Source organism: Triturus cristatus, chromosome 4_2 (genome assembly GCF_964204655.1).
Source record: "Triturus cristatus chromosome 4_2, aTriCri1.1, whole genome shotgun sequence".
Taxonomy (NCBI): Eukaryota; Metazoa; Chordata; class Amphibia; order Caudata; family Salamandridae; genus Triturus; species Triturus cristatus.
In genome coordinates, this window is record NC_140586.1 from 948,003,425 (window position 1) to 948,147,603 (window position 144,179).

General features: G+C 44.0%; 1 protein-coding gene and 1 long non-coding RNA gene across 2 annotated transcripts; both read left to right on the top strand.

Annotated features, from left to right (window-relative positions):
• The first annotated feature begins 12,095 nt into the window (after nt 1-12,095).
• Nucleotides 12,096-105,646, top strand: LOC146839055 (uncharacterized). Its single transcript, XR_014960444.1, has 5 exons — nt 12,096-12,315; nt 24,083-24,133; nt 25,972-26,090; nt 48,168-48,324; nt 104,919-105,646. It is a non-coding gene; the product is annotated as an uncharacterized LOC146839055 (long non-coding RNA).
• On the top strand, nt 49,519-51,420 carry LOC146839056 (uncharacterized). The gene is made up of 2 exons (XM_085600223.1): nt 49,519-50,153; nt 50,244-51,420. Exons 1-2 carry the CDS (start codon nt 49,519-49,521, stop codon nt 51,418-51,420), a joined length of 1,812 nt encoding a protein of 603 aa, XP_085456349.1.
• Nucleotides 105,647-144,179: the final 38,533 nt, after the last annotated feature.

Below are 144,179 nucleotides of genomic sequence, written 5' to 3' on the forward strand. Positions count from 1 at the left end.
AAAGACTCACAAGCAATTGATGTGGTTAAGTTACGGGTAGAATTAGAAGAGCTTGTTACAGGAACAGTTCCAACAGAAATTCTGAAGAGTCATCATGATGGTGAGCTAATGTTTATGTGTAAGAACATTACCTGGAGAGCAAGGAATACACATGACAGGCTAAGAGCAATAGCGAAGGAGCAGGGAGTTGACATTGATAAAGTGAAAGTTTTACAAAGAACTTACAGGATGGATTTTACAGAGAAGGATATTGAAAATTTGAATGCTACTGGTAGAACAGGACAGATTAAGGAAATGGTAGCATTATTGCGAAAATGGGGTGATGTAGAAAAGTGGAAGGATAGGTGGTATAAGAAAAGAGAGGAATCTGAAGATAGAACAACTTATTCAGCATTTCCAGTGAGAGAAAAAGAGAAACCAGTGGATAATTATCCTATGAGAGAAATACCTGGAGGAGGATATGTACATGTTCCATGGACCAGACAGGATATTTTATCATTCACGAATGATTTCCCTCGATTGAGAGAAAAGCCCGTCGAGTGGTATAGGCAGGTAGATAGGTTTGTGAAATTGTCAAAAGTGCTGTGGGTTGACCTGAATAGTCTGTTTGATATAATTGTTCCAGCAGACTTGTGGACTGAGTGTAAAATAGTTGTGAGTTGGCCTACTGAGGAATATCCAAGAGATCCAAGAACAGGGGCACCAGATCCAGAGGTAATGAGAAAATATGATCAGGTGATGGTATACCTGAAGAGTAAAGTACCTGCAAAAGAGACAGACTGGGTTAAAATAGATCGAACACAACAGGAAGCGAAAGAATCAGTTCATGCTTTTTACGAGAGGCTGATACTGGCATTTAAACAATTCAGTGGAGATGAACACCTGGGTGACAAAGATTTGAGTCATTTTGTATACAGATTTGTATATGGCCTTAGACCTGAAATTGGTGAGAGAATTCGTGAACATACCGTGGATTGGCAGAGTAAGAAAGTAGACGAGATTCTGAGACATGCAAAATACTTCAGTGATGAAATTGAAGCAAAACAAAGAAAGCTGAAAGAGAAAGCAATGTGGGCACAAGTGAAAGTTGCGGAAAGACAGGAAGCACAGTTAGTGGAACAAGCGAATAATCCAGGAAATAATGCAGGGAATAGACCTAGATATGCAGCGAAAGGAAAAGGAAGTCTTGAGGAAGCGAAGAAAAAGTTTCCTTGTCACAACTGTGGCCAATTGGGGCATTGGAGATCGGAGTGTCCTAATCCACCATTAGTGAGTAATGAAAATAAATCCTTAAATCAACAGGTGCAGAATGAAGGAAATAATCAACAGCAGTAACAACAGAAAGTTGTGAGACAGCAGAGTCAAGAGCCAAAACCGCCCTTGCCGCAGAATAGAGGGTTACAAAAGTATAATCAGGATTCAGGATTCTACAATGATGAACAGGTAAACAAACCGAGACGTTCAAACAAGGTACAACAGTACTTGTTAAAGAGTGAAGGGAGTGAATCTGAGGGTGATTATTGACGGTGCCGAGGAGAGGAAGAAGAGTGCATACTTGGTGCAACTCTAGAAATAGACCAGGCAGGACCATTTGTTGATGGGAAAATAAATGAGGAGAGTGTTACTTTTTTGGTAGACACAGGTGCGACAAGATCAACTGTCAGGTCAACAGATGTTAGAAATCTTCCTCTCTCGGATGAAGCAATCCAAGTAGTTTGTGTAGCCAATACACAAATTAGAACACGTCTTACTGAACCAGTGAGAGTACAGATAGGGAAATTTTCAGATATGCATAGATTTATCGTCTGTGACACGAGTCCAGTGAACTTGTTAGGTAGGGACTTGTTATGCAAAATGAACTGTACAATTTTTTGTACACCGGATGGAATAGCTTTTGAGACACCAGATGAGGATGTTTTGTACCGAGTGACTCTAGAGAATAGAGAAAGTGAGTTAATTGGTGCATTTGCTGTGTTTGATCCGGAGGATTTGCCTCGAGAACTAAGAGACACAGTGAAAAGGACAGTTTGGGATTTTACTGGAGAGGATGTGGGATTGATGAATAATGTAGATCCAGTGAAAATTGCAGTGAAAGAGGGAATCACATATCCTAACATTCCTCAGTACAAAATGACACCAGAAATAATTGAAGGAATAACTCCTATAATTGAGAAAATGTTTCAGCAAGGAGTCCTGAGAGAACTACTGAGTAGTCCGTGTAATTCACCGATAATGGGACTGAAAAAGCCTAATGGGAAATTTAGGATCGTACAGGATTTGAGAAAAGTTAATCAAATTGTGGTGGCATGTTGTCCTATTGTGCCAAATCCATCAGTGATCCTGTATCAAATTCCACATGATGCCGAGTGGTATACAGTAATTGATTTGTGTCATGCGTTCTTTTCAATTCCATTGCATCATGATAGCCAGCCGATTTTTGCATTTAGGTTTGGCCAGCGTATTTTAGCATGGTGTCGTATCCCACAGGGGTATACGGAAAGTCCTTCGATATTCAATCAGTTATTGAAGAAATCGTTGGAGAGTTTGATCATGCCTGAGAGCTCAGTACTAGTGCAGTACATTGATGACCTACTGGTGGCATCAAAGACACGTGAAGCTTGTGAAGTAGATACCATAGCTTTACTGAATCATCTGGCAGATGGAGGGTTAAAGGTATCTCCAGCCAAATTGCAATTTTGCAGGAAAGAGGTGCATTATCTTGGACACAATATTGAAAAGAGTCTGAGAAAAGTGACTGATGACAGGATCAGAATAATTAGAGAAATGAAAGCTCCAAAAACCCAGAGAGAAGTGAGAATGTTCCTGGGTATGGTAGGTTATTGTCGTCAGTGGATAGTTAATTTTTCGCTGATAGCAAAGCCATTGATTAAACTGACAAAAAGTGAGATGACAGATCCATTGAATCTAGATGCAGAACAAATGGCAGCATTTGAAGAGCTCAAAAATAGAATGTGTGAGGATCCAGCTTTGGGTATGCCTGACTATGAGAAAGAATTTGAGTTGTACTGCAGTGAGAGGAATGGATGTGCACTTTCAGTGTTAATTCAGAAGCATGGATTACTGAGAAGGCCTATTGCGTACTTCTCATCGACACTTGACCCTGTAGCTGTGGGTTTACCAGGTTGTCTGAAATCTGTGGCAGCAACATGCAGAAGCCTGGAACAGAGTGAGGGAATCATAATGGGATATCCTGTAAGGGTATTCGTACCTCACAATGTGGCAATTCTTTTGACAAGAAGCAGAACTCAGTACATGTCACATAGTCGGTTGACTAAATATGAAAAAGTGATTCTGGGAGCATCAAATGTGACTCTTGAGAGATGTGTGAATGTGAATCCAGCGACACTCTTGCCAGATATTGAAAACGTGGGTGTGAAAATGGAAGATGATCATGATTGTTTGGATGTACTTGAGTACTGTACAAAACCGAGACCAGACATAAGGGATCTTCCCTTACATGAGAGTGATCATGTGTTGTTTGTGGATGGTTCATGCCTGAGAAATGATGATGGTGTGTTATGTGCAGCATATGCGGTATGCAAAGTTTCAGAGGTCATGGAAGCATCACCATTGAAAGGAGTGAAATCTGCGCAAGTTGCTGAATTGATAGCATTGACAAAAGCTTGCGAAATTGGAAAAGATTTGAGGACGACTGTGTTGACTGATAGTCAGTATGGATTTGGAGTCGTGCATGACTTTGGCCAGCTTTGGCTACAAAGAGGTTTCTTGACATCGAGTGGAACTCCAATAAAGAATGCTGAAATGATTGGTAAATTGCTTGAGGCGATACAGCTGCCTAAAGAGTTAGCAGTTGTAAAATGTGCTGCCCATGGACCAGGAGAGGATTTTATCACGGTTGGAAACCGTTATGCCAACGATGTTGCGCAATACTGTGCCAAGACAAATCAGTCCATAAATCGGGACCGAGAGGTGGAAATGTCTTTTCTCTCTGTGATGTTTACTAATGTCTTAGAAACCTGGGATGAAGTGAAACAGTTGCAAGATGAGGCAGGAGAGGAAGAGAAAAAAGATTGGATTAAAGCAGGATGTGCTCCAAGAGAAACAGACCATGTTTGGGTCTACAGAGATGGCAGACCAGTAATGCCCAACTCTATCTTGTCGTCAATGGCAAGGATGTATCATGGCCAGGGACATTTGGGGAGGGATGCGATGGTTAGGTCGTTCAAGCAGACCTGGTACAATGCAAAGTTCAGGACAATTGCAGAAAGCATCTGTCAACGGTGTTTAGTTTGTCAGCAATTTAACACTGGAAAAAAGACAGTGGTGAGTCTGGGAACAATAGGCAGAGAAGGAGGTCCTTTTACAAGAATGCAGATTGATTTCATTGAAATGCCCCAAGTAAACAGACTGAGGTATGTTCTAGTGGTAGTCTGTTTGTTTTCAAGGTGGGTGGAAGCTTACCCAACTAGAAGAAATGATGGATTAACAGTGGCAAAGTTACTGTTAAGGGAGTTGATTCCTAGGTACGGGTTTCCAGTAACAGTTGAGTCTGATAGAGGTGGACACTTTCAAAATGAACTTATGGGTTTAATTTGTGAAGCATTGAAAATACAGCAGAAGCTACATTGTGCATACCGACCAGAGGCTTCTGGTGTGGTTGAGCAGATTAATGGCACAATAAAGAACAGGATTGGAAAAATGTGCTTAGCCACTGGCATGAAATGGCCAGATGTTTTACCTTTAGTGCTGATGACTATTAGATCTACTCCAGATAGAACTACTGGTTTGAGTCCGCACGAGATAATCATGGGACGTGCAATGCGCCATGCATTCGTGCCTGTCAATAAATTGGTGACAATAACTGATGACATGATTTTGGATTACTGTAAAGGCCTGGCTGACGCAGTTCATTCTGTGTTTCACCAGGTTGGAGAAGAAGCTACCACACTTGAAAAGAAGCAAGCCCATGATCTGAGTCCAGGAGACTGGGTGAGAATAAAAGTTCACAGAAGAAGAAATTGCTTGGTTCCAAGGTGGGGAAGGCCAAGACAAGTTATTCTGACTACGACGACTGCAGTAAAGTGTGCTGGAGTGAGACACTGGGTACATGCAAGTCATACTTTGAGAGTTCCAAACCCAAAAGAAGGGACTGGTAAAGAGTATTTTGAAGAGTCAGATTCCAGTGATGATGAAGATACAGAATCAGTGGGGAAAGAAGTAGGAAAAGCTTCGAATGAACCACTGCGAGTATCAGAGAAGAGATCAGATTCTGTAAGAGAGCCGGAAGTTTCAAAAAGCAGTGAAGGAAAAAGAAAAGAAAAGAGAAATTTCACAGAGACTACTCCTGAATCAGAAGAAGAGGAGATCGAAGAACCACTTGAGATTATACTTGAAGAAGTAGGGTCAGAAGAAGATAGAGAGGGAAAGTTTGCGGAAGAACCCCGAGGAGGTGTAGGGAACATTCTTGATGAGCTAGGTGAAGGGACAAGTAGACAGCAAGAAGATTGCGTGTCGGAGACTCGAGGAGGGACAAAAGTAGGGAGATCTCAAACAGTGGTGAAAAAATCTGTGGAAAAGAAGAAAGCTGCTGGAAAACGGAAACAAGAGGCACTTGAAACAGATGATGAGAATGAACAAACCGAAGGTCGAGTTCTGAGAAAGAGAACTTGGATTGGAGAAAGAAGTAATAAAGAAATAAAGCCGAAAAAGGTGTTAAGAGGAGATCGTTGGCCTAACAACAGAGTTAAGAGGCTGAGATACAAAATAATAAGAGCAAGTACATCGAAAGCTGAACAAGTGAATGAAATTTCGAGTCAAAGTTCAAAAGCTGAAGGAGAAGAATCAAAGGAGTCAAAAGAACCAGTGGAAATAAAAAGAGTGAGAAGACCCAACCAAAAGTACAGATCACCGGAATGGTCTTATGTGGCACTGTCTAAAGAAGGAAAAGAAGAAACAGTGACTCGAGATAATCCGGAAGAGATCTTGAGAGAAGTGGTTGAGGAAGATACTGGTGAAATTCTGAAAGTACTCTTGACTGACATTGGAGAAGAGTCGAGTACTGAGGATTTTGATGTCGAAGATCTAATACAATTTGATGTTGAAGAAATTGAAGTGAAGAATGACAAGTATCCAAACTGAATAAAAGAGGATTCACTTGGATTAAGTGAACGAAAAGATCATTTGGAAAAAACTGAAAGCTGAAGAATTGCTGAAGAATTGAAGAGTTCCAACAGTAGTGGAGTAGTAGAGGCTAAACTAAAGTAGTAGAATGGCTAACATAGAGGATAATAGAAATAGATGTGCCTTCTTAAAAAGGTGGTGTAGAATGTGCTGCTGCTGTACTGGATTATTAATGCTTCTATGGGGTGTTTTAGTTTTATTAGTTACTTTTAAAGTAGAGTTTGAGATGCATACAGAGAATGTGACAAATGTAGAGAAGAATTCGGAAAAAATAATTTCAATTAGAATTAGTAATACTTACATACACAAAGATAGGTCAATTAATAATTTTTCTAGTAATGTTTTTTCAAAATTGTTATACGAATATGTGAAAACAATGGAAGTGAGGGATTGCTACGTTTGTATGCAATTACCTGCATCCGTTTCAGAGGGTGTTACTTATCATCATTTACCAGCTACATATGGTATTTCCTGTAGTATTTTAAGTAGTGTATTTTATTTGTTAGGGAAAGTAGATTACAAGATGTCTAACAAAGATAGTATTTTTGGGCATTTGCCAATGAACAAAGAGCTGAATCCAGCTAAAGAAGCTAACACTTTTGGTGAAATTTTTATTGAAGAAAAAGGACTAACATTAGATTACATTTTTAAGAATAATTTAACTTGCAGTCTGAAAGGAGAAGAGAAAGCTTTCCTGGATATGGTAGAGGAAAGGAGATTGAACATGCAGGAAAAAGCGGGAAAATATAAAGTGAGTGAGACAATTTGGGACATTGAGATGGAAAAAGAGTTGAAAAATGGGGCTAGTCCAACTTTAGCTCTAGATGCACCACAGAAGGGTAAACTTTGCATTACAAGAAGGAAATCCCAATATGATACATATTTTGTTGGGACTAGTGAGTGCCATGATACATACTTCATTGCGACAGGTTGGGGTTTCAGAGGTGGAGAAGATACAATTTTTCCAGGAGTGTACTATGTTTGTGGGAACAAGGCTTATTACAAGTTGCCTGACCATTGGTATGGCACGTGTTATGTGGGCCTGGTTTTTCCAAAGATTTTTCATATAGATAAAATAACAGATGTAGAACATATTAATTTACTAATGCGTTTTAAGAGAGAAACTTGGTCTGAAATAGTGGGTGACATTTTTGGGGTTTTGATTCCGGCAGTGGGAATTTCTTTGAATGCTTATGGAATTCGGAAACTGTCCACAGTGGTTGATCGTTTGTCGACAAATACCGCTGGAGGGTTTCTTTTGGTGAATACGGAATTAAGTGCCGTACGTGCCATGTCTATGCAAAATCGACTTGCCCTTGATATTCTATTGGCCAAGGAGGGTGGAGTCTGTGGAATGCTGAAAGTTCAACATTGTTGCACTTATATTCCAGACGAAAGCAAAGACCTGAAGGTCTATATCAAAAATATTACTGATTTGCATGAAGAATTAGTACCACTTGAAGCTGAGAATTTATGGACTAAAATAGCTAATAAAATGATAGCTGTTAAGGATTTTATTGCAAAAATAGGTAGTACTATTATAGGTAGAATATTGGTTCCTTTAACTTGTATAATTGTTGCTTTATTGATAATAAGATTGGTGTGTGTGTGTTGTAAAAACAGGGGAGGGAGGAAGAAATTGAATAAAGAAAAGAAAAACAAGAGGTTGAAAAGAGAACCTCAAGAAATTGAATTAGAAGAATTGAGGGAGAGTGTTTACTTGGAGACGAAAAGGGATGATGAAAGAGTGACTGGTGTGTAAAGTTGTGTAAGGGGAAAAAAGACATTTCCGATTTCTCCTAAAATGGGACTAAATTTTCACTAATTTTTGAAAAGGGATGATGAAAGAGTGACTGGTGTGTAATGTTGTGTAAGGGGAAAAAAGACATTTCCGATTTCTCCTAAAATGGGACTAAATTTTCACTAATTTTTTTTTTTTTTTTTTGGGTTTATTTGGTGATAAAATCACCAAAGGGGGGATTGCTGGAGCAGAGTTTTCTGTTTGAAAATTCGCTGGGTTTTGAAGCTCTGGCATGTCTGTTTGTCATATTAATTTTATTAATTACTAGCAATTAATTATTTGTCTTGAGCAAGTGCGTTCATATTAATCAATCCGTTTGTCCTAACAAGAGAGAGTTACACGTGGGTGCGCATAAATGTGCTGTTTAAAAATGACGTGCGTGTTTTCATGTTTAAACGTTGCTATGTGCTGTTTATTTTTGAGCACAAAACGCTTTCCGAATTAATGCTTTTCTATGTTGCAAAAGCTAGATAAATACATACACATAAGGGTATTAGTGGGGGATAACACTGTTTAATCACTATGCTGTAGTAATGATTGTTTTTGTCTCTTTAATTAAGATGGTCTATTGAGGCCTATGGTGGCCTAGAAAGATGGCCGATTTGTAAGCCTGGCTGTGATTTATAATATGGAAACTGTGACGAGGGAGACCCCTGCTGGAAATGGTCCTGAAGCTAACTGACCATGGTCCTTGCTTGCTTGTTTGAAAACTTTCCATGAGGACAGCAGCAGTTTTGGGAGATCTCCAAGTGAAATGAAAATGTCCTTGGCAGCCTTGGGAAACAAAGGAGCATTAGAGAAAGACTGTGAACTGTGGCTCGATTGCCGAGGAGAAGTAGAACTAACCAGATACATTTTATTTCTTGGTTCCTGTTCCGTAGTCTTTATTTTGTGAACTTTTCCTGAGCGGAGATTTTCAAATGTAGCGATGTTACATCCTTTCCTTCTCGCTCTGCTCAGCAGGTCCGGCGGACATTACAACTTTTTCTATGTTTCCAATGTATCTTTCCATTGTTTTAGACACTATAAGAAATGTTAGCCTAGAGAGGATTTTTTGCCACTTGCCATTTGCCTTTGCCGCGTACCGAATTTGCGTTGCTGAGGATCGATGCTGAAGGGACTTCGTCTTGAGAGACATTTACCGAGAGACTTGTCCTGACCCGTTCTGACATTTAGCTAGAATAGGTAACTATGAGAAAAATGATTTATGCTGCTTGATTTCCATTTGACTAATTAGATAAAGCAATATAATTTGAACATGGTGTTGGATATCATTTCTTGTCAATTATTGTGTATTATATTTTGATTATTCATATAGGTTGTATAGATTAAGTTTATGGACAGTCTCAATAATCAGATCTTATCGACCTGATATAGATGCAGGGTGATTAGGAGTTTTCCTTCCACAGGTTTTATTGCTGCTGGTAGAGTATTTGAGCGTATGTTAGTGAAATGGGCCCTAGCGAATAATGAATGTATGTGCGTGTAACTGTGAGACTACTCTATCTGTGGTAGTGGGAATATTATACACACCCTGATCTCTATCACAGCTTACTGTGTGCTGGGGCTTATTTACGATAGCAGCATAAACGACCGTGATTAGCACAGAGACAAATGCCATATGTTCTGTACGCATTAGGAAAATATGGTGCAAAGAAGAGGCAGTGATGGAGAAGAGTGCAATGAAGCTAGTGGAATGTGTTTACTTGAGTAAAAGGAAAAGAAACAGTCATCTTGCCAGATCTTTACAAAAACAGAATTATTCTCTTCCAAGAGCCTGGTGTTCTCCCTAAAGATCTATTTAATATTTTAAAAGGAAAAAGGTGCACACAGGCCAGTCCAAGCCCAGCGTTTCTTACTGCCGCCGCCAGCTGGTCATTCCGGTCATTCTCCGAAGGGGAAGTTTTCCTTCAGGCCCCATGTGGTGCGCGCTCCGTCAGAGATGGTGCTTGGTGCTAGCGGAGGCAAATGTTGCATGCCGAGGACTCCAGAGTACCTTTCACTATCACTTATACTATGTGCACGAGGGGGCCGTGCAGGACCCGCGCTTCACAGAACAATGCCATGAGTGCAGGGATAGTCATTCACGCTGCAATGATGAGCATTTTCATGCCACCGTGGCCACCACAGGAACGTGCATCCCACAAAGAGCAGCGTTACACTCTGGAACAAGCTCCGCACAGGCACAGCCCACTCCACCCCCCCTGTCAATCACACTCTTAACTCCCAGGTCCCGTGACTCCTCAGCGAGGAGCTGGCACGGAGTTGTTGTGATTATGTTGTGGGGACAGGGAGGGATGTATGTGTCTCAGTTTTGTCAAAGGACCTAACAAAGTATTTATTTAGGATTTTACTTGCAGGGGCGGATCTTATGACTACTTTTCTTGGTTTTGAATGAACCAGGAGTGTAGTTTCCACTGCTGCAGCAGGTGCAGTGGCACCGAGGCTCATTCAGTTGGACTACTGCTATTGTTTACCATCCAAACGCAGCTAGGAGTGGGGTGTGGGTGGGGCATTTCCTGCTTTGCACTAGGGCCCATGACACACAGGCTACGCTATTGGAACAAAATGTTCTAAAATCAAATCTTGGCTTCCCATTCTAAAAAGATCTTACCCTGATCCAGCCACTCAACCTCAGTGTCCAGCTTCTGCTTGCCATGGTCAGGATTCATACACTTTGCTCTCCTGCCGTGCCCATTTTGCACCGACATTTGTGCAGCACATGCAAAAACAGCTAATTACTGAAAGACATGTGAAAATTGAACAGCGTACATTCTGATTTTAGCGCTATATAAACAACGTTCTTTTACAAAACAAGCAAGAACAGAAGAATGACCAATCATGGCAAGAGAAAGAAAGTTAAACTCACAGACGTTGATTATTTTGAAACCTTACCAGCTGTGTTCCTGTAAAAAATACACATTGCATTGGCAAAAGAAAGTGGAAAGGACAGAGTACAGTTTGCACATATTAGGCAAAAACTAAGTTGACATTCAAGCCACGTCAATAAATAAACACTCAGGCGTGACTTCACACCGGGCTTGACACACAAAATCATAATCACAAGCTTTTTGTAATCACTCAGACTGCAACTCAGCACTTTAAACAATATATTTTTAAAAAATGAACATAGAAGTTAATATTTCATCAATGAAAGCGTTGTCGCCATATTTTGGCGTTAATATTTGCTAAGGGTTAGAGTGTTCCAAGAAAGATACACACCAGGTTTTGTGTTTACATCCTGGCAGCCACGCCAGCCTACATCACCGCTGAAGACTCCTCGGCGGTAGGTCGGTGGTCACTTATCCATCAAGCAATCTACCCACACAACTCGACCTTCGATTATACAGAGCACCAGGCGCACCGGAGCCTCGTTCCCATATATAATATTATGTTATATTGATTTGTATAGTGCACTAATCACTGAAGAGGGTATTGAGGCGCTTGGACAGGTGTGTAGGTGTGAGGCCCCTAAGTGCTTATTTGAAGAGCCAGGGCTTCAGCTTCTTGCCGAACTCAAGAAGTGAAGAAGCGGCTCTGATGTGTTGAGGCTTATGGGTGTGGATGGAGCTAATAAATGAAGTGGGTGGAGCCACTGGAGGAAGTGGGCGGAGCTGGGGGAAGTGGGTGTGGCCTCCTAAAAAAATGAGAGCACCTGCACTTAATATTTTACAAATTAAGCACTGAATAAGAGTAGTAGTACTAGACTGCAATAAAGGTTTTGTTTTTATATATGAGCTGAGCACTTATTGTTGAGTGTAAGGAGGCAGAACACTGATTGCTGTTGCGTAGCTGTGGCGCGAGGAGTCTCTGTCTCATGCTGCGCTGGGGAAGGCAGTGTCTGTGCTGAACGCATGCGCAGTTGCTGCGGCAGGCAGTGTCTGTCCTCAACGCATGCGTATTTGTTAATCCAAGGCCCTTCTTAACTCGCGCGCCGCTGCTGGAGGCAGTGTCTGTCCCCGGCGCATGTACATTTGTTAATCAACAATCCCTCTTTAACCCGCGCTCGTAGTTCAGTCCTGGGGCTTTCTTGTGTCTGATGGAAGACAGTGTTGACGGTCCTGGCTGTGTCCTCTCTCGGTTAGACTCTGTACAGGCAGTGCTCTCCCTGCGAGGCTGCTCAATACTCAGTGACACAATCTTACAGTTTCCTGTGTTTTGCTACGCGTACTTGTGACAAACCGCGTGTCCTGCGCATGCGCAGCTGTAGATCACCAAGGTGGCTCTTGTCCCGCGCGCAGTTTGTTCTCCCGGCGGCGCCTTCAGAGCCGGAGTCCCTCGGTGTGTCCCCTCAGGGCCAGGCCGCTCCTCCCTCGCCGCCTCTCACAGTGCGAACGCACAAGAGAGGTAAGGTAAGAAATAGCCTCGAGGCAGCGGTCTAAGTGCATTAAACAAAGTATGGGAACTGCAGTGGGGGCGGGGCCTGTGAATAGGAGGGGCGGAGTCTAGGTCAGTGGGGGCGGAGTCTAGGTTAGTGGGGGCGGGGTCTGTGAATGGGAGGGGGCATTGAATGTGGGGGTGGGGTCAGTGGGTGTGAGGGCGGGGTCAGTGGGTGGGGGGGATCGGTCAGTGTGGGCGTGGTCTGTGAATAGGAGGGGCGGAGTCTAGGTCAGTGGGGGCGGGGTCTGTGAATGGGAGGGGGACATTGAATGTTGGGGTGGGGTCAGTGGGTGGGGCCCGGGGGTCGGTCAGTGGGTTGGGGTGGGGTCTGTGAATGGGAGGGGGGCATTGAATGTGGGTCCGGCCAGGCTGGGCCCAGCTGCGCTTTTGCTGGCGGCAGCACCACAGCGGCATTCTTACCACCCAAGACTGGTTAGGTTGTGAGCGGGCGGCCGTATGGTTCTCATGCACGCCGCCAGTGCGACCAGAATTTGGAACTCGCTTCCTCCATACCTTCGCACTGCCACCTCTTTCCACATCTTCCAAAAGGACCTTAAAACTCTTCTCTTTCAAAGACACTGCTACCAATAATTCCCTGGCTCTGACTGTTTCATGTTCCTCACTGGAGAACTAGTTTGTTCTTACGCTTCAACTGTGGAATGTGTTTTTTTGGAACCATAATCGCTCCAACTTTAGTTTGCATTGTGTAATTTTTAGCGGATTTATTCTCTGTAAATATTTTGCCATAATATCTAATCCTATATACTTCGCTCTATTGTAAAGCGCTCTGACACCTCTGGGTAAAGTATGTGCTATTAAAAAATTGTCTAAATAAATCCAGTGCCCTGCGACCAGGCTGTTGGAGACTCGTCGTGGCCTTGGGGCTCCCAGTCACACGTCCTTAGGTCTGTAGACTAAAGACTGTTGCAGCTTGCACCTAAGAACTGTTCAATTCCTCAGGTTCCGGTGGGCTGCTTTTGGAGGCTTCAGGCATGATTCTGAATGCCGCCGTAGTCGGCGAATCTCAAGTTGCATATTCTTACCTTTCTCCTGGGCCACTGCAACCACAGACTTTTACCAATTTGCTGACCGCATCTATAAATGATGTTTGATACAAGTGTATCCACATGAGCATCTTTTAATTTGGCTGATCTGGGTTGTGACCTGGGGCTTGCTGCAAATATTTTTAAGTCTAGCCTACTCAGCACTCAAGCGCTGCATAGGAGGGACCTCTTGGAATCGCTCAGGACTTTTGTTTAAACTCGTGCATGTTTTGCACTGTTCTCTATTGACACTCGTGCACGTTTGGCGATTCCCTTGCGGGATCGAGCAGCGGCGCCATCTGTTTTCAATTATCTTGCTTGCTCCTTCGAAACAGATGGCGCCGCTGCTCGCTCCCGCAAGGCAAACACTGTGCGGGTCTGGTCCCTGTTTGAAACCTTATTTTTGTGCTTTTTCCCACATGGTGGCCCTATTTATCTCTTTTGCCTTTGGTTTTAGTTGTGCATGTCCTTAATTGTTAACCGCAGTACATTTTGTTGCTGGCAGTTCGCTTGGCAGGATGGTAAAATCTGCTTGTCTTGCCTCGTTGCTTGAATGGTTTGCGTGTGGTTGGGTTGTTTTTACATGTTCATGTGCTTTAGCTAAACTATGTTACTGCTGATCAAAAAAACAAAAAAAAAACTTTTCTTCCGGGTGGCGGTAACTCGTGTTCGTATTCTGGAGAGGGTCTAGATCTTTGCGATATCAAGACATCACCACAGCCTGATATTCCTGGTAAATTATTTGATCTCCTATCTAGGTTCCATTCCACTCTTCCATCTCCGGCTTGATGTGGTTCCTGTGCCTCTAGTCCCCTCCCCCCTTTCTTGTTTCCCAGTTATAGCCTTCAAAGAAAGAGAACCCGTTTGAAAAAAGAGCACCTCTTTCCCCTAGAAAAACAAATAACCTCAAATTTATGGCCAGTCGACGTTAATCTGATTGTAAGCCTGGCATGCGTTCAGATTGTTACACCACTAATCGCTGTCGTTTGAGTTATGTGCTAACAACCTGGCATGAGATGTTTTCATGTACTTGATCTTTAAAGTATGTTTTCAAAGTGCCTATATGCTTCAAAAAGAGCCAAAGTTGGGGTATTTTCGGCTTTGAAAATGATCAGGTTATAAGTCTGCCCTGCTCTATCTTCTTTGCCATAATGGGGTGCGGTCTTTCAACTGACTGGAGAGTATGTTTCGATTTAGAGGACTACGTCATAGGAACAAGGTGACTGTGCCTCTGTCTTGTCCTGTTTTATTTATGCGCAAGGCGTGTGGTCTCAGTCTATACTGCCATTAATTAGTTTCTTTAACTGATGTATAAGAGAGAGATCTTGGCAGTCGTGTTTTTTGTGTGCGTATTATTCATTTTTCAAATACTTCCCTGACCTGTCCCTCACTTACCAGTGAAGGTTATCAACGCTTCCTTTACCCTCCACACTAATAGGTTTGCTGCCTTTAGTTTCTCTGCTTGTGGTGTTCCCCTTTTTTTGTATCCTCCCTGGTGTTCACTGCTTTGAACCTTTACTTGTTCCACATTCCTATGTCTGTGGCCTTATCCTCCCACCTTGTTTGTGCATTTTGCCTATCTTCTGCTTGACCTTGGAGCTTTAGTGACCATGGGGCTTTCTGTTCTCAGACATTGAACACGGCACACGGTTCCTTCTAGGCAAGATGTCCCTGCCTCTAGGAATGCAGCACCGGGCATTCAGTTACGATGATGCCCTGGATGACACTGCTCCGATGACCCCTCCTCCTTCAGACGCGCGCTAATAACATCTGGAGGCAGCCTGTTATTCCGGAGCACAAGTACAAGATGCTCTCTAAGGTATGCACTTCAGCCTTTTGGAGAGGGGCCCGTATCATTCTGACGGCCAGACTTTCCAAAAACTCCACATAATCACCTGCTAATAAGTTAAGATTTTACGATCATTGACTATCTTGTGTGCAAGACCTTTTGTGGAATACAGGAAGCTAAGTGGGTTTGGGGAGTTGCTAACAAGTATTTTGTTTTCTCTTAACCTTTTCCACCAACGTCACAGTGGGCGTGTGCGGAGGACGGCCGGCCAAACTGCGCACGCGTCATTTCTTTCCGCCCTGCGGCGGAATGTCCACCGCAGCGAAGCGGTTAAGCATCCGCGGACACCCACCAGGATAATTACACAGCTGTTATCGTTTTCCTAGGAGATGTGATGACCCGGATTTTATCGTAACCTGTGTTTCTGGGGCATACAGTTATGCCCGATGTGTCATTGCTCCTCGTGGAGTTTTGAATATATTATCACTGTATTTAGTTGTTGACTTGAAAACCTGTCTTAAGTCTTTATCTCGTGCTCTAGCATCCAGTCTATTTTTTATTTTTGATGCATGCAGAAGAGGCTAATTCATTTGCTTCAGTCGTCGTTTATTTTTTTCGCCCTTTGCTGCCCCCCACCCGACTGATTTGCCAATATAGACTACCTATTAGCTCCCAAATTTCTTCATTCTGTTCGCACTGAGGATGTAATAGCAATCATGAATCTCCAAAGCTTCCTTTTTAGGGCTAGAGCGGTTGACCTCGAAGCTGGGGGACCAGGTTCGAGTCTCAGCAACTACGCTCAACCGCCTGTGATTCTGGGCAAATCACTTAAGCTCCCCGTGCCTAACAAAAATGAATGTGTCCTCATGTAACGAAACTGGTGTTCATGTAAAGCACTCTGATACCCGATGTCTCGGGTCTAGTGTGCGCTATATAAACAAGCATTGGCATAGCCAATAGGTCTCGCCTTGGGGACCTTATAATTTTTTAGCCAGGCAGCACAGTATATATTACATTAGTCATTTAATATATTAAAGTTTGGGGTAAATCAATGGCGGGAGACAATTCATATGCTGTAAAAAAAACATCTAATAAATGAATATGCAAGCATATTAGTAATAATGATTGTTTTGTCAGAAATGTATTGATACCATGATTAACTGCTAGAAGGCATCGGACCAGATGTTTGCTATGTGCAGATTCGCTTCTGTGTTCGGTCAACCCCACACTGCATGGAAGGCACAGACGTACCCAGTTGGAGCAATAAGCTTTTGCTTGATTTTGCCAGGACTTGGAGCTCCTTGGGGGCTGGTCCTCAAACACACACAAAGCTTTTCTTGCAGTTTTATATAGCGCAGACTCGACCTGAAGTGGTCTTGGAGCGCTTTTTTTAGGCACTGGCAGGAGAGCCAGGGGTTAAACTGAAAAAAACAATGCATGGGTGGACAGGCTTGGGGTCTCATGCTATTAAAGCCTTCCCTTGCATCACTATGCTGCAAGCACAAGCTTAATAGGGCCAAGGAATGTGCCTTTATTTTGTGGGTTTAGGCTTTGTCTGATGAGTCTGGAGGTGGATAATACACTAGTATACATAATTTCTCATTTAGTACCCATATGTTGCCTGGCTGATTTCTGCTAGATTGCTAGTACTCCAGTAGCCACTTAGTTGCATATTTGGTTGGGCGGTGATGAGATCTGCAGAAAATCCAGTGACATGACCACTGTAACTTCACATGATGCAACTCAAAATAACAAATCATAACATAAAAGCAACATACCTAAAAACAGGACTGCAGTGAGCACCGCAGTGGCACACACAAAGGCCACAAGGGCAATCCATGTCGCTTTTTCTGCCTCCCACTGCTAGTGGCACCCTAGTTGGCATCTGAACTGAAATGCAACGTGCCCTTTGCCTAAGTTTCATAGTAAGCGCTAAGCGCTATATGAATGTAAATACAAATATGCACAGGTGGGAGCACTGTCAGGGAATAGGTAGGGCTCTGACGCAACAGAAATGCAAAACTAGAAAGTACTGTAGTCTAGACAAAAGAAACTAATTTCCCATCACTCACCAAAGGTGGCTTGCTTCATCATCTGGGAACAATGGGAGCTATCATTACATCACTCACCTATAGAGAAATGAAGGTGGTGGTTATACAGTTGTCCCAGAAGTGAGTACCAGTATACTTCTTATCTCATAAAAAGCATGGTGACTATTTAAAGGGTGATGTTTGCAGTGCTGGTGATAGTGAGTGAAAAAAGTGCTACTAAAAATGACTACCAAGACACAAACATATTTATTCGAGCGCTGTCTTGGTGTCTCTCTAAAAACAGTGCATATACAGCTTTAACAAATAACTGTTAGATGTCCAGGTCTACATGTTTCAGCTAATGGATGTTGGAATCCAAGCTTTCGTCAGGACCTTAAATTATTGCTACTGCAAAAACAACAAGTGCTAATGTGTAAAAACATTAAACAACATCAAGGTTGGTAACGATACAACCTGGATAGTCTTGTAAATCCAAAGAGGACAGCTACAGACAATGGTATTTGAAAGATACCCAGCTTTCTGCGGGTGCGTACCTCGCCTCACCTGGCATCCGCTCAGGACTTGAGACACCGCTCTACAAAATGGAAATGTACAATAAATTGTTTTTACACCCGAAACTAGGAAAATATTACATCTGATTAAGGTGATGTAACATTCCATTAACTCTGAATAATACAGTATAAGAACATGGCAGATCAGGTATTTAAAATCACTTGTTAAAGCAGTTAGCCATGGAAGTTTGTCATGAGCCTTAGTTTGGAACAGACTCTATAACAAAACTCTATATATTGGCCTTCTTTACTTTCTAAACGATATTGAAATGAAGTCATTGAGTAGACACAAGATGCTATGCAAGCATATATATTTTTATGCGTTTTCTCAGAGTGTAATCCATCTCCAAACGGGAGAGAAAATCTATTGTTTTAGGTGAAGGCGCTTATTGTATCAACCTATACTTAATTAATATGCACGCAAACGAAGGCATCAATCAGTAAATCGTACCTAGGTAAATCCTGGCCGATGAAGGCTATAGTCGGCCCAAACATGCAAAAGATTAGGACAGGGGTGTGGCGGCCTGGCTTACCTGTCCGTCGGAACCCCTCTCTGGAACTGAGCTGGAAGGGGAGGTAACCGGCGGGGAGGTAGTCTGCTAATAAATAGGCCCCATAGTGTTCGCCACTTGTCGAGCGTAACATCCATGATTGTGTGTAAAAAAACGGAGGCGCACGACTGTGACGTAGTCACGTCTTACGTGTGAGACTTCTGGGAGTTGTAGTGTATATTTGATTCAAGCGTGAAACAAACCTCAAACACAATAATTTCCATCAGCATATCAAATATGAACATTGTGTGCGTGTTCTGGAAACACTCTTAAAACATTTAATTTAAAAAGGAACAGATGAGAGACTCCAGCCTACCCTAGCATTAAGCAAGTTCTATGGGGCGACAGGCTCTCTGCAGGTTGAGGAGGAGGGTAGTTTTAGACCGGTCAAGCAGGGAAGCAAGGTATGGGGGTGCAAGTTAGAGGGATAGAAACCCATCAAGTGGGTGTGATTGTTACAGTAGTTAATATTTTTATGCTCTGAGCGAAGAAAAACAGTAATACAGGAGGGCACATCGATGAGAGCTGTCAGACACATGAAACGATTCCATGGAGGTGGACACAGGGCGCTGAGGTGATGCACTTAATCAGCTGGGGGCGCGAGGGGTTGAGAGTTCTCACCCACCATAACATGATCAACTCTCCATGATGGCACTTACAATTTTGACGTGGAATGTCAATGGTTTGGGTAGTAAGGTGAAGCGAACGCTGGTGCACCACTACCTTCATAGGCATGGCCCAGGCATGGTGCTGCTCCAGGAGACCCACCTAAGAGGCAATCACTGAAAAGCAATAGATAGATATGGGTACAAGTTGCACATGCACGCAGGGTATACCTCAGGCTCAAGGGGAGCTGTGATTCTAATTAATGCATCTCTCTCATTGATAGTGAATAGGTGTTGGCTCGACAAGCTAGGACAGTATGCAGCAATCACAGGCACTTGGGAAGGGAAAACTCTGAACCTTTGCTCGGTATATATTCCTCCGAGGCTGCATAGTGATACCCTTACACTGCTGGGAAACACCATACTTGAGTTGCCCATAGGCACGCCCATTCTTGGGGGTGATATGAATGCAGTCATGGACCTGCAGTTAGATAGACTGACAGAGGCAATGGGGACACTCTGAAGTGAACCACTACAGGGATTTATAGCAGCGATGGCATGATTGACCAGTGGTGGGCTCATAATCCATCGAGTCGGCAGTACACACATACCGCCGCGGCACATAAAAGCCACTCCAGACTAGACTACATCTTCACATTCACATTCACATCACAGGTGGGACAGTTTTGGGAGACCACACACAAAGCACGTGCTATATCCGACCACTCCCCAGTCACAGTGCAGTTAAAGGGACCAACGAGAAACACTACACTGCTACCGAGAATAAACCCATGGCACTTCAGAAAGAAGCAGTTCGTGCAAAAGGTACAGATACGTAATACACAATACTTTCAAGACAATGAGGGCTCGCTGAAATCGGCCTCCACTTTGTGGGAGGCTTACAAGACCGTGATCAGAGGATACGCCCAGGCACAAATAGGGAGTCATAGAAAAGAACAAAATAGAGAAGCTGAAAAACTTGAGAACTGTACAAGAGTGTAGCAAGTAAAGTTGCTCCCCATCTTTTAAATATGTACCTTGAGTCAAGGGAAAAAGGGGAACTCCCCCGGGACCAACGCACAGCCACGATAGTGGTGATCCCCAAAAAAGGTAAATCGCCGGTCGAGTGTGGTCGTATAGGCCGATATCCTTGCTAAACACAGAGGCAAAGGTGCTGGTGAAGATACTAGCAACCAGACTACGGGCATTCAATTCCACAGTGGTCCATCCGGATCAGTCAGGGTTTATACCTCATCGGGGCACACGGCTCAATAGTATTGAATGGCAATTCATATTTGCCACCCTGGAAAGGCTAGGCTTTGGACCCAACTGTGAAACTCCTTTAAAAAGACCCCCCGGCAAGGGTGAGAGTTAACGGAGAGGTGTCTTGCTTCTTCCCACTAGTAAGGGTACATGTCAGGGATTTCTGCTCTCGTTGATGATCTTTGCCCTGACATTGGAGCCCTTAGCCACATGGGTCCGTAACGTCCCAGTAATACAAGGAGTTCCAGGAGGGGGAGAGTGGGAGGACAGAATATCCTTATACGCTGATGACATACTCCTCTACATGGTCCACCCATATAGGTCAGTGCATAGGGTGCTCCATATATTCCAATTATTCAGTAGTTATTCGAGATACACAATAAATTGGACTAAGTGCCTCATCTTCAAATTGGCAGGTACGGTCCTTCGGTGATTGGTAGATACCACCCCACTAATAGTTAAAACAAGGTTCACATACTTGGGTATTCAGATATCCACAGAGGAAGATTTCCTATCAGACAATTTAGATCCCCAAATAACAGCTGCTGGGCAACGACATGGAACACTGGAAGAAACTACCGGTGTCCGATGGGTAGGGCGGTCATTTTCAAAATGATGTCACTGACCAGGTTACTATATGTTTTACACAATACCCCATACAAGATACCCAAGAATTGTTGCAAGATATAGTGAGCTGCAAAAAATCCTCTGGGATGGAGGCAGTTCTGGAATAGCTCTCTGTAAGCTCCAAAGGAGAGTTTATGAAGGAGTGCAAATACTACTGGGCCTCACAGTTGACAGTGGTGACTGACTGGGCATTTACTGATCGTGGAGACCCGGCCTTCAGGGCAGACCACTGGGCTGTGGGGGAAAGGGGATATTTAGCACCGCGATACTGCAGAAGTAGGGAAAAACGGCTTCCCCCACATACAGAGACGGTGGTTCGAGTTTGGAGGGAAGCGTCAAAACACACTGGTTGGGACAGGAAGATCTCCACCTTGGGATAGCGATCAGTTGGTAGAGGTGAGGGCCCTGAGAGGGACCTTTAAAAAATGGGAATTACTGGGAATCGAAAGGTTGGAAGACCTATGGAGAGGACAGAAACCGCTCACTTTCGAAGAGCTAAAAAGTGAATATGAAATGGTTGACACTAAAGGATATAAACATATGCAACTAAGTCACGCCCTACACCAATATCTTAGAGAGGGGGAGACCCTACCTGATTACAGATAGACTATTGATGAACCCAATGGTGGTAAAGACCACCTCATTGACATACAAGGAAATAATGTGCATCTCTTCTAACCCGGTAGACCCCTTGAGGGTGGCCTGGATAGGAGAAGTGGGCCTGTTAGAGATAACGACTGGGAAGAGGCAGCACAGAGCCCACGGGAGGTAGCCATAAGGGCCAGATTCCGTTTGATTCAACTACGTATACTCCACAGGTCATATGCCTCTATAACACTACTGCATCGACTGGGGCAGGGTATGTCTAAATATTGTGCTAGGGAATGTGGTGAAATTGGCTCCTTCTTTCATATCATTTGGGAATGTAAATACATCAGTGACTTTTGGAAGGCGGTGACGAGAGTTATGTCTGAGGTCCGCCCCCTCCTCCTCTCCAGCGACCATGCGACAAGTTTATATCTCCGATCCCGCTTATTGGGTTTTGTCATTTTAGTGTCATTTTGTTCATTACATTTTACTTTATTTTTCTATTTCGGTTTAGGTTTATTATTGTTTTGCATTTTTACTTTTACTGTTTTGGTTTCTGCATACATATTTTACATATTACCCTAAGTTAAGCCTACCTGTTCCGTGCCTTAGGTACCAGGGGGTTGACTCCAGGTTACTTTTAATGGTGTTGAAAATTCACTCTGACAGGGGTTGTGATTTTTCCTCTTTCACCACAAATAATAATTCAATTTCTTGCAAATAGGCAGTTGATAACCTACCGGGGTTCAGGCACCCTGTAGACAAAGTGGAATATGGGACGTGTATCGTGCGGCAACAGAGCCTCTAAAAAAATTCAGTTTGGAGATGACCCAAGCATCACGCTTGAATGTCACAACTTTTTAAAACAAGGTAGTCAGGAAAGTGTGGCGGAATATATTGCAGCTCTGCATTTTGACAACCCCAAGCAAATTTGAGAACAGAGTTGATGTATATAGCAGAGACGAGCCTGTGTTTAACTTTTTCTCTAAGAAGTTGCAGGAGAGATTACTGAGCTGCAGGAACCCAACTCTCCCCGAGTGGTGAATATTCCTAGAAGCATAGAGCGCTTCACGCTTTCATCTAAGGCACTGACCTCTGAGGAGGGCACATCACCAGTGAGTCGCATTCTTGGGACTGCTCTGGGTTGTTCTGTGAACGCCAGAGACAGAACAAATGGGAATTGGGCTCAGAAAGCTCATCATGGCTGTTGCTACAGTTGTGGGTTTAAGGCACACTTGAGAAGTAATGGGAAATGCACGGACCAAGGAAATGTTGCAGTGTTGGGGCATTTTCAAGCAGCGTGAGTGTATGCACTACTGTAAAAGTTGGCACAATTTATGTTCATGAGGAAGAATGTCCCCAGAGGGAATAACTTGATTCCATAGTTCGTTCCACCTTCATGCGACTGGTAAAGTGTCCCTTGTGTATGGTTCATGCTGGTATGGGGTTGTTAAATGGAATGGCGTATTCAGGACTACCCATCAAGATTTGGTGTGATGTAGCCTTTGAGAAAAGGAGAGATGTGAGAAACAGCTGACCAGCTCCAATATAGATCCCAAAGCAGTGAGCAGGATATCGATATAGACTGGATTACTTTGTTAGTCTGCTGGAATCCTTTGGTAAAATGATTCCCTCAAAAATGTATGTAACTATCAATGGAAGGGATGGGATGGGGGTGCAGAATCCGACTAAGTTGGGCTTTGCTATGAGGCCTGGTCCTGATAATCCAGCGGTGTTGAGTGACATGCCTGTATCTAATGTAGATTTTGATGCCAATGACATTAAGAAAACTTTACTATATTCTCCTGATGTTTACCGAGTGGGAGCAGTGAATGGTTTGAGCATTGTATCAAACTTAAAGCTCAGGCAATACCTCTCATTCATAGAGTTCGCTCTGTTTTTCTGAGGGTACGGAGTGAGCTTACTGCCCTCTTACATGATTTATGATGTCACCAATTCCTCTGAATGGTTTCACCAGTTTTTATTGTCCAGAAGAGGTCTGGGGGCATGCATCTTGTGAAGTTCACAGACCACAGCCCTTTGGTTTGAAACCTTAATGCTAATGGCGTCAGAAAGGCCCCTGTAATGTTGCTAAGGCCGTTTTTAAAATTACAACTTTGACATCAAATTAGTACACAGAGACAGAAACTACAGGGCTGGCTGCTTATCTAGAAAGCCATTTTTGGGTAGTTTGGGTGACGAGGATTTGGATGTTCATGAATGTTTGTGGTAGCGGTGTTAGATGCGGTGTTAGATGCTGTCCATGATGCTGCTTGTGCTGACCCAGGAGTGGTGCAAGTTAACAAGGACATCACAGATGGTCTCCCCTGGGACTGGTGCTTAAGTGTGGAGATGTTTGGGTGTGCTCAAGTGGCGGCAGATCTAACTGTGGCTCTGGGTATGGTTATGAGACGCGATTCTTTTGTTCTACTTGGTAAGCCGAGACCGTACTTGTTGAATATTCACCCAATGTGAGTGGTGATATCCTAATTGCTGGTCTGCCTGAAGTTATGATGCTGCTGACAGTAGCGTGTCTGCTAAAAGCGATGGCGCGACTGGTGGAACTATAAAGCTAAATAAGAAAAAGTTATATTCCGACGCCGCAGTCTTCATGACTGAGACCAGTAACACGGAAGACTCTGAGACTCATAGCAGTAATTTTTCTTTTCAGAGCGTTATTGCTGCAGATGGAATGAAGCCAAGAAGTAAGCACATTACTAAGGTACCAACAAAGTTTAATATTTTTCATTTGTATTAACTGTTCCTCTTTTGCAGCATTTGGAAATGCATTTTCTAGTTTTGTAGCTTTTTGTTTAGTTTTTTATCATAGGCTGTTACCATTGGTTTAAAAGGAAAGATGTTGTAGTGTGTGACCTTAATGCTGCAGTTTGCATTTCATTGCCATCATTTGCTTACCCTGGAGAATCGCCAGGGCGCAGGAGGTTTGCTGTTCGAGAGTTCTGTCTTCAGCGTCTGGGCACTTGTCGCTCTGTGGAGATCTGTGGTCCTGTTTCTCTGCTCTTCTTGTAGTAGCTCCTATCAGAGCTTCATCCTCCCGCCAACGATAATAAGATGCCAGGCATCACCCAGCACACACCACAGTCTATGATGGGCTACATCTATCTGTTCGGCGCAGTTAGAGCGAGGATAAAGTTCTCCGCATCTATCAGGCTGTGACTGTAACCTAAGGGCTTAAGATGAAATGAAGAGCTTACCTCCTTCCGGAGTGGCTCAAGACTGCTGTGTGCAGACCCCATAGCTGGCAGCACCCTGGAGTATGTATTTATAAATCAGATTATGTTGGAAGAAACCTGCAATATAGTGGCAGGCAGCACCCTGCCACCAAGTAGGATTTCTCATAGTATTTTATTTCCTGGCACATTAATGGTGATAGTCTTTTATCTGGCAGAAGAACAACACTGACCATACATTTTCCTGGCACTGTCTTTAAAATGACGTACACATTAGGAATGGCATTTCGTTCTGCTGGAATAATAACACAAGTTATCTTGCACTCTGCTATGATGTTGCACAGATTGCTGGCTGCAATGCATTCCATGTTTCATCCAAACATGCTTTCTACAGGGCACATACATGATTTGCTGCTGTAGAGAAATAATGCTCCTGTGTACTGGGGCAGACTCAGAAATATTGAAAAACTTCATGATTTCTCTTTCAGCACTTCAAAGTAAACCCTTTCACTTTATGACCCATACATTTTGCACAAACATAACTTTGTACCATTAAAATAGTTGTGATGGGGAACATTCATGTGGAGCTAGGAGTGGCTCGACCAGAGTGCTTGCTGACTTGGAGGAGTATGGCGTTGACCACCTTGCCTACTCCGGTGTGGAACCAAGCCAGCGATGCTTTGCTGCTGGCTCTTTTGCCCTGATAGCTGGTCAACAGTTTGAGGAGGAGGAGGTGAAGAGCTGGCTAAGTGTGCCATGAGGCTGGCATTTCAGTCCATCCCTGAGAAGTGAGCTTTGAGTCGATGTAGTGTTCCTCTTATACCACGTGCAATTCATCCTCTCCAAAGCCTCAAGAATTCCTGGGTGTGAAGGGCGGCTGATTCTGATTGGGTGCTTGATGGTTTACCAGAAGCTCATGTTCTTGATTGTTCATGTTTGTCAGAAGTTAAACTCGCCTAGGGGTTTTATCTCTTCAGTGACACAAGCTGCAATAAAGGTTTCTTTGTCGTTTAAAAAAAATAGGAATGGCCGACGATCCTCTGTCAAAGAATGGAAGGGCTGGGGAACTGTCATTCATCTCACTGCTAAGCTGGGCAGTGTCGTGCTTAATCCTCCGTCAGGCCTCTGATTTTGGCCAACATCGTTCAGAACACTGGGACTTTAGAGCCCATCCTTTTAATGAGAAAAACAAAACTACAAGTCCCATAAGAAATAGTGGTGGAAGGTGTCCCGCGGGACCTTGGGCAACATCCGATTCAGCACATCCAGTTCCATTTTTTAAGTATTTGGCACAATATTGAATTTATAACCTTTGTTTTTTATGGTCATGAGTCACCAGAATACTAAAAACGTGTCTTTTATTTTCAAGGTCAATTAAGTAATGGTCACCAGCTTGGAAGCTCTGTTAATTCTTCAGTATTTGTCATTGATCTCCACGTGTGGCTGGTTTGGGTCTGCCCCCTGCATCGATCCCGATAACTCGCACAGGTAAGGACCTTGTAGCAGCAACATGATAACCCGATACTCGTCTGTAAGAAGTGCGCTGTGAGGCAGGTATCCAATCCTTTTTGTGAAACACGCAAGCGCCAATATCTGCGATGTACATTTGTTAAAATAAAACACAATCAAATCACAGTATTCTGTTCCGGAGGTTCAGTCCCAGAGACATTATCTGTAACTGAACGCAGTCACCCTAGGAAGCATGTGCTTTTAAGACAAGTTGCGTTCACTCACCTGAAGGTGACATGATTCATCACTGGGCCATACTCCGCACCAGGCCGGCGCTACAATGCCTGGCGGGCACCACAAGAGGGCACTTTGTCGGAGATCTTTTAATAAGTACGCCGGATGAGCATGAGGATGTTGAGTCATAAGATGTGAGATTGGTGAAAGTCTGAATATAAGATCAACTATCGACCAGTTGCCGCAATATAGTTATTGTGATCTTCCTGGTCCATGTTGAGATTAAAAACAGTGGCAGAGAAATTGAGGAACTAATGGCCCCTATCACTGTGTGAAAGTGTCGCTCACCTATGGACCTGCTGGTAGGCTGGGGTCTATACTTCAGGTCAACTTTTTCCATGCCTTGTGTATTCATGGAGCAATCTGTTGGCATTTTATCAGGACCAAATTTGGGAAAACGGGTAAATGTGACCTAATCTTCTCCACAGTGCAAGGAGCTCTGTAACTCAAGCCCTGCACTGGGCATAGGTGATAAGGTGCCTATTAACATCTTACCACACAGGTGAGCACTGCCTAAAAGAGTGCACTAGAGACGGTAACCCTCCTAAAATTCAGGACATTTTGACGTATCTAATAGCGAGGATGCCGCATCAGAGGGCAACTGGTTTGAAAAGCACATGCTTCCTAGGGTGCCTGCGTTCAGTTAGAGATAATGTCTGTGAGACTGAACCTCCAGAACAGTATACTGTGAGTTGATTTATATGAAGAATGTGTATACTGGACTCGTCATCTCTTGTCATATGTAAAATAAAATAAAACACACCGGGAGGACAACAAATCTATCATACATTTAATGCAATAATAGCAAAAGGCCAAGCAAACTAACAAGTGACAATTGTCTTTACAATGGACGAGAGCATCCACCCTCAAGCCAATTGGAGTAAATAATGCTAATGCTACACAATGCATTTTTATACACTTTTCTCCTAATACAAGTCAATGAAACATGAACATGTGATAGAAACAGTTACTGAAACGACACTAACGAGTAGGAGGCAGGATCTTCTCTCGAGAAGAATGTGAGGAGTCCGTGAGGTGCAGATACAAGATACACAGACAAGCTGCAGAATTCACTGTTTCTGGAAATAACACTTCTGTTTGCCAATATTCAATTTACTACAAGATGCAGGAAAGTGTGCAGATAGACATCACTAAATAAAATGGTTCTGAGCCCTAATGGAAACATGTAACTTTGCAGGCATATTAAGGCGAACAGACACATCAAATTAATATAAGAATATTGTAATTTGGTAATGTAATATATCAATGCACGTTATGACATTCATGTGTAACTAATTATCGGCATTAAAGAAACCAGTATATCCAGTTATGCTTTCTCAATTCCTTCTTCCTAGAGGCCACCACTGCTGCTATCCAGCCGTATTCAGCAGTGCTTCTTGTGACCTGGAATCCTGCATATAATCAGTACCAAAGGTTGTCAATGCTTCTAGCCAACTCTGGTCACTGGTGCCACTCGCACCCCCACCACCCTAGGGCCTGTTATTCTTTGAGCCTGCTCTAGTCAGTAGTGGCCCCTTGGACCTGTATGTAAGCCTACTAGCCAGCTCCTGTTAGTACTGGCCCCTGGGACCTGTTATCATTCTAGCCAACTTGAGTCATTACTAGCACCTTGGGACTAGTGATCATACTAACCAGCTTCAGTCAGTATTGCCCCCCTGTGACCTATTATCCTGCTAAGTAACTCCAGTCAGTAGTGACCCCTGTACCTTAAATCCTGCAAATATTCAAAATCAGAAGTCAACTCTGCTGCCAACCAGTTCGAGTAAATATTGACATGCATTGTTACCCTGCTTGTAAGGAATACCAGAGGCTAAAAATTGTTGTAACAATGTTGTAAAAATTGCCCCTGGCATAGACCAAACTCTTTGCGGGCATGTTTAAAGGCGATAAGTCTCATCTGGGTACAATTTACCGTATTGCTCGCATCCCCCTCCCTCCATGCCTGGAAGGACATACTGAGTGCCATCTGCCTGATTGGTTTTAATATCCAGATTGGGAGCTCCCTATGGAATGGTGCGCGCTTAAGTACTCTCACAACAAACCATTGCCATACTCTGGCCGTCTGTCGAACAATATATGGAGTATCTCTCGGTGTACCTGATTCCTCCATTAACAGCTCTGGAAGACAACCAGCGTCCACCATTCCCGCCAAGAGCTGCATTTACCCACTAGGGACTGTGTTGAGTCATCCAGCTGCGTGTTGCAATTGAACAGCATAATATTAGGGGTCCAAATGTGGGACCTCCAATCCCCCGCTGCATAAGTCCTGGTCAGTGTAGCCAAAGCCACTCTGCTATGTGTAATGGCCTTGTTGAAAGATTTAACAAAACCATGAAGGGCATGATTGGTGGACTTCCTGAAAAACTCAAAAGAGGATGGGATGTCTTACTTCCATGCCTGCGTTTTGCCTATTGGGAAGGGCCACAGAAGGGACTGGGGTCCTCCTTATTTTAGCATCTGTTTGGGTTTCCTGTCGGGACTACTGTGCCTTGTGAAGGAGGGATTGGAGAAACCTCTTGTTGAACCTTACTAAGGTATAGTGGACTATGTGGTTTGGCTTTTGCTCCAGGATGTATGAGTACATGGAAAAAGCAATCAAAACCTTGAGGCCAGCCTAGAGCTCCAGAAGCTCTGGTAATGCCAAAAGGCTGCTATGGTTGAGTTCCAGCCAGGGCAGGTAGTGTGGGTTTTGGGGCCTGTGGCTCCTAGGGCTCTGCAAGGTAAGTGGAGTGGACCCTACCCTATCCTAGAAAGAAAAGGGGCGGCCACCTACCTGGTAGACCCTGGCTCTGACAGGAACCCCAAGAGGGTCATCCATGTCAACCGCCTTACACCCTACTATGACATGGCAGATGTGAGGATCAGGAAGCAAAGAGTGAACCTGTCCCTGACCTGTCCAACAATCCAAAAGATGGGTCAGTGGAAGGTGTGGTCTTGTCAGACACCCTACCTGCCCATCAGGAGATTGATTGCAGGCAAGTCCTAACTCAGTTTGCTGAGCTCTTCTTTTGACCTCTCTCCAGACTAGCTGGTGTATCCATGATGTAGACGCTGATGAAAGACTACCTGTCGAGTATAAAATCTAGAGGCAGACTGAACATGTGAAAGATAGCATCAAAGCTGAAGTAAGCACGATGCTGGAATTGGGAGTTCTAAAGCCTTCTGAGAGCCCCTGGACCTGCCCAGTTGTTTTAATCCCCAAGCCTCATGACCAGGATGATAAGAAAGAAATGAGGTTTTGTGTGGACTATTGGGGCATGAATGCTGTGACCAAAAGCGATGCATACCAAATTCCATAGGCAGATGAACGTATTGACAGGTTGGGAGCAGCCAAGTATCTGATTATGTTTGATCTCACATCAGAGTACTGGCCGATAGGTCTGACTCCAGGAGCAAAAGAAATATCTGCATTTTCAACCCCAGATGGGTATTATCAGTTCACTGTAATGCTCTTTGGTTTGAAAAATGCATCTGCCACTTTTCAAAGGAGGGTGAACTAAGCCCTTGCTGGATTGGAATCCTTGAGTGCAGCATATCTACACAATATTGCTGTCTTTAGCTCCACCTGGCAGGATCACCTGATCCACCTTAGTAAATTACCGGAGGCTCTGAGAAGTGCAGGCCTCATTATCAAGGCATGCAAGTGCCAGATAGGGCAGGGAAAGGTTGCATACTTGGGTCAACTTGTTGGTGGAGGCCAGGTTCAACCCTTACAACCAAAGATCTAGACCATTCTGGACTGGGTGGCTCCAACTACCCAGACTCAAATGAGGGCCTTCCTTGGCTTCCCTGGTACTATAGGAGGGTTGTGAGGGATTATGGCACCATTGTGGCACCCCTCACAGAACTGACTTCCAAAAGAATGCCCAAAAATAGTGAACTGGACTGTGAGCTGTCTAAAGGCTTTTGACACGCTGGAGGAAGCAATGTGCTCTGCACCTGTTCTGAAAGCTGCAGATTATGTCAAGCAATTCATTGTGCAGACTGATGCCTCTGAACATGGTATAGGAGCAGTGCTATCCCAAAAACATGACCAAGGTCAAGATCAGCCACTGGCTTTCATCAGTAGAAGGCTAATCCCCAGGGAACAGCGTTGAAGTGCCATTTAGATGGTCACCTTTGCTGTGGTTTGGTCCCTTGAGAAGTTTAGGTCAAACCTGTTTGGCTCTTACTTTCTAGTTCAAACCGACCACAGACCTCTCCGATGGTAAATGCAAATATAAGGTGAAAATCCCAAACAGCTAAAGTAGTCCATCTCCCCCACAGGGAATAGACTTTGAAGTTAAACACAGACCTGGGACTGCCAATGCAGATGGTCTTTCCAGGTTGTCCCATTTAGATGATGTTAAATGTTATGTTATGTTAAAAATACGTATAAAGCGCGCGTACACCACAAGGTTTCATGGCGCTGGGTACAAGGGAGTCCTGCTGCTAAGTGATTCATTCATAAGCCTGGGGAAAGAGCCAGGTCTTTCCAAAATTGAGGATATGATATCATCGATCTAATGTCCTGAGGGAGAGAATTTCAAAATTGAGGGGCCAGGACTGCAAATCTTAGTTCCCCCCCCAATTTCTAGTATTTAAAGGACGGAGTAGCTAGGGGTTTCAAATGGGAAGACCTAAGATCCTGAATGTGGATATATCTCTGGACCAGAGTAGATACATACATTTGGCAGTTGCCATGGAGCGCTTTAAAGAGGAGGCATCCCAACTTGAATGCACTGCATTCGACTACCAGAAGCCAATGTAACTTTTTCATAAGAGGGGTGACATACTTCATTCTTGGCTGGCGATAGATTAATCTAGCAGCCTGGTTTGGCACTACTTGCAGTCTTTTAGATTGACATGCCGGAATGCCAAAGTAAAGAGTTAGCGTAGTCAATGTGAGAGATGACTAAGGCTAAAGCAACTTGGGTAAGAGCTTCAGTAGTGAGAAATCTGCTGTTCTCCAGTAATGGGGTATCTTTCATAGATTCACATGCTTGAATCATTCCCCGTTGTCGAAGTGGGAGTCCCACGGTACATAGAATAGCAATAGCATAGCGAAAGCATAGCTAAAAGAGCAATAGGAAGTATTGTAGCATAGACGTTAATAGGAAAAAACTTGTCACTTTAATAACTTGTCCAAGTCATTAGATATGGTCCAAACTTCAGCCAATCAGGCGACAGCACCCTCTGGAACCTTCTCCTCAGAGGCTCAGGCGCTCAGATTTTCTACCGCACGTCGTGTGAAGGGAGTGCGCATGGGCATCAACTCTATCGTTAGATAGTTTTTTTCCGCCATTTTGTTCAGATGCAACTTTTCCGCTCCGGTTGGAAATCTCAATTCCAAGATTCTCGAAGCGCATAAATTACAGAAAAACCATCGAATCACCTTCATCTTCGACATCCATTTCATCGGCTCGATTCCGGACGTTGTCGCGGGCCGCTGGGCCTATCCTCGCCGTAAGGCTTATGGCTCATGGAATGGACGCCTTTCAAAAAATGCCCCCAGTGTGGAGCAAAATTTCCACACAGTGACCATCACAAGGTCTGCAACCTGTGCCTATCACCTGAACACGACGAGTCCAGCTGTCCAGCCTGTGCATCCTTTCGATCAAGAAAAGACCATTCGAGATCGAAGAGCTAGAAGACACATCATGGCACAGAGACCAGCTCTGGAACCAAAGGACATCTTTGATGAAGGCCCCGATGTCCTAGAAGAAGAATTCCGAGGATCTCGAAATCATCTCCGAGGCAGAGGACTCAGACGACCTTATCACTCCTGGGCAACGTGTGATACTGCCCCTGCCCCAACCCCTCCAAAACCAAAGGCACTGGTCAAGACTTCGCCTGTTGGCCCCAGTCGAGACCAAAAACATCCTTCAGAAGCCCCGCCTCCGGGCTCGGCTCCGAAGAAACAACACAAGCCTTCCGGTAGCTCGGGACCGAGCAAACCGCATGTCATTGTCCCACCGGCACCTTCGGCACCGAAGCCAAAAGAACACTCGGCGCCGAAATCGGCTCCGACGCCTTCCACCTCCAAATCGGCCCCCGAAAACTCCAAGGCCAATAGATAAGCCGGCGTCGAAGGTTCCCAAGCCTAAAGATCCAGCTTCGGCTCCGAAGCTAACATCGTCAGCACCGAAACAAATGGCTAAGGACTCTGATATACCTCCTAAAGCCAAAACATACACAGATCAACCACAACCTCGATCGGAACCGAAAACCGTTACCAAGGAACAAGAACTTTTTCACCCAGATCCCATCGATCCAAGGCAGAAAAAGATTTATATTAACCCAAAAACTGGACATGTCACGGCTGTGCGATGTAAGAAACGAAAACTGGACACACCATCTGCTCCAGTTCCTATACACAAGAAGGACTCTGCAACATCACCTATGCCACCTTCTTCTCCTATACTGTCTTCTAAACCACCTCCACTACCTACACCACACTTACCTGTAACTTCTCCACCACATACACCACCTCCAGATGATGATGATGATGACCTAGGGGGTGGGGGTGATCCTAATGACCCGTTCACGGATCCGGATACCTCACCACTTGATGATTGGGCATTCCCTATCCCAACAGACCTGCCAGACTCACAGCCATATCCCTCAAAACCATCTCCCCCAGATGATCACCTGGGGTTTGGCCAATTATTAAATAGAGCGGCACTTTACCATGGCGTTACAATGCACTCCGACACACCAGAAGAAGATTTCCTTTTAGATACTTTTGAACAATCACAAAAGTCAGTTCAAATGCTACCTATGTCAAAGGAGTCATTAAGCATGCTCCCGAAGTATTTAAAGACCCAGTCCGTGCCAGGGTTCTTAACCCTAGAATAGAAAAGAAATAAAGGCCAGCCCCTGAAGATCCTACTTACATCAAAGGACAGTTGCCTTTGGATTCTCTGGTCGTTTCCAATGCTAGGAAACGCGCCAACTCCCAGACCTCCGGAGATGCACCACCTCCGGACAAAGAATACAAACTGCTAGAAGCATCTGGCAAAAGAGTAGCAGCACAAGCCGCTAATCACTGGCGTATTGCCAACACCCAAACACTACTGGCACGATATGACAGGGCACACTACGACCAGTTAGAAAATCTCTTACAACATCTGCCTGACCAGTATAAAACCCAGGCAGATGACCTTATCCAAGAGGGCAAGCTCATTTCAAATGAGTCAATTAAATGTGTACTTGACGCAGCAGACACTGCCTCTAGATCAATTAACACCAGTGTGCTCCGTAGACGACCTGCCTGGCTACGCATTTCAGGCTGTAAGCCAGAGGTGCAAACTACCATACTCAGTCAGCCATTCAACCAAGAACAGCTATTTGGGCCGGCTGTAGACACTGCCCTTGAAAAAATGAAAAAGGACACCGAGACTGCTAAGTCCATGGGAGCATTACAGTCTCCACAAACACGTGGCTTCTTCCGGCGCTCCTTCTACAGAGGAGCCTCCAAAAATATGGGCGCAGACACCTCATCTACAGTAGAGGATATTTTAGAGGAGAATTCAGAGGGAACAACAACAAGGGAAGAGGTCGAGGTAATAACAACACTCGCACCTCCCCTGCCACATAACTGTGACTTTCCTCCGCTCCCCCCAGACCATTCCACTCCAGTCAGGGGCAGACTAACACAGTTCCTACCTGTCTAGAACTCCATAACAACAGACAAGTGGGTAAGACAAATTATCCAGTATGGTTGCTGCCTGGAACGTACAGCTACCCCCCCCCCCCCACACACCACCCAAACAGCGTCCAATGTCCCCAGACCATCTTGCGCTCCTCAAACAAGAGGTTCTCTCACGGTTTCAAAAGCACGCAATAGAGCCAGTTCCCTTACAGCATCCAGGCACAGGGGTATACTCACTTTACTCCCTAATCCCCAAAAAGGACTGGACTCTGAGACCAATACTCGACCTCATACCCCTAAATCTGTATATACACTCAAATCATTTCCATATGATCACTCTTCAACAAGTGCTCCCACTGCTGCAACAAGGCGATTTCCTTGCCACATTAGATCTCAAGGACGCCTACTTCCACATCGCAATACATCCTGCTCCCAGGAAGTACCTAAGGTTTGTGGTGGACGGACAACACTACCAGTTCACAGTCCTTCCATTCGGGGTAACAACTGCGCCCAAAGTATTCACAAAATGTCTTGCAATAGTAGCAGCACATCTCAGAAGACAACAAATTCATGTCTTCCCGTATCTAGACGACTAGCTAATAAAAGCCAACTCCTTAGAACAATGTGTTCAACACACTCACCAAACCATCCAACTATTACACAACTTGGGGTTCACTATCAACTACCCCAAGCCTCATCTCCAACCCTCTCATATACACCAATATCTAGGAGCTACCATAAACACCTCCACAGCGCTAGCATATCCCAGTCCAGCCAGGATAGCCCGTATACAAGCTCTTATCACAAAATTTCAAAACCAACACTCTCTTCTAGCCAGTGTTCATGCAGCTCATAGGCATGACGGCATCTTGCATCTTCATTGTGCCTTATGCAAGGCTTCAAATGCGTCCCTTACAGGAATGTCTAGCACGTCAGTGGAACCAGGCTCACGGACAACTCACAGATCTGGTGTTGGTGGACAGCCGCACACATCGCTCTCTACAGTGGTGGAACATAACAAACTTGTCCAAAGGGCGGCCGTTCCTAGAGCCTCTTCCACAAATAGTGCTGACAACATACGCATCACTCACAGGATGGGGAGCCTATCTCCTCGGACACACCACTCAGGGCAAATGGACCACTCAAAAGAAAGTGCTCCATATCAATTACCTAGAACTACAAGAAGTATTCCTAGCACTAAATTCCTTCCAACTACATGTACAGAACAAGGCTGTCATCATTAGGACGGACAACATGACAGCCATGTATTACATACAAAAACAAGGAGGCACACATTCTCTGCAGCTGTCCCAGCACGCACAGAACATTTGGAGATGGGCCATTCCTCAGAACATATACCTACTTGCAGAACACCTTCCAGGGGTTCACAATCAGATTGCCGATCTGTTAAGTCCACAGACACAACAGATCCACGAATGGGAACTACATCCCCAAGTTCTACAACCCTTTTTCCAAAAATGGGGCTAACCAGACATAGATCTGTTCGCCACACACGAAAATGCAAAATGCCCAACCTTCGCCGTCAGGTTTCCCCACCCGGAGTCAAAGGGCAATGCGATATGGATGAACTGGTCAGGCAGATTTGCGTACGCTTTTCCGCCTCTCCCACTCATTCCACTAGTAGTGCGCAAGCTCAGGCAGCAGTCTCTCAAACTGATCCTAGTAGCTCCCACATGGGCACGCCAGCCCTGGTTCACAACACTACTGAAACTCTCTCTAGTTCCACACCAAAAACTTCATCTCTCCCCGTCCTTAATAACCCAGAACCATGGAGTGATCAGACCTCCAGATCCAGGTCAACTGAATCTGGCGATCTGGCTCCTGAAGTCCTAGAGTTCGGTTACCTTAACCTGCCACCGGTCAGCATGAACATTATAAAAAAAGCCAGAAGACCTACTACTAGAGCTTGCTATGCTGCGAAATGGAAAGATTTGCCATTTACTGCACTAACAATAATATACACCCACTGGATGCATCCATCCAGAACATCATTTGCTACTTACTACACTTGCAAAGATGTAATTTAGCATACTCATCTATACGTCTCCACCTAGCAGCCTACTTACAAAATCGACAGCACTTGTCACTCTTTAGAGTCCCTGCGATCAAAGCCTTCATGGAAGGACTTAAAAGAATTATACCTCCCAGATTACCACCCTCTCCAGTGTGGAATCTAAACATTGTTCTTACTAGGCTCATGGGACCCCCATTTGAACCTCTGCATAAATGCGAACTACAGTTCCTCACATGGAAAGTAGCTTTCCTTATCGCAATCACATCCCTCAGAAGGGTAAGTGAAATCCAGGCTTTAACCATACAAGAACCATTCTTACAATTACACCGTAACAAAGTGGTTCTAAGGACAAATCCAAAATTCCTTCCAAAAGGCAGATCACCTTTTCATCTTAACCAATCAGTAGAGTTACCAGTGTTCTTTCCAAACCCAGACTCTGTAGCGGAAAGAGCTCTTCATATCTTGGATGTTAAAAGAGCCCTTCTTTACTACATTGACAGAACCAAATCATTCCGCAAAACAAAATAATTGTTTGTGGCTTTCTCTTCACCACATAAGGGCAACCCATCTCCAAATCTGGGATTGCTAGGTGGATAGTTAAATGTATCCAAATATGCTACCAGAAAGCTAAACGCACACTAACAGTTCCCCCTAGAGCGCATTCCACACGCAAAATAGGGGCTTCCATGGCATTCTTAGGGAACATTCCCTTAGAAGACATTTGTAAGGTAGCCACATGGTCTACAACACACACCTTCACTAAACACTATTGTGTTGACGTGCAAGCAAAGCAACAAGCTTCTGTGGGCCAAGCTGTCCTTACAACTTTATTTCAAACTGCTGCAACCGATACAGGTGACCACCGCTAGGGGAGATACTGCTATATAGTCTATGCTAGTGTGTGATCTGCAGCTCATATGCCTCGAACGGAATATGCTACTTACCAGTATGCATCTGTTCTTGGCATGTAGAGCTGCAGATCCACACACAACCAACCCACCTCCCCAGGACCTGTATCTGTTCCAGCATTATCTTACTTAGATATCACACATGGACATCTCTCTCTCTCTCTTCTACTAACTCCATCATTTTCCATCATGGCGAAAAACAATCTAACGATGGAGTTGATGCCCATGCGCACTATCGTCCAAGGGAGGAGTCACCTATCTTGTGATCACAAAGACTTCTTCCAAGACAACAACAACGTGCAAGCATCTGAGCCCAACACCAGATAGCAATCTACTAAACTAGTGTGTGGATCTGCAGCTCTACATGCCAAGAACAGATGCATACTGGTAAGTAGCATATTCCTATTGAACTAGTGCTCAATCGATAGTGTTGACAACGACAATACGGTGCACATTAGTGAGAGTGATTAGACCAAAAACACAAAGTCTGCAAATATAAACTGAGTAACATAGCTTGGCTTGTCCTGACACTCCCTGGCCAAATCCCACTACATAAAACAAGATTGCAAGGATGGTACATATTTAACTTTCACTAGTTCGTGGCCAGTCACATGGCCCGGTAGCTCTACCATCCCTCCCATATCTTTTCCCATTTACAAGGACATCCGCTGCTGAGATGCACCCTGTGTCCACCCGTTGACACCAATCAAGATCTGCTTCCCAATCCTCCACCCTGGGGGTGAGCTGGCTCCCCAACCCCGTGCAATATAACGCTTACCAACCGCTGAAGCCAGGGCCAGTCATATGCTGCCAAAACTATGCCATGTCACCTCACGCATGATAATTAGAAGGTGCCATTTGGACCCCAAGGGGATCGCTAGTCCCATGACCTGGGACATTATTCTCATGATCTCTACCCAGTAGCATTGAATTACCGGACAATTCCACATCGCATTAAAAAATCCCCCCCTCACGTTCCATTACGCAGAGAGGTGGCCGTCCGCCCTATTCGGTGCAACAAAGTTCTGGAGTAGTAGGTTCTATGTAGGATCTGTAGTTAAATTAGACCAAAGGAAGTTCTAATTGCCACCTCCCTGGCACCCTGAATGGCCTCAACCCTATTGCCATCGCCAACCGTGCCTAGATGCCTCTCCCAAACAGCCCTCTGCGTCCCCAAGGGATCCAGGGAATTGTAGATCAACTTCCTATAGATGGTTTAGATTGCTCAGGGGATTAGTTAGCAGCTGCTCCTCCAGTGGGGATGCATCAGGCAACTTCCCCTCTTCCCAGATGTGACCTTGCAGAGCGTGACCCACCTGCAAATGTCAGAACCGTTTTTAGTCACCTAATTCATACTTTAGTTGTAGGATCGTGAAGGACACAAGCGCCTGTCCCCTCCACACATCGCCCGGCCGTTCTAAGCTAATCAATACCCATTTTGTGAAGGCCTGCAATCCTCCCGCTGCACTTCAGAGATCGCCATCCTACAGTGGAGTAATTTCAGTCGGCTTACCTTCTCAGCCTAAATACTTGGTAGCCTCTCTCCACACCCTTACCAATGTTTGGGTATGAGTAGGTAGGGTGCACTGATACTTTTGATACAGCACCGTGGTGGGGTAACCTCTCTAGCCCATGTCCAATCTATCTACCCGGTAAGCAAGATCCTCACGGTCCGCAAAAACCCAGTTGTTGACCGCCACCAGCTGCGTGTCCCAGTAATACTTGAGAATGCTCCGGACTGCCTGTCCACCTTAATAAACTCCCCTCTGCAACTTACTCAGCGTGAAGTGCCACCATCCCACAACAGCAGCAGAAGTTCTCAGTCTACCTTTTGAAAGAAAATATCTGGTGGGATCTTAAAGGACGTTTTTTGCACAATGTACAGGAGACCCTGGAGGGTCATCACTTTAAATAGGGCCACCCGGCCCAATAAGGTGAGCTGGAGTGCCCGCCAGTGTGGGGCATCCATGCGAAGCCGGTCTATTTTCGGGAGTATGTTCCTGTCTGTGGCTCTGATGTAATGAACATGCCCAAATATTTAAAGACATGTAGTGCCACCCTCACTGTGCACCTAGAGTGCAGCCGCAGGGTCCCTGCCTCCAGCAGGAATATTAAGGACTTCTTCCAATTGATCTTATATCCTGAATGATCTCCAAATATGTGAAAAATTTGTAGTATTCGTTCACTCGAGAAGGCTGCTTACGTGTCGTATAGCAAAATGTCAGTGTAGAGGGAGATTCTCTCATCCCACTCCTTATCAACTGGAGTACCCCATATGAGAGGTCCTGGCGAACCCAAGCATGTGAGAAGTTCATAGGAGACAAGGAACATCCCTGTCGGAGGGAAAAGACTCGGGAGACTGTATTATTGACGCGCATGCGCGCTAGAGGGGCCACGTACAAGAGCTTGACAGCAGCGCCACTGGTTCAGCAAAGCAATCCCATGTTGCATGTGGTACTCTAAAAGGTGTCGGAGATTTAAGCGCGTTCCCTGGTGTGGCATAAAGCCCGATTGATCAGGATGAACCACTGTTGCAATTACTGTCCGCATGCTGATCGCCAGGGCATACGCAAGGACCTTAGTCTCAAAATTAAGCAGGGAGATGGGTCTATAAGACCCATACTCAGTTGCTGGTTCGTCCTTTTTTTGGATGACCACCACCTCAGACGTTCTTTGGTCCTCTGGGAGACACCCTTGTTTTCAGGCAGTCTGAAACCTACTCTGGAGGTACTCCCTGATTTTATCCATTATGCTTTTATATAATTCTAATGGAAGCTCATCAGGCCCGTCGCTTGCCCTGTTTGCAAGGTTCCTATTGTCTTATTTATTTAGTCTACTGTCAGGTCTTGGTCTAGTGCGTCTCGGTCCTCATTCGTTAGCATTGGCAGAGTCAGGTCTTTCAGGAAGTCTCTCCAAGTATTTCCGTCCCCTTGTTGTCAGTGTCCTCAAGGATCCAGTTCCGTCCTTTGTCTTGTCTCTCTAATCATGCAAGCAACTCATTGGCTTTATCACCGACATCATAGAGACAATTCTGGGTAGCCAGCGCATGAGTGCCCGCTATTTTCCATTCTCTAAATGTGTGCTGCTTCAGTTGATGGTGTAATGGGAGAGACACTGATTCCCCACTTGCCAAGCGTGCCTCCAGGTAAGCACATTCCCTGTCCTGAGCCTCGCACTTCAATTTATGTTCCTTCGGCATTCCCCCAATCAAGGCTTGTGTCTGTCCTTCATTCTATAGCACGCAAGCTGATTCAACAGGCCGCCCGTTCTCCTTAAAATAGAAGTCGGCTCCATCTCTCATACGAGCTTTGAAGGTCTTGTCTTTTAAATATCACGGATCAACCCTTGGGGGTAGCATGAAGTCCACAACCGGACCATCGAGTTGCACCTCCACCAGCGAATGGTCTGAGATTCCCCCTGCTATGTGTGCAGCGGCTCTAAAATCAACTTTATGGACAGTCTGGGTGAAAAGATAGTGCAGGCATGCCAGACGACCATGTGCTGCAGACAGGTGCGTCCGGTTCTGATACCCTCTTCCCCTCTAGGGGCATTTAGGAGTATCATGAATATAGTATAGGTGTAGTTCTGTCACTCCAGTCACCCCAATGTGTATATATGCTCTGTCGTAAGCGTCATACTCTTTCAGAGGATGAGTCAATCTTGTCTGGGTCTTTTTCCTGTTTCCCGACACTTGAATGGCACGCCCGAACACTCGAGAGAGCAGTGACCCACCAGCAGGCTTTTGTGGAGCGCTTTTGTCCTGGATGTAGTGCTGCATTCAGTAGGGCACCCACTCTGTCTTTTCTTTGCAGTTGCCTGAAGATCAGCAGTCCCAAGGTAGCAGTCACACCTGGCCTGTCGGTAAGTGCAGCCCCTCTGGAGGCCCGACCGTCCGCAATTGAGCCCACGCTGTGGCCGGCTGGACCACAGGCATATGCTCAGACAGGGTGTTCGACACTGGAGTAGTTGTAGTCCCTCATGGGCCTCTGACACAGTAGTCAGGAATTCAGCCGCTAAAAGCCCAACACAGGCTATCCAGGAAGCCAGTAGATTCAGACCCTGTTGTGTTAGGAATTTGGCACATGCAACCTTGAACGGGCCGGTTGGCAGCACACAATCGTCCAACTGGGCCTCAACAATCACGTTGTCGGCGAGTATTCTTTTCTGCCTTGAACTGTTGGGAGAGTCTTGGGGGTGGGGAGGGTAGAGGTGTTCTACAGACTAGCAGTTTACTCTGTCGCACTCTCACATTGCATTTATGCTACTCACACCAACACCCTAAACATGCACTTAATGTTAGCGCAAAGTCTGGGCACAGGCATAGAAATGAAGCATCACATGGGTGTGTCAGTAGGACGCCACTCCACTGACCATGACGCAAAGATCTCATCAGGCTATTGATCCTTATAACAGGGTGCATTGCCACCACTGCTCTAGCTGTTAAACCCATGACAGTCCTCTGCCTTAAATAAGGGCACACTTGGTGTGACCCTCCAGGTCACAGCACCGGTCCAAGACCTCTCATAGCCCTTGTTAGAAGTTGCACAATACTGGGGTGGCAGAAAAATCTCATGTATTTGTTTTGTGGTAGATTTACCCCAGTAACGTGCAGTTACAAGTTTGACGCCATGGACTGGGAAGTTGCCACGAGGAACAGATTCTTCTGCCTGTCAAACCACATGCCATTCACTATTTCATTGCATTTTTCTGCTTTTATTTACCACTTGTTTTAAGCAGGTGGTAGATATATGCTTGCGGTTGGTTGTGGGGAGATAGGTGAAGCAGGGGAGGGAAGGGGAAAGCATTTTCTAACAGAGGGAGTAAGGTAAATTGTATTTGCATGATTAACAAAAATCTTACAATTTCTACATTCTTAAAGAAAACACACCAATTTAAAATAAATACCGATAATTTTAAAATTTCTAAAAATCCAAATTAGTTTTCTTAAATAACATAAACACAATTTATAGACATTACATCAGACCGTCATCTTTCCAGGACTTAATATAAATAGTGTCAATTCATATTTTTGTAATTTATGTGTGATATCTTAAAAATAGTCCTAAATTTTCTTCTTAATTATCTTAGACTTCCAAATTTCCTGTGAGCAACTCACAAGTATCCAATTTCCATTTTAACAAGTATTATAAATTTAGTAAAATTGGTGTTCATTTTAATATCCGTTGGTCTAAAACAAATTGCCATGGCATGTCTGCAGGTACGAACACCTCTGTCAATGAAGCAGTTTTTCAAATATCGATTTCTTTCCGCCATCATTACTGCACATATACAAATAAAATGCAAAATACTTTCGTCCCATAGGTTGCATAGTCTGCACATAGTCGGCTTAGATGATCTCAACCAGGGCACTACATGTTTTAAGCCAGGTAAGTTGCCGAATCGTGCTTTCATATAGGTGTTTTTGGTTTGTAGAGACCATGGTATTTCTAAATATGGTTGGACCTTAAGACTTGTATATTCCTGGACCAGCATCCATGCGATGGATCGCTTAATAAACAGTTCTTTGTCTTATAAAAGAGACAAATATTTATCTGATTTGTTAATTATTTTCTTAAAACGTTGTACTGTTAAAGACATTTCTCAGATCTCAGCAATTGACAATTCTTCAAGAGCTTTTTGCAGATATTTATAGAAGGACAATTTTTCATTTTGTTGCATTTTTTTCCACAAAAATGTGCACATTGGGTGATTGATAATAGTTTTGATTTGTCTCCAGGTCTTAGCGTACTGACCCATTCTTGCATATTGTTGATTACAAAAGCCAAATTCCAGCCTTATCTGAGCAGGTGATACATTAAGTGGAAGCCGAAACAGATGTTTAAATGTATTTGTAATAGCATTATTTAATAATGCAGAATCCAAACCACGGAGTATTTCACTTCCATATGTAAGGCTCGGGAGCAATTTTGATTTTATTACTTTTATTAATGGGGTATAAGTTGGGCCTCCCAGGGAGCTATAAAGTAGGCGAAAAGCCCTTTGTAGACTTTTGGATCTTTGCTTCATCTCTATTTTATGGTATGAAAAAGATCCTTTCTCGTCAAACAGTATCCCAAGATATTTATAACATTTAACTTTTTCTAGCTCCCGCTTTTGGTGGTACCATTTGTATTGACTGCCCTTCCGTTTCTTGGTACTGGCTTCCATTACTTTTGTTTTTGTTTCGTTTATAGTTATTTTGTTCTCAATTGCATACATTGATGTTTTGTTTATTAATCGCGGCAGTCCTATCCTTTTTGGGCTTAGCAGGACAACATCTTCAGCGTATAATAAGTTCGATTTTTGTTTCTCAGCCAGCTTTGGTGAGTCTGCTAACTCATTGTTCATTGCAAGGGTAAAGTCTGATAAAAATAGATTAAATAAATATGGAGCTAAAACACACCCTTGCTTTAGGCCTTGAGTTTTTTTAATTTTCCTCATAGCTTTGAGCCATTCCCTAGCCGGACATTTGTCCAAGTATCGGTATATAACAATTGTATTGCATTTAAAAGGCTGGAGCTAATGCCATAACGATCCAGTTTCCTCCATAAAATCTGCCTATTTACGCAGTGAAAGGCAGCTTTAAAATCAATGAAACATAAATATAATGACTTTTTTTGTTTTATATTTTTCCATTAATATTCCCAGTATTAACCTATTTGTTGTTGTACCTTGACCGTGTACAAAACCCGTTTGGTTCGGTGGAATTAAATGGTTTTCATTAGCCCAATCAATTAACTCCTTAAGTAGAACCGATGCAAATAATTTAGCTTCAATATCTTGGAGCGTAATTAATCTGTAATTGGATGGGAGGGACCAGTCCCCACTTTTATATGTAGGAGAAATTATCGATCCCTTCCATGACTCGGGGACTGTTCTTTATTGGAGAGCATGATTAAATACTGGTGTTAGATAGCTCGACCAATAAGATGCTTCCTCCTTATACAACACAGCGGGAATCCCATTTGGGCCTGGGGCACCATTGGATCTCTGATTCTTTATTAATTCACAAACTTAGTTTTCTGTTATCTCTACTGAGTTATTATTCTTTTCTCCTCCTATTTCATTATAGCCCAATCACAGCCATGTTAGGAGTAGGATTCAAATGCATATCTATGAACGATACCCATTCGGATTCAGTTACTGTTGATAAAGTAGATTTCCTAATAGATCTACTCAGTTTGTTTACTAGAATCCAGAAGCCTCTTGAATTACTCCTTTTGCAAGCATATAGAGCTTTTGCCCACAACAATTGCTTTTCTTGCATTTTGTCCTTCCAGACCATTTTCCTTACTTCTGTATTTATCTTTTTAAGTTTTACTCTGTAAATTAAATGAATTGGGAACTTTTTTACCAATCTCAGGATTCTGTTACGTTCTTTTTTTTAATTGATGGCTTTCAAATTAGATTTTCACCAATGACCATGCTGGTTTTTCCCTCCACTGACCTTTATTAGCATGTTATTGAGATTGACTGGTAATTAATTCCTTTGTGAAGAGAGACCATTTTCCGACAGCATTTGATTAATCTCATTCGAAGTGAAAATCAACAATTGCCTGCGCAATGTTTGTAATAGAATCTTTGGTGTTATCTGACCAATAAAGTTTCTTATAATTTACTGTCGTTATTTCTCCCGGAAGTGTAGTATAGTTTTCAAATCTTAAGCCATTTAGGTTTAACTCAATTATTTGTTGATCGTGGTCGCTTATATCTGTTCCCTCTATCTGATAAGACAACATTTTATGAAATAGATTCAACAATGCTATGGTATAATCTATTCTAGACCTATGATCCCCTACTTGAAAAGTCCATGCTGGTGGCGAATCTTGAGGAAATCGCCCATTTAGCACTCTTAGACCTATGGTTTCTAATTCTTTTACAGGAGCCTTGTCGATTTTTTTCATTCTTTTGTTCCCTCATACCCATTGTTGATGAAAAACTTGGAATTGACCATAAGTAATTTTGCCGTTGTATTTCAACATCTCTATCGTAAGACCATAGCATATTCATGTTATAATCACCGGTAATAATAACCTCAGTTTGGGTGTCATTGTCCAGTTGCTGCAATATCATAATTATCAAATTGTTCTTTGTGATTTAATATCGGGATGAATATATATGTTGATTACTACAAGAGGTTTAATTATATTTTGTTACTTGTATCGTATTTTGACAATTAGATAATCCTTTTGACTTTGGACGTCCATTTCACTTTCCATTTTTAGCTCAGTTGATATAAAAATAGCCAAACCCCCACAAGGTCTGCCATAGTTAATTGTTCTCTTAGCTAATGAGTAATAGCCCTTATACCCTTCCAATCTAAAAGGAACTAAAGCCCAAGTCTCTTGTAAACAAATTATTTGAAAACGGCACAAAGTAGCTAGTTGGTTACTCTGAATCTTTGCGTGAACTCCATTTATATTCCTCGAACATAATCTGACTCTTTCATTCATAATTGTTGGCCCCCTTAAAAGAACATCATATTGTAGATGTCAATCCTGCCTGACATTATGGAGGGCTGCTGTTAGCCAACCTAATTTGACAGTGTCAAATAATAGGTCTCCTTTTTTTTTCCTCTAATGATTTTAAAAGATGCCCGTTGGTCATACCTAAGGGGTTTTTTAATATTGAGTATTTCTTATTATTCCCGGTTCTCATTTGGTTATGATTTTGTAATTTTGATGAAAGAAAAGGGCTAGAATAGGAAGGTTGCAGGGAGCTGTTATTTTTATTCCCCAGTCCTGAAAGAGATTATGTTCGTGCATAATAAGGCTGGCGTCAATAGATGATGTCCAAGTTACTAATGTCGATTCTCGATTATTATTCTTGATTGTGAGGAATTCAATTGATTCTATGTCAGTACATTTAATTCTTTAACGAGGGTACTGCATTACACAATTTTAATATGTTCCCGCGATTCAAGATATAATTATTACCTCTAGATTTATATACCGGCGTAAAAATTACCTGCACCACCCCTTTTTGATCTGGGTTATTTAATTTAATTTGTTGCAGGCTATTTTCACCTTGAGCGTGCTTAATTAACCTTCCATTATGATTACTAACAGTTTGAGACCATGATTGTCGATGTTTATGTAACTGCTTTGTTTCGGTTCCCAGATCTTGTGGTAATTTAATATCCTTCCAGGTTTTTAACAAATCTCTATTTGTTTCATCCCATCTGATACTCTCACTCTTTGCTCTATTTGTTTCCAATTGTGATGGCTTATTTTCCACCTGTTTATTACTTTCCTCCACTTGCAGCATTTCTAAGGACTGAATTTTCCCATTCTCTATCATTTTTATACTATCAGCTTGCTTGTTTAAGCATTTATTTTTCATAAGTGCTTGTACCTCCGATAGATCCTTGTTAAATAGAGGGTAAAAGGGTTTTGTTGGAGACATTTGTTAACCCTCACCTTCACAATATGATATTTGGTCATGGTTGTTTCCAGTGTTCAATCTCACTATATCTACTGCATTTGTATTTTTTATACTTTTTAGAAGCTTCATTTCTTGCTTTCCTTTGTTTTTTCCTCTGTCTTTTTGATAGATGAACTTCCAGAGCTGAGTCTGTCATTGTTGATTGTGTCGAGCATAGGTTTATCACTTCTTGTTCTTTTGTTTTATCATCTATTTTTTCTTTAACAACAACAGTATTGTCTTTACATTTTATTGTATCTTTAGAGGGGCAGTCGGTCTTGATGGGTTGAATTCCCACATTAGGAAAATTCCCTTTTACATCGTCAATTATTGTTTTTAAAATATCCGGAATGGGAGCCAGTTTGTTAATTAGTGGGTCTGGGGCACAACTACACTCTGCATACGTAGATATTGGCTGAGATTGTGCCCTTACTATTAGATTATTTAGCCTTTTTTTTCTGCTCAATTCCGGCAACAGAGGATGCCATAGCACTGGAGATCTATTTGGACCTCCATTTTGTTGGACTGATATATTAAAGCTTCCAGAGTTAATTGCGAGATTTTGAAGAATAAATCCCAAATTGCTCCAGCGTTCCCACTTCCTGGTACCTGAGTACCTGGTCTATGGTGTTGCCCATTTATGAATGATAGGTCCTTATACTCCTCTTTTTATGGTACTTGAAAATCATGTCCCTCGTCACAAGAATGAATGAATTGTGGATTAATATTCAAAACGTCTCATTGATACGGAGTACTCCAATGCAGCAGAGTTTCTGGGTTGCTGTTGTATTTGTCCCTATTAATTTGAGATCCATTATTTTGATTACCTTTCGGCTGGTCCAGTTTTTGAACGGAATTTATTTTAGACAGATTAAGATCCGATTTCAGTGGGGTATTGGCTTCCCTTATAATTTTCACCCCACCATTTAGTTCATTTGGAGCTTCTTGCTCTGGTTGATTTATTTGGCCCAAATTAGATGGTTTCCCCTATACCGTTAGCTTTTCTGATTTTTACTTGCACTTCTATTGGCATTGGTTGCCTAGTTGGTAGCAATTGCTGAGTATCTATCATTGTTAGATTTGTGCATTTTGGGTCCTCTTGTTGTGAACAACCACTAAGTGGAATAGTTAACATCTCTAGGTCCGTTATTTGATCCCAATGGTTGACTTGGTCCTTAGTTGAATTTGACATTCGTTTGACTTCAGCGTCAGACTCAGGATGGCCTTGTTCACTTATTCCTTGCTTGGGGGAAATAATATTTGTTCTACTCAGTGGTTTAATTAGAGTTGAAGATCTTTCATAAAATCAAACTTAGACGGCGACTTTCCCAGTTTCCCAAATGTATGGACCTTAGATGATTTAAAGGACTGTATGTCACCTGCCTGTTTTAGTTTAAACGTATCCAATATTAGTGTTTGTTGTATTTTTCTTTTCCTTTTGATGGGAGGGATAGGTGGCCGCTCCTTTCCTGACCTCATAATACTATAATAAAAAATAAAAAAATACTAATAGTATATATTTTTTTAATATCTGTTTGGTGCCAGTCCATATGACTTTAATTTCTGCCTTTTGGGATTCTATGTTGCAACTCCATAGGGTACATGTATCCTTTGTGAGCTTCATAAAATGTTGAAAATTCTACAAATCCTCACTCATACATCCAAGTACTCTCATGCTACCATTCTACACTTTGCTCTGTCTGAAGAACAGCTCAACATTTTCAAAATTCTGCATTGATTAGGCTTGTAAATTATATTTTGGGAAATTTACATGTATTAACTATTTAATTTTGATACTATAGGTGATTGAAATAACGGCCGAAGAAAGCAACATTTAGCACAAGGCAACTGAATGTCGGTGCCATAAGAAGGATTATTTTGAAGAACTGAAGGACATCCAGCATTCTACGTTCAAACAATTTCCAAAAATCTAGGTGTGGCGAGGAAAGTACTATACCTGTAAGTGAAGTCTCTCATTTTGCATTTCATTAACACAGAGCAAAGCCATATCTGTGCACACAGCATCAGAAAATAATGCCAGAAAGAGCAATCACATCATCCTCATCTGATCTGAAATATTATCAGAAAGACAAATTGCCTCAGCATGACAGAATAACGTTCATCTAAAGTGCACTGCATAAAAGAAAGATATACCAAAAGGTTTCTTCTGCATACCATCAAAGAAAAGACGCTGAAAGAAGACTCAGAAGCTGACACGTTAACAACCAAAAGATTGGAAAATCACCCTTGTTCAACAACCGTTTTTAACCAGTTACGCAAGTTTGAGACTATCTGCCTCTGGATAGAACACCACGACCCACTCTGCTCACTCTTGCGAAAACCTCAAAAATTCACCACTTTATTGTGTTCATGATATCTCAGATGGTTTCCTTTTTATTGTGTACTGTTCTGTAATTCTATGTAAATCGCCTCAACATTATCTGTTGTGCAGGAGTGATATGTAAAACTTCAATATAAAAATGGATTAAAGGAGCACCGTTGCGCTATAGCTAATGTACATAAATCCTCATCTTCAGAACTACAAACCTTAACCTTACACCAAACATAGAAAGGATAAAAGGAACAGATGTTCTGTGACTGATGATCCACAATAGTACTCTGCACGTTCTAATGTCCTCAGTTACTGCCATTACGTCAGTGCAAAAAGGTACTTATCAGTTTAATCACTAAATATCAGACTAACACCTTATCACTGCATTGCTAAGAACCTATACAAATAGATTTGAGAAAAACTTCAGTCACAAAATAAGTTGCTGCCGGAGAGGCTATTACCTAAAGACTATTATCTGGTTGAAACATTTCGATAGGTGTTACAGGGCTGCTTCTAGACATATTTTGTTCAATTCAAGTGTTAAGAAGATTATACACAATTTATTTTAGAGATAAATGCTGAACATTATCTAAACAAGCCCGACTCCAAAATCAGGTTCACTCTTACCGTGGCATATAACCAAGAGAAAACTAAACAGAGATATTAACTCTAGGAATACACCTTATAAAAACACGGACTGTGAGAACATATTCAGTGTTCAAACCCGCCTCAATCGAGGCAAAATAACCGAAGTTGGGGAAAAAAGTTACCTGTGCCAAAAAAGATAAAGCCATAAATCTTATCTCACAGAATTTGACAGAATGCACACTGGGAAAAAACACTCTCAGTGCTTAGTATGCCAAAAAAGTTTCCGCCGTAAATCTTATCTCACTGAGCATATGAGAATCCACACTGGGGAAAAACCTTATGAGTGCTCTGAATGCCAGAAAAGGTTTAGTATCAAACCGAGTCTATATCGACATGCATTAACCCACTCTGTGGAAAAACCTTACCAGTGCACTGAATGCCAAAAAAGTTTCAACCGTAAATCTTATCTCACTGAGCATATGAGAATCCACACTGGGGAAAAACCTTATCAGTGCTCTGAATGCCAGAAAAGGTTTAGTATCAAACCGAGTCTATATCGACATGCATTAACCCACTCTGTGGAAAAACCTTACCAGTGCTCTGAATGCCAGAAATGTTTCAGTTACAAAAACAGTCTCACTCAGCATAGAAGAACCCACACTGGGGATAAACCTTTTCAGTGCTCTGAATGCCAGAAATGTTTCAGTTACAAAAGCGGACTCACTGAACATACAAGAATCCACTCTGGGGAAAACCCTTATCGGTGCTCTGAATGCCCAAAACATTTCCAACGTAAATCACTTCTAACTGCACATGTGAGATTCCATACTGGGGAAAAACCTTATCAGTGCTCTGAATGCCAGGAAAGGTTTTGTAACAAACAAAGTCTTTCTCGACATGCAATAACCCATTCTGTGGAACAACCTTATCAGTGCTCTAAATGCCAGATATGTTTCAGTATAAAAAGTAGTCTCATACGGCATACAAAGATCCACGCTGGGGAAAAACGTTATCAGTGCACTGAATGCGACAAATGTTTCATTGAAAAAAGCAGTCTCACTCGGCATACAAGAACCCACACTGGGGAAAAACCTTATCAGTGCTCTGAATGCCAGAAATGTTTCAGTGAACAAAGACTTCTCACGGTGCATACAAAAACCCACACTGGGGAAAAACCTTATCAGTGCTCTGAATGCCAGAAATGTTTCAGTGAAAAAAGGCATCTCACGCTGCATATACAATCCCACACTGGGGAAACACCTTATCAGTGCTCTGAATGCCAGAAATATTTCCGAGACAAAAGAAGTCTTTCTCTACATACAATAAACCACACTGGGGAAAAACCTTATCAGTGCTCTGAATGCCTAAAAGATTTCAAACTTAAATCACTTCTAACTGCACATGTGAGATCCCACACTGGGGAAAAACCTTATCAGTGCTCTGAATGCCAGAGATGTTTCAGTGACAAAATGAGACTCACTAAACATACAAGGACCCACACTTGGGTAAAACGATATCCGTGCTCTGAATGCGACAAATGTTTCAGTGAAAAAAGCAGTCTCATTCAGCATTTAAGAACCCACACTGGGGAAAAACCTTATCAGTGCTCTGAATGCCAAAAATGTTTCAGTCAAAATATCAGTCTCATTAATCATATAAGAATCCACACTGGGGAAAAACCTTATCAGTGCTCTGAATGCCAGATACGTTTCAGTGAAAAAAGACGTCTCACTCAGCATATAAGAACCCACACTGGGGAACAACCTTACCAATGCTCTGAATGCCACAAATGTTTCATTGGAAAAAACAGTCTCACTCATCATATAAGAACCCACACTGGGGAAAAACCTTATCAGTGCTCTGAATGCCAGAAATGTTTCAGTGAAAAAAGCAGTCTCACTTATCATATAAGAATCCACACTGGGGAAAAACCTTATCAGTGCTCCGAATGCCAAAAATGTTTCAGCCAAAAATCTCATCTCACTCAACATGTGAGAATCCACACTGGAGAGAAAACATATCAGTGCTCTATATGTCAGAAAAGATTCAGAGGTAGATATGGTTACAAGCTCCATATGAAAACATGCCATCAAAATAATTTAGTGCTCCGAATGCCAAGAAAGCATCAATTTTAAACTCAATCTCACTCTACATGAGCAGGCGCACACAGGGGAAAAACATTACCAATGTTATGAATGCCAGAAATTCTTATTTGATAGGCACAGCCTCACTAACCATAAGCGACTCCATTTTTTTTTTTTTTTTTTTTTTTTGAGAACTTTTATTAACCATAGTTGCATCGATTGGCAATGTACAATTCTGCGACAGAGCACCAGGTCAGCAATGTTCGGGTACATACAGTCAAATGTTTAAACACAGCCGTTTAGCCGACAACCCGGAGGTCCGGCGGCGGAGCTCAGTTGTACCTAGATAGAGGATTCAGGTGTGTACATTGCGTGTAAGCGAATCGGTGGTGTTTTTCTGATATGTGTCGCGTTGTTTCTCAGCTAAAGCGCATTGTCCGCGTGTGAGGGGGGCGCTTCGTATCCGCCCGCTGCGCATCATTGTCAGCTAGCTCCTGGGCTCGCAGAAGGATGTGTGCTGGGTGCTGGGTTGTCCGTCAAGCGCCCTGATGTGTGGACATCGGAGTCCCGGTGGCCCGCGTGTAGCGTGGGGTGAAGCGCGTCATGGAGGTTGCTGCGTAGTTCGCAAGGGTGCGCGTGGCGGCCGTTGCTATAATGGAACACATGTTTTGCTAGGGAGCGTAGTCAGTCGCCGAGTTGTGCCCCGGGTGTGCAACGTAAACTTTAGGGATCAAGGTCAGGGTCGAGAACTCGGGTAGTGGCCAGAAGTAGAAGGGTGAGGGGGGGGGGGGAAAAAAGGAGATCCGCGTGCAGCAATGTGTGAGGAGAGAGGGGCTGTCCAGCAGGGCGTAGCCGGTCGCCCGGGGAGCGCGTCGAGTGGCCGAGCGTGAGGGAGGGGAGAGGGGGGGGGGGAGGAGAAGAGGGGGGGGGGGGGGTCGTCATTGTGCGTGCCCTCCCAGGTAGCAGCGGCAGTAAGTCCCGCGCGTGCGCCAGAGCACAGCGCAAGAAGTATCTGTCAGTAGTAGCCTGTCGCGCGGTATGAGAGATGTGTCAGGGGAATATGCAGGTCGAGGGGGCCAGGAGCTAACCGCACCGGGGTCTCAGACATGTTGCCAGCGATCTAGTAGTGTATCAGTGTCCGCCTAGTGTTTAGGTTATCCCACGTGTTCGGCAGGCCGTCTGAAAGGTGGCGAGGAGGTCATCCCAAAGGTGAGCGATGGGGTACTGCCTGAGTCCCGCAGTTTCCTCACGGAGGAGCACTGCGCTTTCCGCCTGCGCCCAGTTGACGAAGGATGCCCTCCAGTGCCTGATGTGCGGAGGGGCCGTCGCCTTCCAGTGCTTGGTGAGCAAGCGTTTGGCTGTAACAAGTCCCATGTCCCAAAAGCGCGCCTGTACTCTGTTCGCTTTTGTGCGCTTGTACAGGCCCAAGAGACACGCTTCCCACGTGCGTGGCAGTCGTCCATCCGCGCCGCGCTCGATCAGTGACAGCACGTCGCTCCAATACGTCTGCACGTCAGCGCAGTGCCAGAGCATGTGCAAAAGGTCCGCTCCTGGTGACAAGCACCGCGGGCAGGCGGCATCCGTGCGCAGGAAATATTTATTGATCTTCTCCGGGGTGAGATACGCTCGCTGCAATATGTAATATTGTATGAGCTTGAAGCGGGGGTTGCGTGGAACGTTAACCGGGCTGGCCAGTATCATCGCCCATTCTTTATCTGTCCAGTCTCTGCCCCTGTCCGTCGCCCAGCGTTCTCTTAATGTCGAGGTGGTCAGTCGTGAGTGTGCGAGGAGTGCCTGCACCAGCCAGTGTATGACGTGTGCGCCACTGCCCATAATATGCAGATATTGGATGAAGGTATGCGTCGGCAGCTCCGTCGTCATGTCGCCCCAAGAGGCCGAGAGCGTCTGCATGAGGGAGGCATGCAGGAGAAACTGCCCTGCCGGGAGCGCCGTGCCGTCCGTCAGGGCAGCAAACGGCAGCAAGTCGCCGTCCTCATACAGGTCACCTAGCGTATCTACACCTGCCTGTTCCCACCCTGCCAAATGGGCCTCCGTGAGGGGTCCCGTCGGGCTAGGCATGCCCAGTAGTGGTAACTCCGGAGCGTACGGTGTGGTCGCGCGGGTGAGGCGAAGGCACCTCTGGAAACACCTGCGCGCCACCGCCAGGTAAATCTGGGAGGGGCAGGGCGCACGAGTCAGCGGATGGAACAGCGTGTGGACTTGCGTCCGCGTCCAAGCAACCGCGTGTGAGGCAGTGTCCTCTAGCTGCTTGCCACTCAGCCACCCCGCCACCCATTGCATCTGCGCTGCAAGATAATATAGCTCCAGATTGGGGACCGCTAGTCCCCCAGAGTCAGCAGGCATGTACAGTTTGGCCAGTGCTACCCGCGGCCTTCCCTTGTTCCAGATGAGGGTGCGCAGCAATACCTCCAGGTCGCGGAATATTCTGACGGGCACATACAAGGGCAGGTTTGCAAAGTAGTACAAGAGGCGGGGCAGCACTATCATTTTGGTCAGTGCTACCCTGCTAGGCACGCTGAGGGGCAGGGTGTTCCAGTAGCTAACCTGCGTGCGCACGGATGTGATTGCTCTGAGGAGATTCCCATCTAGGACGTCCGTCGGGGACCTGTAGATCCGTATCCCCAGGTAGCGGAAGGTGGTGGGGTACCACCGCAGCCTGTCTCCTCCCAGTCGGACGTCGCACTCAGGTGTCTCCGAGCCAAAGGGGTAGGCTCCCGACTTGGCCCAGTTAACCCTCAGGCCCGACAGTGCTTCGAAGGTGCGGAAAACGTCAGCGAGGGAAGCAGGGATGGCGGTCATGTCTCTGACGTATAGCAGCAGGTCATCTGCATATAGGGACACCGTGTGTAGGCCGTCCGGCAATGGGATTCCCCATTCCAGTCCGTGCGCTCGGAGCGTCGCAGCCAGGGGTTCCATTGCCAGTGCAAATAGCAACGGCGACAACGGGCAACCCTGGCGGGTGCCTCTGCGGACTCGGATGGCGGCCGAGAGGATGCGACCCGTGCGGACCCGGACGGTCGGCTCACTGTAAAGCAGGGCGATCATGGCGTTATAGCCGCCCCCCAATTGGTACTTCTCCGCAACCGCCCTTAGGTATGGCCACTCGACGGAGTCGAAGGCTTTCTCCAAGTCCAGTATCAGGCATCCCGCCCTGGGCCACTGCCGCGTGGCGTATTCCTGTACCCGGAAGAGCCTGCGGATGTTGTGGGAGGTATGGCGTGTGGGGACGAACCCATTTTGGTCCCGGTGTACAAGAGTGGGTACGTGAGGGGCCAGCCTCCTAGCCAGTGCAGAAGCAAGAATCTTATAGTCTGTGTTTAGAAGAGCCAGTGGGCGGTAAGAGCCCACCCGCGTGCCGTCCCTGTCCGGCTTAAGTATAGAGACCAGCGTGGCTTCGTTCAATGTTGGGGGCAGGGCAGCGCCCTCCGCCGCCGCCGCGTACATGCGCAGGAGCTCCGGGATTAAGATATCCGAGCCAGCCTTGTAGAATTCAGCCGGTAGCCCGTCCGGGCCCGGAGTTTTCCCGTTGGAGAGCTGAAAGATGGCCTCTCTAAGCTCGTCCGCCTCCAGTGGAGCGCCGAGTTCGTCTTGCTGAGCGATAGTCAATTGCGGCATCGGCAGAGGGGAGAGATAGTCTGCAATAGCAGCGTAGGGAACCGCGAGCCGGGAGCGGTACAATGCGGTATAGTGGGCAGTAAAAGTGTCATGGATGCCAGCTTGCGTGTACTCCAGTTCCCCACCCTCGCCCAGTATGGCCGTTACCGGCTTGGAGCGGGCATCCCGCGAAATCAGCCACGCTAGAAGCTTGCCTGGCCTGTCACCAAGGCGGTGAGTCCTCGCCGAGTGTGCCGCGTAGTTGACATGGCGAAGTCGCTCCAGGAGGCGTGTATGTTCCGAGCGGGCGTCCTGTAGCGGGCCCTCGTCTCCCTCCGCCGCCTCCTCCTCCCGCGTAAGTAAACTCGTTTCCAGCCTAGTGAGATCTCCCTCTAGTTGGTGTCTGATCTGCCCCTGGGTGCGCAGACAGTGACCCCGTATCACGGCTTTGAAGGCATCCCACTCCACCCTCGAGTCCGTTGCTGTGCCAGTGTTGTCCTCGAAGTACTGCGCAGTACGCTCGAGTAGGGCAGCACGAAAAGCCGCATCTAGTAGCAGCGCTGGCTGCAGGCGCCATGTGGGGACAGGGGGGTGTGGGTGGGCCCAGGCTACGGACATGAAGTGCGGATTGTGGTCTGAGTGTGTGCGGCCCATGTATTGCGCGTCCGTCACATGAGGTAGGAGGTCTGTGGATACCATGAAGCGGTCTAGGCGGACGTACAGGTCGTGAGCGCCAGAGTAATAGGAGTACGACCGCGTCCCCGGATTGCGCTGTCGCCAGACATCGTGTAAGTCCCATTGTGCAGCCCACTCCAGCAACGCCTTCGTGGCTCCCCTGGTAGGGGCGTTCGCGGGGGGCGGGAAGGAGCGATCCAGCGTGGTGTCTAAGGTGCAATTATAGTCGCCCCCTATAATCCACGAAGTGTCATGCCAGGGCGCCATAGTCGTTGATAGCCGCGCCAGGAAGCCTGCTTGTTCGATGTTGGGGGAGTAAAGGGACATCAACGTGATAGGATGACCATCTAGCCTGCCTCGCGCGGCCGTGTATCTGCCCTCGCTGTCTATCGCAATGTCTGTGGCCTCCCACGGGGTCCCCGGGCGGATCCATATCAGTGTTCCACGCGCGAATGAGGAGTATTCCGTGGCGTAGAGTTGTCCCCGCCATCTACGGTGTAGTGTCCGCACCTCAGCGCCGTTCAGGTGCGTCTCCTGAAGCAGCGCTACGTTAATTTTGTGCCGCTTTAGGTACGAATAAATATGGTAGCGCCTAGCCGGTGTGTGCATCCCCCTGACATTCCAGGTGCATATTTGGGTACTAGCCATTACTGTCCTGTGTGTGGGGGTCTCCCTCCGCCCCCAAGAGCGCATCCCCCCATCTCAAGGGCCCCCCGGGGCCAGCAGCCCGCACCTGCTGCGTAGCTACAGCTAGTGATGTGCATGCAGTGTCGTGATCTCCAACAGGGTGAGGGAAGAGGGAAGAAAGGGTGCATAGAAAGTCGAAACATGGCAACTAAATAAAGAGAGATGAGAACTTGTAGAATACCAAAAGGTCGGCTGCACAACAGGTCGCCGTCCAAACACTCAAGCGAGTTTACGAACTAGACAGTCTCGGGGGGTGGGTGAAGTATCTTCTGAACAACAACGGAAGCAATGTGGGTTCGGAAGCGCCTCGCATGCCTCCCAGGCGTTGTGTACATGTTGCTGCCGGTCGGCGGGCGTCCGATGGCCATAGTTCACGGCCGCGGCAGCTGTGCGCCCAGCCATCATGTCAGCGGGGGGCTGGGATGCCCATGGAGAGGGGGGGGGGGAAGGGGGAGGGCGCGGGCACTCTCCCCCCCACGACCCCCCAATAGTAACAAGCCGAGCATGCGGCAGTAAAAGGTGTCTCTGCATGAGTGTGAATCAGGTGTGTAGGCCGTGCGGCCATAAGTAGAAATTGTACTTACAGTGTCCGGCCCCACAGGCGGGCCCCCCCTCAGCGCCGTCAGCGTAGGTGCCTAGGCCTTTCAAGCAAGTTCAGGTCCGTAAGGGGCCATCTCGTAGGGATTCGGGAGGTCGGCAATGTACGTCAGGTGGCATCACATTTCCGGGGCACCTCAGCCAAAGAGGTCCACTGTTTGCGGTGTGACCTCCGGGGGTCCTCCAGATTCCTGTGTGTCCGGGATGCCGTAGATTGCCTCGTCGTCCGTTGAGTGGGCCGTCGGGCTGGCGTCCGGCCGAGCCGACGACGCCGGAGAGTTGCTAATCTCTGCCACCCTGCGCAGGGCGTCCCGCTGCTCCTGATGAACAAGGTCCGCTGGCGGGGAGTGGCTCGGTGTCCCGCCGGTTGTCGGCGGTGTGGGCGACCCGCGGTGGCGTCGTCGTCTTGGTCCCCTCGGTCTTTCCATCGCGCCTGTTCTCGTCGTCCGTCGCGGCGCGGCTGGCATTCCGCCATCAAGCCAGGCCTCCGCGTCTTCGGGACTCGTGAAGAAATGGGTTTTGTCGTGTGCCACCACTCGCAGTTTGGCTGGGAAGAGCAGCGAGTACTGGAGGGCCGCTTCACGCAGCCGTCGTTTGATGGGCAGGAAAGAGTGTCTTTGCCGCTGTACTCGCGCCGTGTAGTCCGGGAAAAACATCACTGTCGCGTTGTCAATGGTAATGTCCCCTAGGTTTCTGGCCCCCCGCAGGATGGCATCGCGGTCCCTGTAGTTGAGGACTCGGAGGAGAAACGGCCGAGGGTTAGAGCCCGGAGGTGGTGGTTTCGCGGGGACGCGATGGGCCCTTTCCACCACGAAGTGCGGGGAGAGCGTGTTGTCCGGTAATAGGTCCCGTAGCCAGTCCTCGACCTTGCGGACAGGATTCGCCCCTTCCCATCGCTCCGGGATGCCCACCAGGCGGATGTTGTTCCTTCGTGCCCGGCCTTCCGCGTCCTCAGCCCTTCCCTCTAGTAGTTCCACCCGGTGTAGAAGGTCGCTCACCCCGGCTTCTGCTCGTTTCGTCGCTGGCTCGACCTCTGCCATGGCGTCTTCCAGCGCGGTGGTGCGCGTTTGCAGCTTTTTGTGGTCGGCTCTGAGGTGCGTCAGGTCAATTGCCACACTGTCTATGCGGGTCTCCAGGGAGGCGCGCGTCTGCTGTAGCGATTCCTCCATCCTCTCCATGGCCGCCAGGACACTGTCCAGTTTCGCCGTCACATGGTCCGTATCCATCGCAGGCCTCGTTGGCTCGTGGCGCCTCTTCTCCGCCGTCAACCCCGGTCCGGAGCGGGTTCGCGCCCCTCTAGGCATGGAGCCAGCAGCGCGCGGAAGGCGACCCCCCCCTGTCGTCGTGGGGTAGGGGGGTGCTGCTCCGTTGATGCCCTGCTTCAGCGGGATGGGGGCGGCTCACCTCGCCGTGTCTCACCGTCTCAGCCAGCCAGGCCGTGTCGCCCTCGCCGCGTGTTCAGGGGCTCAGCCAGTGGGGGGCTCAGTCGCAGCCGGGTCAGCTCTCAGTGTCCCTCTTCTAGTCCGCGGGGCGCCCCTGAGTCCTTCTTCCCGCGTCGGCTCGTATCGTAGCACGTGGCGCAGGGGTCGCGTTGCGTGCGTGCGCCAAGGAGGCCCAGGTCTGCGCTCCCCCAGCGGTTCCAGGGCTCCGTGGGTGGTGACAGCGTGTGTTGGCACCGTCTTTTCCGTGGCGTCACAGGGGGGTCCCCAGGTGAGTTCAAGCGTGGCCTCCCCGTCGCCAGTCCGCCCTCGTCGCAGTCGTGGGCCGCCGCTCGGCGTCGCGGTAGCTCCTCCTCAGCCTCGGGCCTAAGGGACAGGGCAGCGCCCCGGTCTCGCGTAGTCGCGAGCCGCGGCCGCGCGTCCTGTAGAGCGGCCACGGCCTCGTCCGCGGGGCCGGCGCGGTGTTCCACCGCCGATTCGCCTCAAACTTGGCCAGGTGGCGGAGAAAGCTCCGTGGAGGGCCCGCCGACCAAATCCGCAACGTTCAGGATTGTTGCAGCGGAGAAGCGGCCCGGGGCAGGAGGGCTCGATCGGGAGCTCTACCCGGGCACGTCCGCTTCCATCGCGTGCTTAGCCACGCCCCCCAACCATAAGCGACTCCATACTGATGAAAAACCTTATGAGTGCTCTGAATGCCAGAAAAGCTGCTGAGAAAACGCTATCTCACCATGAGAAACTCCACACTGGAGAAAATCCTTATGCCATAAAAGCTTGAATCTTAAAGACAGTGTTATGCTTCATGAGAGATCCCACTCTGTGGAAAAACCTTATGAGTGCTTGAAATGCAAGCAAAGTTTTGGTTACAAATTATTTCTCACTTGACATGAGTGAACTCACACGGGGGAAATAAGCCTTATGTGTGTTTTGAATGTCAGATAAGGTTTAGTCTTGAATACAATGTAATTTCACATGAGAGAATTCACACTGGACTAAAGCCTTATACAGGAGGGGAAAGCCAGAAACGTTTAACTCAGGAAGGAGATCTCACTAAACATGAGAAATGCAACAACACCAGGTGAAAAGTAAGGCATATCTGGAGTTGCAGAAAAGCTTCTAACAACCTTACTTTTCACATGAGAGAGCACATATTGTAGTTGCAATAGGATTCATCAAGAAACTCTTGCAGGATAACTTAGGCTGCCCTCATGCAACTTCCAAAGAAAGTTTAGGCCTGGATTTTTTTTTTAATTGCAACAGAATCCACAATTTGAGTATCAAAACTCTCAAGGTCTTTACTTTACAAAGAGAAGTGTAAGTGCTTGCAAAAATCAACTAATTGCCAAAAAAATCACAATATTAATGTCTTAAATTTTACTCCACCCAAAAGGTTTCTACTCACCCTTGTTTCTTAACATATGACTGATATCTATATTTTCATGATAATATTAAGCCTATGCGGAGTTCCTCAATGAAGAACTCCGCGAAGTGACAAAAAAACTCTCGTGGTCTACGCGGAGTTCCGCGAGCAGCGGAGTGCGTAAGGGTCATGCCGGTTGTGGTGATTTTGATCTCCTGGTGTTTGTCCCGCCCTGTAAAAATAATCGCGAATGGCACCATGTGCAGCGCAAGTGGGTGCAGCTATTTCCACTCGACCGGCAGCTTTGTTAATGCGAAGGAAGGTTTCTCAACGCGAGTGGTTGTGACCTGCCGCGACCACTCGCATTGAGAAATCCGACGACCCACTTTGAGAAATTGCGCCAGGTGATTGATTTTGCTCGCCAGCTAGACCATGGCGAGCGTGAACAAGGAAAAATCTCATCAGGAGCTGGATTTTCCCCGCTCCGGCACATGACGTTGAAGAGCGCGAGCGTAGAAAAAGACCTCGCTACGCTCCATGTAGCGGAGTTTTTAGGAACTATGCGAGCTCCGCGGAGTACGGAAAACTCCGCAAGCAGAGTTCACCACCCAGAATGAGAAAATATATAACAGCAGGAAAATATAACAAACCAATTACTTCCCTTTGGTAACGCTCTTTCTGGTGGATACTCCTTTACCTGCAGATTCCTCACCTTGTGAATATTGCCCACACGCCAGACTGGATCCTCAAACTTTAAAGCAGTCCTGCTGCACGCAGTAGGAGACATCATGCAGCTCAGTGTCGACGTCCTTCTGCTCCAGAAGTGACAAGCGTAGACGCATAGAAGCACTTCCCATGCGCACTGTGAACAACTACAGAGGTCTATGAGTTTATTATCTCACAGGTCTGTATCACACGTGCAGGCCCTGGGCAGATATCAATTCACCATTTTTATCATGATTAGAATTCAGATAAGGCCTTTTCATTTCCAAAAATTCTAATTGTATTCTCAGCAGCAAGTGTCAATATAAATCGTTGAGTGAGGACTGCGCAGTGCTCAAGATGAAAGTGATCTGATGATAAAACAGTCCGATCCACATTTTGTACACAAAACGAGGGCTGTAAATTACTTTTGTACAATACAAGTTAAGCAAAGGCGATTCTTAAAAGACATAATTTATATGAAATAGCCCCTGTATAGTCAATGTTTCAACCGTTCCAGTTAATTACCATGGTCTCATCAGGACGGTAGATCGCAGCCACTCCAATATGCTTCTCAACTATATTCAATACAACCCAGTAAGGATTCTTCTGTAGCTCGGGTCAGCGTACCTGGGAGGAAGTCAAATTTTCTAAGAACGTGAATTGACAAGGTTGATATGTTTTCACCCTCCTTTGTGGATTTTTTGCAAACTGTTCAATTTTTTCCATTCTTTGGCACTACCAGTGTTGCATAGTGCATAGGTTTCAGTATTTATTTCACTTTTTTGCTGAGGGTGATTTTGGTATGAATTCGGACTTTTCTTACGTACTTTTATTCTGACTTTTTCCTAATCACGTTCGGTTACCATAAGGCAGACTTTGTATTTGAAATTCATCTTCCCCTTGTCACCTGATCTTATTCTGTTTTTTTTCCTGACTGGAATGGACTTCTATGCACATATATTTAAACTCGGTTTGTACAAATTTGCTTCAAATATTTTTGTTTTCCCTTTCTTTGCAGGTGGTTGATCTTGCCCTTTTTTCATTTCTCTGTGTTCATGCAACCTCATTTGAAAGAATGTAAAGTTTTCCATTGTGATTTCATTTCTGTTGTTTTTTTTTTTTTAGTTGCACGTACTTTAGAGCAGACTTGGTTGCTTTTTGAAATAAGTTTTACCAGCAAACACAAGACATGGAACGGAAACCAGCATCCTGGGACCGGTTTCGGATTAACACCCCTCATCAGCCAGGCTAGCTTGAATCCCAGGATGCTTATTTCTGGTCCAGTTGAGACCTGACTTGGCAGTTCGGTCTGGACTGTTCCCATGAGGCAGAGGGTCAAGACTGATTTTTATATGGCTGGGCCTGAACTGGGGTGGAGAAGTGAGCTTAAGAACGATGATGGATTCAACCCAGATCTGTGGCTGGGGGTGAGTGTCTGAAAAGTTTCAGCCGTCTGTCCATCATCTCCTTGTGTTTGCTTTGTTTGCCCAATGTTGGCAGGGTACGCCCAGACATGGGTCCCTTGCTTACTTTGCCTCTGAATTCAACCTAGCCTGCCCAATGAGGGGTTTTACCCCAAAACCGGTCCCAGGATGCTTGTATCTGAAAGAGACTATTAGTTATAGATTCCTTACCTTAGAATTACCCCCAGGCTTCAGACTGGCTCCAGAGAAATTTTTTCTTAGCAGTACCCCTGCGCTTCAGTAGGTGGGGTCGGTCGACTCCGTGTCCATGGTCGGCGTCGCCGGGATGACGCCGCACTTGCGCGCTGACATTCGTTCTTTATTTTTCCGCGCCAGCCAGCCCAGATCCGGAGAGAGCGTGCCTCTTAGTCAGTTTTTGACCAAACCCTTTTTCGACTTTTGTCAACCTCTTTTTTTGAGTCTTCGACTTCTGGTAGCATGAGGGATGTCCCATCGCCGGACCGGCTTCAAGCCCTGTGACTCCTGTCACAAGTTGATGTTGGTCACCGCTCCGCATCTCGTGTGCCTTTGGTGCCTGGAGCACGATCACGAAGAGAAGTCGTGCTCCGAATGCCCAGCCATGAATCTGAGGTCTTTGCTGGAGCGGTCCCGAAAGCATTTGGAGCTGGGCAGTCCACTCCGCGCAGCTCAAAGTCCCCATCGAGTGGAAGGTCGCGGGACCGGTCACTGAGTCATCACCATTCCTCCTCAAAGTCTTCACACTCCTCGTAAGTTGATGCACAAAAAGAAGGCAAAGAGGCATTTTCGCTCTTTGCCTTCTCTCTGTCTGTCGGCCAACGCGACGCGGGACCCGGAGCTTCGTCGCTCTCTGGCTCCTTCCTCGGAGCGGCTCCACGCTTCCCTACCTTTCCCAGAGCGTCCGCTGTCCAGCTTCGTCAATTTAACGAAGCACTGCACAGCACCTTTGGGCAGCCCGACTCCGCAGGCGTGCCTTCGGGCCCCACAGACTCAGCTGGGGGCTTGTAGGCCTTCGATGCCGGCGCTGCAGGGTATTGAAAGATCCAGGCCTGGATCCGGATTGGTGCCGGTCACCTCACAGTATCTTTCCCGGCGCCGATTCTAGTGGCGACGCCCCAGACGCTGGTTGTGCCCCCAACTGGCGTCAACCCCAACCTCACCCCGACATGGACACGGTGACGGACTTTTGTACCGCTGTTCATCCCTGGCGTTCCCTACCGCCCTGAGTGGCAGCCTGTGGAGGACTGGGAGGGGTCTATTGACCCTCTAGCAGACCAACTTGAGGAGCTGGACTGGCAAGAGGAGTTGGGTGATGCCAGTGGTCTGGATACCTCCCCAGACCTTGGTATTCTTTCTCCCTCTACCGTGGCTATGGGGAGGGAGCCTCCTACGCGGTGGTGTTGCGTAGGGTGGCTGAGGCCTTGGTGTGAGAAAGTGCCATCTTTCTTGCATGGTATGCCCCCACTTTTTGCTGAATTGCTGATGTGTTTTGACTGAGTGTGCCCTGGGCTCCTGCCAATCAGGTGCCCAGGGCCTGTGTTTCTTTCCTAAAACTGTGTTGAAACTAAAACCCAATTGGCATCTCTGGCCACATGTCAGCCCCTGGTAAATGGTACCCTAGGTACCCAGGGCATTGTGACCAGAGAAGACCCCTAAGGGCTGCAGCACTTATAGTGCCACCCTTAGGGGCCCTGTACCTTGACACACACACACTGCCTTTGCAAGCTGAGTGTCTTGGTGCAGAACTAAACAAAGAGTCGCTACATTACCCAGGGCCATTCCTGGGCACTGTAAGTGCAGTGCTGCCATTAAGAGTATATGGTGCTGGGAGGTTGTCATCAAAAACTCAACAGCACCATGATGGCTTCACTGAAGACTTAGAAGTTTGATATCAAACTTCTCAGCACATTAAACACGCACTGATGCCAGTGTGGGATTTAATGTAAAATGCACGACAGAGGGCATCTTAGAGATGCCCCCTGAAACCTAACCAACTTCCAGTGTCCTGACTGCGTGGCTACCGAAGCTGCCATCACCAGACATGTTTCTGGACCCCTGGGTCGAGAGCCTGCCACTCTCAAGGGCCTGAAACAATGCAAATCCTGGAACGAGGTGGCAAGCCTCCTCCCCCAGGACGGGCAGGGGAAGCTTCAAAGGCATGCCGCCTTTGTGAGCTTCTCCAGGCCACTTGCTATACTCAGCAACTGGCCCCCACCGGTTCTGACCCCTACTCTGGCAGGAAGAGCGAAGAGAAACCCTAAGTGAGGAAAGGGGGTGTGCCAGCCTATGCCAACACCACCCGTCAGGTGGGAGAGGCGAGGTGAAGCACAACTCCGGGCTCCGGCCAGCTTGAAGATGGGGAGCCCTGCCCAATCTGAGATAGGCTTCTGCCCCCCTCCCACAGGAGAGGGGCAGGCTAGGGGGTGTACTCACCCCAGGACAGGGACCCATTGGTCCCTGCCCTTGCCCTCCCTATAATGCACCTACAATTTGTATTTAGGGGCATCCTCAACCTTCCTTCCTCTGATCCCGATTACAAGAAGAACAAGAAACAAGAAGACCTGCAGTGCAGCTGCTAACAAGAGGACGACACCAACTGACTTGGCCCCAGAACCCTACAGGCCTGTTGATCCTTGAACCTGCTCCTGCGAAACCCCGGCGTCTCCTGCGGACAGCAACCTCGAAAACCCCAGAGGACCTGCCTGCCTTGAACCTCTAAAAAGACTGGGACTCCCACGAGCACTTGTTCTGCTCAAACAGCAACAACCCTGGTGCCAGCCAGGAACAGCGAATCCAGCCCACTCTGCACCTGCCGAGCCCAGCCTGTGCCTGAGTGAACCAAGACCACGAGGACGTCGCCCCGGCGACTGTGACCTGGAGTCCAGTGCCCAAAGACCCTCCTCTATGAACCAGACGTCTGCAGCCTCAGAACCAGGAGACCCCTCCAACTGCAACCAGCTGAGGGCAAGATTTCCCGACACCAAAAGATACCCCTGCACCCGGCGCCCTGCAGCCCCCTGTGCCTTCCTTTGGGGTATCTACCTCTTCTCCAAGATCCCAACTTACCTCTCGAAGTGGTGGTCGCACCTGAAGAATCTCCGTCCACGAGTCTGCAGCCTTTGTTCACTTTTTAACTCTCCCATTCATTAACATTGAGTGCCCGACAGCTCAAAAGCACCCTGCACCCAGCTGCCCGAGTGCCGCTGGAAGTGCAGCAACTACACTACTTTACTTCCCCTCTTGCCCTGTGTAAGTGACCAGGAGCTCAGCTTCCACAGCCGCGTGGCCTGCTTGCTGGCAGCCACCAACCGAAGGCCCCCTACCCTCCATAGGATTGCATTGGGCCTACTCCCTCTATACCCGGCTGCCCCAGTGCCGCTGAGGGTGCAACAACTGTGTAACAATAGGTAGGGGAAGACAAGGATCGATTGTGATCCAGTAGGGCATTAATTACCATTCACAAGCGAAGGGAATGGAAGGTCCGGCCACAGTCGTAGCCCCAGATATGAAGGCAACAAAAGGAGATGACTGGGCTGTTCCTTGAGGAAGGAAGGAGGAAAGGATCACTAGGGAAACAGGGTTAGTGCTCAATGGAGGACAACCCCTGAGTATCCAATTTGTTGGATATAATGACCTCACGCACCCTTGCGAGTGTCATGCTTCATCATCGGCAATGCTCCTCGTTGGGCAGGCGGTGCAATGCCCAACAGGCTCACCTCAAAGAGGGGCTCTTTATCGGAGATCTTTTGTCCAACTGCCTATGGGTGAAGTGGGGGTGAGGGGCCAGGACAGATTAGATAGTGTGGGTGAGGATAAAATGTGGCCTAAGGTACCGGAAAGCAATTTTTATTCTGGTGGTCCTCTGCCACAAGTAAAATCAAGAATAGCCGGTGCTCATGGGGACTATGGTTTCCCGGAGTGAACCAGGGCTAGAGTGCAAATGGTGTGGTCAACATGTTTCTCGCTTCTAGTACATTGACTGTGATTCTTCAGGACCTAGTAAAAAACTACAATCTACAAAACATGACCTAATGGTTAGTATCAGTTTAAATACAGCACATAAGTTGTACTACCTGTATGACACTGCTCTTACCTAGAAAGGGAGGATAAAGGAGAACATTACCACAGGTAAGTAACAACATGTGACCCTGTAGCGACTGTGAACACACTGTGAAGAAGTGCCATATTAGTGCAGATAGTGACTAGTATGTGATTAAAAACAAGTTAAAAACTAGTAGCAGCAGTATCCATTTGAACAACTTCACACACCCATGGAATCGGTAATACTGTTACTCACCTAAGGGTTAGAGTTATAGGGTGTCAACAGTACCCGGTGGATCTGACATCAAGGGAGAAGCCATAAAGTTACAGGCTGGGAAGAAAAGGACAAGAGTGGGATGGTATTGAGATAAGTGGTAAACTCAAATGTTGGGCGCATGTGTATCCTGCTGCCTCGGTGCAGACGTTCTGTCTACGGGGTAGAACGCCAAATGATGAAATATCGGCTACGTAGTATGTATTTGAGGCGCTACACGGCACTATGTGGGAGTAATCTAAATTTCCTCTATCCAGCCAGTAATGACCCGTTGATAGATGGTGGATTGGGCTGGGTTTGTGGACATGTTAGGTAGCTAACAATGGGGAGACGCTCCCGATGGGGTTGTATTATAAAAATATTGTCAAAATAGAGTAAAAATAGAACCGAGTCATGGGACACTAATGCGCAGCAGTGAGTACTGATCAAAAGCGGATATTAATTCCTGGTCGCTGTAAAAGCGCACAATTCAAAACTACTGTTTGTTCCTCCCAGGGCCGCTATGAGAATAACAGGAAAATAGTTAGAAAATAGTCAGGCAATAGGACCCTGCAGCGCGGTAAAAAGGTTTTAGTCATAATGGGTTGGAAATCCCTGCTGGTGTAGAAGGCGGTACACTTACTTTCTACTGCTCGTGTCATGGCCAGTCAAGCCTACCCATCTCACCGGGTCCGGATAGTGAAAATCCGGTCGTGTCCCTCCTCCTTAAGTAGCACCCAAGGTGTGTTCCACAGGATCCCAAACAGGAAGTACGACCCGCCTGTAGATCATGTTGTTTCCCTCGCGAATCGGGCGGCCATGATGGAGTGGAGGGTAGTGTACAAAAAGTCAGTGAACATATTCAATGTTGTGTCACTAAAATGGCGGTGTAGCTCAGTGATAAGTGGGAAGTGATGGGCCTTATTAAGTGTGGTATGCCAAGGCATGTATATTGACCATGAAAACTGTTATAAGACCAAGCCAGCGGGTGTACACTGAACTTTGCATAGTTCGCTAGGCGGATCAGGGATGTTTTGGCAGAGATGTGTTCACAGAGCACTCCACGGTATATCCTCATTCAATCCCTGGCTGTCGGTGGACAAACGATGTATCCACCTCTGTTCCTTAAGAAAAAGACTGTGCTTGGATTTGTCTGGGGAGGATTCAAGAACTAACCAGGACAGTGAGTCAGCCGTGTGGTTCTGTTCTAGGTAGTGCCTGCACATCTTGGTGTTTGTTTTCTTACAACGGAAGTTGCTTCTTTGTTCAGAGATGCGGATTTTCACAGGGCGGGAGGTCATGCCTACGTACTGCAGACCGCATGGGCATCTCAACAAGTAGATGCAGTTTGGAGTGTTGCAGTTAGTATGGCCACGCAGTTCCCAGCAGAAGGTGTCCGTCAGGAGGATAGTTTTGTATGTGCTGGTGAAAGGGCACACACTGCAGGAGCCGCACTGATAGTGCCCAAGTACAGGCGGTAATTGCCACAGGGTGGTTTGTTTAGGTGGCTCTGCCTTCCTCGGTCTGGTATGCACCAGAATATCCTTAATATTCCTTGACCTTTTGAAGGCAAATCTGGGCGGTGTAAGACTGAAATTGCCTGTATTCAGAATTTGCCAGTGTCTTTTGATTATCTTTTTGATTTCGTTAGAAGCTGGCGAAAAGGTGGTGACACAAGTAAGGAGATCTGACTCCTGTGTCGTCCGGGTCTTGTATTCAAGTAGGGCCCCCCTATGGTTGTTTTGTGCACGTTTGCGTGCCCTAAAAATCTCCCTAGTGGGGTACCCTCTATCCCTCAGGTTTCTGGATAGTAAGGAAGACTCGGTTTTGTAATCTGACAGGTGTGAGCAGTTGCGCCTGACCCGCAGAAATTGTCCGAAAGGCAGATTCAGTCTCAAGGCCTTGGGGTGGTGGCTGGTAAAGTAGAGCAAACTGTTGCGGTCTGTTGGTTTGCGATACATAGTAGTATCGATTTTACCCCCCTCCCCCAGTCTGACGGTGAGATCCAAGAAGGCAATTTTGGATGCAGACGCCGTTATGGTGAAGTGGAGGTATTCGTTCAGCGTGTTTAGCCAGCTGAAGAACTCCTTGTATAGAGTTTCAGTGCCTGTCCAGAGTACCAGGATATCATCAATGAACCTCCTCCATAGTTTGATGTTCAGACGGTAGGGGTTCTCTGGTCCATTGATGTGTCTTTCTTTGAAGTCTGACATGTAGAGGCAGGCTACCGAGGGGGCAAAAGTACTACCCATAGAAGTGCCCTGGGTCTGGTGGTAATATTGTCCTTTAAACTCAAAGTAGTTCTCCGTAAGGGCAGTTCTCCGCTGCCCAACGAGGAGCATTGCAGATGATGAAGCATGACACTCGCAAGGGTGTGTGAGGCCGTTATATCCAACAAATTGGATACTCAGGGGTTGTCCTCCATTGAGCACTAACCCTGTTTCCCTAGTGATCCTTTCCTCCTTCCTTCCTCAAGGAACAGCCCAGTCATCTCCTTTTGTTGCGGTGCAACAACTGTACCTTTGCGACCCTGGGAGACCCCTGAGTCTATGCCCAGAACCGTAACTCTACCAGTCGAGTACTTACCTAAAGGCCGATAACTGATTTTCCTTCCATAGGTTAACATTGACTGGTTTCACTTGGAAATTCTTCTAAGTGTGGAGTTTTGAAACTTTAAAATATTCATTTAAAATCAGCCAAATAATGAATTCCGATTTACTCACCTGTGATCAGGAGAGAAGCCAGTGCTGTACTTTTCAGCCTAGTACTGAACCGAAAAAGTAATTATAACTGTACTTACCAGTAACTTGAATTTCCTCTCATAGGATAACATTGCTTGGTTTTACTTTTATTTTTACTTTTACTTAAGTGTTTACAGCATATGTCCCGGGACTGAATCTAGGATCCAGTCCTGTGGTTAGAAAAGTAATCTATAAAGTAATCAATTGCATTTAACTAGAAAAACCCATTGAGCTCAATGTTATATTGTGTTTGAAATTGTGTTGCCCATTGCAACCACTGTAGCTATTGTACTTACAAAGTCTATTGCCTATTTGCAAAGTAATTACCTAAAGTTACTCACATTGTGAAAAGTATATTTTGATACCTTGTTGGTTCTAAAATAAAACAACTATATCTTTAGATACAAAACAATTGGCCTAGAGTTCAGTTCTTGAGTGTGTGAGACAATTTGCTGAGTGTATACAACAAATGCTTTACACTGTCCTCTGATACTGCCTTACTGCTCGACCAAGCTACCACTTTAGAGAGTAAGGTTATATCTAACTTTAGCCTCTGCCAAACCACTGTGGACTCTGTGCACACTGTCCCTTACTTTGGTCCAGTATATACTGAGCTATTTTCTTACACTTGGGCCTCGAGCTTCCTATAGTGGCTGTCAGGACTGACCTTCTGACTGAGGTGCTTCAGCCGGCAGCAGCCTCTTTGGATCCCCTGCTGCCTTTTAATAAGGCCCTCACTGACATCCTTCTGGGCACTTGGTCCAAGCCCACCACCCGTCCCTGGCCGACCCATTATTCCTCTCCCAACACCCTACGCCTGAGAGCTTGGTGGTCAAAGCCTCATTCTCAAACGGCGCATTCCCTACTGCTCTGCCAGATAGGGAATTCAAGAAGCTGGACCATCTTGTGAAGAAGATGTTTTCTTCCGCCAGTTTAGGACTGGGGTCGGTGAACACCACATGTCTCTTGGGCCGTTACACACACACACGGTGTGGGATGCGGTTGCTCAGGTGCTGCCACAGTGCATGAAGGAGGCCCGGGCTGTGCTCACCCGCTCTGTTGCTGAGGGTCGAGACGCAGCAAAGTTCACCATCCGGTGTAGGCTGGATACCGCCGCCTCGCTGGGTAGAGCGGTTTCCACGTCGGTAGCCCTGAGGCGCTACGCCTGGCTGAGATCGTCTAGCTTCTCTGGGGATGTCCAATCTAACCTTTTGGACATGCCCTTTGATGGCTGTCGCCTGTTTAGTGTCAAAGCGCTCGAGTGTTTCAAGAACTCTAGGGCTACGGCCCGATCCTTGGGCCTCGCAACAACTTCAAACCCCATGCAGTCTGCCTTTCGTGGCTACAGAAGGGGTGCCCCACCACGTTCCACCCAGAGCCACAGGGTTGTGCAAGCTACCCAGCCTCTGCATGGTCGGGGACGTGGGACCCGGCGTCATGGATCTGAGGGCCAGCGGGCGGGCTAGTCAACCAAAGCCCCCCCATGTTGCAGCCTCCACACCTACCTAGTCCGACCTTCCAGGGCCACCAGTTGCCAGTGGGTGGCAGGATCTGCCATCACCTCCCCCACTGGCTCAACATTACGTCGGACAGGTGGGTTTTGCAGTTAGTCTGAAAGGGCTACTCCATCCCCTTTGAGACTACTCCTCCCACCATGCCACCAACACTCCATCCCATGTTGGAGGATCATTTCGCCCTTCTCTGCCTGGAAGTTACAGATCTCTTTGCCAAGGGAGCTATTGAACGTCCCTGTGCCAGAAGTAGGTCGTGGTTGCTACTCCCACTACTTCTTGGTACCCAAGAAGGAAAAAGGCCTGCGTCCTATCTTAGACCTCAGGGACATCAACCGCTTCCTCCGGAAGGAGAAGTTCAAGATGTTAATCTTGGCTCAGGTCTTGTCTGCCCTCGACCCTGGAGATTTGATGGTAGCGTTGGACTTGCAGGACACTTACTTTCACATGCCCCGTCTTGCCTGCCCACCGGCATTACCTCCGGTTCACGGTAGGCCACACGCATTTTCAGTTTACCACGCTCCCCTTTGGCCTTAACAGCCCCCCAAATGTTCACGAAAGTGATGGCGGTGGTCGCAGCTCATCTGCGCAGATCAGGGTTTCAGTCTTCCCCTATCTCGACGACTAGCTGTTGAAGGCGGGCTCGCCCAGGCTGTCGTCTCCCACCTTCAGACTACGACGGACTTCCTGCATTCGCTGAGGTTCACAGTTAACGTGCTGAAGTTGCACCTGATTCCCTCCCATAAGCTCCTTTTCATCGGAGCGGTTCTGACACAGCGCAGTTTTGGGTCTATCCTCCCTAGCAGCAAGTCCAGGATATTCGGGCTATGATACCGATGTTTCGGCCTCCATCCCGGTTTTCGGTGAGAATGACCCTGAGGCTGCTGGGCCTAATGGCCTCCTGCATCCTGCTGGTGGATCATGCCAGATGGCATATACTTGCTCTGCAGTGGGACCTGAAGTTCCAGTGGGTGCAGCACCAGGGGAATCTTTCCGATGATGTTCAGATTTCATAGGGGACTGCAAGTCAGTTGCAGTGGTGGTTCACAAACCAGGATTGGGTCAACGGCAGATCCCTCTCCCTCTCCCTTCCCCAACCTGAGTTCACAGTAGTGACGGATGCCTCACTCCTGGGATGGAGCAGCCATATGGGAAAGGTGGAGATCAGAGGCCTCTGGTCTCCGGCGGAGTCCAGGCAGCACATCAACATTTTGGAGCTCCGGGCTATTAGTCTTGCACTGAAGGCAACCTTCCTTCTGTCAAAGGAAGAGTGGTGCAGGTGTTCACGGACAACACCACCGCCATGTGGTACTGCAATGAACAGGGCAGGGTCGGGTCGTGGACCCTATGTCAAAAGGCTCTTCTCCTTTGGACATGGCTCGAACATCAGGGCATACCTCTGGTGGTTAAACCCCTAGCAGTTTCCCTGAATGCCAGGGCGGACAAACTCCGCTGCCGGTGCATGATGGATCACGAATGGCGTCTTCACTCGAAGGTGGCGCAAGGTCTCTTTCAGCAGTGGGGAGAGCCTTGGTTAGATCTATTCACCACCGAAGAGAACGCGCAATGTCAACAGTTCTGCGTGTTGAAGTTTCCAAGGCAGCTCTCGCTCGGCAACGCTTTTCGTCACGAGTGGAGTTGCGGCCTCCTGTACGCCTTTCCGTCTGTACCACTTCTGACAAAATTGCTAAAGAAGATCAAACGCGACCGGTCCCAAGTCATTCTTGTGGCTCCGGACTGGGCACGAAGAGTCTGGTACCCCGAGCTCCTGAGCATGGCCATCAATCCTATTGTTAACAGATTTCTGAAGTGCATTACTCATCTCCTTCCTCCTTCTCCTTTCGTAATGCCCCAGTGGGAGTTGAATCTTGTCCTCACTTATCTTATGTGTGCTTCCTTTGAGCCCCTTACATAATTGTCCTCTTCACCTCCTTTGAAGGCTGCTTTTTTGCTTGCCATCACCTCTGCTCGCAGGGTAAGTGAGCTTCAGGCTTATCTTCCAGACCTTTCTTGCTATCCATCCGGACAAAGTAGTCCTCCGTACTAAGCCCTCTTTTCTAACCAAAATGATTACCTCTTTCCACATAGGTCAGACCATCACATTGCCTACCTTCTTCCCGCCTTTGCACCCTTCCAAAGAGGAGGGTAGATTCCACTGTCTGCACCCAAAACGTGCGCTGTCTTTCTACCTTGACTGCACTATAACTTCCAAATGAACGATCAACTCTTTGCGGATTATGTGGGCACCAAGAAAGGTCGGGCAGTGCACAAAGGTACCATCTCTCGATGGGTTGTCCTATGCATTAAGATCTGTTATTCTTTGGCTAAAAAGGAACCTCCAGTAGAACTGCGCACCCACTCTACCAGGGCGATGGCAGCCACTACTGCTTTGGGAGCGTGGAGTTCCGCTGGTTGACATCTGTCACACAGCCGGCGGGCATTCCTGCACACGTTAACTAAGCATTACTGCCTGGACAGCCAAGTCCGGAGAGATGGCTTTTTCGGCTGTTCTGTCCTCCAGGATTTCCTCCGGGGTTGGTATTGCTGGGCTATCTATTCTAAGGGAAGGAATCTATAACTAATAGTCTCTTTCAGATGAACAAGTTACTTACCTTCGGTAACAATGTATCTGTAAGAGACATATATTGGTTATAGATTCCTTACCTCCCCACCCATCCTCCCCATTCTGCACACTGACTTCTAGGGATAGGGACTCCCTTACAGGGCCCTCGTTTTGTGCACCAGGGGTCAGTGTCTTGCATGGCTCTGCGCTTCTGGCATGGAACGTCGTATCAGAACTGACGTTAGCGCGCAGGAGCGGAGTCTAAGTAGACACCCGCTGCGTCATCCCGGCGACCACTATGCCGATGACGGACGCAGAGTCGACCGATGCCACCTACCGACACGCAGGGGTACTGCTCAGTAAAAATGTCTTCGGATCCAGTCTGACGCCTTTTCTAAGCTAAGGAATCTATAACTAATATATGTCTTACAGATACATTGTTACCGAAGGTAAGTAACTTGTTCATTTTTTGCCTACCAGGGATGGTGCATCAATTGAGAAAGAGGGCTGATAATGAACAACATTAATATAGAAAGAAAACTGGGTGGGTGCCAGTGCACAGCCCTAGGGAACACCTTAATTAATAGTTAATCGTTCAGTCACCTGGCCCTGGGTTCTCCAGCGAACCTGGGCATAATAACCCTCATGTAGACTGATCAATAGGCTCAAGAGCCTCCTGGGATGGCCCATATCACCCAAAACCTGCCATAGCCTGCTTCGTGGAACCAGGTCAAAAGCAGATTTAAGGTCGACGAAGCCAACATACAAGTTGCCCTGCCAACCACAACGATCTTCCAATAGAGTAAAAGGAAGCGGAAACCTGATGAATCGTGGATATCTTCTTCCTAAAGCCTGTCTGAAAGGGGGATACAATGGCTTTAGCTGCAGTCCATTCCTCAATCTTGCTCACTGCCAATTGAATGAACGCCTCCACGGTCTTGGCGTGTCTCCCCCTAGTGTTAAACACCATTATGCTGCCAGCTTGTCTCGATAAACCTTAGTGACATCTGAATACATGCTTGGGGAACCTATTAGGGACTTCACAGCCGTACGAAAATACCTCAGTCACTATTGCAGACACCGCCTATGAGTATTTGGACGGCTTTTAATCTACATGAGAGATATGAAATTGGGGGAAGATTCAATATGGTGTGGCAGAGGCTGGAATCTGGACAAACTTTTTACAACATGTAATTTACCTCTGACACCATTGATCACACGATTTGTCTTGTCAGCTAGTCTATTTAATGACTGCGATTTAGAATCGATTTTTTCATTTACTTATCAATTTTTAACTGGACGAACACGACTCATTTTTGATACACTTATTGTATACATAAAACAGTGACATATATTTACATTTGTACAGTGACTTCATAACATGTCAAAATAACACTGCAAAGAGTTTGAAAGCAATCAAAAAACTATTTTGGCATAACAGTAATCAATTGTCCGATACTATTTGATTTTAGGAACTTGAGCCAATTGGCTCCTGTAGTTCTAGCTCCTATTGCGGTCCTGGCCAGAGTCGGGTGTTTGTAACTGAAAAGAGTTCAACCAAGCAACCAGATTGTATTCATTCTATATGTTTGCTTGTATGGAAAAACTTGTGTCTAAGTTAGTCTCTCACAAAGGTGTTCGCGATCTCTGCTTATTCGCCAACGCGTTTCGACCTGTGTAACTGGGGACCTGTGTTGTGTTTGTGAGGTCGTCTTCAGGGCTGATGTGGGGTTGAAATCGGACTTCTATTCCTGTAATTACAAAAGTATCTATTTAGTTTTGGTGCTAAATTTGGGTGATTGTGCAAGCAACAAGTCATGTGTCAACGTACGCTCACTCTAAGAAGAAGTAGCCTGTCTTCTTTGTCTTGCCGTTTTGTGTAGTATGCCGGCTCTCAGGAGATGGCTTGTCTTGTGTAAGTCTGGCTGGTTTCTTTTTTGGGGGACAAAAAGTGAAACAAGGTTGGTATCTCCACCCTAATATTGGCGCTGGTGCTATTGAATCATGGGTGTCATGAATCACTGCATAATCTTTAGCTTGTGATAGTTTTTTGTGGACAGGTACAAGGTATAACAGCTGGTGCACTTTGATTAAGCGTTTTTCGTCACTTCGGTTACTCGTGGCTTACGTCGATTATAGGAGCTGTAAATGCTGTGCTTGAGCTTTCCGAGCGTGACTTCACCTCTTGGTCAGTGTTTGGAGCTCATGCATGAAACGGTTTTCTGAAATTGCGCTTGGATGGCTTTAAAAGTATTAATATTAATTGGGCTGAAAAGGCCTAGGTTGACTGCTTGAGCATAGTTTAATGGCGCGTGCAAGGACGGATTCCTGACCATACGCTAAGGCAATTTTTTCGTAGCGCGTATTTCTTTCAAGGGGCTCGTGTGGGCTTGCCATTTCGTACCTTTTGAATTGTTGGTTCTCTGATCGTCTTGTTCGATCTCCGTGATCTCCTTTCTCTTTTTCGACTGCTGTCACTTTTCCGGCATTTTCAAATTGCTGGGAAGCGCTCTCTGGATTGGTTGGTTTATGTGGAGTTTCCGGCGTGCTTGCGTGCGACGTCATCGTGCTTACAGCTGTTCCGGTGTGGTAGCGTTTAATGTCGTCATGGTTACGGAATTGTTGTCTCATCCGACGACGAGGAGTTGAATAAAACTTTATTGTACCGCTACATTTTGTTTACTACGGCGCTGTGCAGCGTGGTCATGGTTGCTCATGTTCTGACGTGATTACGTTTGCTGTAGTTATGGTTGCAGAATTGTTGTCCCGTCGGGAAAGCGATAATTTTGAATGGAAATTAATTTGTATCGCTGCCTTTTGTTCCCTGTTCTTGCTGTATGGTATGTTGCTAGGTATTGAACATTGCTTGGAGGATTGAACTTGCTTTTAGGTGTCTATGTTCCAAGTTTCTCTTGATCCCCCCTTGGGCAATGAAGTTCACGATTGCTAATTGGTGTGTTCAGTTTTTTTGAGACATCGAGGTGGTTGAGCTGTATTTGGTTCCTCTCGTTTTGGTTAATACGATGACTATCTATTAGTTTAGTTGTTCTGGTTCGCTTGACACTTGACCAAAGTTTGTCTTTTGTTGACACTCTATTGTTTGTTCTGATAAATTCCTTAGAGAGAGCTCCTTGTTCTTGTGCGGTATGGCATATGAACATGGGTGTTTTATAAATGTTGCTTTTTGGCTGAGCTGGATGGCATGTGCCACATTTTTTGTGGCCTTTTATTGGAGGTAATGAAAGCATGGACCTCAATGATGTTGCTGGTTGTTTGTAGGTGGTATTTGCACGTACCAATTTTTCCCGTATACTCTTCTTTTTTTTGAGTGCAAAAATTGGTATCTGTGTAAAGGATGGAATTCCTTTTACTGTATCCCAGTTTTTTCGAATGATCTTTTGCATCTCAGTTGTTCTACTTGAGAATGTGGTGACGCATACCAGTTTTGAGCTTGTTTTGTCTGGTCTTGAGGATAGAAGTGAATCTCTGGGCGTGTACTATGCCCTTTTTAATGCTCTCTTGAGTAATTTTTTGGGGTAATTCCTTTTTTGCAGTTTCTCCATTAGTAGATGGGCATTCTCAAAGTAATCTTCTTTTTTAGAACAGTTTCTCCTAATTCTCAGGAATTGACTGTATGGAAGATTTTCGCGTAAGTTACGTTGGTGGAAACTTGAGAAATGGAGAAAAGTGTTTCTGTCGGTTTTTTTGGTGTACAGTGTTGTATAGAGGTAACCCTCTTCATGTCTGATTAGGAGATCCAGAAAATTCATTTCTATTCTGTTATGATTCATAGTAAATTGGATATTTGGACTCCTGTTATTCAGCCATGTAACAAACGCTTCTAAGTCTTGTATCTCACCTCTCCACAGCAAGAAAACATCATCGATGTAACGACGCCACATTTTTATGTGGCCATCGTATGGGTTATTGTTATACACCCATTTTTCTTCGTATAGGGCCATAAACATTATGGCCATTTCTGGGGCGAAGGGACAACCCATCGCGGTTCCCGTAACTTGCAAATATTGGGTGTCGTTGAAGGAAAAAAAGTTGTTTTTCAGACAAATTTCTGCTAGTTGGACGAGATAGTTTGTTGGTACATTGTGTGGTCGAACTCTTTTGTCAAGGAAGACTTGTATTGCTTCAAGGCCTTCTTCTTGTGGGATGTTTGAGTATAGGCTGACAATGTCCAGAGTCACAAGGATTTCATTGTCTCTGTCAAAGGGGAAATTTTCCAGCATGATGATAGCCTGCATTGTGTCTTTGACATAACTTGGAGTGTCTTTAATCAGTGGTTTTAAAAAAGTGTCCACATATTTTGCTGGTCTCTCCAGTATCGAGTTTACTCCTGAAATTATGGGCCTCCCTGGAGGATTCCTTGAGTCTTTGTGCACTTTTGGGAGGACATACATGATGGGTGTCCTGGGGTTATCATTTATCAGGAAGTGTGATTCCTTTGTGGTCAGCCATCCTTCTTCTTTGCCTATGTCAATAATGGGCAAGAGTTTTCTTTTTACTTTCGAGTTCCAATCTTCATTGGTTTTTCTGTAGTATTTTCTGTCCATTAGTTGGCGCTGAACTTCAGCTTCGTATTTGTCCCTCGGCCAGATGACTATTCCTCCTCCCTTATCTGCCGGTTTGATTATAAGATTCTTGTTGTGTGACAGGTGGTCCAAGGCTTCCGTTTCTTGTTTTGACAGGTTCCATTTTATAAAGGGTTTCTTTCTGTCTAAGTTGTCAAGATCTCTTAGGACGTTCTTCTCAAATGTTAAGAGTTCTACGGGCATGTTTTGTGCGTTTGGAAAAAAGGACGATGGATTTTTCAAGCCAGAGAAATTTCGAGTAGTGGTTTCTTCTCTATCTTGGAAGAATACTTTAAGTCTCATTTTTCTGAAGAGTTGAATTATTTCCATTTTCATTTGAGTTAGATCCGGTCTTGCCGTAGGGATGAATGAAAGGCCTTTTTGGAGTACTTGGATTTCTGCTGGAAGGAGGGCTTCGTTTGAAAGATTGTATATGGAGCCTATTTCTTCCCTTACCATCGGTATACATTCCTCCTGGTTGTGATCTCTCCCTGGTACTGGTTCGATTGAGGATTGTACCATCTGTTTGCTCGTGGACGGCCTCTCGGCCGGCTGTTGCCTCTGTCTAAAAAAGGTGCCTGCTGGTAGAAAGGCCTTTGTTGAATGTTTCTGTTATCTGTGGGGCCTTCGCTGTCGCTCGATGTCCCGGATGAAGAAGAGGGTTCTGAGAAGGTGAGGAACCTTCTCTTGCTTCTACCTCCGTATGTGTTTAATATTCCAGTGTTTTGGGGCTGGCTGTAATATTCTTTTTCCAGATAGGGGTAGGCTTTAGATGTTGAGAAGTTTATTATATCCCTCTGTAGTTTGAATCTTTTGGCTTCTTCAGTGTTCTTTTTGAAGGTTGTATTTTCTTTTTCCAATTTGGATAGAAAGTTCTTAGCGTTCTCTATTGCTGAATTGTTTAGGAAGGCTTCTTCCAGTTCTTGAATTAATTCCAGTTCTTTTTTGCTCAAGCGTTCAGCGGTTTTGATGGAATGGAACATCTAATCTCTTGAGCATTTTGTTCCGATATGGCTGAAACCTTCAAGGTACTCTGGTTGGTCTGTAAATATCACCGGTATGTTCTTGACTTGTAGGCCTGTTGGTATTGTGCCCGCTCTTAGATGTTCTAGTAGGGCTTCTCCGTGTAGGGCTGTCCTTATCTGTTTTTTCTTCAGTCGCGTAATTCTCTAGCCCTACTAGAACATCTAAGAGCGGGCACAATACCAACAGGCCTACAAGTCAAGAACATACCGGTGATATTTACAGACCAACCAGAGTACCTTGAAGGTTTCAGCCATATCGGAACAAAATGCTCAAGAGATTAGATGTTCCATTCCATCAAAACCGCTGAACGCTTGAGCAAAAAAGAACTGGAATTAATTCAAGAACTGGAAGAAGCCTTCCTAAACAATTCAGCAATAGAGAACGCTAAGAACTTTCTATCCAAATTGGAAAAAGAAAATACAACCTTCAAAAAGAACACTGAAGAAGCCAAAAGATTCAAACTACAGAGGGATATAATAAACTTCTCAACATCTAAAGCCTACCCCTATCTGGAAAAAGAATATTACAGCCAGCCCCAAAACACTGGAATATTAAACACATACGGAGGTAGAAGCAAGAGAAGGTTCCTCACCTTCTCAGAACCCTCTTCTTCATCCGGGACATCGAGCGACAGCGAAGGCCCCACAGATAACAGAAACATTCAACAAAGGCCTTTCTACCAGCAGGCACCTTTTTTAGACAGAGGCAACAGCCGGCCGAGAGGCCGTCCACGAGCAAACAGATGGTACAATCCTCAATCGAACCAGTACCAGGGAGAGATCACAACCAGGAGGAATGTATACCGATGGTAAGGGAAGAAATAGGCTCCATATACAATCTTTCAAACGAAGCCCTCCTTCCAGCAGAAATCCAAGTATTTCAAAAAGGCCTTTCATTCATCCCTACGGCAAGACCGGATCTAACTCAAATGAAAATGGAAATAATTCAACTCTTCAGAAAAATGAGACTTAAAGTATTCTTCCAAGATAGAGAAGAAACCACTACTCGAAATTTCTCTGGCTTGAAAAATCCATCGTCCTTTTTTCCAAACGCACAAAACATGCCCGTAGAACTTTTAACATTTGAGAAGAACGTCCTAAGAGATCTTGACAACTTAGACAGAAAGAAACCCTTTATAAAATGGAACCTGTCAAAACAAGAAACGGAAGCCTTGGACCACCTGTCACACAACAAGAATCTTATAATCAAACCGGCAGATAAGGGAGGAGGAATAGTCATCTGGCCGAGGGACAAATACGAAGCTGAAGTTCAGCGCCAACTAATGGACAGAAAATACTACAGAAAAACCAATGAAGATTGGAACTCGAAAGTAAAAAGAAAACTCTTGCCCATTATTGACATAGGCAAAGAAGAAGGATGGCTGACAACAAAGGAATCACACTTCCTGATAAATGATAACCCCAGGACACCCATCATGTATGTCCTCCCAAAAGTGCACAAAGACTCAAGGAATCCTCCAGGGAGGCCCATAATTTCAGGAGTAAACTCGATACTGGAGAGACCAGCAAAATATGTGGACACTTTTTTAAAACCACTGATTAAAGACACTCCAAGTTATGTCAAAGACACAATGCAGGCTATCATCATGCTGGAAAATTTCCCCTTTGACAGAGACAATGAAATCCTTGTGACTCTGGACATTGTCAGCCTATACTCAAACATCCCACAAGAAGAAGGCCTTGAAGCAATACAAGTCTTCCTTGACAAAAGAGTTCGACCACACAATGTACCAACAAACTATCTCGTCCAACTAGCAGAAATTTGTCTGAAAAACAACTTTTTTTCCTTCAACGACACCCAATATTTGCAAGTTACGGGAACCGCGATGGGTTGTCCCTTCGCCCCAGAAATGGCCATAATGTTTATGGCCCTATACGAAGAAAAATGGGTGTATAACAATAACCCATACGATGGCCACATAAAAATGTGGCGTCGTTACATCGATGATGTTTTCTTGCTGTGGAGAGGTGAGATACAAGACTTAGAAGCGTTTGTTACATGGCTGAATAACAGGAGTCCAAATATCCAATTTACTATGAATCATAACAGAATAGAAATGAATTTTCTGGATCTCCTAATCAGACATGAAGAGGGTTACCTCTATACAACACTGTACACCAAAAAAACCGACAGAAACACTTTTCTCCATTTCTCAAGTTTCCACCAACGTAACTTACGCGAAAATCTTCCATACAGTCAATTCCTGAGAATTAGGAGAAACTGTTCTAAAAAAGAAGATTACTTTGAGAATGCCCATCTACTAATGGAGAAACTGCAAAAAAGGAATTACCCCAAAAAATTACTCAAGAGAGCATTAAAAAGGGCATAGTACACGCCCAGAGATTCACTTCTATCCTCAAGACCAGACAAAACAAGCTCAAAACTGGTATGCGTCACCACATTCTCAAGTAGAACAACTGAGATGCAAAAGATCATTCGAAAAAACTGGGATACAGTAAAAGGAATTCCATCCTTTACACAGATACCAATTTTTGCACTCAAAAAAAAGAAGAGTATACGGGAAAAATTGGTACGTGCAAATACCACCTACAAACAACCAGCAACATCATTGAGGTCCATGCTTTCATTACCTCCAATAAAAGGCCACAAAAAATGTGGCACATGCCATCCAGCTCAGCCAAAAAGCAACATTTATAAAACACCCATGTTCATATGCCATACCGCACAAGAACAAGGAGCTCTCTCTAAGGAATTTATCAGAACAAACAATAGAGTGTCAACAAAAGACAAACTTTGGTCAAGTGTCAAGCGAACCAGAACAACTAAACTAATAGATAGTCATCGTATTAACCAAAACGAGAGGAACCAAATACAGCTCAACCACCTCGATGTCTCAAAAAAACTGAACACACCAATTAGCAATCGTGAACTTCATTGCCCAAGGGGGGATCAAGAGAAACTTGGAACATAGACACCTAAAAGCAAGTTCAATCCTCCAAGCAATGTTCAATACCTAGCAACATACCATACAGCAAGAACAGGGAACAAAAGGCAGCGATACAAATTAATTTCCATTCAAAATTATCGCTTTCCCGACGGGACAACAATTCTGCAACCATAACTACAGCAAACGTAATCACGTCAGAACATGAGCAACCATGACCACGCTGCACAGCGCCGTAGTAAACAAAATGTAGCGGTACAATAAAGTTTTATTCAACTCCTCGTCGTCGGATGAGACAACAATTCCGTAACCATGACGACATTAAACGCTACCACACCGGAACAGCTGTAAGCACGATGACGTCGCACGCAAGCACGCCGGAAACTCCACATAAACCAACCAATCCAGAGAGCGCTTCCCAGCAATTTGAAAATGCCGGAAAAGTGACAGCAGTCGAAAAAGAGAAAGGAGATCACGGAGATCGAACAAGACGATCAGAGAACCAACAATTCAAAAGGTACGAAATGGCAAGCCCACACGAGCCCCTTGAAAGAAATACGCGCTACGAAAAAATTGCCTTAGCGTATGGTCAGGAATCCGTCCTTGCACGCGCCATTAAACTATGCTCAAGCAGTCAACCTAGGCCTTTTCAGCCCAATTAATATTAATACTTTTAAAGCCATCCAAGCGCAATTTCAGAAAACCGTTTCATGCATGAGCTCCAAACACTGACCAAGAGGTGAAGTCACGCTCGGAAAGCTCAAGCACAGCATTTACAGCTCCTATAATCGACGTAAGCCACGAGTAACCGAAGTGACGAAAAACGCTTAATCAAAGTGCACCAGCTGTTATACCTTGTACCTGTCCACAAAAAACTATCACAAGCTAAAGATTATGCAGTGATTCATGACACCCATGATTCAATAGCACCAGCGCCAATATTAGGGTGGAGATACCAACCTTGTTTCACTTTTTGTCCCCCAAAAAAGAAACCAGCCAGACTTACACAAGACAAGCCATCTCCTGAGAGCCGGCATACTACACAAAACGGCAAGACAAAGAAGACAGGCTACTTCTTCTTAGAGTGAGCGTACGTTGACACATGACTTGTTGCTTGCACAATCACCCAAATTTAGCACCAAAACTAAATAGATACTTTTGTAATTACAGGAATAGAAGTCCGATTTCAACCCCACATCAGCCCTGAAGACGACCTCACAAACACAACACAGGTCCCCAGTTACACAGGTCGAAACGCGTTGGCGAATAAGCAGAGATCGCGAACACCTTTGTGAGAGACTAACTTAGACACAAGTTTTTCCATACAAGCAAACATATAGAATGAATACAATCTGGTTGCTTGGTTGAACTCTTTTCAGTTACAAACACCCGACTCTGGCCAGGACCGCAATAGGAGCTAGAACTACAGGAGCCAATTGGCTCAAGTTCCTAAAATCAAATAGTATCGGACAATTGATTACTGTTATGCCAAAATAGTTTTTTGATTGCTTTCAAACTCTTTGCAGTGTTATTTTGACATGTTATGAAGTCACTGTACAAATGTAAATATATGTCACTGTTTTATGTATACAATAAGTGTATCAAAAATGAGTCGTGTTCGTCCAGTTAAAAATTGATAAGTAAATGAAAAAATCGATTCTAAATCGCAGTCATTAAATAGACTAGCTGACAAGACAAATCGTGTGATCAATGGTGTCAGAGGTAAATTACATGTTGTAAAAAATTTTAATCTACATGGGCACACTTTATCTTAACACTTGTTCTGAAATGCCTAGAACTGTTACAGTCTTCCAGAAGACTTATTTTCTTACCATGCTCACCTTCCTTTAATTCTTTATTAGGGCGGAGAGTCATCCTGAGCCGCATGCCACGGTGAGTTGAGGCACATTTCTCGACGTCAGCGGATTAACCTTTCTATAGTATATTGTTATTGTAGTGAATCTTATTGTCTAAAAATTATTTTATTTTTTACCTATACTAAGAATAATAGACATTGACTATACAAACCGGTCCGAACGGGACACAACCATATACGGTTTAATATATATAGAGAAAGGCCTGTTGAAGAATGAGTGGGTGTGCAAGTGTGTAAATGGATGATTTTCTGTGGTGCATAACATTATTCTTTAAGTAAGTCATTAAATGTATCTTACTGCAGACTAGCGACTAAACTGTGTAAATGTGTGTATGTATCTCTATGTTGGTGTATAAGTGGCTGCATGGTTTTGTGAACAGCTATATGAGTCTCTATATGGGTAATTGATTGGTTGTCTGAGTATCAGTATGGGTTCGTGAGTGTTTGTGTGGGTAGGGTGTGTGTCACTCTATGCATAGATGTGTGAGTTGTGATTCTATGGGTGAATGGTTTTAGGAGTGCATCTGTGATGGACTGTATGGTTGAGCGAGTGTATGTATGGGTGTGTTAGGGATTGAATATATATCTCAGTAGTACATTTGTGACTAACTACATATGTGAAAGGCAGTATATGTGCGTGTAAGAGTATATAAGTGAGTAGATATGAGAGTGTATGATTGTGAAAGTGACTGTATGGATGACTCTGTGCTTGTATCAATGATTCTATAAGAGTGTAAGAATGTGATACTATTTTTATGAGTAAGTGAACTTGAGTGTGTTTTACTGCATAGGTGAGAAAATGGGAGTGTGATTATTTGCATGACTGAGTTGGTGTAACAGTAGCTCTATGGATACTTGTTAGTGTGTGAGTGTCTATATAAGTGTTTAAATGTATATTATAGTTTTGTATGGAGTGACTGTAAGTATGAGTGACTTTACAGGTGAGCAAGTGGAGGTATATGAAGACCAAAGAGTTAATAAGTGGGTATGTAATGAATGGTATTGCAGTATATATGGTTTTGAGAATGGAACTGTTAAATTTTTACTCTGTGTATCAAAGGTTATATTATGGTGTAAGAAGATGTGGTAATTTTTCTCATGGATGACGTCATCAGTGATGTCATCAGTGATGTCATTTGAGATGTCATCAGTGATGTCATGAGTGATGTCACTGACCATGTCATGAGTGATGTAATATGTGACGTCATCAGCAGTGGATTGCGGGTGCGCGAGTTATAGTTAGCTTAACTAACTATAACAGGGGAATTTCATTGGTTTTTTACGAGTGAAATGTCCAGCTAACTATAACGTGTGTGAAACCCATGGTTTTTTCACTGAATTTGCAAGGTTTTTTAAATGCTAATTCCTAACTATAACGTGTGTGAAACCCATGGTTTTTTCACTGAATTTGCAAGGTTTTTTAAATGCTAATTCTTACCTATAACGTGTGTGAAACCCATGGTTTTTTCAGTGATTTTGTATGGTTTTTTTAATACAAATTCTTATTTTAAACGTGTGATTTTTTTTTTTTTTTTTTATTTGCAAGGTTTTTAAAAAATTTTTTTTTTTACTTTATATTCTCTTAAAACACTATGCTTAGTTTTAAAAAATTCTGCAATATATTATTTTTTCTCATTTTTTTTTTAACAAACAGGTAAGATATATTACTATAACAGTGATTCTTTTTTTCCAATTTTTTTTTTTTTTTTTTTACGTGCGCGTACGGTAAGCTTACGGTAAGCGTACACACAAGACAAAGTTGAATCCGTTTTTTGCTGTAGGTAGCTTCTGATGACTTTTATTAAGAAACTTTTTCCAGTTCCAGCTTGTCCGCTTACATACATCCTGATTGGTTGAAATGATGTGCATGAGCACTCTTTTTTTTCATGTAGTAATCCGTGATCAATTTTGTTTCTGATCTCTTCATAAATTTGTTTCTGCTCTTCATTCAGTTGTCTTTCCAAATTTGGTAAGTCTATAAATTCTTCTTGAGCTTGATTCATAGCCGTTTCCACTTCAGTCATAGCTATTGCAGCTTCATTTTCAACGATTGGTTGTCCTAGGGGATCTTGACTGAGTGTTCCAGAACTTTGGCTGTCTTGAGAACTGTCTCTAGCTACTTCAGCTGCAATTGTAGTTTCCTGTTCAATTTCTTCATTTAACATTTGCACATAATTTGTGAAAGTACTGCATTCTATGCTGTCTTTGCAAGCATTAAAGGAATCTTCATAGCTTTGAAATTCTCCCAGTAGTTCGTCCTCTGAACGCCATGGTTTAAACAGCTGTAAAAGAGCCAAGTAGTAAAATTCCTTTTTGTCAGTAGTTTCGCAACTGAGCTTCCTGTGATTAATCAAACTTCCTTTTGTTTGCTTCACCAAACATCCTTCCTCACCAATGACTTTATATTTTCCATTGTTGATGTCCTCTGTGGCTTTCCGTGAATAAATGTAGTTCTGCAGCACTTCATAGAGACACATGTTCTCTAGATGAAGACTTCTCTTTGGGTAATATGTGTCCAACATGTTTGATTTCAAAATATCTGTACTTTCTGGGTCATTCTCGGCCAAATATTCAATTTCTCCAACAGATTTCAGTACCCGATTTCTCATTGCTGCAAGGCCTAAACTTGCCCAAATTATTCTTCTTGATTTCGAGTAGAGACTTGCAGAAGATAACCTATCTGAACATTCGTAGGATCCAATTTCTCGATGCGATAACATCTTTAAACTGAAACTGTACAGCTTCTTACTGACAGTCTTCTCGTGAGAAATCTCTTCCCACATTTCTTTCAATTCAGTTTTTTCTGATTTAGTAATGTAAGACGTTACATATCGAGCAACAGCAATGGAATTGTCAGCTACATACTGTATATCCATGTTAGCATTCCACATGGATAAAATGACTGGGTTGTAGTCATTTATATTTTTTGATTCTTCTTTTCTTTTTAGGTTGTAGGTATTCTTAGGTGATTTTCTTGTAATAGTAGGTCTCACAGCTGACATAAAACTGTTTACACTTCCTTTTGAAAGAACAGGTCTAGGAAATCCAAATCGACATTTAGTGTAGAATTTATCTTTCGTCTTGTACTTCCGTCGACAGTATTTTCCACACCGATGACTTTGGAAACGTAAAACTTGCTCTTTTAACTTTTTTTCTTCTGTGCTTTTTGGTATAGCACATGTTGCATATTCTTCAATGAAAGATAACACTGCTTCATCAGCATCTGTTCCAAACTTTGGGGCATCCTTGATCCACAACAGCATATGAATATGAGGAGCACCTCTTGCCTGGTACTCTTTTCTCCAAAAGAAATCCACAACTTCTCCAAGAGGTGGATTTTTTTTTATTGCAGATGAAGGACATCATAGCCTCAAATCTATGATTGAAATATCTGCAAACATTAACCGGATCCAATGAGCACAGTTCTCCTGCTGTCTTGTATTCGATGTTTTTAATGTTTGAATTTGCCTCTCGTAGAAAATCCAGTAAATCATCCCAAGCGTACTCAGCACAGCTTAGGGTAAGGAACCATGTTGGTGTTCCTAAATTCCGTAACATGCATTTTAATTCACCATGGCGTAAGTACCAATATTCATTTGTCCCACGCTGACAAGCCATCAGATTGATCAGTTGTGTTTCCAAATGATCATCTCGGTGCTGCACTTTCTCCATAAAATCCTTAGCAGACACATTTTGTAAATGTACTCCACTTTTTAAAATGTGATTTACTGCATAAGACAATGCTGACAAGTCGCATTCAAATAAAAGATGGAGCAAATAAGGAATACTTTGTCGAAATCTTGGATCTTCTGCATATAGTCTTGTAGTCCGATACTCAGAAGCTGGAATCTGTTCTGGACGTTCATCGTATCGTCCTCCTTTTCCTGTAGGAAACAGCTGGGGAAAACATCGAGCTTCCAAGCTCTCCTCCCATACACTCACGGGAGTTCCTTTTGCTTTCTTCATCTGAAACAGATCAATAGTGTCTCCCATAACGTCTTTTGAATGAAGAGGATGTATGCTAAAATGTTAATAAATTTCTTCTTCCTTTGACTTGTCCACTTTTTCAATTTGTCCAGTTGGTGTTTCTGTGTCTTCTTGTAAATCTTCTTCTTCTTCTTCTATATAAATTGATTCATACCATTTGTTATTCCTTTTCAAATACAAATTTGCTCTTTGTACTTTCCGTACATCTACCAGCTCCTGCCAAATCTTCTTATTCTTTGTAGGTACACCATTAACCAGAATAACTAATGGTTCAGTTTCCAAAGTATCTGCATCAATAGTTTCCATATTTTTTTTCAAATCCAAGGGCAAATACACCACTCTACCTTTTAAACCTCTCAGTAAATCTGAAGGAGGTAATTTACCAGTTTTGGGCTCCATACATACTATGGTCTGGAACGGATGAACTCATTGAATAAGTATAGACTCATATGTATTTAATTCAGAAAGTTCGGCAGGAATAGCATCCAATTCTAAATTATTATGTACAGCTCTGGTCGGCATTCTATTTTCTTCTAACTTATTATAACAGTATTTACAAATACGCTGATCTTCACCCAATTCAAAACAATTTTCAAGAAATATATATGTGGCAAAATCCGTCCACTTATAATTATCTTCATTTTCACTTTTTCCGTAGAGATCAACATTCCTGGTTTGTTTTTTATAATGAGTTCTGCGGCAACAAATACAAGTAATATTTGGTCTTTCATTAGAGATTATTGCAAATTTTGTTATGTGATCAATAAATTTCTTACTTACAGAGGGTTCTACATTCTCTTCCACTTCTTCCTCATTTACTGTGTCCTTTTCTGCACTTTCTTGTTCTGGACCAAAGTAACAAAACTGAATTTCATCAGTAACCTTCTCTACATCTGATACCGATCCACGGAACAGCGCCCTATTCAATTCATCTAACTTTATTGCTGGAATTTTAGCAAAATACAATCGTCTCACAAACTTTCTCATTTCAGTATGATGAACAGCCAGCATCCTAAAATGATGAAAAACACTTTTACACACTTTTCTAGATAGACAAGCCAGAGAATGTCCCTGCAAACCAGTATTCTCTCTCACTCTGCATGGATCTAGACTTTGAAGCACCTTAATCTTCTGTTTAACACTTTTTTTACTATATTCTCTTAGAAACTCATGAAATTTATCAATAGATTCCTGACGCACAGTGCAAATACTACTACAATTCCAAGTATACACTGGGGCTTTAGGACGTCTCCCCATAGCCTCATCCGCCATCACTTGTTCCTCATCTCTTGGAACCATTTTCTCCTTCTCCATTATACAACCATTTTTCACTTCATAAGCACGACCTCTGGTGTCAACTGCATGCAGCAAACTATTACTTTGAAGATAACTCTCTTCATTAAAAAAAGGTTCACTACTTGAACTATGCATCCATTCTCCTAAAAACACTTTACAAAAGTTTGTTCTTTTCACTAGTCTTTTCCTTTTGCTTTGTGATTTCAGTACATTGACCATTTTATCTAATGTACGCATCCTGTTCAAAATTAAAATGAATAGTTTCCTTTTTAATTCTAAAGCCTTTGCTACAATGGCTTCAATTTCTATTTTTCTCTTATAAAATTTAGCTTTTTTCTTATATTTCTTCACATCCTTTATCAAATTGGACATAACTCTTCTCTGAAACATTTTTCTACGAATCTCTTTAAACGCTGTTTTTCTTTTTAAGTTAATCTTTATTGTTTCTGAAGGTATATTTGCATTAACTAAATGCTCAATTTTTTCCTGTTGTTTTCTATTTAAAACATTCTTTCCAGTACAGACATTTTGTACATTTTTCCTTTTTTTGAAGATATTGTTTAAAAAATCTTTTGTCTGCTTACCAGAAGACTTTCTCTTTTTCCCAACATGAGCATCTCCAACTAACTTAGGTCCTCCAGTTGTCTTCAAATATAGATTTTTTTTGTGGTTTTTCCTTAGTCTGGATTTTGTAGGCATCTTAAATTTTGTTCACTGCTCTTCATCAATATCTGAAAAAAACTAAAAACAAAATCCTTTATTTTATTTAAATATATTACTATATTTTTTATGATCTTTTCAAATCTTAAAATACTATGTACCCCTTTCCTACAAGTGAAAATCACAATAACACCATGACAAATTAAATATCTAAAAACAATTCCTGTGTGCACACAGAGTCATGGTTTGATATTAGTCAGAAAACGAAATTTCTTTGCCAATTTGAAAGCACACTTACTACTCTTTTTTTGGCAAGTGATAAGTACTTTTACAGTCTGACACATTTTGAACCCACTTTTCAGATTCTGAAAACAGCACATGTCCAAACAGCTTTTTGAGACCAGGAACATGTGTAACCTGGGTGAGTGACTACACTCCACCAAGGGCAACCAGCCTTAGTGATGCTGAATGTATTTGCATTACTGACTGCAACCTCAAACCCCACTCGGTTGTAAATACTATGCATGATTCTACAGGATAAGCAGCTGGGTGTGTGCTAAGAGTCTGCTTCTGCAGAAAAATAGCTGTCCCTTTTCTACTAATGCAAATGTAAAATTACCAGAGTAATACGCAATAAATCTCTGTCTATAATTCCTCTTTGCACACAGAGTCATGGTTTGATATTAGTCAGAAAACGAAATTTCTTTGCCAATTTGAAAGCACACTTACTACTCTTTTTTTGACAAGTGATAAGTACTTTTACAGTCTGAAACATTTACAATCCACTTTTCAGATTCTGAAAACAGCACATGTCCAAACAGCTTTTTGAGACCAGGAACATGTGTAACCTGGGTGACTGACTACACTCCAGCAAGGACAACCAGCCTTAGTGATGCTGAATGTATTTGCATTACTGACTGCAACCTCAAACCCCACTCGGTTGTGAATACTATGCATGATTCTACAGGATAAGCAGCTGGGTGTGTGCTAAGAGTCTGCTTCTGCAGAAAAATAGCTGCCCCTTTGCTACTAATGCAAATGTAAAATTACCAGAGTAATACGCAATAAATCTCTGTCTATAATTCCTCTTTGCACACAGAGTCATGGTTTGATATTAGGCAGAAAACGAAATTTCTTTGCCAATTTGAAAGCACACTTACTACTCTTTTTTTGGCAAGTGATAAGTACTTTTACAGTCTGACACATTTTGAACCCACTTTTCAGATTCTGAAAACAGCACATGTCCAAACAGCTTTTTGAGACCAGGAACATGTGTAACCTGGGTGAGTGACTACACTCCACCAAGGGCAACCAGCCTTAGTGATGCTGAATGTATTTGCATTACTGACTGCAACCTCAAACCCCACTCAGTTGTAAATACTATGCATGATTCTAAAGGATAAGCAGCTGGGTGTGTGCTAAGAGTCTGCTTCTGCAGAAAAATAGCTGCCCCTTTTCTACTAATGCAAATGTAAAATTACCAGAGTAATACGCAATAAATCTCTGTCTATAATTCCTCTTTGCACACAGAGTCATGGTTTGATATTAGTCAGAAAACGAAATTTCTTTGCCAATTTGAAAGCACACTTACTACTCTTTTTTTGACAAGTGATAAGTACTTTTACAGTCTGAAACATTTACAATCCACTTTTCAGATTCTGAAAACAGCACATGTCCAAACAGCTTTTTGAGACCAGGAACATGTGTAACCTCAAACCCCACTCGGTTGTAAATACTATGCATGATTCTACAGGATAAGTAGCTGGGTGTGTGCTAAGAGTCTGCTTCTGCAGAAAAATAGCTGCCCCTTTCCTACTAATGCAAATGTAAAATTACCAGAGTGATAAAATGCTTGAGAAGGGGGTACGCAAAGTAGAATTTAGGGGTCTGTCTTCTACATCTATGCGTTTTAATACCAAATAATGAAAGTGGCTAGATTTTTGCACCGTATAAGTCAAGGTAGTTTACGAGAACGCTGCGTGCCCCTTGCATCTGTTCCCTGCGACGCGTGCATCATTCCAGGAATCCGAGCCAGAGCTGGAGGCTCCCACCGCATTCCTGTGCTTTTGTAGCCTGGTTCATCGAATTGTTTCTTTCTGAAACATTTAACCCCGGTTTATCCAAAATGCCTTCAGTATTGATACAGTGTCTATTTATTCCTTTACATTTACTTTCCAGTTGGCCCAGTAATATTTTCTTTTTGGTAGGAGGTATGTTTTTGATCATTCAAATGTAACTCCTGTAGAGGTGCACATTTCCACAAAGGATATCGCATTCATAGTGTATCCTTCCTGCTACATGGGATATGTGTGTGTCCCGGAGCGTTTTTCAAAATCATCCAATTTTCTTTTGTATATTTAGAAAGCTTTTTTTCCTATCCTTGTGCTTGCGAACATGAATTGTATTAAAAATACAAGCCTTTACTGAGCCAATAGACTCTTCGATAGATATTGTTTGCTTTGTTTTTCTCTGCCAGGCGCACAACATATAGACTGTTCACAGACTTTCTGTAGTATGCTTCGTTCTGGGCAGATCTACTCTAAGCCCCACTCTACTTCTATCCTCGTGTTAGTGCAGCCCGATGTAAACAGTAATTGTAATGTATTTGCGTTTATATAACGCTTACTACCTCTGACGAACATTTAAGCGCTTTTTCGGCGAGTAGCATGCTACTCCAGGATCCAAAAATGGTTAGGGATGAATTAGCATAGGGAAATATAAAATTAATTTGAGAGCTGGACATTTTGGTCTGTTAGTTGGGTTGAAAAAGATAGTGGAGGGATAGAAGAGGGAAGGGTTAACATTTATATAGCGCTTGCTACCCATGATAAAGTGTTGAAGCACTTTTCGGCGAGTAGCATGCTACTCCAGAACCCAAAAAGATGAATAGGTAGATCAATTATGGTGTGTAGGTTGTTCTATTATACACACACAACTGTACGACAATTAATAAAATTCCTTTCTAAAGTTGTATCCAAGAGCCAAGTATATCCTCTGATAATAATGTATACAATACTGATAAGTTTTAAGTTGGCTTGCCAGCAAGACTGATGCCCCGTAATGTTGATGCAAAGTCAGTTGTGCTGAAGTACCTTAGACTCTTGTTGAATTGTACCATCCACCTTGTAGGTACTGCTATTTGTATCAGGTCCACGTTGTAGGCAGACACAAACGCTAAATTGTGCACTATTAATATTAAGCATAATGTAGGTGAACAGATGACAGTAACCACTGTACAAGCTTTATTAGGTGCCTAGAAGTAGAGTGACATAGAGGGCAATAAACACTCCACTAACTCTGTCACTCGCTTAGTACAGACGAACGCCAAAGGCCCTCATACATAATGAAGCATCTGTTTCTTAACAGTGCTCATAAGACCATACAATTCAATACCATGTACAAATAGCCCATTGGAGAACAGTTCAGGGATCATCTGGGAATTACACATCTGAAAAACACAAGTGTCTTTCTTGAATACAAATTGACTACTCCTCCAAGGACTGCACTGTATTATTGACAGTCGAAAAGGCAAACAAGCAGTCAGGAGGCGCACTGATTGTATACCCCCCCACCCCCCACCTGACAGGATGGTGACAGACCCCAACCACCTGCAGGGGAAACGTGCCACCTCGTTTAATAATAGCTGCCAGACGCTTTACTTGGTAAGCTGACTGGTGGTTTACAACTGCGCCTACGTTGGGGCACCACATGTTTTTCCCAGCATAATCTGGTGTACACCCCCTGTGTGGGATGACAGCACCCACTGAAGACTGCACCGTTGTGTAGTCTGGGACAGTGCACCTTCACTGTAATTCTGAACTGGGCCTTTAAATACGGAACTATTTTGTGTGCCTATTTAATTCAGGTATACAAAGAATGTGGTACTACTTGTATACTAGGGTAGGACAAGGAAGATTGAATTTCTAAGGTGGCGGAAATGTTTTTGTCAAAGTGCTTTATGCCCTAAACACCCTCCCGTACCCTGAACATAATGAGATTGCGTAGATTACACCTCTGCGTGCCTAATGCTGCCATTTGCATTTCAAGACCTGTGAGTAATGTGGCTTTATCAAGTTCAAAGCCATTAGGCGTTCCCGACCTGTCTGATACTTGCATATGGAAAAGGTGGGACATTTGGAACCTAAAGATAGATAAACATATTCATAGGTCATGATTTATGTCTGCATCTAAAATAAAACTGTAAATTAGGAGAGGTGATAAGTGAGAAGTTAAAAGGAAGCCGCTAATTGAGCTGCATTTGTACATTGGCCTTCCTATATTATGAGATCTATTCCTGCTTCAGTCTTTGATTGCAATGAATACTAGGCATGAAGTCCTCGTCGAGCTGTTTAAATAATCCACTTGTATCGCCAACTCTTCCCCACTGCATCCTTAACCAGTGGCCTAGCCAGTGTGCCCTGGGCCCCAAGGCAAGAAAGGAAATGTGACCCCTGCCCTCTGTTTGGACTGTGGAAAGCAGCAATAATCATTGTTCTGTGGGCCCATCAGGCCTCTGTTTGAACTGTGACAAACAGCAGTTATCAGGGTTCAGTGGGCCTTTTAGGCATCTGGGACCTGGTGCCACTGCACCTGCTGCACCAATGGGAAGCTAAGCCCCTGCCCATAACAGCTTCTATTCTAGCCCCACTGGAGAACCGAAACAGCCAAGTACTGATCTGGCCTTATCTGCAGGCATGCAGCAGCCTCTTCCACTGAAGGGATTTATGTCGCATGAAAGCAGCATGCGGGAAACAACCATTTTCTGAGGCAAAGAGCCAACACCTTGTCTGTTCCAACCTGAACTGCCCCCACTACCCTGAGTTCATTATTGTGGTATTTAGTATACCTTTCTCTATAACAAAACATGCCTGAACTCCTCCCTCTCAGTGAGGGGGCTGTATCACGGTGCAAGGAGATTCTCAATAAGGAAGCAGGCCAACTATGGTGGGTGAGGGAAATCGTCCTTTTAAAGGGATATTTCATCTTAGCTAGGTCTTCATTTGCAACAGAGACCCAAGGGTTTCTTGATTGTGGTAGAAATACATTTCTACCCCTTCATTGTACGTTCAAGCACAGACCAGTGCATGAAATGTTGTGATCTATGTAGGGAAAATACTCTGTGCACTGAGAAAATGTGTTAAAATAACAGAAAGTTGATAATAGCATTTAATACCTTCTCAAACCTGGATTTATCTAGAAGAGAAGTCTGTTAATTCTAGCAGATTTTTGATACCACAAGGTATAAGAAATTAGGGGATCTTTATCTGATATCTTTATCAGTAAATTATCTGAAATTATTGAACATAAACTTTTGCATGTATTATTTCTAAAGATAAAGGAAGTTCTATATTGGTCTTTTCTAAACTAACCCCAGTGCGTATGACTACAATAACCACCTCTCTCAAATCAATACTGTGCTTGTTTTAGTGAGAAAGCTAAATGATCTAGGAGAAACCAGGAACTGGCGTCAGTATTTTTCTTAGGAGGCTTCAAATTAGAGAGTGAAAACACTTTTTAGAATGCCCCAAAAATTGTGATAAAGATATTTCAATATGTTTGACAAAAAGAATAGGTACATTTCATGACAATATTGAAATGGGAAATAAAATAACAGGAACAAATATTTACACCACATGACAAAAATATTAGAAACTAAATTTCAGCAATATAGGAAATCTGAGGTTCATGTACTAATAATCCATTTGGTAAAAAGTGGTTGCTTGTCGAGTCAGCACACTAGTGTCTATGATTGCTTTTAAATAAAGGCTATTTTTAATGCACCCCATTTTACTTTCAGATTCATAAATGTCCCCTTGGGTTACTACCTCCTGTTACTGTTTTTCAGCCCACATATGGTTTCAATACGTAATACATACCTTAAGGATGTATTAAATATTCAGAAGGAAAACTATTAACATTCCCCAAATTCTGAATTGTTAAATGGACTTAGTACATTTCAAAAAGGGGTTTAGCATTTGCAAACTCTGTGTATTACCAAACCAGTGGAATTTTTTTAACAATAAAACCCTTGGTACATGAGGCCATTTTTGTCAATTCCCTCCAAATTATGTTTGCTAATAAACTTAGTTGAATGATAACAGGTGCACATTCCTATTTAGTGTTAGTGTTGCTTCAGAAAAAATAAAAACCATCACTCATAACTCTTACACAATACTAAAAGACAGAATTTCTTCCATCCAGCTTTAATGTTTTGTTAAATATATTTGCAAATGTTGTCACTTAAACAGGAAAGCAGCTAAAGCAGTCTCTGGACATAAAAAAGGATGTAATCGTAATCTTTAGATACATTTTCTGAGTTTCAGGAACAATGTGTGTCTTCTGGGTTTACTCTAAACCACTATAATAAACATATTCAATCCTTTTAGATTTAATCTGTTTGTACTGGTTTCTCTTGCAGACAATAATCTAGATTTAGACTAAGTATCAATACCACCCATGGCTTTTAAATTCTATTTATCAATGATCTCTATTAGTGTTATCGCAACTAAAACTGTAATAGAACTGATCTGAGGGATGGACGTCCAAGTATTGTGCTCAGTCAATATATTGAACAAACTATGGAGTTAAAATCTGAATAGATTAGATCCACAAGCATTGCCTGACCACTGTATTTTACATCAATAGATTACTTATCGGCACATTTTCTCTAAGTACAACTCAGTCATCTTCTATTTTTCTCGGAGCTCGTGCTGGGTCTGTTTGAACTCTTTTAAAATATGATATTTTAATGTCCAAAAGTTCAGGAATTCTAGTTTCAAGCCTGGTCAAACCTTAATGAATGCTACACCAAAAGATGCCCTTAATGCTACACCAAAAGATGCCCTTCTGCTCCTACATTTTATTGTGCACCATAATTCAGAAATGGCATGTTTTTGCTTTCGGAGGTAAAATTCTAAACATATTTATTGTTGGTGCCAACCGAAACATTATCATTCATTAGGAAGATAACAACAAGTGGTCTTGTGATGCTTGCTGGAATGAGAAGTGTTTAATCAAAAAGTGGATTGAATTCAAGTTTAGGCGACAATTTTACAAAAGTATATGGATTTTGTATATATTTAAAATTGTTGATCTCCAAAATGGCCTAAATCAATAAATTGTATTGAAATTCAAGTTTATCATTTGAATCCTACTGTCGGAAAAGATGTGATTTTGAACCCCATGAGGTGGTTCCTTTCCAGAAAGCATTCAGGTTGTAATCATGAGTCAAATAATGCTGAGGAGGTTAAAATTTTCAAATTGAATTTTAATTTTAATTACACATGAAATATTCATTGTTCAATATATTTCTCTTAGTATTTTAATGTGCGGACTTTATTGCTTAAGGAAAATAATTAGTATTTGTTTTTCTATATGTAGGAAGCATTACATTAATGAAATCACTGTATCCCACCTTCTTTGTTTCCTTTCCTGTTCTTTATGAACGTTTGTTGTTGAACTTTAAAGATTGCCAGAAATTAGGAATTGTGCTCTACATAACTTTGCTGTGTTAAATATGTTGATTTTATGTACTACTTTTGTCTCTTTTGTGTATTGCAACTGATGTTTTGTTTTGCTTTAATAATCAGCTTATGTTTATTAGGTTTTATTATTCAATAAAATGTTTCAAACACAACAAATGGTAGTTGATATGTATTTACAACTGCAGCATTTTTATTGTATGGGCACTTTCAAAGGGGCCAAAAATATGGTCTGTGGGATGACGGAGGACCACATTGGCATCCGCAGGGACAGGTTTGAGCAGGTGATTAGGGGTATATGTAAGGTTGGAAGTAGGGGAAACAAAGCATGTACATTGTGTGGACTGTGACTCATGGAGTTATTGTGAGGGATACCATGCTACCCTGTAAATGAATCCCCTAGTGATTATTATCAACAAACTTTATTCGGTTTTATAACGGAAAACCATAAAGGTCATACATAAAATGATAAAACATCTTCCAAGTTACAGATTGACAAATATAATATGTCCAAGTTAATCAGAACAAGATAAAAAATCATGAATTACAGTACAGAAGTTAATCGCAGCTTGACCTAAGTCTAACAGCGACCGTAAAAAGTTAAAAGTATGCAAAACAGTGTCATTAGGGAGGAGTTATAAAAAGATAAGAGCTGGTCTCACCCTCCTAAAACACGCTTTTTAGGTCTCGCCTAGCTATTGCGATAGCAATCGCTATGCGAGACTCTAGTAAGGAGCTCCCAAAAGAGCTCCCAAAAGCGGATTGCATGGCGATCACTCGCACAATCACGTGCATCGTGCCGCCATGCAATCCGTTTGGCATCGTACTTCAAAGGGTCTGCTCCCCCGCTTGGAATGCTCTCCCCGCCAAGCGCGCGCACAAGTCCTCTACGTGAAGAAAAGAAACCACAGATACAAGCAAACGGGATAATTACAGAGATAAATGAGGGCATGAACTATTATTTTCATGGCAAAAGAGGGTGCATTTAATAACGGAAGGTCTCGGCTAGTACATTCCGTGGCTTGCTGCGTCTCAAGCACTTCCTACTCGGCACATCACGATGCTGCGCCTAATCTGTAAGAACGGTGGCCCCGTCTTTTTCATCTGCATGAGGTGGCTCGCTCACCTAATTTTTTCTTAACTTTGAAAACGCGTTATCATAATTTAGCTTAGTGCGGTGCTCTTTCATTTCTCTTCTAGCATTGCAAACACACACTGGTTAGAACAGTGTGGGCAGAGCATCTGTTGTCAGTGACAGCCCCTCGTGTGTAGGGCGGGGGTGACTTCTTCCTGACTGACATGATGTCATTTACACTGACGTCATCACTGTGAGAAGCTGAGTATGCATTCCTCATGCTGATTCGCAGTTTCAAAGCCTGAATACTCCCACATTGATTTGGTCAGGGAACGTCCGTAAATCTGCATATAGAGTAGAACCCTAGTTGCACAGAGTTAAATATAGATTTTAAAATTAATAACCTGGTTTCGCACAACTCCACTACAATATATATTTTGCAGATAAATGTATCCCACAGCACACTAAAGTTGTTGTTATTGTACAATAATCCATCGACTTTGGAAGGATGATTGTTCAAGCACACTCTGAATGCAAAGTGACCCCCCCCATACACAGGACGTGGGGAGGAGCCTATTGGACTCCTGTCTCATAGTTTAGGTAGGCCTTAAGATGCATGTGGGGGTTCTGGAGGGATGGCTTCCTTCGCGCCACAGGGGATGCAGGAGTTTGTGTTACGCCCGTGTAACTCAGTGGTTTAAGGCAGACGCGAAGACGCACATCTCCGCAGCAGGCGCGCAGCCTCGGAGCTATCTTAAGGAGTGCCAAGCTTCAAGGTCCACACAGAGGCGAATGCAAAGCAGAGCAAACATCGACCTGTACACAGCCTGCCTGGATTATCCTCTGGTGGCATATTTGCAAATTAGTGCAGAGCCGAGCGCGCACATCCGGGCACAGTACAGAACCTGGGGTTTATCTACTCATGCAAATCACGGCAGGTTTTTCCAGACCTCAGGAGCTCTGGAAGGCCAGCAGCAACAGGTACAGAGGTCACACAGGGTTGAATGGGCGGCACAAGAAGGAACAGCCTGTGTTAATTATTTATTCTGGCATCCAAAAAATATCAATTACACTTTTTCGTCATTAAAAAGTGACTTGAGCATGGACGGAAATCCGACCTCTGACAAAACTTTGCAAGAAGGTGAGAAAGAGGGTGTGGCATTACGACCTGAGCTCCCCACTTTGTAGCTGGGGAAGCAGGTTCGAGTCTCGGCGTCGCTCAACATCCTGTGATTCTGGGCAAATCACTTAATCTCTCCCATGTTTACCAACAAAACTTGTGCTCATGTAAAGGGCTCCAATATCGTCTAGTTGAGTTTGCGCTATGTAAAACAAACAAGCACTTGCAATGCAATAGGTCTCGAGTTTATGCAAGCTTAAGCTATTGGCATTGTAAATGACAATGCCTTTTATTTATGTTTTAAAAACAAAAATAAAAGGCATTGTTATTTGCAATGTCAATAGCTGAAACTCGCGTAAATGCGAGACCTATTGCATTGCAAATGCTTGTTTGAGAATGGGAATAATAAATAACTTTCTAGGGACAGCATAAAAACTACAAAACACCGTTGCAGCCACAGGGCATGAGGCACTGGACACTGTGGAAGCAAGTGTGTACCAAGAGGTAATGAAAGAGGTTGAGCGAAACCGGGTCAATAGAAAACGATCATGGATGCTTTTAAGCCCTAGAAGATAAGGTTCGTTGATCGGTACAGTTTTTAACACAATGTACTTACACACATTAGGCTTACACAGCTCATTTCCTCTCTATCACAGCAGCACATTCTTAAAAAACACTCTTTGACCAGAGAAAGGTCCCTCTTACATATGCGCTCTGGGTTAGCAAATAGTTCCTACCTACCCTGGAGAGGCCAAGTCTTATATACTGGAGCCATTGGATGCTTGAGACATGGTCAAGTGAAAGGCATTCCTATAGGGCATCTTTGCTAAGTGTATTTTCTTAATTAGCCCAAATATTAAGCCACAAACCCAGGGGACAGAAATCCAGTACATCTGAGAGGAAAGGCATCCCCAACTCTTCGTGCACGACATAAAACGGGGTGCTTTGTGGGACAGAAAGGGCCCATTGCAGGAAAGAGTTTTCAGCACTTTGCACTGCCCCTACCCCAATGTGGCCCCATATCTCACTCCCATAACTAACCTTTGAGATATATTTGGCTTCATATATCTTTAAAAGAACCCTTATTGGCTTTCCTCCCACTCTGCTGGCAAAGTTAAAAACAGCTGCAAAAGCTTTCACTAGACCCCCTTTCTTCCAAGTAAGCAAAGGGCACCAACTCAAGGAATCGTCAAACACAACTCCCAAAAAGGAGAAAACATTGGTCTTCGGTATTGACGAAAGTCCGAATTTAAAAGTGAACTGCTTAGCTTTACGAGGTCCCACCTGCATAATGAACGACTTGGAAGGATTAAACGAAAGGTCCAAGTCCTTCATAAAAAGGGCAAAAGAATTCAGAAGAAGTTGTAGGCCCCTAGCTGTCCTCACACAAGGACTGCGTCGTCTGCGTATAGGAGGATTGGCAGGCTACGCTTGCCTACCTGGGGACAATCAGCATTTGGGGCCAAAAGGACCTTCTGTAAGGAATTAATATATAGGTTAAAAAGAAAGGATGCTAAAATGCACCCCTGACACACCCCTCTCTTGATGTCAAGCTGACTGAACACTTTCAGATCCTTTGAATAGCAGACAACCGCGGTTGAATCACTGTGAAGATCCTTCAGAAATAAAATGATGTTACTGTCATTGCCAGTGGAGGACATCAACTGCCACAGCTTGGACCTATTGACCCAGTGGAATGCTGAGGACACGTCCATGAAGGCTAGGTATATGGGGCTGGAACGAGCCACAGTGTATTTGTTCAGAACCATGTCAAGGTTAAACACTGTTCCACAGTGGAACGACCTGGGCGAAAGCCGTATTGGATATCGGATAAAAAGTTGTTTTCATCAACCCAAGATACAAGTGTGTCAAGTACCATGCGGCCCACCACCTTCACCACAGAGTCCAGAAGAGAAATAAGCCTCTAACAATAGGTACTGTACAGATCTACCTTTTTAAATACCGGGACTATAATCGTTAAAGCCCAAGAATCTGGGCGGCCATCCTGGACTACAGCATTGATAACAGCTGTGAGGACAGGCACCCAGGTTTGTATGTGGGCGATTTAGAGATATGGCGGGATCCCATCTGGCGCGGGGGCCTTGTTTTTAGATCGACACAGAATACCGGCTCTCATCTCTTGCGTGGTGAAAATAAGTTCCGACTTGCCTTCCACCCTTTCCTGCCCCTCAGTTGGCGGGGTATCCAACTGGAAGATACCCTTGAAATCATGTACTCAATTGTCCTCAGTGATATGGGCATCCAGTAGATTAGCAATATTTCCAGATAGAAATGGGCTGTTAATAATCCCCCAGAACTTTGAGCTATTACGCAGTGTACTAGCCTCCACTAAATTGATCCAGGCCTCCATCTTCAGGGCTGACTCGCGAGTTGCTAGAGCAGCCTTATATGCTCTTTATAGGCCTTTGACCGCCACCCGGTCTCGGGGCTTAACACCCAAGGCCTGTCTCAGGTTCCTGGAAGCACGCCGAACCATCATGGATCTGGTTGCTTACAGTCCCCAGCCGAGGCCCGTAGTAAGTTCCTTATGACAGTGGATCCAAATGCTCCCATTATGTCCGGAGCACTTGCCTCATCATCGAGACAGGGTGCAAACTTGCTGCAACACTGAGTTAAAAGGGGCTCGTGGAGTAGCTCTGGAACAATACTTGTGTGTATTCAGGATATGGGAGTGAAGCTCCACCCACTTTCTGCCCATCTTTTTTAATTGTCTCCTGTTACTGTAATTTGTAAATGGTAGCTTTTCATTGGTCAATAGAATGCACCCAGTATATGGAACGCACTCCCTAGAGACCTCCGATGCCAACGCTCCTTCTCCTGCTTCAAAGGAAACCTGAAACTCCTTCTCAACAAGTACCTTACCACACACGCCAACTGAACTAGGCTCCAATAACTCACTCTCTCCATGACTCGACCGTTTGGGATAGTTAGTTATTTGATTGTTTCAGCTTTCTAGTATGTCATTCACTTCTATAATTTATGCTGTTCTAATTAGTCCGCACACTATAAACACACCTTTTTTTGCCTGATTCTCTTTATCTCTGTTTATGCTTGCTCGTTAACCTAAGTGTATAGCATTCTAAGCAGAACTATGTTATTCTATTTCTCATTTTATGCATCCTATGGAAAGCTACATTATGCTAGTACTTTTTATGTAAAGCGCTCTGATACCTTTGCGTCTAGCTTACGCTATATAAAATGTATAAATAAATAGGCCTAGTACTCCCTTAGCGTCACCTTTTCTCATGTTGTAACCTCCCTTTGGGACTGCCCCCTTACATGTGTTGCTTCGCTGTATGTTTTATTTACAATCTGGAACACTATTTTCTTAAAAGACTTTCCCCCAACCTGTTGTTGTAGGCACGACACGCTCACCCGCAATGTAATGACTTTTTTTTTTTGCAATGCAGCATGCCCTGCTTGGACTTTAATAATGGCGGCCGCTCGACTTTTCTTTTGTCGAGCGTGTCTCGTCCAACTTTATTTTTGAAACATTGTACGCTTTTTTTCTCCCAGCGCGGCACAATGCTAATGGAGCCCATGTGTCTTCTTTTCAAAATCTGCGGCTCCACTGACTTGCCCCTCTCATGAAACGTGATACTTTATGAAAAAACAAATATATATATATATATATATATATATTATTTTTTTCTTCGAAAAACGCGTCTGTCAGTAAGCGGGCGGTCTGCACCAATAAAGTATTTCATACTTTGAAAATTGCTCCCGTGAGTGCTTTCCTTTTGGTACTAAGAAATCAAGTTCCCCTTGTTGGAGTATATATATATATATATATATATATATATATATATATATATAGTACCTGTTATGAGAGGATAGACAAGAGTTACCTTGACAAACTACAGAATAGATATCATGACATGATTGATAAATGGGCTCAGGAAGAACTCATCAGTTGGGATGAGAAAAAGTTCCTTACGAACACCACACCAACCACACCCACTTTCTATCTCCTGCCCAAGGTACACAAGGACCCCCTAAATCCTCCAGGGTGTCCCATTGTCTCCTCCAAGAATAGTCTATTTGAGAATACTTCTATCTACATTGATCATTTTCTTTTCCCCTTTGTCAAAGATCTAAGCTCCTACGTCAAGGACACCAAGGACTTCCTTCAAAAAATTGAGAACTTACACTGGGGTCCTAATTGTTGGATGGTGTGCCTTGACGTAGAAAGTCTGTACACCTGTATCCGTCATCCTGACGGCATAAGAGCTTGTCAGGATTTCCTTAAAACCAGGAGTGTACACCTGCTTGGCCACACACAGATGATCCTCCAGATGATTGAGATGTGCCTAACTGAGAATGTTTTTATGTTCAATGGTAGCTGGTACAAACAAACGCAGGGTACTTCGATGGGCACTTGCTTCGCTCCCAGCTACGCGAATCTCACTGTGGGCTGGTGGGAGAAGCAAGTGCTCTGGAGCGAGGACCTAGACAAATGGACTAAAAGCATTAATCTCTGGCTTGGGTACATAGATGATATTTTCTTCATCTGGGAAGGGATGGAAAGTGATCTTTTCTTGTTTTACAATGCTTTGAATGAAAACTGCATGAACTTGAGATTCACCTTGGCACATAGCCAACAGACTGTAAATTTTCTTGACATCAAACTGGATATTACTAATAACACCCTAGCCACAACCCTTTTCAGGAAAGAAACATCTGGGAATAGCATCTTACATGCTACCAGCTGCCACATGCCTAGTTTTAGGTGGAGTCTCCCTTACGGAGAACTACTTGGAGCCAAACGCAACTGCAGCACAGAGGAGGCATATCAAAGTCTTAAAAAAGATATGCTGATCAGATTCAAAGAGAGGGGATACACTGATAAAATGCTTGAGAAGGGGGTACGCAAAGTAGATAACATCTATAGAACTGAGGCCCTTTTCAAAACAACTAGAGCACAAAAAACAACCCCTACTGATCTGACACCACTCAGATTTATAACCACCTTTTCCACTCAGGCAGATCAATTGAGAAACATCTGGAAGAGAAGGTGGGATATCCTTATACAGGACAACCTATTGTCAACCAGGATTGGACCTAATCCATCCTTCTCGTATAGGAAGAATCCATCCCTTAAAGATCTACTGGTGAATAGCCATTTCAAACCTAAGAAAGGGACCTGGCTAGAACAAGGTAAGGGTTTCAAACGATGCAAAAAATGTAAACCGTGCAGTCACTCTGAGGATGTCAGAGAGGTCACCCTACAGAAGACAGGGAAATTGTGGAGGATCCCAAAACTGATCCACTGCAATACTGACTATGCTGTCTATGTCATCACTTGTCCTTGCCCCAAGTGGTACATAGGGTCAACTACGTTTCCAGTCAAGAAACGTATCTTGGAACACTGGCGAGCAATCACCAACCAAGATCTCAGTTACAGCACTGCCAGACATTTCAGGGAACACCATTCTAGTGATTGGACGAAAGCAAAGTTTTTGGCGCTTGACAGTGTGCCCAAGCATCCTAGGGGTGGTAATAGAATACAGTCCCTTGGGAGACTGGAATCTCGCTTCATATTGCAGATAGGCAGCCTGTTTCCAATAGGGCTCAATAATGATGAAGAAATGTATTCACATCTGTAAAAATTCTTGTATGTTTTTAGTCAGACTTGGCCCTTTTTGAAACCAGTTATATTTATTTATATTCTATATATTCGATTTTGAATTCCACTTGTATACCCTTTTTTTGGTCCTCCGGGGTTTGTTTCTGTTGTGTAGGATATATGGACAATATGTAAACCTGAGACTATTTGCTTTACCCTGATTGTTTGATGTAACATGATTGTTTTATGTTCAGTATGTGTCAAAGCACTAATATATTATTATCTTTTTTATTGTTGTTTCTGCAGCTTGGGGGCTCACGGATAGACAAGTTCACTACGAATAGTCACGGATATGACGTATTGATAAAGTTCCTGATATGCGCACATCCATCACTGGATTGATATACACTATGCAAATATAAGGGTACTATACCCCTACTATGCACTTTTATTTTATTTCATAGATGTAGACACATAGCGCAAATCCAAGACGAATTTTCATGGTACTATACCTGAATTTATTTTGCTAGCACTGAAATTACATAGCAATGAACCCATTATGTTATACGCTAACCATCACGTAGGAACACTCCCCACATGCGGAACATTGATTGTTGTGCAATGACCATCACTTTCTATTACATCAGGGATACTACTTTATTTTGTTTTATCCCCATGCAATGTAATAAGCTATGTTTTCAGCGTTCTACGTTTTTTATATATTTTTTTTTTATATTATTGTCCCGACAATTAATTTGGAATTAATGATATTATGGATCAATAATATATATGTATAATCTCTTTCCATGAACTACTATAGTTGAGAAACTTCTGCGACACTGTAAAGTTGTTGTTATTCACCCCGGTCCGACCAAGTCTGTCTTCACTTTCACCTAATGCACGCTGTGACGTGCTGAAATTGTAAATGTGTTATATACTTCCTGATTCACCGAAAGTACATGTGACCAAGGCTGCTTGTCAGCCGAAACGCGTCTTTCTGCCCCTTATGCATAATAAATTTACACTTTTCTAGCAAGACTGGTGTGGCTCGTCTTCTTTTCTGTGGATTTGTGGAGAAGAACTTCTGTGCAATATATATATATATATATATATATATTTCCAAATGCATGTGATGCTCTGAGGATGCCCTGCCTGGTGGACCAGGGCTCTTTACACGGGCGTAATCTGTATCATATATTCCAAAAGAGACAGCCTCTGCTCCCAGAGGCAAATAGAGCCCACCAGCTGGTGTAGTCGTTTAAAATCCTTTATTAATTCGTTGGAAGGTTCAGCATAACGCGTTTCAGCCTCCTCTAGGCTTTATTCATATGAATCATGTGATGTGATCAGTTGATCTGTTTTTAAACCCCACAGGTCATATCAACATAAAGATGGACAACAAGTGAAGTTACATACATTTGTTTGAATACTAAAGTTGTAGCTTTAGGGGTACTCTGGTACAATTTTGACAAATAAGAATATTTATATCTTGTATCCAAGCCAATAGTTGGCATCTAAATCGAGGATTATTAGCAAACCATGTTTCAGTTTAGTTTGTCAAAACCACAGTAAGTCATCCCTTTTCACAGTTCTTACTTTTATTACTGGCCTGTACTATCACTTTCTTAGAGTAGCCTCTTTCTCTGAATCTCACTTTCATCTTATTCATTTCATCATGGAAGGCTTCCTCGGAGCAACAGTTCCTTCTTGCCCTAAGAAGTTCTCCGTATGGTATGCTGTTAATTAAATTCTGGGGTCACAGCTATCAGCATGCAGGGAACTGTTACCAGCTGTTTTGCAACATAATGTGTTTTCCAATTTGTTGTTAACAACCCGTATTTTTACATCTAGAAATTCAATTTCATTTGCATGTACTTCACTAGAAATCTAAGATTAAATTCATTCCTATTCAGGGTTTCCACAAAATGATTAGCATCCATTTCTGTTCCTCTCCAAATACAAAATATATCATCAATATACCTTACCCAGAGGACGAAATGTTGGTCAAAGGCCTTGATGTTATTGGCCACCTGCTCCTCCCACCAGCCTAGGTACAACCCTGCATAGCTAGGGGCGTTTAGGTCCCCATTGCCGTTCCCTGGGTTTGTCTGTATATTACATGATATAAAATGTAGAAATTATTTGTCAAACGTGTACATCATGTCTAACAACATCTCAGTATGCATGAAGTATGACATGGACCGTGCTTTTAAGAAATGGCGACACGCATTCATGCCTAAATCGTGCGGTATGCATGTGTACAGGCTATTTACATCCAATACCATCAACAACAGGCTCTCTTCCCAAAGTATATTGTTGATCAACCGTAAGAAGTCGCCTGTATCTCTTACATAGGACGGAAGCAGTTGCACAAAGGGTCTCAAAAAGTAGTCAATATTCTTGGAAATATTTTCATTTAGGCTACCCATGGACGAGACTATTGGTCTCCCGGAAGATTATACTTATCCTTGTGGATTTTAGGCAACATACATTGCTGATAGTTTCGGGAAATCACAGCTTCAGAATTCATACTCATCCATTGTTATAAAACAATCATATTTCCATTTCATTAGATTGGCTCTGTATCTCTTATTGCTTCTTTTATAGCTCACTTTGTCTGTTTTTTCATAATTGTTCACATCATCTAATTGTCTCTTGCCATCCCTCAAATACATTTCTAAGGGCCAGACAACTACATTCCCTCCCTTTTCAGATTTGTTTAATTACTACTGATTTGTTGTCATGTAGTTCCTTAATAACAGTTTTTTAAATTCATTGTTTACACCTCTTTCAAATGCTTCTATTGCATCATTGTGTATTTGGGTGAAAAAAAATGGATTTAGGTCTGAAACCACTTACACTGGCTCGATCTATCTCAAGATCCTCTCTTGCTAGACTCAACATCAATCCATCCCTCACAGCCTTCCAATTCTCTCATTGTATGTCAAATTTCTATATCACAAATTGTAAGATTGGATGCATGTATAACTGCTTATTGACCGTGCACCCTCTTTTTTATTTACATACCATTTTTTCAATTTTAATTTTCTAGTGAATTGAAATGAATACATCCTACTATCAGTGTAGTTGAATCTACTTGTTGGACATAACTTACCCAAAGATAGAACATCAATCTGAGAATCTGAAAGTGTAATATCAGATACATTTACCACAGGGAGTGTATCCTTCATTTTGTTGCGGATTGGCCTCTTGTGGTCATTCCCATGTAGCCATCTAAATTTCCTTGCTTTTTTGCGCCTCGCGTGTTTCCTCCTCTGGCGCCTCGTTCTCGACCTTTGTTTTCCTGGGGTTCCTGATTCCCCACTCCACCTTGTGTTCTCTTTGCCATTAGGTCTAATTCTTTAAAAATTTTGGATTTTACTCCAGATTCTTCTGATTGTATAGAGGTATCACTTTCACTTGCTTCGCTTTCCATGCTTTCTCTTTGATCTTTGTTTCCCTCATTTCCAGCATCGGATCCACCTGTGGTCTCCTTGTTTATCTCCACCTGTTGATTTCCTCCAGATTTGTCCTGGCTTGCTTTGCTTAAATGATCAAAATTTCTTCCAAGCGTGAAAATCCTTCCCCTTTCATAGTCAATTGGATCTCTATGAAATTTTAGTTCTTTCTTCATTTCAATTTCATCATCTGCTTTGTCTAATCTCGAAGTTAATTTATTCATCTCCAAGTCTAATTCATTAGCCGTTCATTTTTCTTTCAACGTATTCGTTATTTTTTCAATCTCCAATGATTGTCTCTGTGTGTCTTTAGTGCATATTGTATCAATAATTTCAATTTAACAGTGGAACAGTTGTGGTTATTGGTAGCCCATTCATCAATTAAATCAGGATTATTAAAGGTTGGGGGTGATGAAGATCCTTAAACCCCTTGGGACTCTCTCACAGTCCACATACTTTTGTAAAGCTGTTGCTTCCCACCACTTTGCCTGTTCCAATTTGGCTGCTTTCCACAGTTTATCCCATTATTGTTTTTAGGTCTCGCGCCTAGCGTTGCAGTGCGTAGCACTGTTCGCGCAGCAAGAGATTTATTGGGGTCGAGGGATTTTTGGAGAAGGACTTTTGCTCCTGCCCATGCTTTCTATTGGGCAACTTCAATATTTATGTTAAACCCTGGCTTCTTATTGCTGTGCAGGGGTTTTCGTTACTGTCCTATAGCTTTTTTGGACACGCCCTTGGGACACTGAGTCTGCGGTGTCTCTGCTCGTGACTACATTTCTTATCAGTCACGCTGTTTACATGCGCCAGTCGGCTCTCTGATTGGGCCTCTATTAAAATCACGCTGCCTTCACGCCGACGTTACTGTCTCTCCTCCCCACTGCAGCAGCAGGGAGGCAGTGCCATACGAGGGGGGCTCCCGGGGACAGGGGGCCGTGCGTGTCGGTGCCCTCCTGTCTCAGCGTGTTTATTTTTTAAATAATGATTTGCGCGCAGGTCGCTTTTACTTCTGCGGTTCTCTGATTTCTGCCTGCCATGTATTGCTACGAGGCAGGGACAGCCCATGGGCGCACAGGGAGCGACAGAGCTGCAGCAGCCAGGCCAGCTAAGCTGGCACGCAGCTCAGAGGCGCACGGGGTAACTCCCCTGCAGAGCTCTGGTGTTTTCTGTGTAAAAAAGCCAGGGGAGCTCATCCAGTCCAGGGTATGCTCTGGAAGCTGGTACCTGTATCCTGATTTTATCATTGAATAAGCAGGACTCCATGCAACAGGATGTAAAGCAGTGACTCGGTGGGCTATCGGTAATTTCCGAGAAAAGCAAAAAAAGGGCTCCTACCTTGGCCACGAGGGGGGCGTGTGTGTGTACACACCCTCTGGGCTGAAGTGTGTTCCTCTACTCCCTTAGAGCTGAAGCGCTTGTGTTTACCCTTGGAGCTGAAGTCCGCTTGCGCATGTCTGTGAAAGATCACCAGGTGACTCGTCATCAGTGACGCTGTGTGCTGGTCCTGAACTTAACACAGACTACAACTCACAGAATACATTAGGGTGTTAAAAAAGAAGCGCTGGCTTTGAAGTGGTGCCCCTGAAGACGTGGCGTCACCTGAAACCATATTTCGAAATTGTGCTTGGAAACTAACACCAGAGGGCCGTGGTAAAAGTTCCCTGTTTATCGAATGGTAAACCCGTTTTAGGTCAACTAACATTTGAACCCTAACAGCATTCTCCGTTACGTCATGCAATTCTTGCGCATCCGCTTATTGCAGAATTTGAGCCAGCCAGGGATGGGCGGGCAGGAAGCGGAAGAGGCTAACTTCATAGAAGACCTAAAGACATAAACAACACCCCTCCTACACTTGCGATTAGCTGTGCCAGACACCCGCTCACAGCGCTTACTGCTCACCGACGATGGGTCCCAGGGCTGATTGAGAGGGTGCTCTTTGTGTGGCGTTCCCGGTGCACACTCTGGAGATTTATTTTGGGAATTCCATGATCTTGCACTATAGAGATCTGGGGGCCTGGTCTGGCCAGGGCCGGAGTGTGTAAAGTCTACTCCTCTGTTATAACATGTCAATTCCTTGAAAATCGCTTAATGCAGCCTCGAGGCCGCCTCACACCGACGGGGCATATGGAGTGAGTGGTAACCGTTGTATAGAGAATGCACAACCCCAAAATGCTTATGATTGATAGTGAGCCCAGCGTTGTTTCTAGTTTCTGAAAAGTTAAGAAAGTTACTTTTAGCGCCATTTTCCGTGGCGTTTCAGGCCATTCAAGGACACACCGCACTATCCCGAACGTCATGTCCAAATACACAGAGGAAGCCTGCGCTATTGGCCTGGCATGTACCGCACCTTAAGAGTTCGTTGTTCTGTCTCAGAACTCGGTATTTGCAGCTTCTGTCCCCGGCTTGGCAGATGGAAACTATACGCAGATGGAAACTTCCAGGTGCCAAGACTATTGGTAGGGGCATTTCATTATTTGTATTTATAATTGCAGTTTATACAGCGCGAACTTGGCCCGAGGCAGCAGAGCGCTAAATACGAGAACCAGGCATTCTCTGTGAATGCCTTACGTTAGATTGTATTTTTTAAAGGTACGGAGAGATGAGGGTGAAGTGAGATGCCCAGGGTCACAGTATTGTTGAGCCGATGCCCCCCTGGTATTGTAGGGCAAGGCTGTGCTGTGATGCACTAGGGCTCTGTCAGGGGTGCCACATCATCCTTAAAAGCAAATGTGGTGACTTCCCTTTAGTTAGATTGCAAAATCCCTTTCTTTGAATTGGCCAGGCTTTAGCGTTACCAACATGGAGGACATTACGCTAGATTTTCCGAATATGAATGTAGATCAAAGCTAAGGTTAAAGGGCCATTTCAGAGAAGCCCCCCTCCGGAAACGCTGCTGCTGTAGAGGGGCCATTTCGATGGGACAGGCAGGCCGTGGACAGAGGGGGTGGCTTAGTTAGATCCATGAAGCTCTCACCTGTGCCTGCTTGACAGCCCTTCTGAACACCGCCTGCCACCCCCTTTTCCAAAACAATACCTTGTAATTCAGCCGCCGACCCTCTCCATGCACCATGTTTCAGCCATGCACTTTCCTTCAAGGACAGATTAACTTCTCTCCACAGGGAGGGATCCAGTCTCCAACTGGGCCACCCCCAGCACATTTACCAGACGCATTCCTGTGGCCTCCTTTTCTCCCACAGTCAGCCCTTTGCCCTCTATATCAATGCATCCCTTGGTGTGCACAACACTGGTCGTCGGGTATCTGACTCTTTCAGGTGCAAACCTCCCTGGTTAACATGACAAAACTGCCGCAGGCTTAAGAGAACCCCTTAAGAGATGTAGATGAATACTTGTTTTCGCACTGGGCTCAGAAAGCTGACTGTTTTCTATAGGTCTAATCCTATGCATATCTGTCTTGATTAGTCCGATCGATGTATCATCTATATCGCATCCATATGTCCTTCCCTCTTTACCAATGCGTTCTCCTATCCAATGTCTGTTACTCTGATTTACTCATCTACCAACTTCTGCGCATACTGAAATTCTAAATAACAATGCCTTTTACTATTATAAAAGGCATTGCCATTTACAATGCCAATAGCTCAAAATCCCGCAATTGCGAGACCTATTGCATTGCAAATGCTTGATTTGTTTGTGTTCAGCCCAGATCGCAACACTTCCTCTCTCTTTCCATATGTCCCTACCCTCCCCCTCCCAAGTGGCTGACCTTATCCCCAGCTCGTCTTGCATTTCCCTTACTTGCCCCACCACCCAAGGCATACAATGAATAAAAAAAGGTCCTTAGGGTCTCCCCAAAGTCCAGTTGTGATGTCACGTCAAACTGTTCTCATGTGCCACTTCATTAGGCAGTGTTAAAGGGACAGGCCTCTTATAGGACAGTGCTCAGCCTGGGGTGACACGTGTGTACAAGGGCTGCTGTGTGCTAGACATATATATATATATTTCTCTCTTCAGCCATCCACGGCGCAGGTGCCTTGAGAACATGCTGTGTGATCTTACTAACCACATTAGTAGGTGCATGTGATCTTGCACTGTTTGTTATCTACTGGTCTGACGTCACAGTTCGATGACCCTAGATTCACTTCTGGGGGTCCAAAACTGCTTCGGTTGGAATGGCACGTGGGCTGAGTGGTCTGTTGTGTCAAGGTGTGCCAGAGGCTTAACGCCTCCACCAGCGTGCAAGGGCAATCGCGTAGTTATTAAGCCCCCCTCACTCCACCTTTAATCCAGTGTTGCTGTGCTCTCTTTTCCTTCCTCCGTTCAGCACAGGTAACAATCATTAGACTGTAACAGCAGATGGCTTGATATTGTGAAGTGCGTTAGTGATCTAACCTTGTGATCTGATGTCATAGTCAGATGGAGTGAGGACAAGTTTTGTCCATGAAGCCTGAAGCCTGCTTGCCTACCGTGAGGGGAACGGTTGTTGCTGGTGTGTCCGCCACATTCCCTGCCTCGCCCCGCACCTGTAAACTCCAAAGCCGTCAGGGGAACGGCTCCATTCAGGGCAACTACAATCCCCAGAGGGCTTTGCGCATCCAGCGCGCACGACGCAGCTGAGGGGAGGAAGCCCTCAAAAGACCGGGGCGCCTCCCGCAGCGCGGGAAGCACGCGGGCAGCGCCCGGGCCAAGGGCTGGCCCGTCCTTGCACGTCATCACCAGGCATTGCCAGGGCAGGGCCATTTCCCTAACGTTGTGGTCTTTATGGAGTTTTGAAGGTTGTCAATTCCGGTTCTGTTCTGCTCTACTTGCTACACTCCTCCTCCTCTTGATTGCGTTCCTGCCGCTCATTGCCCCTGCCCCTGCTGATGAAACCGTACCTGCGGATCTGAAACGGTCTTAGTGAAGGGAGGTGTACCTTTTTCAAGTATCAAGTATCCCTTGTGGTAGGAAACTGTTTATGCTTTTGTGCGTCTGGAGGTCCATTCAACCAGAGGATTGAAGCCATTGGACTGGGTTTGTGAACTGAACCCTTTTTGCACTGGTTACTATTTGCGAAAGTGGGACTTTATTTGTTTTATTTTCTATTAGTGCATAGTGTCATTTGATCTGTGTATCATTTTATCTATACTTGTTATTATGCCTAAATCGAAACCAGACAAAACTGTTCCCGTGCCAGGGACCCTAGATAATTACCTGGTGAAACGAATAAATCGGATAAATAATGATCGTAGAGCTTTTCTAGGACTGGGGAACACTTTAGTGGAGCAGGAAGTCATGACCCCACCAGTGGTTGACATAGATGGGGCCATCAATCAGGATTTCAGAGATAGGGTGGAGATACCGGTCACTGCCCAGGTGCATGTAGAATCACAGGAAGATTCGATTGACATTTCAACTGAGGAAATAGTGGAAGTTCCATTAGCACTAAGGCCGGTGTGCTCATGTAGGAAAGCACAATTAAAACGGGTTGGGAGGCATAATAAAAAAAGAGCAGACAAAACTCAGCCGGTCTGCAGTGATTTAAGATCCTCTACTTTTAGTAGAAACAGTGAGGGTGACGCTAATTTAAATCTAGAGCAATTTACCCTATTGATTAACACACTGGAAGCAAAGATGGAGGCTAAATTAGAGGAGATGTTAAGACCTCTGACAACTATGCTTGACACTCTGGCATTGGAAGTAGACAGACTTAGCGGTTTGTTAACTACACACCTGACATCAGCTACTTTGGCTGGAGCTAAGGTTGTGGAAAAGGGGAAGGAAACTATGACAGGGAATGTCCTTCGGACTCCACATCAAATTACTGTAGCATTACCCATTTCCCCTGCGACATTAGCCATACCTCCGTCGTCTACTTACCCCACAATAGCCCTGGAGGGCAGACATGACCACAGGGATATGCGGAAAAGCCGCTACCTTAACCTTCCACCTGACTGTGCACCATATGTGGTGGTGCTGACAAATGTCCCATCCTGTGATGACCACTCAACTCTACCACATGAGGAATCCCACACCTCACTAAAAAATAAAACAGTTGCATGGTTCAGTAAAAATTGCGGTTTCCCTGTTGCATACTCAGACCAAATACTAACAGTCAGAAGGGTGAATTGGGTTGGCCCGTCCAGAAAAACAAGCAGTGGGGACTGTATTGTTGTCAATTTTAGGCATCCCCAACACGTGGCAACAATTTTATTAAGAGCATCTTTACTAATGTGCAATATGGATAGTATATCTGTTCACCCTTTGGGCTACTTTTACGCACATTTGAATAAAGATCCGTACCCACAAAAAAGAAATAGGCCAGCAAATTCAATTCTGACCCCTGCCTTTAAAGCACCTTATGTGTATAATGTTAATCAAGGTGGGTGTGGGCCTTCTGGAGAAATACAGAATAGATTTAATTTTGTTGGTCATTGTAATAATGGGTTTAATGTGGAGACACAGAATAGATACGATGCCCTATCTGGTTTGGAGGCATGTGACTGACGGGAGGTGTCTGTGGGCCTGGGTAATGTAATATCAGCCGGGTTATCACCCATTAAAATCACACAGGCTAAAGCTAGTTATAACAATGTTATCTCCTGGAATATTGCAGGTCTGGCTTCAAAGATGGCGGATGATAATTGGATCATGTATATTAAGCAATTTATGATCATCTGCCTGCAGGAGACATGGTCGGTGGAATGTGATTTTTTCCTGGAAGGGTATAAGACATTTTATGTTCCTGCAATAGTATCAAGTAGAGGCAGGCCCAAGGGTGGTTTGGTGATTTTTATTGCAGTTAAACTCTCATGTAAAATTCGTAGAATTTTGAACAGCAAATTCTGTATTTATGGCCTTAGTGTTGAATGGAGAAAATTGTTTGGCTGGTCTGGCTGGCTGGTCTGGTCAATTTTTATAACGATGTTAACGCTTTAAACGTATTTATTAATTCTTCATTGAGGGATTGTCTTCATAATCTTATGATTATGGGAGATTTTAATGTTCATCCTTGCGGCGACCCCCTATCGAATTGTTTAAAGGATTTGCAGTGCGACCGCCGCGGCGGACTGCATTTGGAACATATGATGGAGGGGGAACTTTTTAATGACTTATTGAACTGTTTAGATCTTTCTATGGCTATGTCATTGAGGGATCCCACAATGTGTTTTAACATCCCAACTTTCAAAGGTCATGGGAAGGGTACCTTCATTGATTATGTGTTACTCTCTCTGCCTATGCAGTCATTTGTGGACTCTTTTAATATTGAACAAAGTGAATTTAGCGATCACAACCCACTCACTGTTCATCTGAAGGGCCCTTGGATAGCTAATGATGACCGGAAATGTATCAATGGTAGGTTGAGTACAACTGATGGGAGACGGCGCCTTAGATGGTCAACGATTACTCCCGACCTATTATATAAAAATATTAGGGAAAACTGCACACAGTATATAAAGAACTGTATTCAAGTAGGGGCAGATCCGATCCAGGTTCTTAGTGCCTTTCAAAGCCTGACGGAGAAGGTTGCAGAGTTGATGATGGTCCCAGTAAAGCTCTTAGACAATAAGGGGCCGAGATGGTTTAATCATGATTGTTCTAAGGCAGCTCGTAATTTAAGGATAGCCTTGGCAGCCAACCCTAGAATAAAGACAGATGTAATGTTGTGTCGCAAAGAATATAAGTCTTCCATTGCCTTACGTAAGGAGTTTTTAAGAGTGGAGGCTTGGGAAGAAATTCTTGACCCCTCTACCTTAAAATGTAGCTCTAGATTTTGGACGGTATTTAAAAAAACATTTTTGGTCCAGGATCCGGGTGATGGGCTAGAATGCTGCATAACAAAGGAAGAATGGGAATCACATTTTAAACAGTTCTATAGTTGTGTGGAAGCGGAAGGTGTTAATTTGCCTCCGGGTAACAGTGATGGAATTATTATGTTTGATAAAGACGAGGTTATGGAGGCCATAGAGGGACTTACTGGCAGGAAAGCGCCCGGCCCTGACGGGATCCCACCAGACTTATATAAGTCTGACTCAAGTTTTTGGGCCCCCATTTTAGAGTCTGTTTTTAACGCTGCTGCTGAAATTGGCTGTCCCCCTGCTTGGGGAGTTTCAACGATTGTCCCTGTCTTCAAGAAGGGCGATAGGGGCAGTCCTTTGTGTTATAGGCCGATTTCACTAATAGACTCTATGGTTAAGGTTGTGGGGAGAATCCTGTTACAGAGATTGTCAAACTGGGCGTTAGAAAATAACATTATGTGGGGGCGTGGTTTGGACGCAGAGAGAGATGGCGGCTTGGTGATTCTCTCCGCCCGTGCAGATACTATTTGAGGGCAGAGGAACGTGTTTTTTGGCTCCGGCGCCGTTTCACGGCGTGGATTTGGCGACCGGAATGTGAGGGGAACATTTCAAGGGCATCCTGGAGGTTTTTGGTGCGAGGAAGCGGTGTTACTGAGTCTCCGACTGTCCGCCCGGTGGCTGCGGCGAATGAGGCAGGCGAGGAGATCACGCGATTGCCCTGAGTGTCGGCGGACGGGTGTAAGGTCACCCGATGGACTCGGTAATGTCTGCTGGGAGCTGTGACATAAAGAAAATGCTCAGGAAGGATCGAGAGTGAGCAGGATTGTTTAGACAGCTCCGGACCCCGAGTGGAACATCAGCGCTTCTCGCGAACACAAAATGGCGGCACATGCTCCCTAAACGGGGAGTACACGGTGGTGAAACGGCACCCGTAGAACGATCTGTGCCTGCTGGGGACTAGGTTTGATGTTCGCTGTTGCTGTTGCCCGGGGGGCGCTCTGAAGGTATGAAGGTAGGAGCGATAGAGATGAATTAGCGTTTTAAGCTGATTTGAGCAGAGCGGCTGGCGCCTACGCACTCCTCAGAATGGTGGCAATATCGGAACGAAGGCGTGAATGTGAAGAAGTTTGTCCAGTAAGCACGTGATAGACTCGGCTGGGTCTACTACGGCACATGAAGCAGGGTATGCCATCATGGTCTGATGTTTATGGGTCTTGGTCTGAGGACTTGTGGGCTCGGGAATGACACCTGCGCTACACTTTGAGGTCTTGGATTTGCCAACCTGCCGCGCTGGATATATTGCTTTGGTCCTGTGTGCTTACACTCCTCACTCCTCACTATACACGGTGAGTTGTATCCAGTGACTGTGTAGTCCAGCCTTGCTCGCACGTATTGACTGCCAAAATGGCGACGCACAACACGCGATTCTGACCTCGGATGAGGTGTGTGCTACCACTTGACTAGCTAGCAATCATACAGGAAGTGGTCAAGAAAGCGGTCAGGATCTGCGATAATCTCAAACAAGCGTGGTGTCAGTGTGCAAGCGTGAGGGACAGTGTGATAATTGTCCATTTGAGTACTTTGGTTAACAGAAGAGGAAGGAAGCGAAGAGACCGGTGAACATGGGTACTCCATAAGGCCGGGTGGTAACTCGAGGAGGCCGTCGGAACGACCACGGTATCCGCGCGACTAGCAACTAGCAACCATGGCAGATAATAAAGATGTTGCGAAAAGCATGAAGAGGCTCAAATCTGACCAGTCGAATCGGAACTCTCCCAGCAAGGGGGAAAAAAGCAACACCGACCCGATGGACATGATACTTAACAGACTAGATGAAGTGAGGGATCTGGCAAAAGCGACAAAAGAAGAAGTGGCGGCGATTAGACAAGATAATCGGGATACCAATGCAAAGCTGATAGAAGCAGAATCAAGGATTAGTAGACTGGAAGACATGGAAGCCAAATCATGTAATGCCATCAAGCGCCTATGCATAGCCACGGATCAAACAACACGGAAACTCGCGGAGTTGGAGGATAGGAATAGACGGGGGAACCTACGTATTTTTGGTCTTCCAGAAGGTTCGGAGGATCAACATGGGAGCTGTGTGTCCTTTTTGGAATCTTGGTTCACCCAGGCTACTAACATGACCTTTCATCACCCTCTGGAATTCGATAGGGCCCATAGAGTGCCGGGCAGGATAAGTAAGAATCAAAAAGGTCCTAGAGCTATTGTGTGCAAGCCACTACGCTACCAGCATGTAGAGAAAATTCTAGGCTTTATGCGGAAAAACAACCATATTCTGTGGAAATCTACCAAAATCTACATCTCACAGGACTACAGTAAAGAGACGGTGGAAGTCATGAAGGCGTTCCTGGCACTACGACCGCTGCTAAAGAAAAGGGGCTTTCAATATGGGTTCGTGGGCCCAGCAAAGTATCGTGTGATGATCCAAGGCTCTCCGCACCTTTTTTCAGACCCCACGAAATTGAAACGGATGCTTGATGGTCCGGAGGACTTGGACATGGACATAAGTAATGCCGAAGCTGCAACAGATCAGGCCTCGGCCTCGGCCTCAGGTTACAAATGATCGATCCCTGCATACGCACTCCACTCAATTATCATTTGTGATTCATTTTCTCTCTGTAGAAAGTTATTGTGAGGAGACTCTCTGTCTGAGGGTACTCACGATGGAGAGTCCTGTTGATTGATTGCAGTTGTTATTGATCCTTTTAGTATGTAGTATGCTCCATTCATCCCTATCAAGATGCTGAACGTCAGTTGCCTAGGTCCTGATTAATACTGGGCATGCCTCATATGTGGGTTAAGATGAGCGTGTTGATGGCTTAAGGAGAGTTTGTTATTCACCTCGGTTTGGCAGAAGAGGTCTTTGTAGGTTGTCCGCCTGAGGTAGGATGGTTCGGAGTACGCTGGCTAGCAGCGATCCTCAGTCCGAATAAGTTAGTGCCTCTGTTCTACATTGTATCGGGGATGGTTAAGCACGGGGAGGATGCAGCGCAATCTCTTTCCAGTCACCATGCCTACTACGTACAGTTGGGGTGGGAAGGGTGGGGGGTTGAGGGCTTATTGGGGTGGGATCTGTGTTCTATGTTTATTGCTTTTGTTTCCTCTTGCTTACACAGTCTCCATTGTCTCAGTGCTTGGGGGTGGGGGTGGTGAGGGGCTCTACTATCGCACTAATTGCGATTACCATGTGAAATATATACTTACCGAAATGAAAGCGCAACTTACTGATGTCACATAGCTCAATTAGTTCTCCATTGGGAGTATGCAATGTGGACAAATTGAAGATAATATCTCTTAATGTTAAAGATCTGAACCAACCGGTCAAGAGACAAAACATTTTAGATTATGTGAAGAGAATGAGAGGTGACCTGGTTTTGCTTCAGGAGACGAAGCTTGAGACTAGGCAGTTTTACCATATGAGGAACAAGTTCTATAGTGAGGTTGTGGGCGCAGAGGCTGTGAGCAAAAAGAATGGTGTTCTGATACTGGTTGCGAGGAAATCAAAGGTGGAGATTCTGTCCTCCGAAGCAAGTGTGGATGGAAGGATGGTCACGGTCAAACTGAGTAGGGATAACACTGAGTTCTATGTTACAAACATATATGCCCCTAACACTAGTGATATGAAGTTTTGGGAGGATTTGAATAAGCAAATGGCAACTATCCCAGACAATGCGGTACACATTTTAGCTGGGGATTTCAATCTTCCAATGGATGCAATTCTAGACAGAGACTCATATTGTCCCTTCAAGACAAATAAATCACATAAAGCTTTTCTAGAACTGTGTCAACGCTTACACTTGGTGGACACATGGAGGCTCCAAAATCCCACTGGAAGAGACTATACTTTTTATTCCTCACCACATGACTCGTATTCCCGAATTGATTACATCCTCATAACAAAGAACGGGGTCCCTAGAATAGAGTCCACTACCATAGAACCCAGGGTAATGTCTGATCACTCTTGCATCTCTTTGTCCATTGCTAATGTCAAACCCTCCTCTCGTCAGACGTCTTGGCGTCTGAATGACGAAATCTTAAATAGTGATAAACACCGGTCCACAATACAAGATGCGATCTCTTCTTACCTACAGATTAACAAAGAAGGGGACACATCTGATCTAATTAGGTGGGATGCCTTGAAAAGTACCATAAGGGGAGTGTGTATCAAAATCAGATCGGCAATGAATAGGAATTACACTGCGAAGTTGGAGTCCTTGGAGAACGAAATAGCGAACCTAGAGAGTAGACACTTGAAGAATAGGGATGATGTGTCTCTTTATGCATTGGCGAATAAAAAATACGAATATAATAAAATAGTTAGCGAGAGAGCGGGTGTATGGCTAGATAACAGACGGAGATTTAAGCTCTGTGAATCCAACAAGGCTGGCAAGAGCCTAGCCTCGTACTTGAAGTTTAAAGTCCAGAAAAACACTATCAGTGTCATTAAAGATGCCTCAGGATCTTCGCATTCGGACCAAGACAAAATACCAGAGGTGTTCAGAGTGTTCTACGAAGATCTTTATGCGAAGAATAAGGCGGTGGAGGAAACCAGGATTATGCAGTATTTAGACGAGTGCGATCTCCCACAGCTCTCTGCTGAGGATCAGGTCAGCCTCAATGCCCCGATTAGTACTCTAGAGATAGAGGCTGCAATTAAGAATCTGAAAACAGGGAAAGCGCCAGGGCCTGATGGCTTTACGGCTAAATTTTACAAAACCTTCCCCTCCCTCTTAGTTGAACCCCTTCTACATCTATTTCAAGGCATAAATAAATCTGGTGAGGTACGCTAGCTGAAGCAATAATTGCAGTACTTCCCAAGGATGGGAAAGACCCGTCATTGCCGAAAAATTATAGGCCTATTTCTCTGATTAATATAGACTGTAAGCTATTGGCTATGATACTTTCCACTCGCCTCCAGAAGGTCCTTCCCCAGTTAATCCACCCATCCCAAGCAGGCTTCCTTAAAAACAGGTTGTCCAGCGACAATACAAGGATTTTGGCACATGTTCTAGAAAAAGCGAAACTCCTACGTACACCTACGGCAGCAATAACACTAGATGCTGAAAACGCCTTTGACAAGGTTGACTGGTCCTTCCTTAAAGCAGTCCTAAGTAAATTCAATTTAGGGGAATCATTCACAAGACTGGTTATGTCCCTATATTGCTGCCCTTCAGCAAGAGTTAGGGCGGGTGGATCTTTCTCCTCCTCCTTCTGTTTAAAGCAAGGTACAAGACAGGGATGCCCCCTGTCTCCTTCATTGTTCTTGTTGGCAATTGAGCCGTTCTTATATCATATAAGGAATGATCCTAAAATTGCTGGTATTCCGTTTGGGGACTGCACTGTTAAATTAACGGCATATGCAGATGATGTACTCGTCATGTCAGAAAGAGCGGGTGAGGCCATACCCGCACTCATGGCTGATATCGAGGAATTTTCCAGAGTTTCGGGGTATAAACTCAATAAAGACAAAACGGAGGTCAAACTCCTGAACAGTGTTGGGGATAAAGGAATCATTGGGAACTCAGGTCTCACTTGGCAACCTCGGTGTTTTAAATATCTGGGGTTAGACTTTGACAAAGATCTGATCTCTACACTGAGAGTGAATGAAGAATTGACCCTTAAAAAGATATCTACTTTGCTGGAAGGGTGGTCTCCAAAATTTCTCTCTTGGTGGGGCAGAGCGGAGACGCTCAAAATGATGTCAACCCCGTTGGTTAACTATTTGGCCAGCATGCTCCCTATGACGTTCTCAACTTTACTAAGGTAGATCAACTGTTTGGTAGCTTCCTGTGGCGGGGCAAGAAAGCCAGAATCTCACTAAAAAAGCTGCAATTGGCAAAAGATAAAGGAGGTCTGGGTCTCCCATCGTTCAGGAACTATCAAACAGCGTTTCTTTGCAAACAAGGAGCTCAGTGGTTGATAAAATCCCCTGATTATACACCAATCTGGGTTAATATTGAGGAGTCGCTAGTGGATCACGCGCCTTTGGAGGCCCTCCTCACTATGGATCTATCACACTTACCACACTCCAAATATATCATGCTAAATACTAGACGGGCTTTGCTCAGACTCGACCAATCACATAATACAAAGTTGACATTCCCCAAGTCATCTTTTATGTCCCTGTGGAGGAATTCCCATCTCAAATATAATGGCAGTGGTATATTCTGGGAATCATGGTCCAAAAAGGGCATTAACTTGGTGGGGGATTTGTACAAGGGTAAAGATCCGCTTCCGATCTCGACTTTGCAACTAAGGTATGATCTTACCCCGATGGATTTTTATGAATTCTTGAAAATCAAAGCGATACTATCCGCTCGTAATTTCTCTCCATATACACCATGGTTAATTACTAATCTGCCACGCCTTCTGTATACGGGCCACTTCGTGTCAAGGGTGTACAAACTATTATTGCCCTTGCCCTTGCCCAAGACAAAACACAAAATGGTAGAATTGAAATGGGAGTGTGAACCGAATTTGACAGGTATAACTTTCGACTGGGAGGTGATCCACAAGATGGCCCTTACACATAAAGTCTCTCCCATCCTATTCCAAACAAAATTCATGCTAATCAACAGAGCATTCTGGACGCCGGACAAGCTCTTCAAATGCAAATTAAGGGACTCTCCTATTTGTTGGAATTGCAAGGCAGGTTCTGGGGATCTTGCACACATGCTATTTAACTGTCCTTCTTTGGGAGATTACTGGGGGAGAATATTTGACTGCATTTACCACGTTTTCAAGATAAGGCCTGTACGGGACTTTGTATATGTAAATTTAGGGGCGCTAGACCCACTGCTATCAAATGTTCTTGATCGTCAGCTTCTGGACTTGATGCTGACATTGGCATGTAAAGTGGTTCTATGCAATTGGAAAAATGCAAGTGCGGTAAGCTTCAGAATATGGCAGGAATGGTTATCATTTTTGAGGGGTGCTAATAACCCGGCTCTACAAGCATCTACTTGGAGCCCGTCAAATAGAAGGCTTTGGTCATCATTGGACGCTTCCTCCTTCCACTATGAGCCGCCTTAAGCTTCTATATTGTGGTTTGGATCCATTGGCCGGTGATGTTTGAGCCCCAAGCGCCGCATCCACACACTGAGCATTGTATATATACCTTTGTATCAATGAAGTAAGCAAGAGTTGATTCATGTTATATTATTTGATATTTGTCAATTCTTTTTGTTATCTGTAATTGTTCGACAATATCTGATTAGTATCTTTTCTGTAACGGAAGAGTTATTGTATTGTCTTTGTCTTCTATTTTATTTCAATAAAAACGATTTGAAATAAAAAAAAAAAAGAAAATAACATTATGTCCATTTGCCAGTACGGCTTTTGTAGTGGTCGATCTACTATAACCCAGTGCCTTAATCTTTTCCTAATATTAAGCAAATACACTGTTGTTCGGAAGGGTACTGTCCATCTTGCCTTCATGGATTTGTCTTCAGCCTTCGACTGTGTTAACAGGGGAAGGCTGTGGCAATCCATGCGGGAGAAGGGTGTGGATAGTGGGATTATCAACTTTTTGATAGACCTACACAGTAACACTAGCGCTAACGTTAGGTACTCGACGGATTCGAGCACCACGGGCAACTTTGACATTAAGAAGGGTGTGGGTCAAGGATGCATTCTCGCTCCCTTTCTTTTTAATTTTTATATTAATGAGTTAGATTCCGTTTTACAGACGGTACAGGCTGACTGTCCTAGAGTTGGCAGGCGGGGCATTCCAGTTCTTTTATACGCAGATGATGCGGTTTTAATCTCTAGAACCGAGAAGGGTCTCCAAGCTTTATTAAACGCCTTTAATTTGTTTATGACAGAAAGAGACCTACTGGTCAATAACTCTAAGTCGTTTATTATGCGGGTTGGAATACAGCCAATAAGGAACTTTGTATTTAAATTAGATGATGTACTTATCCCCATTTCGAAATCGTTTTCGTATCTTGGGGTCCTATTTGACACTAAATTAAATTGGGGCCCCCACTTGGAAAAAAAGAAAGGGGAACTGGCAAGGGTCAATGCTACCATCTTTAACTTCGCATCGAAATTGGGGAAGAAGCCCATTAATGCTATGATGAAACTTTATAATGCCAAATCAGTGGCAACTGCTGTTTACGGCAGTGAACTATGGGGCTATGTGGCTGGAGAACAGCTTCAGGTGGCTGAAAACGTTTTTATGAAACGTCTTCTATATGTTCCATCTGGTACATCTAATTTGGCAGTACACGAAGAATTGGGGGCACAATATTTATGTGATATCTTTTCCTTGCACCCTTTGACTTGCTGGGCAAAACTCTGGTTGAACCAGGATATTCCATTAACCCATATGATCGTGAAAGATGTCTTGTCTCTTGACAAGGCAATGCGCTCACCCTGGTTAAAATATTTGAAATCTTGTTTCACCCGACTTGGCCATCGGGAGTTATTTGAAAATCCAAGCGGGATCGTAAAGGGGGATGTGGAGGTAATTAAGCGGGCCTTTCATATGGGGAGAAAGGTTCAACGTGAGGAAGAGGAGCTTTCGAAACCCAGCGTTAGGAAATATGTCATGTTAAAAACTTGTGAGACAATGGAGCCTTATTTGATGGGCTCATTTAGTTCCCATGAGAAGTTCCTGCTGTCAAGGTTTAGGTTAAATATCTTTCATCATCTGTTATTTAGACCAAAAAAAGATATTTTTAATAAGGCTGCAGCTCCCTGTGGCTGCGACGGAAAGTCTCCATAGGACATGCTGCATTTTATATTTTTATGTAAATTTTATGAATACCCTCGCAAACGCTATTTGATTGCTCTTTTAAAGAAACTTAATTTTAATCAGATCAGACCTGCATTAATGTACTTACAACTTTTGCACAGTGACAGTGTTCTCCATATAATCGAATTTTTAAAACTCTCTGTTAAATTGAGAACCTGCATGGATCAATGAGGCGGTTTTCCGTATTGTCTGACTGCCTCACTTACCCTAGGAATCTATATGGTCTTTTTTATGCCTTGCGCTATTTGCACTTTACTGACTATGAATTATCATACGGTCTTTGTGAGATTTGTTTGGTCATGAATCATGGTATTTTATAGTATTTGTATGTGATGTTTATATGTATACTTTTATGGTTTGAATCAAAACAGAAATAAAGTCTTTATTGATTGATTGACTATTATGAAAGGCATTGCCATTTACAATGCCAATAGCTCAAAATCTCGCAATTGCGAGACCTATTGCATTGCAAATGCTTGATTTGTTTGTGTTCAGCCCAGATCGCAACACTTCCTCTCTCCTCTTTCCATATGTCCCTCCCTCCCCCTCCCAAGTGGCTGATCTTATCTCTTCCCAGCTCGTCTTGCATTTCCCTTACTTGCCCCACCACCCAAGGCATACAATGAATAAAAAAAGGTCCTTAGGGTCTCCCCAATGGCTGTTTACCCCCTCACCCCTGCGCGCCAGTAGTTCACATTTACACAGCCAAAAAGGCTGGTCTGTACACACAATTCAGAGAAAACTGGGAACAAAAAACACATTTACTTAAAAGGCCAACTAGGACAAGTGAGATAAAGTCCAGTTGTGATGTCACGTCAAACTGTTCTCATGTGCCACTTCATTAGGCAGTGTTAAAGGGACTGGCCTCTTATAGGACAGTGCTCGGCCTGGGGTGACACGTGTTTACAAGGGCTGCTGTGTGTTGGATATATATATATTTCTCTCTTCAGCCATCCACGGCGCAGGTGCGTTGAGAACATGCTGTGTGATCTTAACCACATTAGTAGGTGCATGTGAACTTGCACTGTTTGTTATCTACTGGCCTGACGTCACAGTTCGATGCACCGAGATTCCCTTCTGGGGGTCCAAAGCTGCTTCGGTTGGAATGGCATGTGGGCTGAGTGGGCTGTTGTGTCAAGGTGTGCCAGAGACTTAACGCCTCCACCAGCGTGCATGGGCAATCGCGTAGTTATTAAGCCCCCCTCACTCCACCTTTAATCCAGTGTTGCTGCGCTCTCTTTTCCTTCCTCCCTTCAGCACAGGTAACAATCATTAGACTGTAACAGCAGATGGCTTGATATTGTGAAGTGCGTTAGTGATCTGACCTTGTGATCTGATGTCATAGTCGGATGGAGTGAGGACAATTTTTGTCCATGTTTAATGCTGTGATGTTAGTTAGTGTAGGTGTTACTTGAGCTCTGACTTTACAAGGCAGTTTACACCAAAATACTCAGTTAACACTAGCTCTGACTTTTAAAATTCATTTTGAAAAGTATTTCGTGGTCCGAAAATCCCAGAGTAAGTGACGTTTGTCTCTGGAGCAAGAGTAAATTACTCAAAGAAACAAGCATTTACAATGCAATAGGTCTTGCATTTAAACAAGTTTGAGCTGTTGACATTGCAACTAACAATGCCTTTTATTTTTGTTTTAGTTTTTAAAACATAAATAAAAGGCATTGTCATTTACAACGTCATTACTGGATGCTTCACTGAGGGGGCAAAAAAAACAATAACATTTTCAATGCCAATAGCTCAAAACAATGTCATTGCGAGACCTATTGCATTGTAAATGCATGTTTTGTTTGGAACTCACTTCCAACACTGCCACTTGTCTTCTCACCCTTGGTTGTATCCTTAGACATGGGGACAAACAGCATCTCAGCCGCGTATCGTCTCTTTGCATCTCTACTCAAGGCCATAATTATTTTCCAATGCGGGGTTTGTTATCCCAAACACAACCCTCTGCTCCTATTCACAAGCACGTAACACGCTTTATTCGGCTGTAGCTGAACTCGTTCAGCCGTGCTGATGCCACCAGCCTCTCTGCGTACTTTTGCAAAACACGGACTTGGGACTCCTCTTACTGCTCCGGTGAATCAGCTGATCGACGGATGTCCTCCGACTCCGCCGCTCGCCTCACAGCCGTTAGCGCTTCACGGTTCCTTTATAATCCTGGTGTTATTTCAAACGTCGCAGTGGCGGGCAGGATACTTTATTAACATGTGTCCAAGCAATTTTGCGAGTTCTCCTGCCTCTGACGGCGGCGGGCTCATGGCGAGGTAGTGAACATCCAATATCAACTCCGTAGTTTCTTTGTTCAAAATCCAATGCTGAGCCCAAATCCTTTAAGCGTGGTTGTATTTTTATTTTATACAGCGAAAACACTTGACGCATTGGACATGAATATCAATTTGGTTAGAATTCTTGATTTAAAGATTAACCCACTTGGGTGTGACTGTGATGAAATCATGTCCATGAATTAAAAATAGGTGGAACAAGTGGTATATTTGAAACATGCATAGAATTAATGTTGTAATGCTGATAATTCATTAGCCCACTAGGGCAGAATTGGAATATATGGACCAAATATTAATTCTGCTGAATTAATGATATTGAGATTATTTGAATTTACATCAGACTGAAGAGCTGTATATTTGAACTATGTATCTTGACAACATGATATTGCCTGATATTTTAAAGGTAGAATGACCCTTTCAAAATGGATGCCAGTTTGCACTATGATGTGGATGATTTTGTAGACCTACTTCAATGTTGGTAATTATGTGCACTATGTGTAAATGGTGGTAGTAAACAATGTTTGACCCGTGACCAAGGAGCGACAGCTCCAAAACGAGTCTGGCGTTTTCGCTGTATAAAATAAAATACATCCACGCCTAAAGGAATTTGAGCTCGGAATTGTTTTTTGTACAAAGAAACTAAGGAGTTGATATTGGCGGTTCGCTACCTCGCCGTGAGACCACTGACGTCTGAGGCAGGAGAACTCGCGAAATTGCTTGGACATACATATATATTTATATATATATTCACTGAATAAACAAAAGGTTTCAGGGCTGTTGTAGTTAGCTGGTCATTTCATTCGTACACAACCATTGAAATTCCACTGTTATAGTTAGTTCTGCTAACTATAACTCGCGCGCCTGCAATCCACTGCTAACGATGTCACATATTACATCATTTATGAAATGGTCAGTGACATCACTGATGGCATCATCCAGTGAATGTGGTTTGGTTCGTTATTTAAATATGTATTATCTATATATATATATTACCTACTGGCGGTCGCCAGTAGGTAGTTATAGTTAGGACCACGTTTCCATAGGAAAACCTCAACATTCTATTTTGAATAACTTTGGCGCCGGTCGACGAATCCTCGCGAATTTCTCAAAATTGGTGGGGCGCTACGCTCCGCTCCTACCCTGAAAGTCTCGGGGGGATCCGTCAAGCGGGGGCTGAGATAAAAGGGGGGTCCCAAAACGCGTTTTTCCCATGCATTTTTCCATAGGACCTTTAGAACGAGCTACAGCCCGAACGGCTGAACAGAATTACTCAAAATTTGGCAGAGAGGTAGTCCCTAGGTCAAGGAAGTGCCTTTTGTAGGTTTGGTGTAAATCTGTTCAGTAGATTCTGAGAAAATAGCCTTTAAATCAATATATATATCTGAGCCCGCTTACGGTACGCTTACCGTACGCTTACGGTAAGCGTACGGTGCCGTGCGCGAGCGCGATTCTGATTGGCTCTTAGATCTTAGTAAACATTCGAATCGGTCGAAACCAGGAAGCGGCGGCCGCCATTTTGTGTATTTCACTCTGAAAAAAAAGAGTGAAAACAAGGAAAGGGGGCAATGAGGAGAGTTACAGACCCCCTAACATTTGTAAGGGGGTCAAAGAAGGACAGAAAAGTACAAAAAAAACATTTATTGATTTTAAAAAAAATCACGGGGTACGCGTACGGTAAGCTTACGGTAAGCGTACGGTAAAAAAAATAAAAATAAATAAATGAAAAGCAGATTTAAGAGTTTAGATATTAGGGAGCTCTAAAAAGAGCTGTTGTGTTTATGAAGTCATTTTTTTAGTGCTACCTACAAGTAAGTACCGATGCAGAGTCTAAGGTTCAAGAGGAAGACTCTGTTCCCTTCATCATTGAAGTGCACAAACCATAGGTTTCACACACGTTATAGTTAGGAATTAGCATTTAAAAAACCTTGCAAATTCACTGAAAAAACCATAGGTTTCACACATGTTATAGTTAGCGGAAATTTTACTGATAAAAAACCAGTGAAATTCCCCCGTTATAGTTAGTGCAGGCAACTATAACTCACGCGACCGCAATCTTCTGCTGATGACATATGTGTCTTTATGAAAAAAAAATATTTGTAATATATGTATAGCTAAAAATGTATGGAAGAAGACATGGGCAAATAAGTGTCTAAATACAGTATTAGCATCAGCATAGGATTGCGGTCGCGTGAGTTATAGTTGCCTGCACTAACTATAACGGGGGAATTTCACTGGTTTTTTATCAGTAAAATTTCCGCTAACTATAACATGTGTGAAACCTATGGTTTTTTCAGTGAATATATATATATATATATATATATATATATATGCTCCAAAACTCCTCGTACTTCCTTTTCACGGCGAACAGAGAAGGACGGACCCAAACAGATAAGGCAGTAGATGTAATTTATTGACTCCCTCTGCGATGCGTTTCGAGCACCCTGTGCCCTTGATCACACAAGAAAGCAAATGTCTGCCAGCTTTTTCAAATGCTACGTGTCCACCCATTGGTCAGTTACAATTTCATAGACATGGAAAAAACATTGTAAACAACAACCGGTATTTTGTTCTCGTTTGTTTTAGACATTGTAAATATGTATTGCTTTTCTCATGAATCATGTGTAAATACAAATCGTTTTTGAGCTGCATAATGCTTAGAACATAGAATAGAGACATTTAAAGGAAAAATACCCATATAAATATGTATATAATATTTTTTTCAAAATGATCAGCTAAAACATTTATCATAAAAATGTATATAAAATCCATAAAAATGACCTTAAAATAGTTGTGCAAAAAACAATCACTTCCTGTGCAAATATGCAAAAAAAGGAAAATATTTTTTTGATGATCACCTTTATCTTAAAAAATGTCATTTTGTTTTAGCAATAGCAAAATTAATTTAACTGCATCAATGCAATTTGCTGTTGTCACTATGTCTCTAAATGTCCGTCTATATTTGAACCACAATACAAATGTCCTAATTGTTTTTATAATGTCCTGAATATACCCAAGGTTGTAATCTAAATATTGTTTTTTTCTATTCTGTTAATCCCAACTTGTGTAGAGTATACAATATCTATAAAGTGCATTAGTGCTTACAAAAAGAGATTTTTTAGTGTGTATTTACCAAGAATATCCTAAGTATATCCTGTGACCTATGGAAATGAAGAAGCCTCATACACTTGGCCTCTTAAAAGTAGCGATAAACAAGAAATAATCTAATGTTGAAAACACCCTAAAAAAAGTGCTTTAATTATAAATTTATGTGTATAAAAAGGATACCCATCATTGCATGAAAGTTTTTTTAACTAGAATTAGTCCTCCTAATGAGTCATCTCTCAATAAATATCAGATATAAAACATCAGATAAAATCTGATAAAAAATATCCGATAAAAAAGTGTATATGTATAAATATATAAAAACATATACAAATATATAAATATATAAATAAACATATACGGTGGTTACTTCATTTTGTTTTGACATGATATACTACAAAACAGGCATTACACAATACCTTTGACATATAACTGTAAAATTTAAGAAAAAACTGATTCTTATTTATAAAAAATTATGCATATCTTCTGTAGTATTCAGACCATGGGGTGCCTTACTGTCTAAATCTAGAATTACACGTGTTTCCAGTCTTCTTAGTAATTTTTCCCTATTGCCCCCTCTTCTTAGTGGTGCAATGGCATTGATTACGTAGTATGTAAGGCAGTTTAAATCATTGTTATGTATGGCCTTGAAATGTCTGGCAACTGGATATGTGCTGTCATTATTAACAATTGCCCTGAGATGCTGTAGAATCCTGACGTGCACCTGTAGCTTAGTGCTTCCCACATAACGTAAGCCACAGGTGCACGTCAAAACATACACCGCATATTCTGTTCTACAGCCAAAGCTGCCATTGATGGCTACTTTGGTCTCAGAAAAAGGGACTGCATAATGTGTCGTATTGATGCCAAATTTGCACGCACGACATGAGGAGCATTTATGGAAACCCTGCCTTGGTTTAAGCCATGTACCTGATGTGCCTAGTTCTGGGCTCATTTTAACTAATGCACTTCTCATAGATTTTGACTTTCTATAAGTTATTACGGGTACTTCAGGTAGCCTGTTTCCTAATACTCCATCGGTGCAAATAATAGGCCAGTTTTTCTTAATAATAGACTTGATCTTTCTTTCTTGTTTGTTATATGTCATTATTAGGCGGGGATTTTCATCCTCTTTGTTTGCATCATTTGATGTGTCTTTGGATGAAAGCAATGTTTCCCTTGGTCTTTCTTGTGCTTTTCTTAGTGCATTGGTTAGTACTTTTTCACTGTAGCCTCTGATACGCATTCTATTCAGTGCATCCTGTGTGCATTTTTCCAGTTCATAGGGTGTGCTACAAATGCGTTTTAATCTTAGTAGCTCACCGTAGGGTATGCTATCAATCAGGTGTTTTGGGTGTCCACTGCTTGCATGTAATGTGCTGTTACCCGCTGTTGATTTCCTGAAAAGTGATGTCTCTAACTTATTGTTGATAACCATGAGTTGCACATCTAAAAACTCAATCGTTGTATTGCTTATTTTGGAGGTGAAGATGAGGTTACTAGAGTTAGCATTTAGGGCTGTTATAAACTCTTGGGCTTCTTTTTCATCACCATCCCAAACAATAAAAACATCATCTATAAACCGTAACCACTGTCGCACATGATGCACATTATGGACCTTTTGTAGGACCTGTTCCTCCCACCAGCCTACATGTAGACAGGCATAGCTGGGGGAGAAACAGGAACCCATCGCTACACCTCTGACCTGTTTTAGGGTTTCTTTTCCAAACAAGAAATAATTGTTATTTAAACACCATGAAATCAAGTCTAATATCATTTTGTTATGTCCATAATATTCAATGGGTCTTTTATCAAGAAAAGATTTGACAGCATTGAGTCCGTTCACATGGTTGATACTTGTATATAATGACTCAATGTCCAAAGTTATTAAAATCAGACCTTCTTCCCATTTTGTGCCACTGATCTTGTTCAGAAAATCTCCCGTGTCCTTGACATAACTTGGTAAATGCTTTACAAAATCCTGTAGATAAAAGTCTACAAATTGTGAGATATGCTCACTGACACTGTTTATGGCAGAAATGATTGGTCTACCTGGTGTCGGCGAAACCATTTTGTGCACTTTGGGGATTAGATACATCACGGGAATAACCGGACTTTCAACATGCAGGAAATTAAATTCGGTTGATGACACCAAACCTTCACGTTTGTACTGTAGTAATTGCTTTTTGAGTTCCTCTTTAGCCTTGTTGTATTCTTTTATGTTGGTCCGCATGTAACATTTTTCATCATTCAATTGTCTCATTGCTTCCGTGATGTACTCTTTTTTGGGCCATAAGACGATATTTCCACCTTTATCTGACTTGTTTATGATTATTTCCTGGTTGTCCCCCAACTTTTTCATTAATCTGGCATACTGTATTGCTCTGTGGTTGTTTTTGAAGTGATTTTTCTTTTTTGTTGCATGACACAATCGCTTCAAGTCCTCTACCACACATTCATGGAAAATATCTATTGCGTCTTTTGGCATCATAGGTATAAAAGTACTCTTTAATTTGAATGGGCTTTCTCCTGCACCTTTTTGTGTGATATCAATTGCCTGTAATCTTGATTGAGTGTTTATATCAATTGTCTCATTTGGTCGCTGAATAGGATCTCTATCAGTGCTAAGGTCTTGAAGAGTGAGAAGAGTAGACGCATCTGACGCCAATAGTGGTTGCACATTATCTTTGCTGGTATTTACAGTTGTTGTTGTGGCTTGTACTCCAGCTTTAATAGTAAAGAATTTTTTTAACTTAAGTTTTCTTATGAAGCAAAATATGTCAATACGTGTATTAGCATAATTGAATGTACTTTCAGGACAATAATTAAGTCCTAATGTTAAAAGTTGTTTCTCCGCTTCATTCAGAGTAATGTCCGATAGGTTAATGATGGTTTGATCATTCAGCGCTGTTTCTTGAACCAATGTTGCTTTTTGTTTGGTTGTTTGTTTTTGTTTTTGTTTTTTGCGCCTGGCTCTTCTCCTTGCGTTTCTCTTTTTTCTTTTGGTTGTGTATTCCGATTCCTCGGACGAAGAGTCTGGCGTCGTTCCTCCACTAAAAAATCTATTTCTTCACCCAGGCTCAATACAGCGGTAGTGTTCTGGCCTCCCATACCGCTGTACTCCGAGCCTGACGTACTGATGAGTGACTCTGTGTCTCCTTCTGACGTTTCCTCTACATGGCTTTGTTGTGGTGGAACTACAGGCTTTTTATTGGTGCGCTTCTCATCATATTTTAATTTCTTTGCATGATCGAATTTTCTCGAAAAGGTATAAATTCGCCCCTGTTCGTAATCGTCTTGATCTCTTGCAAATTTGTGTGCTTTGCGTACCTTAATTCTGTCTTCATGCTTGCGTAGCCTTTCGGTCATTTCTTCACGAGATTTTGTTATCAAATCTTTTGATTCTGATTTGTTTAACTCTTCGTTTATTTGTCCTATTTCAATTAGTAGTTTTTGACGGTCTATTGCTGCATATTTAATTAAAATCCTTACCAAATTCATGGAGGCTACCAAATTGCTCTCTCCCCATTCTTTGAGCATTTCGGGGTTAGGTTCCTCGAAGCTGGGAGCCAACATAATCCTAAGACCCCGAGGCACTCTCCCCACTTCTTCATATTTAGTAAGTGAACGATGTTCCCACCATTTGGTGATCTCATTCTTGGACTTTTTTTCTAAAATTTTCATTAATTGTTTAACATCATGATTTGCAATGTTTTGAGTTCCTTGCGAGCCTTCTACACTTGAAATAATTCTAGGCGGGTTGTTAAACATTTCATCCGCTGCTGCTTCTCGTTCTTCCACTGTGTCTGCAGACATTTTTTTCTCTTGGAGCGAGTAAAGTTTTTACGGAAAACCGGCGTCCGCCGACCTCCTGACTCTGCGCATACACTGTCTCCTCCCCACCTACACCGCAAGCCGTATTACTCACTGCCGAGTATCGCCTTCAACGGGTCCTCCGACCCTGCTGCTGTCGATCACCGACTGGTTTCCGAATATCAGGCTTTTGTAGGGGGCAAACCGCAAAATACTCCTCTTCGGAATTCACTTGGATGTGTGGCTGCATGCGGTTGCCACTCGTGGAAAGGGGGTCCCGTCACCGGAAAGCAACCAAGTTCCGTGTAATATGCTCCAAAACTCCTCGTACTTCCTTTTCACGGCGAACAGAGAAGGACGGACCCAAACAGGTAAGGCAGTAGATGTAATTTATTGACTCCCTCTGCGACGCGTTTCGATATATATATATATATAGCAATCTGCATTGAAGAATGAGTGGAAATATACATATCTGGATGGAGGATTTAGTAGCAGTGTGATTCACTGTTTACTTGACTAATTTATAGTGTCTCACTAAATATATTGGATAGTGACTAAACTGTGTGAATATCTGTATCACTTTGTCAGTTGTTGTGTAAACTGCTGCACCAGTTGGTTACTAGCTATGTGAAAGTCTATATTAGTTATTGATTAGTTAATTGAGTATTTGTATGGGAGAGTGAATGTGTGTGTGGTCTGGTGGGGGGTGTGTGACTGCCCAAAGATGTGTGAATAGTTGATTCAGTAGGTATATGAGGTTAAGACTAAATGTTATAACAGTTGTTTGGATGAGTGAATATCTTTATGGGTGTGGTGATGAGCAAATATATCTCTCAATGATACATGTCCAACAAACTAGAAAAATAAAAGGCAGTGTATGTGACAGTTGTATATAAATAAGTATACATAAGACTCAGTGATTGTATGAGTGACTGTATGGAAAACTATACTTGTAATAGTGATTTTATAACACACTAAGTATGAGTTACTATCTATATCAGCGGTCTCCAACCGGTCGATTGCGAGCTACTGGTAGCTCGCCAAGGCCACGTAAGTAGCTCGCGTTGGTAGTGTCACAGTTTAGTAGCCCATTAACATTGTTATAATATTTCAGCCTTTTTTTATGGCGACGTTGCCCGCCCTCACCCAAACCAGCTGCTCAAATTGAGTTTAGCTGGGGAGGGGTGGGTCAGAGGGGATTACGTTGTTCCTCCAGTAGTCTCTGCGGCGCCGCCACCTGCCTTTCAAACCCTGGTATCGTGTTTTTCAGCCTGTGTGTCGTGTGTCAGTGCACAACAGAAGGCATGGAATGGCGGAGCAGAGCGTCCGGTGCTGGAATGCCTGCAGGTGTCGCAAGCAGTATTAAACTGCTACCGAGCCCTGTGCCACCTGCCTTGTTCAGCCTGCCACCAGTTCGACCGGAGCAACAGGTAAGCTTAATGAGTCCTGCGCAGGCCTGATCAGCTCCACACCCGTAGCGAGCCCCTACCCTGGCCTGTTAGTTGTATAGGCGAGGTGTCTCATTGCAGTCCAGGGACGTTTCAATCTTTGCACGTTTTAGAGTTTTTTGTTTTTATTTTACTTAATTTAAGCAGCATTATTTTGTTTTTTCTAGTCATTTTTGGTCGCATTTGTAGGATGATATGATTTGGGAGGAAATAGTCTTTGAGATGGGTAAAGGAGCGTGCGCTTATGTGAATTATGGGTGAAAACTGGGGATGATAGATTTTTCGTTTTCATGCAATGATTATGAAGCTCTTTCTTGAAGTATTTGCAGTGCACTTAACATTTTTTCAAAGCTGTCTCTTAAATGTTTAAACTTCTAGCTGATCAGGCCACGGGGTTAGAATTACACCTGTTTTTATGGCGTGTACGTGCTTTAAAATAACGCACGGTAGTGGTTTGAACAAAGCGTAATGCTGGCAGCAGGGAATGGAAGTGCACATGATGATGAGGTTGCCGGTTGCGGCTTTGTAAGTGATTTATGTGTTTATCCATTTGTTCAGAGATTAGGAGGCAAGAAAAGTGACTGTTATCTGCAAAAGAGTGATTTAGTAGCTGGTTTAAAGCGGGACGCAGTAATAGCTGAGAGAACAGGTTTTGGGTTTCCTTTTAAGCACATGCGAGATTAAACTGGAGGGATGGGATTCGTTTTTGCATTTTAGGAATGTTTAAGGATGATTACATAAAGAAAAGAAGAATGTGTTAAAAGATTAAGGATATGTTCTGATCTAGCAGTGCATCAGAGGGGTGCGCAGATGCGTGCCCCCTTGGATACTCCTTGCAGTCCAGGGCACATGAAACCATAAAAAAACAGATTAAAACGCTGCCTTGTAATATAGATCCTATCTATGACTCATGATCTTTCTCGTGTTTCAATTAAGCTTTATGTTTGCACTCTGCAATGAAATGAAACTGCTTCAAGAGCTTAACAATGTTAAATGCAAACCATTAAAATCATATACATACAATTCTTAATTTGCAGAGAAATACTTCAATTGCATAAAAGAGGATACGTGCTCAAATTACCAGGTCTACCTGAAATGTTATAAAACAGTGTTTCTCATATGAGTCACTTTCTAAGGCTCACTTAAATAAAACATTAGGCATGCTTGCTGCCGTGTTGGTATTCCGTCCCATGGCAGATAATTTGGTGACGCTATGCTTGTCAGAACGTCAAAAAGTGTCCATCACTTGGAGGGAAGTTGCATCATGATCCGTTATGTACCAAGTGTTCTTGATGCCGGTGGGTGTTCTCTCTCCATCCATTATGTACCAAGTGTGTGTGCTGGCAGGGTATACAATGCACATCATATGCATTACCTGTCCTACACCCTTAATGTAAGCATGAGGTCCAAAGGCGCACTATGCCCCACTATTATATTACAAATAAAACAACTTGACACAGCAGATAAACAGTGTTCTCGGCTGTCAAAACAGATGACTGTCAAGGTGGGTTACACATGGTGGCAGTTTGTCCGGTCAAGTTCACAAAAACGTGCCCATTCTCTGCAGTGAGGGTAGCTGGCCAAGTGTGATAATGCACAAAGCACAAAACGTAGTTTTGAAGAGGGATACTGTTTTTTTAAAATTAGGAAAGTTTTGAATCACAAATAATGTAATTTAAGTAACACACTGACCAATACAAAGGAAGGCTGGAAGAGCAACGTGTAAATGTGTCTTAATAAAAATAAATATCCATCTTCCATTTCCAGAGATGCCAGTGGACACATCACAGGCAACTCTCAACCAATCGTGGCTTTCCGCTCAATAGAACATTGCATTGTGGGCCTAGTGTATGTGCTTTTTGGATTGGAATTTTGGGCTCTAAATGTCGCCATGCAAAATTTTATCTAAAAGCCTGAAGCACTGTCTGAAAGTGTTACAACCGATATGAAGTCACTTGGCTAGGCAGGACATTATTATATTAATGTCAGTACAAATATAAACCTCCAGCCCCAGAGGTGGCGGTCCCCAGGGCTGGGGGAGCTGTAAGCCCCCCGCACATCATTTTTAAAGCCCTGGGGGGGGTGGCAGTCCTCTGGGCCCCCCATTCACATAAAATCATTGCCCCTGGGACTTGGCCCCCCCCCCTGGGGAGCACGGGAGCCCTCGCTCTGTTTTTTTTTATTTCGGCCTAACTTTGCGCTGGGTGCGCGAATCTTGCCCATTTAAAAAATATATATATTTTTTTTGCCCTGAGTAGGCCTAGGGGGCCACGGTGTTTCTACCCTGCCCCCTTTTACGTTTTTTTCTTAGGTTTCTTGTTCCTCGGTTCTACCGAGACACAAGATGGCTGTCACCACTTCCTGGTTTGGAGTGTTGACAGCCAATTAACATACAGCTCGTGATGGGAAGGGTACCCGGACCCTCTGAGGCCATAGATATATATGTGAGTTTACTTTACATTTTCTCAGGAACTACTGAACGGATTTACACCATTTAACCAAAAGGCACGAGTGTGAGCCAAGGGCTACCTTTTTGCCAAGTTTGGTGTAATCCCGTTCAGCAGTTCGGGCTGTAGCTGCGATTAAAGGTCCCTATTGGAAATTGCATGGGGAAAACACGTTTTGGGACCCCCCTTTTTTCTCGGGCCCCGCTTGACGAATCACCCCGAGACTTTCAGGATAGGAGCAGACCGGAGCGCCCAACCAGTTTTGAAAATTTCGCGAAGATTCGTTTACCGGCGCCAAAGTTATTACAAATAGAATATTGCGGATTTCCTATGGATAATAGGTCCTAACTATACCTACCTACTGGCGACCGCCAGTAGGTAATATATATATATTCACTGAAAAAAACACAGGTTTCAGTGACGTTATAGTTAGTTGCACATTTCACTCGTATAAAGCCAGAGAAATTTGACCGTTATAGTTAGTAGAGCTAAGTATAACTCGCGCCCCTGTAATGCACTGCTTATGACATCACATATTACATCACTCATGTCATGGTCAGATAGCGAACCTCCAATATCAACTCCTTAGTTTCTGAAGTATTAGTTAGTTCGGATAGTTTCATGTCTATTTTTGCAAGTAACTATTTGGGAGCACCCCTTTGACTTCTGTTTTTAATGTAGCAATCGAAGCGTTGGATCTGATTTCTGCAGGAAAAGCAATCCAAATTCTTGGCGCCACACCAGAGAAGGCTCAGTTATAGGTTTTCTTATTATTTTTTTATTGAGATCCATTAAAATTTACAGATCAACTATATATCACAGTGTCAATATTGACTAATGCACTTCCAATCAAAAGATACATCATACATGTTCAGGATTAAAAAAGGAATACATAATTCAAATAAAAGCCAGAGTAACTTTGGACTAAAGATCGTGAGAGACCCGATACATTACCAATCCTCATTTTCAGAGCAGTTAAAATATCTATAATGCAATAAAGTGCAAATCGGATTAACACCTTCGCTGTTAGACCTTTTCCCCCCATGTGCTAAGCCTTTTTTTGGCTACTTGGGGTAGTGCGCGCTTAGGCCCCTGTAACATTTTGACCACATAAGGTATCCACGCCAAATTTGCATCCTTTTCTTCCAACATCATGGGGATTCTAAAGGTACCCAGGGCTTGTGGATTCCCCTGGAGGGGTCCCAGAAATTAGCCAAAATACAGCTACATTTTGGATTTTGGGGGAAAAATGGGAAAAAAGGGCTGCAAATGAAAGCGTCTGGGTTTTTCCCTGTAAATGTTATCCCAAAAGTGTTTGTGGGGCTGAAATCGCCAATTTCCCAGCTTTTAGGGAAGGACAGACTTCTGTCAGAAAACCAACATTTTTTACACAGTTTTGGCATTTTTCTGGGAAATAGCCTATTTCTGCTATTTTTTGTGCTTTCAACCTCCTTCCAGTTAATGGTAGACATGGGTATGAAAGCAATAATGGATCCTGGAAAACTATACATTTTAGAAAAGCAGACACAATTCTGAATTCAGCAAGGGATCATTTGTGTAGATCCAGCAAGGGGTCATTTGTGTAGATCCTTCAAGGTTTCTTTATAGAAACTAACAGTTAAATATAGGACAAATTGAAAATTAGTTGAAAAAACAGCCTTTTGTGTCAACGTTTTCACCTGTAACTTCTTCTAATTATGACAGCTCTGTGAAAGCAATATACCGTTACATCCGCTGGACCCTTCTGGTTGTGGGGATATATAGGACTTGTAGGTTCACCAAGAACTCGACGAACCCAGAGTCAAAAACTGAGCAGCAATTTGCAATGGCTTTTATTATGTACTGGGTATATAGCAATTATTGTGGGGAAATTTATACATGGAAAAATCGGTATGAAAGACACCTATGTATTTCTGAAATGGGAACAAATTATAGAGTTTAGAAACAGTAAATATTTGCACATTTTCAAAATTGGGAATACTCATACTAGCTTGAGAATTATCGGTCATTTTTCAAAATGACTTCCTTTTTACACAATGTCTTTCATTTGGAAGGCAGAATTGCATAGAAAGTCAATAGGTAATAACAGTGGCTTTATAAATCTTAATTACCCTAAGTCTCCCATTTCTGTGGTGGAAAGTTCTGGAATCCGCGTGGAACCACAAATTTCCACACACCCCGCGTTCCCCAAAGTCTTCTGAGAAAAATGGTACCTCACTTGTGTGGGTCGGCCTAGTGCCCGCGACAGGAAACGGCGCAAAACGCAACGTGGACACACCTCAATTTCGCAGTGAAAAATGACCCTTTTTTGGCAAAGTGCCTAGCTGTAGTTTTTGAACCATAGCTCTGCCAGCACCTAGGGAAACCTACCAAACAAATACATTTTTCAAAACTAGACACCCAGGGGGACCCAGGATGGGGTGAATGGACTGCCTCCCACCAGGTTCTGTTACCCAGAATCCCTTGCAAACCTAAAACCTTATTAAAAAAAAAACAATGGTCAAGGTCGTGTGCTATGCAAGAGGTGGCCGGTGTCCTGGGGTATTGGGAATCTCGGCACCCACGCGGTCCACGGTGCTCAGACTTGCTGTGCACGCTCACTGGCCTCTGGGATGCCTAGGAAACCCACCTCAAGGTTGCTGAAAGTCGTCGAAGTGCGTAGGAGCAGCGAAGTTCCAACCGGGTCACTTGCAGTGTTTCAGGTGCCTGCCAAGCAGGGGGATAACTCCTTTATCCAAGGGAGATTTCTTCAGTCAGCTGGGCAGCAGCTCGTCGAAGGTCAAGTCTGTGAAGTTCAAGATTAATCTGAGGCTCTGGGGACACAGTATTCACCTTTATCCTAAAGATTAGGGGAGGGTCCTGATCAGAGCCTACCAATGAGAGCTGAGGTGGGAAAGGGTGGCTACACCCTCTCCCATTTGTGTGTTTCCCACCTGGGCGAGGGGCAGGATGCTCCTGAACCGGTTCCAAGCGGTGTATGCAGAATGTAGGCGCTGTAGCACCCTACGTGCGACTCTGAAAGGCATCCTATGGTGCACCCACCCAGTTCCAATCCACATATCATGTCTGGGGAGGTGCTAGCACCTCCCTGCCACAGGAGCCCTATTGTCCAGCTGGCGAGGCTGGTATTTTCCCCAGCAACAGCCAGCCAGAGTCGTGTGGGTGGCGGGTAGTAGCTATTTTGTACTACGTGTGCACTTTTAAATTGGTGTCTAAATTCTGCCGCTTTTCCCATATCGCCCCTCTAGCAGGGGGGAATCGTGCCCTCATGCCCATGACTGGACTGGGGGTATGATTCCTACATGTTTGACACCAAACACGATATGGTTCTGTGTAGCCATTCTCAAGTTATCACGCTATCGCGATATACTTATAATGCGGTTAAGAGTATATGGTATGGCTACACTACAAACAACCCAGCAATGATTTTATGAAGGTTGCAGAGAGGCCCTACTCACGTAGGGGTCCTCCCTCACACATACCTCAGCACCCTGCCTTGTAGGATTACCAAGGCCTGCTATAGGGGTGACCTATGAGAGTATATGTGTTGTAATGGGGTGGGATATAGGGTACCTATATCCCTGTAAGGGGTGCTAGCACCACCTTACCCAGACTACAGTAGTGGTCTGGTGGTGTCAGTTTGTGTGGCTGTCAAAGGGTGGCACAAGAAGTGCTGTAGCCCTGGTAGGCCTACTGGGGGACCCATGCCCTGGGTACCATCTACAAGGGACTGGTAGGGCATCCCCAGCATCCAATTAGGTTGTACTCACATCATTTAATAGAGGAAGCAGATAGGCTGGGGTCCTGGATAGCAGGGCCACAGCCTGGCTAGGGTCACAAAACAGTCAAAACATCAGAACAAAGTTGGGGGCAACTATGCAGTCGATGCCACTTCCTACATAACCCCCCCCGCCCCCCCCAACGCAGGGACATTAAACTAACCTTGACCAGTTGAGTCTTCATGTTCTAAGTGGAAATATCTGGAGAGGCCATCTGCATTGGCATGGTTGCTCCCAGATCTATGTTCCACTGTATAGTCCATCCCCTGTAGGGAAATGGACCACCTGAGTAGTTTGGGGTTTTCACCCTTCATCTGTTTTAGCCATAGGAGGGGCTTATGGTCTGTTTGAACTAGGAAGTGAGTGCCAAACAAGTATGGCCTCAGCTTCTTCAAGGCCCAGACCACAGCAAAGGCCTCCCTCTCTATAGCTGACCAACGTTTCTCTCTAGGGGTCAACCTTCTGCTAATAAAAGCTACTGGTTGATCCTGGCCCTCCTCATTCTGTTGTGATAGCACAGCACCTACCCCCACCTCTGAAGCATCAGTTTGAACTATGAATTCTTTGGAGTAGTTGGGGCTTTGGAGCACTGGAGCAGAGCACATTGCCTGTTTTAGGTCATCAAAAGCTTTCTGACAGCTGACAGTCCACTGAACCTTTTTGGGCATCCTCTTGGAGGTTAGGTCATTCAAGGGGGTCACAATGGATCCATATCCCTTTACAAACCTTCTATAGTAACCAGTCAGGCCCAAGAAAGCTCGAACCTGAGTCTGGGTGGTTGGAGCAACCCAGTCCATAATGGTCTGGATTTTGCTCTGAAGTGGTTGAACCTGGCCTCCACCTACAAGGTGACCCAGGTACACAACCTGGCTCTGCCCTATCTGGCATTTAGTAGCCTTGATAGTGAGCCCAGCCTTTTGCAGGGCTTCTAAAACTTTCCTCAGGTGGATCAGGTGATCCTCCCAGGTGGAGCTAAAGACAGCAATATCATTCATCTAGATATGCTGCACTAAAGTCTTCCAGGCCGAAGAGGACTTGGTTCACCAACCTTTGAAAAGTGGCAGGTGCCTTTTTCAAACCAAAGGGCATCATAATAAATTGAAAATGCCCACCAGGGGTAGAAAGTGCAGTTTTGGCTTTTGCAGATTCAGCTAATCTTATCTGCCAGTAGCCTGCTGTCAGATCAAATGTGCTTAGATACTTGGCTGAGGCCAATCTATCTATGAGCTCATCTGCTCTGGGAATTGGGTGTGCATCAGTCTTAGTGACTGCATTGAGTCCCCTGTAGTCAACACAGAACCTCATCTCTCTTTTACCATCCTGGGTGTGAGGTTTTGGTACAAGGACTACTGGGCTAGCCCAAGGGCTATCTGAGGGCTCAATCACTCCTAATTCCAACATCTTTTGGACTTCTGTCCTTATGTAGTCCCTGACATGGTCAGGTTGCCTGTAGATTTTTTTCTTGACAGGCAGACTGACCCCAGTGTCCACTTCATGTGTGCACCAGGGGGTCTGACTTGGAGTCAGAGAAAACATATGTCTATAAGACGGAAGAACTTGTATACAGTCTGCTTGCTGCTGGTCAGTGAGGCTGCCTGCCAAGGCTACTCCATCGACTGACCCATCGTCAGGGTTCTGAGAGAGCAGGTCTGGGAGAGGGTCACTCTCTTCCTCCTGTCCCTCATCTGTTGCCATGAGCAAGCCCATGTCAGCCCTGTCCACATATGCTTTCAACCTATTGACATGAAGTACCCTGTGGGGACTTCTGGGCGTGCCAAGGTCTACCAAATAGGTAACCTCTCCCTTTTTCTCCAAAATGGTATGGGTTCCACTCCACTTATCTTGGAGAGCTGCTGGGGCCACTGGCTCCAACACCCATACCTTCTGTCCTGGCTGGTACACCACCAGTACAGCCTTTTGGTCATGCCAGGCTTTCTGTAATTCCTTATTTGCCTCCAGGTTTTTATTTGCCTTCTTCATATACTCGGCCATCCGGGAGCGGAGACCAAGTACATAGTCCACAATATCCTGTTTAGGGGGTTTGAGAGGTAACTCCCATCCCTCCTTCACTAGACAGAGTGGCCCTCTAACAGGATGGCCAAACAAAAGTTCAAAAGGGCTGTAACCAACCCCCTTCTGTGGCACCTCCCTGTATGCAAAGAGAAGGCAGGGCAGAAGAACATCCCATTTTCACCTAAGCTTTTCTGGGAGCCCTTTGATCATACCCTTTAAGGTCTTGTTGAATCTCTCAACAAGGCCATTGCATTGAGGATGGTAAGGGGTGGTGAACTTATAGTTAACACCACACTCCTTCCACATTGCCTTGAGGTAGCTACTCATAAAGTTTGTACCTCTGTCAGACAATACCTCCTTAGGAAAACCCACCCTGGAAAAGACTCCCAGGAGGGCCCTTGCCACCACAGGTGCTGTGATGGTCCTAAGTGGAATAGCTTCTGGGGATCTGGTGGCATGATCCACTACCACCAGAATGAACCTGTGCCCAGATGCTGTTGGTGGGTCTAAGGGACCAACTATATCAATCCCCACCCGTTCAAAGGGCACCCCCATCACAGGCAATGCTATCAGGGGGGCCTTTGTTGACCTACCTGCCTTGCCACTGGCTTGGCAGGTAGTGCAAGAGCTGCAAAAGCTCTTACAGTCCTCACTCATTTGGGGCCAATGAAAGTGAGGGACAATTCTGTCCCATG

Bases quoted from the DNA above. Each gene is read 5' to 3' on its own strand.
- LOC146839056 (XM_085600223.1), top strand. From the start codon at position 49,519: ATGCACACTGGGAAAAAACACTCTCAGTGCTTAGTATGCCAAAAAAGT. The intron at 50,154-50,243 runs GTTTTGTAACAA...GATATGTTTCAG, and splicing joins TGCTCTGAATGCCAGGAAAG to TATAAAAAGTAGTCTCATAC.